Consider the following 126,915-nt stretch of genomic DNA (forward strand, 5'->3'; position numbering starts at 1 on the left):
TCGAGTTGTCGAAGGGTGGAACTCATTACTGGACTCCGTAGTATCTTCCCCAACCCCCAACATTTTACCTTTAGACTATCCACGGTTGACCTTGCCAGATTTCTAAGAGGTCAGTAAGGGGCATGCATAAGTGCACTAGCGTGCCTCCCGTCCCTTGTCCTATTTCGCCTATATCTCATATATAGTATCTACTATCCCTATATCTTTTCTTCTATTCTCTTATTGATATATTTTATTCCTATATTTTCACTTCTATTCTTTCTATAATATATTTTACTTGAGTATATCCTCTATAACCTTCATTGTGTATTATTGTGCATTGGACAAAATAAATAAATAAAATAAAATAAACAGTGGTACCTCTACCTAAGAATGCCTCTACTTAAGAACTTTTCTAGATAAGAACCGGGTGTTCAAACTTTTTTTGCCTCTTCTCAAGAACCATTTTCCACTTACAAACCCGAGCCTCTGAAACTGTAACCGGAAAAGGCAGGGAGAAGCCTCCATGGGGCCTCTCTAGGAATCTCTTGGGAGGAAACAAGGCCTCCACCCTCCCTGTGGTTTCCCCAATCGCACACATTATTTGCTTTTACATTGATTCCTATGGGAAAAATTGCTTCTTCTTACAAACGTTTCTACTTAAGATCCTGGTCACAGAATGAATTAAGTTTGTAAGTAGAGGTACCACTGTACAGCTTTCCAGATTTCAGCCCTTCTTCCACTTGGGCCAGACTATTAGCCTATCCCAGGGGTTCTCAAACTTTGCAACTTTAAGACTTGTGGACTTCAACTCACAGCATTCTCTGTGAGAATTCTGGGAGTTGAAGTCCACAAGTCTTAAAGTTGCCATGCTTGAAGACCTCTGGCCTATCCAGACCATATTTACCATAGCCACCAGTAGTGGTGGGTTGCTCTACTTCTTTACCCCTTCAGAGCTAGTTTTAAAACATCGCCGTTTCAGTACCATTTTCCACTGATGTGGATCGGGGGGGGGGGGCGACAGATCTTTTCTCAATTTTGTGCCATTTGGAAGAAGAGAAGATAGTGGCAGCACATCAATGGACTTCTATGCATAAACACAGGGACATCGTCATCTGTATTTACATACACCTGGTTTTCCATTGTTCCACCAGGGAACATGTAAACAAATAAAAGAACCATGAAGGGCAACACCCAGTGACCAGAGGGATGGGAGTGCTCCTGCTATAGCACACAACTGTAGAGGTTGCATTTGCATTCAACAAAATGAAAATCATCTGCTACAACATTCTTCCTGTCAATGACTACTACAGCTTCAACCACAACAATACACGAGCACATAGCAGATACAAACTCAAAGTAAACCGCTCCAAACTTGACTGTAGAAAATATGACTTCAGCAACCGAGTTGTTAATGCATGGAACTCACTATCGGATTCTGTAGTACCATCACCTAACCCCCAAAACTTTATCCTTAGACCATCCACTCTTGACCTCACCCAATTCCTAAGAGATCAGTAAGGGGTGTTAAGGTGATCAGACGTCCCGCTTTCTGCAGGACAGTCCCGCTTTTTACCAATTTGTCCCGCATCCCGCGGCGTTTTTAAAAAGTCCCGATTTTTTGAAAGACATACGTTGATTGCGTGAAAGACATACAATGATTTACTCCCTGGATTTGATTGCTTTGGAGCTGCAACACTCCTTTGATGCCGTGCGATCACGTGGTATCAACGTGGGTCTTTTTGTGCATGCCCAACAGCGAGAGAGAGAGAGAGAAAGAGAGAGAGAGAGAGAAAGAGAGAGAGAGACAGAGATAGAGAGAGAGAGACAGAGAGAGAGAGAGACAGAGACACAGAGAGAGAGAGACAGAGACAGAGAGAGTGAAAGAGACAGAGACAGAGAGAGATAGAGACACAGAGACAGAGAGAGAGACAGAGACAGAGAGAGACTGAGAGAGAGAGAGAGAGAGACTGAGAGAGAGAGAGAGAGACAGAGATAGAGAGAGAGAGAGAGAGAGACAGAGACAGAGGGAGAGGGAGAGGGAGATAGAGACAGAGAGAGACAGAGAGAGAGACAGAGAGAGAGACAGAGAGAGATAGAGACAGAGACAGAGACAGAGAGATAGAGAGAGACAGAGAGACAGAGAGAGAGACTGAGAGAGAGACAGAGAGAGACAGAGAGACAGAGACAGAGACAGAGAGAGATAGAGACAGAGACAGAGAGAGACAGAGAGAGACAGAGAGAGAGACTGAAAGACAGAGAGAGACAGACAGAGAGAGACAGAGAGAGAGACAGAGAGAGAGACAGAGAGAGAGACAGAGAGAGAGAGCGGGCACGCTCCTATCTGGCATTCCAGTATAAGAAGGAACCATGAAAGCAGAACAGGCAAGCTATTTTGCTCACTATATAATCTGGTCACTTTAGCATCATAAGTGTACCAGCATGCCTACTGTCCCTGTCCTAAGTTTCTCTCTTATTAGTACTAATATGATGTATATAAACAGTGTTATTTCTTTGTATACTACCAATATGTACTTGACAAATAAATAAATCTTAACACAGAGAGAGACAGCACATCTGTCACAACAACTACTTCTGATGCACAGCAGGAAAGTGTGGGCAAACGTTGCCTTTCTGGTAGACTCTATCTAGGTGCAGGTAGAGGGAGATGTATGTCCCTTCCCCCCACCTCCAAGAATAATATGTGGCCTGTACTTGTGAGGGAGCAAGAAGATCAACCCCATGTTCTTCAGGAAAACTCAATGGCTGCTGTTTACTTTGATGAGGCAAACATGATCCAACCCCTTGCCTGATCACAGGACCTTTATTTGAGAGATGTTTGAGAAGTATTATGGGTCAGTTCCCTGGATTCCTGTCAAATATAAGGTTTATTTCTAGTCACCTGTCATAATGATTGATGTTTGTTTGTAATGTCTGTGTTTTCTATTTATTCTAGCCTTAACCTTCAATTCAGCAGACCATGCCTGAGGCAGCTTAAACTGGGTTTATCTAGCCTAGTGAAAAGGACTAGGGGTGACATGATAGCAGTGTTCCAAATATTTGAAGGACTGCCAGCAAGAAGAAGGGGTCAAACTATTTTCCAAAACACCAGAAAGCAAGACAGGTGAAAACTAATCAAGGAGAGAAGCGGCCTAGAACTAAGGAGGGATTTACTAACAGTGAAAACAATTAACTGGGACTGTTTGCATTCAGAGGTTGTGGCTGCTCCTTCATTGCAGGTTTTTAAGAAGAGATTGGTATCCATTTGTCTGAGATTTGTCGATTAGAGAACTTACAACTCCATCGTCTCCGTTCTGACTTAACTATAGTACATAAAATCATATACCAAAAGGTTCCACCTGTTAACGACTACTTCACCTTCAACCGCAACAACACACGAGCACGAAACCGATTTAAACTAAATGTCAACCGCTCCAAACTAGACTGCAAAAAATACGACTTCAGCAACAGAGTAACCAGTGCCTGGAATACACTACCTGACTCTGTGGTTTCTACTTCTAACCCCAAAACCTTTAACCTTAGACTATCTACAATCGACCTCTCCCCCTTTCTAAGAGGTCTATAAGGGGCGTGCATAAGCACACCATTGTGCCTACCGTCCCTGTCCTATTGTCTTCTATTGCTTCTTTTTATCATTACTTATCTAATGTTTTATTTGTACAAATTGCCACCCTGTAATTGTTTGACAAAATAAATAAAATAATAAATAAATAAATAAATAAAATGTTATAAGGCACTTTGCATGAGTAAGGGGTTAGACTAGAAGACCTCCAAGGACCCTTCCAACTCTGTTATTTTGTTAGTCATAAAACCAGGAGGTGATGAGTTTTGCTTTGTTTCCTTTTATGGATTTCTTTTTTTTAAAAAAAAAATATTTTTATAATGTTGTTATTGACCCCTCCAGGCTGCTGCTGCATTAATTGGAGAGCTTTACAGGTCTTTCAAATAAATAAGCTTTTCCTTTAAACAAGCAAGAGGTTATAGAGATTTCCCACTGGTATACTTTGACATGTTTAATTGACCATTTGCAATCAAATGGTCACTGAATCAACCCAGTCCCTCTTTAGGTGGTTCTTTCAAACTGAGTTCTTCAGCAATTAACCCATGTCCATTTGGTCCCCAAACCAATCTCTGAAGACCAGCTGACCACTGGCAGAAACGGGCCCATTCCAAAGTGAAGGCAGAGGAGGAGGGCCAACCTTCTGTTATTTCATGGTGAAACTTTTCCCCACACTTGTCAACTATTGTTTAGGCACCAGAAGGTTTAGTGACTTCAGCTCTTTATTGGTCACAGGGAGCAAACATCAGCAAGGCCCCTGCTATAGGCAGTGGTTATGGGGAGCCCTTTAAATTAGGAACCAATCACATTTTACCTGCTTGAGTTCTTGGCTTTTCCCAGCTTCTCTGGACATAACAAGGACAGACCAACTGCTGGCATTGTGCCTGCAGCAAGCTAGGGATTATCCATGGGGGCAGCAAATTTTATACAAATTTTATGTTGGTTCAAGGACTGGTGAATAGCATTTTAACTCAGCCACAAGGAAGAAACTTCAGCTTCCATTAGCTAAGATATTTGTCAGAATCAGTTTGACTTCAGCTGATCTAGCTAAAGAGGAAAGACTCAACAATATGCCCCTCAGATTAATGACACCAAGAAAAACCAGCTATCTCTTGTGTAAGTCCAACAGAAATGAAAGGACAATTCACAACATTCTTGTATTCATTGGGGTTCAGCCCTTGTTTGTTAAAGTTTGTGGCTTTTACCTACTGAACTAGCTCAGGAAAAAATGGACTAATTCAATGATTATTCAGTGTTGCACCTTATGATTCTTGACAAATTTATCTTTTCTTTATGTACACTGAGAGCATGTGCACCAAAGACAAATTCCAATCAGGTTTGACCAATAAAATATTCTATTCTATTCTATTCTATTCTAAATTGAGTTCAACATATTCTGTAAATATGTTTCCTATGTATATAGCTTTGGTTATCATAGCTTTTTATACATTAGCCCTGAAATCGGCCACAGCTTCATTGATAGCAGATTGGCAGCATCTCAGATGGGCAGTCTTACCCAACTCTCGTGTCTGAGCTTTAAAAAAAAAACAAAAAAAAAAAACCTAAGATAAGGAACCCTCAAGGTTGTATTCAGTCTCTTAGCTATGAGCCCTTCCTCCTTCAAGAGGATTTGTGTAAGGGAACCGGGCTAATCTACAAAGCACCAGAGGGCAAGGCAAGAAACAAAGTTGGACATGGATCAAAGTGAGAAGCAACCTGGAATCAAGGGAAAACTTCTTAACAGTGAGAATTATTAACCAGTGGAAGGACTTGCCTTCAGAAATTGTGGATGCTTCATCGCTGGAAGTTTTTCAAAAGAGACTATCTATCTATCTATCTATCTATCTATCTATCTATCTATCTATCTATCTAACTATCTATCTATCTATCTATCATCTCTCTCTCTCATCTCTCTCTCTCTCTCTCATCTATCTATCTACCTACCTACCTATTTACCTCTCTACCTCTCTATCTATCTATCTATCTATCTATCTATCTATCTATCTATCTATCTATCTATCTATCTATCTAATCTATCTATTTTATCTATCTATCTATCTATCTTTCATTCATTCATTCATTCACTCATTCATTCAATTTTTATGCCGCTCTTCTCCTTAGACTCAGGGCGGCTTACAACATGTTAGCAATAACACTTTTTAACAGAGCCAGCCTATTGCCCCCACAATCCGGGTCCTCATCTTACCCACCTCAGAAGGATGGAAGGCTGAGTCAACCTTGAGCCGGTGATGAGATTTGAACCGCTGACCTACAGATCTAGCAGTCCGACTAGACAGGCACCTCTGAAATAGTATAGGTCAGTGATGGCGAACCTTTTCCCCCCCAGGTGCCGAAAGAGTGTGTGTGCGTGATGTCGCGCATGCGTGAATACCCACACCCATAACTCAATGCCTGGGGAGGGCGAAAACAGCTTCCCCTACCCCCTGAAGGTGCTCTGGAGGCAGGAAATGGCCTGTTCCCCAACTTCTGGTGGGCCCAGTAGGCTCGTGTTTCACCCTCCAGGCTCCAAAGGCTTAGGGAAAAAATGCCCTCCCCCACCCCCCCCACCCCCAGAGGTTCTCTGGAAGACAAAAACACCCACCCAGAGCCTCTGTGCAAGCCAAAAATCAGCTGGCTGGCACATACATGCGCATCGGAGAGGAGCTAGAGCAATGGCTTGCGTGCCAGCAGATAGGGCTCCACCTGCCACATGTGGCACCTGTGCCACAGGTTCACCATCACTGGTATAGGTGATCCTCCAAGGCAGTGTTTCCCAACCTTGGCAACTTGAAGATATTTGGACTTCAACTCCCAGAATTCCCCTCCCCCCCAAAAAGAATTGTCTGGTGTTCAATAGATCAGTGTTTCCCAACCTTGGCCACTTGAAGGTATCTGGACTTCAACTCCCAGAATTCCCCAGCCAGCATTTGCTGGCTGGGGAATTCTGGGGGTTGAAGTCCAAATATCTTCAAGTGGCCAAGGTTGGGATACACTGCTCCAAGGTCCCTTCCAGTTCTATTCTATTCTATATTCTATTAATTGTATCCCATAGGTCGGATATATAATGTATATCATACATACATGGTTTCTCCTCTCCATATGCCAAACTTTTATTGTCAAATAGATTAATCCAAGAAACTCACGAACAGCTCTGAAGGCTAAGGCCTCATTGGTATTGTTTCCTGTAAATTACCATAAATCTTCAAAGCATACTTACTTCCTTTGTTTAATTTAATTTAATTTGACTTCTAGGCTGCCCAATCCCGTGGGATTCTGCAGACCATATGGAGTTGTGAAGACTAGGACTTCATCTCCCCACCACTACCACCAAGATGGTGATTAAGTCTCCTTTGAGAAACATCTACACTTATGGTTCCTTCCCTACCTGCAACCTATTAAATACTATAGAAAGTATTGGCTTTAAAAAATGTTCATTTATTTATTAGTTCTTTGAAACATGTCTATCTTCAGAAGTATGGAGAAAAGGACTGACTCTTTCTTTCTTTCTTCCTTCCTCTCTCTCTCTCTCCAGTTTCCCACATCATGCTAGCAAGAACATGTCAGTGTGAAAAAAAGTGATTGTGGTCATCCAATGAGTCACTTCTGGGAGTGACGGAAATTGATTGTCTTTCCCCTTCATCCCTTACTCACTCTCTTAATGCAACATGTTCTGCAAGCCGCCTATGTTGTATCCCTTCCCCATCCCTAGGCCCCCAGAGAGCTGCATCAGGCCCAGCTTGCTGCTACAATCTTCTTCTGATCTGGATCATAACAAAGGCACTTCCTGTTTTGGGAAGGTCAGGGGGGCCAGCAGTAAATGTTGGCTTTGGCTGGGTTTTTGCTGTTCTCTCCAGTCCTTGAGCTGGATTGACCTAACCCTGAGCTATGTAAATTGGAACCAGCTTTGGAGGCTGCATCACGAAGCAGACGCTCCTCCTGCTCGCCAGCAGAAGAAAGCTGAAAGAGCCCAAAATGTGTCCTTTGCCTGCTTTCTGAGAATAGCAAAGCATTTATTTATTTGTTTTGTCCAATACACAATGAGGGTTATAGAGGATATAATCAGGTAGAATGTATTAAAGGGGGAATAGAAGAGAAAATAAAGGAGTGAAATATAACTATAAGAGAATAGCAGAAAAAGATATAGGTATAGAAGAGAAGATATAGGAGAGGGGACGCTAGGCACTCTGGTGCACTTATGTACGCCCCTTACTGACCTCTCAGGAATTTGGCAAGGTCAACCGTGGATAGTCTAAAGGTAAAGTGTTGGGGGTTAGGGGACGATACTACAGAGTCCGGTACTGAATTCGAAAGCAGACTATCAATCCTAGGTCTAGAAAGCTTAGAACGCCACCGCCTAAAACACGATCTAAGTATTGCCCACAAAATCATATGCTGCAACGTTCTCCCTGTCAATGACTACTTCAGCTTCAACTGCAACAACACAAGAGCACGCAACAAATTCAAACTTAATATTATCGCTCCAAGCTTGACTGTAAAAAATATGACTTTAGCAATCGAGTTGTCGAAGCGTGGAATTCATTACCGGACTCGGTAGTGTCAACCACTAACCCCCAACATTTCTCCCTTAGACTATCCATGATTGACCTCTCCAGGTTCCTAAGAGGTCAGTAAGGGGCGTACATAAGTGCACTAGCCTGCCTTTCATCCCCTGTCCAATTGTCTCTCCTTATCTCATATATCATATATCTTTTCTCCCTTTCATATATCTTCTCCTCTACTTTTATATCCTTTCTTTATATATAATATCTCATGTCTATCCTCTTCAATATGTATTGTGTATTGGACTAACTAACTAACTAACTAACTAACTAACTAACTAACTAAATAAATAAATAAATAAATAAATAAATAAATAAATAAAAATATGGCTATGCCTGCTACCTATGGCACCCATGCCATGAGTTTGCCATCACTGCTTTAGGGGGTCTGAAAGTAGAGAAGTCATATCACGGTGCAAGGTCAAGTTTTGGGAAGGAAATTGTGAGCTTCGGGGTTTGGTTGGGTTATGCTAGAGGCAGGAGTGGGTTCCACTTACCTTCACTACACACATTGCGATGTTTCACGATGCTTCGCGCATGTCCCCTCGTGCAGTTTCACTTCCGCACATGCTCAGAAGGTGAATTTAGCTCGAAAGACAGCTGAGGAACAGCTCAGCTATGATTCGGATGAACAAATAAAAGTATTAACCTGGCGGGCTTAGATTTCAACTTTCCAATAACTTTGAAAGGCATTAGTTGCAATGGCCAGTGTATCTGAACGGTAACAAGAGTTGTATATCTCAAAGGTGCTTTTTCAAGTGGCAGCTGGACTGGACTTCAGAGCTGAAGAAGTTTCTTGGAGGAGAAGTGAAACATCTTCAAAGAAAAAAACAGACAGTCCAGGTCCCTCTTGAAAAAGCATCTTTGGGACAGCCAAAACCTGGATCACTGAGAATCTCCATAGGCAACAGTTTGTACATATTATTTCAATGAAACATGTTCTATTACTAGGCTAGTAAAGTAGACATCAAGCATTTAATTATAAAAATCTTTTTGCATGGAGAAAATAAAAAGTGAATTCATATACCTGGCACATCAGGACTTACAGTATATCTATGCATATAGATTTAAGTGGGTAAGGCAATAAAATCTAGAGCATCTGACAAAAGGGTTTGAGGTGAAGTGAAAATGAATAAATCGCATATATTTAATCCTAAAATATGAATGACAAATGAAAACAAATTGTTGTGCAAACTGCTATTGGAATGCAGTCAGCAAAATAGACTCTGTGTGAGCGGCGGCCTATGGCCACCATTTCAAATCAAAGGGAACATTTGGGGTCATGCAGAAATCTTATATCAAATGTGACAGGCTGCCTTGAAATTCTGCAAAAAGTACGAAAGGAGGATTTGGGAACTGAACCTGATGAATCAGCTTGGAACTCTTTGGAACACGAAAGTCCCTTCTAAACTGTTTTGATGAGTCATCAAGAATTGGCCATAAAAACAATTCACAGATTATATTACTCCCAATTCAAATTACATTATACTAAGCTCTTGATGTAATGGACTAATGGGGTGGAGTGGGATGGGAGAGATGTCCATTGAAACCAAGTTTCCATTAATGTTAACTTGGGGTCCCCAAAAGGACATGTGGGGGGATTTGAGTTGCAGCTGGCGAGCAAGAGACAGCATGGGTGACCACACATGTGGCAGAGTAGCATGCCAAAACGGAGCCAGAGCCAAGAGGCCATATGGTGAGTGAGGATCAGTACCTAGAAGCACCAGAGTCGGCATAATTGCACAATTGAGCTGTTCCATGGATCGGAGGAGCTATGCATGCCAACAAAGTGATGGTAGAGTAAGCAGCATATTGGGCACCAGGCAGCGCCAACAGTGGCAGCTTTCTGGTTACAAAACATTTTGAGAAATTCATCCCAAGGTTGCTAAACCGAAGTCGGTTAAATTGCTGGTCTACTGGATGTTAAGCTAAATCTTTTTTAGACTGTGCTGGAGGGTAGAGTCTGATCAAACATCTATTAGGCATGGTAATAGCTTTAGCCAGCTATCTTGTTTTAAAAGAAAAGTGGGAAAACAATTAAACCATCTTGGACAATTAAACCTATTTTAAGTTTCTCTCCCATAAGCCTCAGGACACATCAACAACTGCAATAACAAGAAACAAATTCAATTTCTTATCTTTACCTGTCAGATTTATTCTTGTTAAACTGTGAATACATTTTTCTTTGGATCCAAGTCATTTCAAAAAGTGGCAAATTGCATACGCTAAGAAATTAGCATTAAAGAGTCTTGGTGCATCTATCAATTATAGATGGTTTTATTAACATCTTGGCTCCATATTTTAATGTGATTGTCATCAGATTATTTTCTAATAGGTAACTTTTTGCCTATCTATCTCTTTTTCGGATCTCAAATGTCCTTTTCTTGGTGTTCTTTATTATTGTTTATCATTTTATTACTGAAATGTGTCTGTTTCATTATAAACATAAAGAAAAAGATCAACAGTGCCAGGATGCTTGTCTGGTCTTTTATATATGTTTGCAAATAATGTATTTCTTAAAAAAAACCTATATTCTCAAAAGTCACAAGAAAAGGCTGCCCATAACTTGGATTTAAAAAAAATAGAGTACAGGAGGTGGGAGGCATGTAAAATTGCCTGTAGAGAAGGGGAGTTGTAGGTAGATGCAGCTTTTCTTAATATTTTAGTAACATAATAATCCTGAACAGCAGACACATTGTCTCTAGTCATCGCCCACCTTCAGCCTAGGGAGGTGGGGGCTTTCTTCCCATACTAAATTGGGGGCTACTTCAATGCTGTTGGTCCAACTCCCCACTAGCTTAGTAATCATCTTCATTCTGTTGTGGTTTTAGTATCACACTGTGATAGGCTTTGATGCAGGAGAAGGCTGTGGGAGGGACGCGGCGGCGATCAATCAAATTGTTCTCCAAGTGCACAGACACAATGTTGGAGTCTTCTGACACTCTCGTGTCACAGACAGAGTTCAGGGCCACGTGCCTACCAGAAAGAAAGAATAAGAACACATAAAATATATAAAAAGGACTCACTGAGAGTTACACAGAACTTTTTGTAACTTATCCCAGAGGTGGGTTCCAGCAGATTCTGACCAGTTCTGGAGAACTGGTAGCAGAAATTTTGAGTAGTTGGGAGAACCGGTAAATGCCACCTCTTAGTGGTTCCAGCCTCATCTATTCTCTGCCTCCCGAGTACTACCTGATCCGGAGGAAATGGAGATTATACAGTATGCTTCCCTTGCCACACCCACCAAGCCTTGCCCGGCACGCCCACCACGTCACGCCCGCCATGCCACACCCACAGAACTAGTAGTAAAAGCTTTCGAAATCCACCACTGATTTATCCTCGTACTGTAGTCCTTTAATGTGAAGCAAGGTTAAAGCCCTTTCAAAAATTGGAGGACTGGATTAGCTAAGGCCCCTTAATCACAAATTATTGGGATTGAACTGGCTGACACTTCCTGGCTCTTCTTAGAACAAAGTGCAGCTGCAGGGGATCTACTTTTCCATAAGATGCTACTTTTGAGAGCTTTTCTGTATAAGGCTCCCTTTAACTCTTCCTGGGTTAGGCCAAAGTAGGAATGTTCAAACTTTCCACTGTGACCACCCGGATTACCAACAGAGGGGACAAGCAAGATTACATCGTAGCAAAGAATTAGGAAGCCCAGCATAATAACTTCATCTCTTTTCCTTGGGACCTCATGCTAAGTAAGAAAGAACGAGCACATTTCCTGCCTCTAAATTGAATTTGTTGCAGCAATAAACTTTGGAAGAATTTAACAAGAACTGTTTTGTTTATGCCTCGTAGGTATAATACAAGCTTGGAACGGCTTGAGCACCCACTTAAGATTTTGAGCAGACTGATGCTGCTTGAAAAGTAACTTGTATACTATTTGCTTACTGGGTGCATTCATAAATAAACCAATATGAAGCAGAAATGACCAATCACCAGCATTCTTTCCTATAGTAAAGTGACCTTGGTTAAGAGTCAACCTGGGATTCCTCAGCATTTGGGAATATGGGGGGGGAAATATAAAATAGGGATGGCCAGCGGCGAGCTGCATAGCCCCCTTCACTTTTTCATTTTTATCCCCCCCCCCCATATATTTATTTTGGATTCAAGGAAAGAGTTGGCCAAACATACTTACAAATATGACCTTCCTTTTGCACGCAAAGAATGGATTCAATCTTTTGAGGGCATCTACAGTAATATTGAGATGAGCACTTGCTGTTTTTTTCCCTCTAAGGTACGAGGTGTAAAACTCGCTGTCTCACATTGCCATCACTTGATGTTTTGCAATGGTTTTCCCATTTGTGGAGGTGGGGGGGCATGGTCTGCGCATGATGCATCGGGCAATATTTCTTCCACTGTTTCAACTGCCTCCCACCCCCCCCGTCTCCAATAATATAATTTCTCCCACAAAAAAAAAGAATCCTTGTTTTACAGCAATGCTTCTCAATTCTTTTCTGTTATGGCCCCCACCAACTCTCCGATCTGGGCCCCAATGAAATTTTAGTGTTAATATTTATTATTTTACTTATTATAAACTGCAAGAAAACTTTTGGCTGGGGAAGGCTGCTCTATCCACTTACCTGGGAATAAGTCAACCTGAACTGTTTTTGATTAGGCAGGCATAGGCTACTGTAGTTAGGGCCCTCTTTTGATATGGCCAGCTTAAGCTCATGGCTACCACAGCGCCCACCAAGAACAACAAGAAGTCTACACAGATGGCCCACCTTGTCTGGCCACCTTCTCTTCCGGGCTCAGAGCAGTGTGCAACTGGGAAAACATTTCCCGTCCAGAGGAACTGATCAAGAGGGACCACCACACGTTTCCCGGGGTCACACATGCCCCCGGCATCACTCCGTGCCCCCCCCCCGGAGGTAGGCCCCACTATTTGAGAAGGACTGTTTTACAGAAACATTTTGACAGTTCCAGACCCGATCCAGATTCTTGACTTACATACAATAACACATCACCAGAATAACCCCAAATTACCCCCTTGTTTAAGAATCTTGTGATTAGCCCCAGTTTAATTAACCTCCAATTTAAGAACCTCAACCTCCCTCAGTCTGAAGAGAGTTTGAGACCTAAGCCCCTGGCTAATAATGAATATTGGGTCATAGGGTCCCGGAACATGGGATCATCATCAAACCCAATTGCCTCTGTCAAAGAGCTCCTTATACTAGAAGGGTAGACACGCAAAACACATGGTCTTCCTTCAGTACTCCGATTACCCTTCCTCAAAGGCAGAGGTGGGTTTCAGCAGGTTCTGACCAGTTCTAATGGAAATTTTGAGAAGTTTGGAGAACCAGTAAATGCCACCTCTGACTGGCTCTGGCTCCATCTATTCTCTGCTTCCCTCTGTGGCGCAGTGGTTAGAGTGCAGTACTGCAAGCTACGTCTGCTGATCACCGGCTGCCAGCAGTTTGGCAGATCGAATCTGAGCAGGCTCAAGGTTGACTCAGCCTTCCATCCTTTCGAGGTGGCTAAAATGAGGACCCAGATTGTTGGGGGCGATAGGCTGACTATCTGTAAATAGCTTAGAGAGGGCTGTAAAGCACCGTGAAGCGGTACATAAGTCTAAATGCTATTGCTATAATGCCCTCTGGAACCAACTCCCCCCAGTGATTAGAATTGCCCCCACCCTCCTTGCCTTTCGTAAGCTTAAAACTTAAACTTAAAACCCACCTCTGCCGCCAGGAATGGGGGAATTGAGATACCCTTTCCCCCTAGGCCTTTACAATTTTATGCATGGTATGTCTGTATGTATGTTTGGTTTTTATAATAATGGGGTTTTTTAATTGTTTTTAGTATTGGATTATTGTTATATGCTGTCTTGTTATTGCTGTTAGCCGCCCCGAGTCTCCGGAGAGGGGCGGCATACAAATCCAATAAATAAATGAATGAATGAATGAAATAAAATATTCCTGAGTCACAGCTCATTGGGAGAAAATGAGGATTTTGCAGTAATCTTCTCCTACCATGCTCACCAAGCCACCCCTTGCCCACCAAGCCATGTCCACGGAACCGGTAGTAAAAATCCCACCACCGCGTGAAGGCAACCAAGAGCAGAACAGAATCCCTTTACCGGATGCGGTTGTGGCTCAGCCGTAGAACCTGCAAGCCTTTTAAGTTGACGATGCCATGGGGGATGGCCTGGAACTGGTTGTTGTCCAAAAGTAGCTCGGCAAGCGAACGGTAGAGCCCCAAGAAGGACACCGCATGGACGCCGTCATCCCGCAGCACATTGTGGGAGAGGTGCAGGAATTCCAGGCCAGGCTTCATATGGGCGAAAACGTAGCCGGGGATACGTTCAATGCGGTTGTGATGCAAAGTCAGCTGTTTCAGACGTCGAGGCAGAAATGAGGGCACATGTACTAAGTGGTTGTGCGACAAATCTAGTGCCTCCAGTTTCCTGGAAGGGAAACAAACACAAGGGTTTATCGGGACTGTAGACTGCAGTTATCCCTTTTCTCTGGAGATGGAAACCATATCCAGAGATTTAGTCACGCTCTATGACCGAGAAGAAGGTGAACTCGAGATGGGTCTGTGCAACTAGAAGCACCGTCAAGATCTTTTTAAATCTTTGAACAATAATTGATTATGATTTGGAATGAAATATGACTCCGGGTCCCGTCAACTAAACAATGTCATTTGGCGGGACCCAGGGGAAGAGCCTTCTCTGTGGTGGCCCCGGCCCTTTGGAACCAACTCCCCCTAGAGATTAGAATTGCCCCCACCCTCCTCACCTTTCGTAAGCTTCTTAAAACCCACCTCTGCCGTCAGGCATGGGGGAACTGAGATATTCTTTCCCCCTAGGCCTTTACAATTTACGTATGGTACGTTTGTATGTATGTTTGGTTTTATAATAAGGTTTTTTTTAGTTATTTTAGTATTGGATTGGATTGTTACATGTTGTTTTTTATCACTGTTATTAGCCACCCCGAGTCTACGGAGAGGGGTGGCATTCAAATCCAATAAATAAATAAATAAATAAATTATTATTCTTATTATTAATTAAAGATTTACAATAATGGTTTGGTTAATTATTACATTGTTATAATAATAAAGTTTGGTTTTTTCTTTGATTATTTTGCTTTTCTTTCTCTTTTTTCCTTTCTTTTCTTTTTTTCTTTCTTTTCCTTTTCTGAATTACAATTTTCCTTTTTTATTGTTTGTAGTTGATAAAGTCTTTTTTTTTGTAAGGGTTTTGGAGAATACATAAGAAGGAGAAGTAGGCACTATGGCTTACCTGAATTACTTAAGGAGAATGATATTAATTTAATATGGTTTAAAGGAAATTAAGTTTTAATTCAATTAGATGAAAACTAGACAGCTAGATGACAAAATTAGATGTCAAGGTGGGGGGGGCGGCTGGGTTGATACCAGAAGTAATTAATTGGGAACTAATAATTTGGGGGGGGGGAGATTAATTATAAATAATTTACTAACTCGATTATGGTTTTATTATAATATGAAAATATTTTAAAATGTATTGAAGAAGCTTGTACGGAGAAAAATAAAAATAAATAATAAATTAAGATCTTTTAAAATCTGTTTTAGAGATGGAGTTGCTTTTTTTTTTTCCCTATCCTGTACTTACGACATTTTACTCATCCTCAAAGGGGCAAAATAAAAAGGAAAGTACAGAAACCGAACTCTGACCCTGCATCCTGGCCAGGACCTGAGGCTACAGAAAACACCCAACGCTTCTTTCCACTAATCAATGGAGGTGGGGTGGGTGTCAGTCGGCTTCCCAAGTGGATTTGGAGCCACATCTGGAACGGCCATTAAAGTTTATGCATTGCAAAAGTTATTTTCCACAGTCATTGCGCCATTACGCCCTTTCGAAAGGCAGACTGCTGCATCACAATAATGGACTTTTTGCTACTTTAAAATAAACTATCGGTAGAATCCCAGCCAAGGAACAGTTCTATGCTCAGGCGAGACAAAGCAGAGTTATGCTGATTTGATGTCTACAAACATTTCAGTGGTTAAAAAAAGGGGATGGGAGTGTTTATGTAAACCGCTAAGCTAAACCCTCTCACTTGCTTTGCTTCAATGCTGTTTATTGTCTCTTTGTAGCTGATGTGCAGCTGGGTTGCAATATTGCATTAGAGGCTTTCTGGGGAATCAATAAAATATTTATTTATTTATTTTACAAAAGTAAGCCTTCTTCCATTAGCAGTCCTGGCCTTCACTGGGCTGATGACGTGACATCATAATGCAGGCAATCAAATCTGGCAATGTGGTGATGCTTTACAAAATCAAGGCAGAGTGAAACCAGGCAGAGTGAAATAGCTTTAATTATGCTTTCTGACAGGAGGACCATGTGGCCAAGCGAGCTGAGGGAGGCTGCTGGCACAGAAACTGGATCAGAGAACACACGCACACCCCCGAGCATTGCCAAAACACACACTTCTCCGCGATCTGTGCTACGATTATGAGTTTTAATTTGTTTCTTTTGTAGAACAACATGTTTTAATCATCTCACTTTTGCATTGTTGTGATGTTTTACATGGGATTGCCCTGAAGACCTCTCAGAAACCACAGATGGTCCATAATAAGGGGCAGGGCTAGGTAGGCCTCAGTAGGCCTATGCAACACTTCTGTTTGAGAACTGCACTGGCCCCTGGTAGCCTTCAGGGTGAAATTGAGGGTGCTGGTCATCTCTCTCTCTCTCTCTCTCTCTCCCTCTCTCTCTCTTATCTATCTATCTCTCTGTCTGTCTGTCTGTCTGTCTGTCTGTCTATCTATCTCTATCTCTCTCTCTATCTATCAATCTCTCTGTCTCTGTCTATCTATTTATATATACAGTGTTCCCTCGATTTTCGCGGGTTCGAACTTCGCGAATAACCTATACCACGTTTTTTCTAAAAATATTAATTAAAAAATACTTTGTGGTTTTTTTCCCATGCCATGGTTTTCCCCGCCCGATGACGTCATACATCATCGCCAAACTAATATTTTTTGCAAACAAATAACAAAAAAAATAATTATTGTTAATAAATAATTATGTTTATAAATATCAGGATCACTAAGTGTCTTATTCAATGGTGAGTACCAGTAACAAGGGTGAGTAAATGGTTGTTAAGGGAATGGGAAATGGTAATTTAGGGGTTTAAAGTGTTAAGGGAAGGTTTGTGATACTGTTCATAGCCAAAAATGGTGTATTTACTTCCGCATCTCTACTTCGCGGAAATTCGACTTTCACGGGCGGTCTCGGAACGCATCCCCTGCGGAAATTGAGGGAACACCGTGTGTGTGTGTGTGTGTATATATATATATATATGTATGTATGTATGTATGTATGTATGTATGTATGTATGTATATATATGTCATGTTTGTTTGTTTTTTGCTGAATTTGAAAATTAAGGGAGACTAGGATAGATCTATTTCGGCCTTATTTTGGCCTCATCAGCTAGCCATACCCACTGGGACTTGAACCTGCAACCTTTGCCTTGTAAGGCAGAGAATTATCCTCTAGGCCAGTGGTCCCCAACCTTTTTTCCACCAGGGACCAGTTTCAGCAAGACAATTTTTCTATGGCCCGGTGGGGGCGGAAAGGGGTGTGGTTTTGGGCGGGATTAAGCATGAGGGTATAGCTTATCATTCCATTGTCTCTCTTCCCTCCCCCCCCCTTTTTAATTTTGCGGGGGAACCGAGGTGACAGAGGGAGGAAGTGTAGGAAGGGGCGGTTTCCTGTCTCTTTCCCCTCATGTTCACTCAGGACTGCCGTTTGCCTTTCAGCAGATTCAGAGGACACCCCCCCGCCACCGCCCGCTCCGGCTGGGATTCCAGCAAGGAATCCCAGAGGAGGGGGAGGTGCCTCCATGGACACAGTCACCTTCCTTTGTGATCGCTGCCTGCTTGGAGTGCCCACCACCAGATCCGGTAATTTTCTTGCAGCAAGGAATCCTTCCAAAAGAAAATTACCGGAGCTGGTGGTGGGGGTTTCATGGTCACACGCACACCACTGGCTTCGCTCCCACCCAGGACCCCGGGAATAGGGTGGGGGAGCCTAGCAAAAAAAAAAGAGCTGCACAATGCCAAAGCCTTTCCGTTTGAGCTGCAGGCAGAGTAAGGGCTTTGCGAGGGCTTCGCAAGGAGGAAATAGACCACTTTCGACAAGAGAAGAAAGACAGGAAAGGAAGAAAGCAAGCAAGTAAAGGTTTTCTCAGCCCGATGGAAACGGCGGTCCCGAGTGAACACGAGGGGAAAGAGACAGGAAACAGCTTGGCACTCGCCGGCTCCACAACAGCTGCTGACTCCGCGGACCGGTGCAACATGCCTTGCGGCCCGGTACTGGTCCGCGGACCGGTGGTTGGGGACCCCTGCTCTAGGCTACAGTATCCAATCCCTTCAGCTCTGCACCAGGGTTTGTGATTCGACACAAAAATATGTATATATATGTATATATATATCAATCTGTCTGTCTGTCTGTCTGTCTGTCTGTCTATCTATCTATCATCTATCTATCAATCTCTCTGTCTATCTGTCTGTCTGTCTGTCTGTCTGTCTATCTATCTATCTATCTATCTATCTATCTATCTATCTATCTATCTATCTATCTATCTATCTATCTATCTATCTATCTATCTATCTATCTGATTGATATGCCGCCTCTCTCCAGGGAGGCTTAAAGCATATAAAGAACAATACAATATATCCTAAATCCAATTTTTAAAACTAAACTAACCAACTAACATAAAACCACCAATTTATTTTAAAAAAACAGTCATTCTCATTCTAACAAACAAACAAACATACGTTCCTATTGGCACATGTGAGTCTTCAAACTCTTGCGGAAGGCAAGCAGGGTGGGGGCGATATGAATCTCTGGGGGGAGCTGAGTCCAGAGGGCCGGAGCCCCCACAGAGTAGGCTCTTTCCCTAGGCCCCGCCAGGTAACATTTTCTAATTGACAGGACCCGGAGAAGGCCAACTCTGTATAGCCCTTCATGGCAAAAGGTCTGGTTTCTTCAGAGGCAACCTGTCTTCCATAGCTATTGGTCATCCTATATGATTGTGATGGCAAACCTATGGAGCCATATTGGAAGACACATTAGACATTGCTCTATGTCAGCTCCAGCATGAATGTGTACGTTGGTTAGCTTATTTTTGGCCTTGGTAAAGGCGGTTTTGCCCTCCAAACACTTCAGGGAAGCTTCATTGAAGCCCCAGAGTGCAAAAAACAGCATAACGGGTAAAACGGAAGTCTGTTTTTTCAAACTTCCAGTTTGCCCATTTGGCTGTTTTTTCACTTCCCAGGCTTCGGTGAGGCTTGTGTGTATGCACGGGGATGGGGGGATTTGTATGCGCAAGGGCAGCACAGGGTGGGTGTGCATGCATGGGGGAAGAGAGAAGGGGTGTGAGCATGTTCATGCATGCTAGCACACCCATACACACCCTTTTGGCACACAAACCCAAAAAAGTTTGCCATCACTGCTATAGGATCTGGCAGATTCTGCCTGTTCTGGGGCCCATCAACTAAGCCAGTGTTTTCCAACCTTGGCAACTTGAAGATATTTAGACTTCAACTCCCAGAATTCCCCAGCCAGCATTCGCTGGCTGGGGAATTCTGGGAGTTGAAGTCCAAATATCTTCAAGTTGCCAAGGTTGGGAAACACTGAACTAAGCAATGCCTCCTGATGGGATCCATAAAGGAGGCCTTCTCCATCATAGCCACCCATCATCTGGAATGACATCCTTCCAGAGACTCATATGGCCCTCCCTGATCTGATTTAGATGAGTCCTTAAGACCCGGCTCTTTGCCCAGGCTTTGACTGCAGTGGGTGGTAGACCCCTCTGGGATGCCTAATATGTACGATGAGAGATGTGTTTGTTTGCCAGACATTCTTTCTGTATTCTATGGAATGTTTCATTTTAAAGTTTAAATACTAGATGCCACCCAGAGTTCATTTAAATTTTAAATTAAATTAAATTAAATTAAAACACATGAGCAACAAAAAAACATTGCTCTCTAAAGTCAGACTTAATTGAACAGAGCTAACAAGTCAAAGAGACCCACCCCATTTTACTCAGCACAACAAGTGAGGAGGGCAACAAGTTGTGAAGGGCTAGCAAAAATTTTTACTACCACACGGTGGGCATGGCTTATGCAGGACGTCCTGCATTTTCTTTCAACATCTTTCTGTGCAAATTGGGTGCTCTGGGGTGGAGCTCCATTTTCGCTACCCCTCTGCGTTCCCTCCAGTCCGGGCAGCAGCCCACCCCTGGCAACAACCTACCTACTTGGTAATAGGGCTCGCATCTTTGACCTCCGTTTAAACATAACGTTATGTAACATGGCATGATACGATGGAGTACTCTTGTTGTAGTATGTTACATTATGAAGTTATGTTATGCTGTATTTCCTGTTATATTATGTTATATAGTAATACCTCATCTTACGAACTTAATTGGTGCCGGGAGGAGGCTCGTAAGGTGAAAAGTTTGTAAGACGAAACATTGTTTCCCATAAGAATCAATGGAAAAGCGATCAATGCGTGCAAGCCCAAAAATCAGAAACCGGACGCCACCACCGAAGGAGGCTTGAGCCTCCCGATCCTCCCCGCCCCTTTGCCATGCATGTCATCCTGCATGCAGGATGCCACGCAGTCAGGAAGGTCACCCTGCTCCCCCCACCCCAGCCAAAAACACAAAGGCGGTCTGCCGCCGCCCGCGGAACAATGGGAAGCTGAAGCCGGCGGCAGTTTGAGCCTCCCTTTGCTGCATGCTGTTTCGCCCTGCCGGTTGTCCTGGGCGAAGTGCTGGGGGGAGGGAGTTAGGAAGGTTCTCCTGCTCCCCCCCCCAGCCAAACACACAAAAGCGGTCTGCCGCCGCCCGCGGGGCAATGGGGAGCTGAAGCTGCCGGCGTTTGAGCTTCCCATTCCTCCACGCCACTTCACCCTGCCTGTCATCCTGGCTCAAGCAGGCGGCGGCAGACCGCTTTTGTGTTTTTGGCTGGGGGGGAGCAGGAGGACCTTCCTAACTCCCTCCCCCCCCAGTCGAAAACCCAAAGGCGGTCTGCTGCCGCCCGCTTGAGCCAGGAGGCAGGCAGGACGAAGTGCGTGGAGGAATGGGAAGCTCAAACGCCGGCGGCTTCAGCTTCCCATTCCTCCATGCACTTCGCCCTGCCTGTCCTCCTGGCTCAAGCGGGCGGTGGCAGACCGCCTTTGGGTTTTCGGCTGGGGGGGGAGGGAGTTAGGAAGGTCCTCCTACTTGCCTGGTTACTTTGTGTGCACTGCAGAACGGGACGAGCCGGTGATGCGCGCCCCGCCTCCCCCACCCTGGCTGCGGCCGTCCGCGCCGCTGCTCCGCTCGGTCGGCGGCCCCGGAGAGGCAGGAGCCGGGCGCTGGCCTGCTTTTTGTCCCCCTCCACCAGCGCCACCGCCCGCTGGCTGCGAGTGCTCTGCCAGGTGGCTCCCCCCGCTCCGCGCCTCCTTTCTGTTTGTTTTGTCTCTGGGTCTGCGGAGGGAGGGAGGGAAGCAGAGCGGGGCGGCAGGCGAGGCGACCGCCTCTCCGCTCGCCAAGCGTCGCGGGGAAGGAGGGAGAGAGAAGCAGGCGGGCAGCAGCCGCGGCGGAGGCCAAGTCTCGCTCCGGGCTGTGTCCCCTCCGAGCGCTCACCGCCCCCCGCCCAGGAAACTGGAGCATCCTTCTCCTCCACGCACTTCGCCCTGCCTGCCTTCTGGCTCAAGCGGGAGGCGGCAGACCGCCTTTGGGTTTTCAGCTGAAAACCCAAAGGTGGTCTGCCGCCGCCCGCTTGAGCCACGGGGAAGGTTTTCAGCCGAAAACCCAAAGGCGGTCTGCCACCGCCCGCTTGAGCCAGGAGGCAGGCAGGGCGAAGTGCGTGGAGGAGAAGGATGCTCCGGTTTCCCGGGCGAGGGCGGTGAGCGCTTGGAGGGGCACAGCCCGGAGCGAGACTTGGCCTCGGCTCGTATCCCGAATTTGAGCTCGGGAGTAGAACAGAAATGTCTCTCTCCTCCTAGCTCGTATCTGGAAATACTCGCATGTAGAGCAGCTCGTATCTAGAGGTACTACTGTATTATGTTATTAAATCTGGTGTAATTTTTCATTCTAATCTATTCTCTCTTGAAGGAACGGTAGTGAATTTAAATTCGGGCATTTGCACACTGTTACCCTTTCCATCATTGCTTCATCCCCCAGAAACCATCCTGCCATCAATGTGCAAACATCCCTACTTCTGCTGATCTCAAAGTAGCAATAGCAATAGAATTTAGACTTATTAGACTTCACAGTGCTTTACAGCCCTCTCTTAGTGGTTTACAGAGAGTCAGCATATTTCCCCCAATAATCTGGGTCCTCATTTTACCGACCTTGGAAGGATGGAAGGCTGAGTCAACCTTGAGATTATTGAGATTGGATCTGCCAAACTGCTGGCAAACTGCCGGTGATCAGCAGAAGTAGCCTGCAGTACTGCACTCTATCCACTGCCTCACCAAGGCTCTTTTAAGTGGAGATGTTTGTGCATTTCATCAAGTATTAGTAGCTGAGCAGCATTTCCTCCAGTTGACCCAGAATAGGGTACCAAGGTATCACTCAGTCAAGGTTCTGTCCTGAACTGTTCCTACTCTTGGAGTAATGAGCTCCCCCCATTACCTTTACACACACACAAAAAGGGGGGATTGCTGGCAAGCACCATTTTTGCAAATGTTTGTTCTGTTTGTGCAGCATCCAAGTTTTTATCAAACGAGTTTTTGTCAAAATGATGAAATCTGCGTCACAGAAGCTTGACCACTTGTATACATGTGCCAAGTGTCGCAACACATACAGAAAAGGAATGACGTAACACTGCTTTTGTTATCCCCTTCCTTAATCCTCCTCCTCAAACTAATGATGCAACATCTCTTTTGTCATGTTATACTGGAAGAAACTGAGTCATTTTTATGTGGAAAAGTTTCCTGGTGGATCTTGACAACTGTAATTGCATTAGCTGTTCTTTTCCTGGCAGGACACCTAGGTCTTTAATAGAACAAGCAGAAATTCACAGTAGTTACTTTTGCCTACTAGAGCATCGAGTTTCAAAGAAAAAGAACCAGCAGACTTGAATTTCTGATTATCATCACATTTGCAAGTGGGGATGACTGGCAATCCTAGCCCAAAGGTAGGTTTAGCTCAGTGGTTCCCAGCCTTTTTCTGTCCATGCCCCTCCTAAGCATCTCTAAAACCCTGATGCCCCACACTACCCCATGACATATAATTGTTACTTAGAGCCTCGGTGGTGCAGTGGTTAGAGTGTAGGCTACTTCTGCTAATCGTCAGCTACCAGCAGTTTGGCAGATCAAATCTCAGTAGGCTCAAGGTTGACTCAGCCTTCCATCCTTCCAAGGTGGGTAAAATGAGGACCCAGATTGTTGGGGGAAACATGCTGACTCTCTGTAAACCACTTAGAGAGGACTGTGAAGCACTGTGAAGTGGTATATAAGCCTAAATGCTATAATGCTATTAATATTGGAAAAAATGAACTCCTACTCATGTGGACGAAGCCTAAAAGGCCATTAACATGGTTTAAAAAAGGTTCCAATTGCTCCCATTAAAAATCAAATTGCCCCCTGTGGGATCCACAGGTTTAGCTGTTTCCTAGGAATGGAAATACTGTGATACTCACAGGAGGTCAATCCAGGCACGTGGAGCAATACGATCCTCTTCCAGCTTATTGTTGCTCAAAACCAGTACCGTGAGATTTAGGGTTCTGTTGAGGACACCCTCAGTCACCTCCTCAATGCGACTGGAATCGAGGTGCAGCTCCTGGAAGTAGATGAGAGGATCCAGACACAACCAGAAGCATCTCAGCCCCCATCTTCCTTCCCCCTGCCTCTCCTATCCTGCTTCCCAATCGGTTCTGTCTCATTAGCTGACATAGATAGATCATTGAAGTAGAATCCATAGAGAGCTCTTCCCCACATTGCCAGCTATCAAGCAGAGAAGGAGACAGGTTAAACAAGGCTAGCCATTGATCTATTGCTGAAGGGAGCCGAAAGTGATTTATAGTTAGAATGCAGAGGGCAACACAACGTCCTCTATCTGCTTTATCCTCTTATCACTCCCTTTCTTTAAATGGGATTTGGGTAGTTTTTTCAAACAGAGGAGTATGAAGTTGTGTCCTGGCAGTTTCCCAGTGAGAAGGACAGTCTTAATAATTACCAAAAAAAAATTCCAAACAACTACAGTGGTACCTCTACTTACGAACTTAATTCGTTCTGTGACCAGGTTCTTAAGTAGAAAAGTAAGAAGAAGCAATTTTTCCCATAGGAATCAATGCAAAAGGAAATAATGTGTGTGATTGGGGAAACCACAGGGAGGGTGGAGGCCCTGTTTCCTCACAGGAGATTCCTAGAGAGGCCCCACAGAAGCTTCTCCCCACCTTTTCTAGCTCTGTTTCCTCCCAGGAGATTCCTAGAGATGCCCCAGAGAGGCTTCTCACTGCCTTTTCCAGTTATAGTTTCAGAGGCTTGGGTTTGTAAGTAGAAAATGGTTCTTGAGAAGAGGCCAAAAAATCTTGAACATCCGGTTCTTATCTAGAAAGGTTCGTAATAGAGGCGTTCTTAAGTAGAGGTACCACTGTACCTCATCCAGCTTTTCAGAGGTGACATGATGAAGGTACTGATCTTCCAGATTCTGTTTTTAGCCAGGGCTAGGTGGTCAATATTTTCCAAACCATATGTTGGCAATACATCAATTGCAACTGTTGGGCTGCAACTCCCATCACCTCCAATCTGTACAATGGGGGTTGCAGCTTCTACATCTCTGAAAACATGTGAGTTTGGGGGAAGTCTACATCAGCAGAGGTCACATTCTGATCTAAAGTTAGGTATTCTGCTCACCTGCAGAGATGCAGGCAAACCTGACGGGACTGTCCGAAAATGGTTGCGGCCTAGTCTCAGATAGATAAGCCTGCCCAGGGCCCTGAATGCAGTAGGGGGAACATTGCCGTCATGCAGTTTGTTTCCTTCTAGCTCCAAGGTGAGCAGCTTAAAGAGGCCTGTGGAAGAAAGGGACAGAGGCAATGAATGCCTCTCAGAACTAGGTAAAACCACTTTTTTTGAAAATGTAGTAGTAAACAAGCTGTAATATATATTTTACAAAATGCTGCGCAGTGCTAGAATAACAGCGATAAATAGAATATGGTATAAAACACATTGCTGATTCCCAACCTCCACATTAATCCAAATAAAATTCCTCGTTCCCACAGCCCCCTGAAATCAATAACTTAAAAGGCTAACGCAAAAGGTAAGGGCACTTTAATTCAAACATTGCATGGATATACGCAATTATAAAAAGTCGGTCCAGCTAAATAGTAATGTTTACATAACGTGACTAGGCAGCTTTGGCTGATTTTGAAAAGCTTAGCAGAGTCAGACCAGATTAGCGTAAGGAACTGCCAGAAAAGTTTTGAGCTGTAGGATAAATTGGAAAATGCAAAAAGCACTTTCCAATTTAACCTACAGCCTGTTGGAAGCTGTGGCTGTGGCCAATCACTTCAGTATTGCTGCCAAGAAAATGGATCAGATGTGCTCATGAAGTCTCAAATATATGCCCTCAACGTGAAGGTCTATGGAGATTCTCAGTCACCCAGGTCATGGCTGTCTCAAGGGTGCTTTTTCAAAAGGCAGCTGGAGTGGGTTTTTTTCGTTGAGGAAGAAGACATTTCGCTTCTCATGCAAAAAGCTTCAACGGTTCTGACGGATGAAGTTCTTTGGATGAGAAGTGAAAATTTTGTTCCTCAAGGAAAAAGAAAAACATAGTCCAGCATTGCCTTTTGAAAAAAATCACCTTTGAGACACTTAGCCTGACTTTAGATTTTATAAAGGAATTGGTATATTTTTCCTTTATTTTAGAAGAAAGGACTGAAAGAGGAGAAGATAGGTCTGTAAATGTCTTAGAAGACTTCAAATTGAAGAAAATCAAATCTTATTCTCCATCTTTCCAGACATGGGATAATAGATTTAAGTTAAAGGGAGGCAGATTTTGAAAGGGAAACAATAGCAATTCAGCACTGGGACAAAAAATTCAGACATAATAATTTCTCCCTCATTTGATGTGTTTAAGAGGAAGCTAGAAGCCATTTATTAGGGATGCTTTTCATTTTAAGTTATTGCACTGATCCAAGGGTTGGTTTTGATGGACTAAGGCTCTTCATGGGCCCTGCTTTTGTATACGTCATCTTCTATGTAATCTTCAAATATTTGGCAAAGAGAGGGGAAAAACTACTCAACTGTTCCTTAACCCACCACCGGAAAACCTTTTAGAAGAAGGTTAAAAAGGAAAAGTTAACATTCCTAGTTTTGGTCATTCCAATTTTGTAACAAAGGACCTGGCAATTTTCAGCAAGAAATGGGGGTGCGGGGAATCTAAGTCATACAAATTGCAAGCTTGCTATGTACATAAGCCCCATTTCCAGAAGGAAATATGAAATAGGAACTATTAGGCCATATTTTATCCTCAGAGAGAAGATAGAAACAAGGGGCCTCTGTTAAGTGCAAACATAACAGAATTTTCTTACAGTAAGTCCAGTGTGTGTGTCAGCTTCCTGTTTATATACTATTTATCAACTGGTAACAAGCTGCACAGAAAACAAGCTGCACATCCAACATGGGAGGTCACAGAAGAAGAAAAAAGTAGAACAACAAATGCTGTCTTAATTCTGGATTGACGGGAAACCTCTACTTAACACTGCTTGGGTGAAAAGGTACATTGTGATGTTTCTGCTGTATTAAAAAACAGACAATTCTTCTTCTTCTTCTTCTTCTTCTTCTTCTTCTTCTTCTTCTTCTTCTTCTAATTCTAATTCTTCTAATTCTTCTTCTTCTTCTTCTTCTTCTTCTTCTTCTTCTTCTTCTTCTTCTTCTTCTTCTAATTCTTCTTCTTCTTCTTCTTCTTCTTCTTCTTCTTCTTCTTCTTCTTCTTCTTCTTCTTCTTCTTCTTCTTCTTCCTTCATTGCTTATTTGACCCCTATGACAATCATTAAGTGTTGTACCACATGATTCTTGACAAATGTATATTTTTCTTTTATGTATGTTGAGAGCATATGCACCAAGATAAATTCCTTGTGTGTCCAATCACTCTTGGCCAATAAAATTCTATTCTATTCTATTCTATTTTGTGATTAAGACATTTGGACTAAGGCCACAAGGACCCATCTTCAAGTCACTGTCTGTAAGCCTATCACACTGTCTCTGAGACTATCATACCATACTATACTGTAGATGTGGAACATTAATAACAAAGAAATGTCATATATAAATATGTATACCAGACATGTCCTTATTCTGGCTTTCAATTTTCAATTGAGGAAATACCTTTGTGTGCCTGCCCAAGTCAATGGTATTCTATTCACTGCTTTTGTCTATTTGACTGTTCAGCGGTTTCAGATATTTAGACACATGGATGTTGTTAGTAAAATGGGTTCATGTATAATAATGGCAAGTCTTATTATATAATTGTTCTGTCTACATCTTGGTAGCACATGTGTTGCGTAATGTGTAAAACTGCAGAACAGTGATTTCCCCTAACATTGCATTGAACTATACAACCTATCATCAAATAGTAGCATCTACAAAAAAAATTATGAAGGTCACCATGATGTACTTGTTCCCAATGCCCGATGCAATTTGTAGCAACTGTATAGTAATACTGCCATATCCATGTTGTCATTTGTTCCCTGCCACATCTCTAATGTAACAAAGACTTCTGGTAGTTGTAGTTCAAATACATCTAGAAAATGGATAGATGGATGCAAGGATGGATCACTGCTTCTGTATTTCTTTATACAGTGATACCTCGTTTTATGAACTTAATTGGTTCCGGGACGAGGTTTGTAAGGTGAAAAGTTTGTAAGACGAAACAATGTTTCCCATAGGAATCAATGGAAAAGTGATTAATGCGTGCAAGCCCAAAACTCACCCCTTTTGCCAGCCGAAGCGCCGGTTTTGCGCTGTTAGGATTCCCCTGAGGCTCCCCTCCATGGGAAACCCCACCTCTGGACTTCCATGGTTTTTGATGCTGCAGGGAATCCCAGCAGGGAAGTCCCAGCAGCGCAAAAATGGGTGTTTCGCTGGCAACGGAAGTCCAGAGGTGGGGTTTCCCAGCGAGGGGAGCCTCAGCGAAATTGCAGCATTGCAAAAACATGGAAGTCCTCGAAACCCCACCTCTGGACTTCCGTGTTTTTGTGATGCTGCGATTTCGCTGAGGCTCCCCTCGCTGGGAAACCCCACCTCCGGACTTCCGTTGCCAGCAAAACGCCCGTTTTGGCACTGCTGGGATTCCCCTTCAGCATCTCAAAACCATGGAAGTTCGGAGGTGGTGTTTCCCATCGAGGAGAGCCTCAGGGGAGTCCCAGCAGAAGTCGGGAGGTTGGTCATCCCAGTGGCGGCGGCTTGGGTTTGTAAGGTGAAAATAGTTTGGAAGAAGAGGCAAAAAAAATCTTAAACCCCGGGTTTGTATCTCGAAAAGTTTGCATGACGAGGGGTTTGTAAGACGAGGTATCACTGCACTTCAAAAACTCAAAATCAACAACAACCAAAGTTTGAAGCTAGATGCTGGCTGGATCACCATCAATAGAGCTAATTCATAATTTAATTTCCTTAAGTTGGCTTACCTAATATGTAAACCTATCCGCTACTTATGGTTTGTAAATTATGATTTATGAATTCATATCTTCTATTAATTCAATCAATTATGAATTTCTCAACATGGTTAAAAAGCTTGGATTAATACATAAGCGGATACATGTTCCATGGGACGTTATGTGTCTCAGCACTCCTTTTTATAACCCGGGGGGTGAAAGAACTGAGCAATTTTAAAGGACATATTTTTAACAAAATCTATGGAACACCAGTGTAACCCCTAATTCTTCTGCAGAAAAGGAAGCATTATTATGTCTGGTTTTACACAAATCTCTCAGATAAGTGGATTAGTGCATTAACCTCTCTGGCTAACGAAAGTTCTAGCATTTTGAAATGAAGGCCCCTGCAGAGTTTATCCAAGACTTTTTGCTGTTTTTGCTACGCTAGGAAAAGGCAGTTTGTGAGAGGTTTCATACCTCTGAAGCTCTGTCTCTGAAGTCCTGCTAAATTATTGTCATTCAGTTTAAGTTCATGTAATGAACTTGGCAAGGCTGGGATTGAAGTGAGCTGGTTCCCATCCAGATTTAGACGCTTCAGTTTGGTGAGGTTCTGCGTAGGAAGAAAGAGGATCAGCAGCAATAACAGAAAAGGAATAACTAATAAACATTGAAACATTGCTGTATTGCAAATAGGCAAAATAAGGTTCAATAGCAGTGGACGTGCTCTGAAAGTAAACATGGAGCAGGGAATTGGGCCATGGAACCGGATTACTTATGTTATTACTTATTACCCCACTGACAACACATTTACTCTCCAAAAAGACCTTGACTTTGTCTCAGATAGGTCTAACACCTGGCAACTTCAAATATCAACCAACAAATGCTCTACCCTCCACATCAGCAAAAAGAATCCAAACCTCATATATAAACTGAATAAACAAATTCTCACAGCCAACCCCCACTCAGTAAAAGACCTCAGAATACTAATATCAAATGACCTAAGTGCTAAAGCCCACTGCAAACTATCGCCAAAAAGGCTTCTAGAGTTGTTAACCTGATCCTACGTAGCTTCTGCTCCGGCAATCTCACACTACTCATAAGAACCTACAAAACTTTTGCCAGACCCATCCTTGAATACAGCTCATCTGTCTGGAACCCATACCACATCTCGGACATCAACACCCTTGAAAACGTCCAAAGATATTTCACCAGAAGAGCCCTTCACTCCTCCACTCGAAACAGAAAACCCTACGAAAATAGACTAACAATCCTGGGTCTAGAAAGCTTAAAACTACGGCGCCTAAAACACAATTTAAGTATTGCCCACAAGATCATATGCTGCAATGTCCTACTGGTCAATAACTACTTCAGCTTCAACAGCTTCCTAACTCCCTCCCCCCCAGCCAAACCCCCAAAGCATGTTTGCTGCCACACGATTTAGCGGCGAAGTGACGTGGATGGATGGAAAGCTGAAACCGCCCGGTTTCAGCTCCCCATTCCTCCACGTCACTTCGCTCCTGTCCTGGCTAAATCGTGTGGCAGCAAACATGCTTTGGGGGTTTGGCTGGGGGGGAGGGAGTTAGGAAGGTCCTACTTCTTCTCCCCCCCAGCCAAATCCCCAAAGCATGTTTGCTGCCACACGATTTAGCGGCGAAGGGACGTGAAGGGATGGAAAGCTGAAACCGCCCGGTTTCAGCTCCCCATTCCTCCACGTCACTTCGCTCCTGTCCTGGCTAAATCGTGTGGCAGCAAACAGGCTTTGGGGTTTTGGCTGGGGGGGAGAAGTAGGACTTTCCAGCAGCCTCCGAACGCCGAACGCAGAAGTTCGGGTTTGTTCGGCTTCGGGAGGCTGCTGGAAACCCGCCCGGCTGTTTTAAAAGGTGACCGCCGGGCTGGGGAGCTTCCCAGCAACCTCCCAAACCCCGAACCCGGGTTCGGGGGGGTGCTGGGAAGCCCCCCAGGCCGGCTGCGACCTTTTAAAACAGCCGCGCCGCTTCCCATCTGTCTGCTGAAGCCGAACGCGGAAGTTCGGCTTTGCCGTTCGGCTTCAGGAGGCAGATGGGAAGCGGCGTGGCTGTTTTAAAAGGTCGCAGCCGGCCTGGGGGGCTTCCCAGCACCCCCCCGAACCCGGGTTCGGGGTTCGGGGGGGTGCTGGTTCGTAACTCGAAAAAAGTTCGTAAGAAGAGGCAAAAATTTTCTGAACCCCGGGTTCGTATCACGAGTTGTTCGTAAGACGAGGGGTTCGTATCTTGAGGTATCACTGTATCTTCTCTATTTTTACATATTATCTTTATATATATTACTTTATGTCTTCTATATGTATTGTGTATTGGACAAATGAATAAATAAATAAATAAATAAATAAAATACTTATGTGCCATCTTTTCCCACAAAAGAGTCAAGTTTTAGCTATCTGTCTTGTGAGATCCAGTAGGAAAGGCAGATCCTGTTGGTGTGTCCCCAAACAAGAGCCTTTTCTATTGTGATGCCTGCCCTCTGAAACATCACTGCCCCATACTTTAGACATGACCCTGGGGTCCTTTTCTAATGTAGAATGCTATAAAAACCCTAGTTTAGTTGCTGAATCCAGGGCCCAAGAGTTAATATCTTGGTTGTGTTGACTGAATTCTTGGTTTTATGTCAGCTCCTGTAATTGTTATTTATTGTTTTTCCATGTTTGTCTTGTTTTTATTTTCTGCTAGGCATGCAGAGTCATATGTTTCAGATGGGTAGATGTATAAATTAAATACTTAACTAAATTTCTGGTCTAAATGCTGCATTAGTTACACCTCCAGCCTCATTTCATGCAGAGCTAATTTCATACAGGTTGAAGAGATACCACAGCAAGTGAGACAGATATGAGACGGCAAGGAGTGAGAGAGTAATGGGACAGCAGAGAGAAAGACCATCTGGCAAAATTACCAAATTTTATTCATCTACAGCTGTTACCTACCAATCGACTATAGTTTCTGCTTCACTTTCCCCACAGCATTTCTTCATATGGGTTCTCTATGCTTGTATAGCAGTGTTTCCCAACCTTGACAACTTGAAGATATTTGGACTTCAACTCCCAGAATTCCCCAGCCAGCAAATGCTGGCTGGGGAATTCTGGGAGTTGAAGTCCAGATATCTTCAAGTTGCCAAGGTTGGGAAACACTGCTGTATGGGCCTTACCAGCCACCTCTGGACACATCGTAAACAGCCCACAACCTGCTAGATGTCAAGGTCCCCTTCCAACATGATGGACAAACATCATGGTTGATTCAAGAGTCCTTACATTCAGTCCTCCCTGGCATTTCCCCCTTCCGTTTCAAATAGCCCTTCCTTTCCAATTACCTTGAAGGCCTCTGGGTGTAGGCCTGTCGACTTCAGATTGTTCTTGCTGAGATCCAACCATTCCAGATTAGGTAATCCCAAGAAAACTCCAGCCGGGATATTGTTGATTTCATTCTCTGAGCGGGAAAGAGAGAAAGGTGAAAAACCATTGCCTTAATTAGATTTGAATTCTTGACCTACATGTTACATAGTCAGGCAGTATTTTTTTCAAAGGAGAGTGACTGCATAGGAGTTTCATAGGAGAAGGTTGCTGTTGTTTTTGTTAACCATCAAACTCACGTGCAGCAACTCACAAAAACCACCTTCAGCTTTTTTCTACTGCTGAGCAGAAGGTGCTATTCACTCATCCTTGATCTCTACTGGCACTAAATCAGTTGGTCCCATAGCTGGTGTCTTTTCTTCTTCTACACCAGAGGTCTTCAAACTTAGCAATTTTAAGACTTGTGGACTTCAACTCCCAGAATTCTCCAGCCAGCTATGCTAGCTGGAGAATTATGGGAGTTGAAGTCCACAAGTCTTAAAGTTGCCAAGTTTGGGGACCTCTGTTTTACACTGATTGGATTCATGCATTGTAAGACTGGCTAAGTGATTGGTTGGGTCTTCCTGCTTTGTGGCCCTCCCTGTCACCAGCCAGCAGGGGAAAAAACAATCTGCCAATCATAGCACTGCACTGGGAACAGGTTGTGCCTGATACCAACTGTCTGATGCTTGGATTTGCCCATTCCTTAAACTCCATTCTCTCCCCTCACAAGTTCAATCCATTGGGACATCCTCCCCCCCAAAATCATAGTAGTAAGAAAATTGAGTTCCAGCCAACATCTCCTTAGGGGGAAATTCTTTTATTCTGGTTTTATTTTCTTTTATTCTTTTATCCAGGATTGTTTTCTTTTTCTTTTTCTTTAGAATCATGTGTAGAATTTTATTGGTTGAGACTAACTTTTGGGGCATTCCAATGGAATTTCATTAGGCTGTTTCAGCCAATTACAATACTCCATGATAACCGCCCCTATTGTTGGTAGTTTTCCCAACATCTCATGTGATACAAAACCTGCTTTTTAGGCACTGAACAGCAGAATGACAATGGGAGAATCAGTGTACACATCAGAGTGAATTTTCCAATAAATGACTCTTTGATCCATTTTGCTCATTATTGGCCACTTGACTTTGTTATCAGAGATTATGAGAAGCCTAGCATTTATACTGAACATTGACTTCAACATTGGGCGCTATCTAACAAAATGAAATTCAATGGTGAAAAAAGTAAGGTTCTATATTTAGGCAAGAAACACAAAATGCACAGGAACATAAGAAGATCCATGCTGAATCAGGCCAAAGCCCATCGAGTCCAGCATTCTGTCACACAATGGCGCACCAATTGTCTATGGGGATCTTGAGCAGAAAGAGAAGGCAAGATCCTCCCTTTCCCCTGACCCCCAACAAATGGTGCTCAAGGGAATCCTGGCTGCCTCAACCAACATAGAGGCGGCACATGGACATCCATTTCAATAACCACTGATACACTTGGCATCCACGAATCTGTCTAATCCTGCCTTGAAGCTATCAAGGGTGACAGCTGTTACAACCTCTTCTGGAAGTGAAATCCATAAACCAATGACCCTCTGGGTGAAGAAATATTTCCCTTGATTTGTCCTCACTTTCTTGCCTATACACTTTAGAGAGTGCCCCCTTGTCCTAGTATTGTGTGATAGAGAAAATATTTTTTCTCTATCCACCTTTTCTATCCCATGCACAGGAGATACAGTATATGTGACACCTTGCTCATTAATAGTAACTGTGAGAGGAACCTTGGAGTCCTAGAGGACAATCATTTAAATATGAGCCAGCAGTGTGCAGCAGCGGCCAAAAAGCCAACACAGTTCTAGGCTGCATTAACAGAGGGATAGATCATGTGAAGTGTTAATACCACTATATAATGCCTTGGTAAGGCGACACTTGAAATACTGCATTCAGTTTTGGTCACCACAATGCAAAAAGGATGATGAGACTCTAGAAAGAGTTCAGAGAAGAGCAAGAAAGATGATTAGGGGAACAGAGGCTCAAACATGTGAAGAATGGTTGCAGGAACTCAGTATGTCTAGTTTAATGAAAAGAAGGATTAGGGGAGACATGATAGCACTGTTCCAATATCTCAGGGGTTGCCATAAAGAAGAAGAAGTCAAACTAGGCTCCAAAGCACCTGAGGGTAGAACAAGAAGCAATGGGTGGAAACTAAACAAGCAGGGAAGCAACCTCAAACTAAGGATAAATTTAATCAGTTGGAACAATTAATCAGTGGAACAGCTTGCCTCCAGAAGTTGTGAATGCTCCAACACTGGAAGCTTTTAAGATGTTAGATAACCATTTGTCTGTAGGGTTTCCTGCCAAAGCAGGGGGTTGGACTAAAAGACCTCCAAGGTCCCCTCCAACTCTGTTGTTGTTGTTATTGTTATTGTTTTTATTTACTTGAGGATACTTCTGGTGGTGTCAAAATTCAAGAGACAACACTATTTTAACCTTTAACCAGATGCTTAAGGAAACTCAATAGGGAAGCTGGCATGAACCTGAAAGTAACTCCCACTCTAACTGTGGGGTGGGGGGAACTGGTTTATTTTTCTTTTACCCTACTCATATTCATTCTGTTTCTCTGTTTAGGTAAGAAAATATCTGAAATGATGACCTGGTGGCTTTCTAAAACACAGTAGCTAGGCCCTCACAATAGGCTGGACCCACTTTGCATAAATATCTATGGAGCTTCTCAGTCACCCAGGTCATGGCTGGCCCAAAAGTGCTTTTTCAAGAGGCAACTTGGACTTTCCGTTTTTTCTTTGAAGACCTTTCGCTTCTCATCCAAGGAGCTTCTTCCGCTCTGACTGGATGTAGGCGAATGGAGAAAAAGCACCTTTGGGACACTTTGCACAAAACTTTATATAACTTAGCACAACCGGGTTTAAATATGTGACTCCATCCAGCGGTGCACTTAGAACAAAATTCAGCAGTTTAAACTGGGTGCATGGATGATTCCCTGATTCACCTGCCAGGTAGAGGGTTTTCAGAGCAGAATCGGTCAGTTTGGGCACGTATTTCAAGCGGGCATTCCCACAGACAATGGCATGTTCAGTCAGGAAGCAAGTGGGAGGCAGAGAAGGCATGGTGGATTTCTTCCTGTCTTGGGGTTTGGCGGGCTGCTTTTTTGGTGAGCCTATCCTTCCTTGGGAGATATTTCTATGAGGTAAACTTTGTCCCCTCCTAGTTTTTGATTGGGTGAAATTCCCCAGCTGAGCCTGGACAGTAGTCTTGTGTTGTAGGCCATGTTCAATTCTGATTAGGGCCCGGCTGACATTTCTATGGGGAGACCTTGGCTCCTGGCCGGGTGATGGTGTGCTTGCGTTCCTGTGGCAAAGGCTCTGGGCTGACTTGCCGCGGAGTCTTTTTCCTGGAGATGCTCCACTAGGCCCCTTAAGAGGCGAAGTGAGCTTTTTTCCCTGGAGAAGGGACTGACTAGCATTTCGTAAGGAAGTTGCGGGATCCTTTCTGTCTTCCGCCTGGCTACACAGAGTAACCGGTCCTTTGTCCAGCTCTACTCGAATGCCAGTTCTCTTTTGGCCAATCTTCTGGAAGGTTCCCTCCTTTTCTCCAGGAAGCCTCACGGTGACATTCTGCATCTTCACTTTTGGGGGTGGACTGGCATGCTTGTGGGGAAGCCTAACTTCTTTCTTTCTGTTTGCATGAGTGCTGTTCCTCGTGCGAAGGCCATGTTGATTCTGGGTCAGTGTGCGGTTGTCATTTTCCTTGAAAGTGCCGTGGGCATTTCCTGTTGGTGACCTGTTGGTCTTTCTTGGGTGGTTCTGCTTTTGCAACAATACCCAACTGGCGTTTCTGTGGAGAAATCCAGGGTCGCTTCTTTCTTTTGTCCGAATGACACATTTATAGGCAGAAAAAGAGGAGGTCCGGTTTTCACTTCTATGCCGAGGGTCTAGGGATCGCCCTATTTCCATCTGAGCCACAGTCTTATATCTGCAGGCATCTCCTTTTCTTGCCTTTTTCTTGTGGGTGGCAATGTTCCCCTGCACTGGTGCTGTTGTGGCATGATTCAAAATCAAACCTGCAGAAAAAGGAAACACAAGTTGAAAGGCAGAGCCAGATTGCAATACAGTGGTACCTCTATCTAAGAACGCCTCTATTTACGAACTTTTCTAGATAAGAACCGGGTGTTCAAGAGCACAGAAAGAAAACAGGACAAACAGAAGACAAATAAGGAAATAAAGGGGGATGGGAACAGAAATTAAGTTAATCTCAATCAATGTAAATGGTTTAAATTCATTTATTAAAAGAAATCGTGTATTTAATAAAATACAAAAACAAAATTTAGATATTGTTTGTCTACAGGAAGTACATATTCCACAAAAAAATGAAAAGCAACTAGAAAATGAGAAAATTGGGAAAGTATTTACGTCCTTATCACACAACAAAAAAAGAGGGATTGCAGTTTATGTCAAAAAAGAACTAGATCGAAGAAAAATATATGCAGATAAAAAGGGAAGAATTTTAATCATGACAGTAAAAATTGTTAACGTATATGCATCATTAGTTGTCATATACGCACCAAATAAAAATATTTTTAAAAAAATCTATAACTTGCACCAGAAACTGATAGAATTAGAAGTAGAAGACATTTGTATGATAGGTGATTTTAACGGTATAATTGACCCCATTAAGGATTATAAAAGTGCTAATAAAAATCGATATAAAAAAAGAAAAGCACTACCAAAAACATTTCATCAAATGTGTGAAGAATTAAACTTGAGAGATTGTTGGAGAACAAGAAATCAAAATAAAAAAGAATATACATTCTACTCCAATGCTCACCAAAGCTGGTCCAGGATTGATATGGCGTGGGTTAATAATAAAATAGGAAATTTAATAAAACAAATTCAAATTGAGAAAAATGACTGGGCTGACCATAACCCAATAAAAATTATATGGAATGAGGAGGAGAAGAAAAATAGGAGTTGGAGATTAGATCTACAACTATTAAAAGAACAAGAATACATAGATTTGATTGAAAGAGAAATGAAACTATTCTTAAAAGAAAATAACAATTTAGATACCTCCCTTCAGAATCTATGGGATACAGCAAAAGCCTATCAAAGAGGCTTAACAATAGCCTATAAATCAAGAAAAAACAAGGAAAAAAGACAAAACCGAAAAGATTGGATATTTAAATTAGGAAAACTAGAAAAAGAATCCCAAAAAGACCCAGGAAACCTAAATATAAGGCAACAAATCATGCTGATAAAACATAAACTAGAACTAATAGAGATAGAAGAAGTAACAAAGAAACTAAGAGAAGTAAAACAAAATCAATTTGAACACGCAAACAAACCTGGCAGATGGCTATCATATAAATTGAGGAAAGAAAGAGAGAAGAAATTAATCCAACAATTAATAGATAAAAAAGAAATAACACATTACCAATCAGAAAAAAAGAAAGAAATAGCATTAGAATACTATAAAGAACTGTACAGTGAAGAAAATATTAAGGAAGGAGATATATTAAAATACTTAGAGACATGTAAAATTAAATCAATAAGTAAAGAAGATAAAGAAATGTTAAACAAAGAAATAACAAAAGAAGAATTGGAAAGAATAATTATGAAACAGAATAACAACAAAACACCAGGCCCAGATGGCTTCCCAATTGAATTCTATAAGGCAACATTCCATATAACGGGAGAATTATTATTAGAAATTTATAATAAAATGTTAACAAATGGTGAATGCCCGGCATCATGGCAAGAAGCTAATATAACACTGATACACAAAGAAGAAACAGATCCAAAATATATTAAGAACTATAGACCAATATCTCTGTTAAACGTAGACTACAAAATTTATATGTCAATTATAGCAGATAGATTTAAAAAAATATTAAACAAAATAATACACTCTGATCAGAATGGTTTCCTGCCAAACAGACAAATTAGAAATAATATAAGAATTACATTAAATATGCTAGAATATTATGAAAGCCATAATGATAAGGAGTTTGCAATGCTGTTTCTAGATGCCAAGAAAGCCTTCGATAACCTCAATTGGAACTTCTTTAAAAAATTAATAAATATTATGGATTTAGGAGAGAATTTTGAAAATACAATTAAAAAAATATACTCCAAACAAAAGGCAAGGATAATTATAAACGGAGATTTAACAAATACATTCGATATTAAAAAAGGAGTGAGACAAGGCTGTCCACTATCTCCCTTAATATACATATTGTCCATAGAAATTTTATTAAACCGAATTAGAGGGGAATCATCAATACAAGGCACTCAAATTAAACAGCAAATATATAAAACACAGGCTTTCGCCGATGACCTGGTCTTCTTCTTAGAAAACCCAGTCAGCTCAATAATACATTTAGTAAAAGAACTAGAGAACTATGGGAAAGTGGCCGGCTTAAAAATAAATAGGGATAAAACTAAAATATTAACCAAGAATTGTAATCAAGATTTAAATAAATTACTAATAAAAGAAACAGGCTTCCAAATAGAAAAAAAAATTAAGTATCTAGGAATTTGGTTTACGACAAGGTATTCTTCGCTGAAAGAACTAAATTATATGAAATTATTAACTAAAACAAAAGAAGATTTAGAAAAATGGTCAAACTTAAATTTATCCTTAATGGGAAGGATCAATACAATAAAGTCTAATATACTTCCAAGGTGGCTCTATCTTTTCCAAACAGGACCAATACAATTAAACAAATCGTTCTTCACCAAAATAAATAACATTATTTCTACATTTATCTGGTGCAATAAAAAACCAAGGATAAACATGAAAGCCCTACAAGATCTAAGAATAAGAGGAGGATTCGGTTTACCCAACTTAGAAATATACCATCAAGCCACTAAATTACTATGGATTAAACATCTCCTGGAAGAAAACAGGGCTGGAAAAGGTGGGGAGAAGCCTCCATGGGGCCTCTCTAGGAATCTCCTGGGAGGAAACAGGGCCGGAAAAGGCAGGGAGAAGCCTCCATGGGGCCTATCTAGGAATCTCCTGGGAGGAAACAGGGCCGGAAAAGGCGGGGAGAAGCCTCCGTGAGGCCTCTCTAGGAATATCCTGGGAGGGAACAGGGATGGAAAAGGCGGGGAGAAGCCTCCATGGGGCCTCTCTAGGAATCTCCTGGGAGGAAACAGGGCCTGAAAAGGTGGGGAGAAGCCTCCGTGGGGCCTCTCTAGGAATCTCCTGGGAGGAAACAAGGGCCTCCATGCTCCCTATGGTTTCCCCAATCACACGCATTATTTGCTTTTATTGATTGATTCCTATGGGAAAAATTGCTTTTTCTTACTAATTTTTCTACTTAAGAACCTGGTCACAGAACGAATTAAGTTCGTAAGTAGAGGTACCACTGTATTTTGGAACCTGATGCCTGGAACCCTTCTTGGCCAATGCAGAGCCTAGCATTTAATGAATGACATCAGAGCTAATTAAGTACTGTCATCCTTATTCAACCTGAACATAGAGTGTAATTAAACAGGCATTCTCCTCTAGAAGCCCAGCATAGCTGTTGAAGAATTCCAGTGGAAACTGCTCAGTTGAACTTTTTCAGTTCACTCTAAATGGTCCCTGAAGTCTTAGAGCTGCTTCATTCGCTGTTGAATTTTTGTGATCTGCACAGATTATTTTCAGTCTGTTGTCCAAACGATTTGGATTTAATTGGACTGTTTTAACTGTTACCAAAATGGTACGGGCTAATTGGTATGAATTCTAACCAACTGTTATGCACGCAGCAATTTTTTCTGGAAGATGTGGTGTTATGTATTAAATATATATAATGGTGTTAAGCCGTGCTAAAGTGAAACTAACCTTTAGATGACCCTAACTGTTAACTCCAACGGTTTTGTGCTAAAGTGAAACTAACCTTTAGATGACCCTAACCTTTAGATGACCCTAACTGTTAACTCCAACGGTTTTGTGCTAAAGTGAAACTAACCTTTAGATGACCCTAACTGTTAACTCCAATGGTTTTGTGCTAAAGTGAAACTAACCTTTAGATGACCCTGTTAACTCCAACGGTTTTGTGCTAAAGTGAAACTAACCTTTAGATGACCCTAACTGTTAACTCCAACGGTTTTGTGCTAAAGTGAAACTAACCTTTAGATGACCCTAACTGTTAACTCCAATGGTTTTGTGCTAAAGTGAAACTAACTTTTAGATGACCCTAACTGTTAACTCCAACGGTTTTGTGCTAAAGTGAAACTAACCTTTAGATGACCCTGTTAACTCCAACGGTTTTGTGCTAAAGTGAAACTAACCTTTAGATGACCCTAACTGTTAACTCCAACGGTTTTGTGCTAACGTGAAAGTAACCGCTAGATCAATATTGGGCAGCCACTTACTGCGCTAACTGTATGGTCCTCAACAGCCGGCGCGGGCGGGCACACTCCCGACACATGCATGTGCGTGCCCTGCATGAGATTTGGCTCCTGTGTGTGCGCAACAAGCCAAATTTTGTAAGGTTTCAGTTATTTTCACCTATATGCCTATATGCCAGGCATGGGGTAACTGATGTATCCCCTTACTATAAGATTTATGTATGGTATGATTGGGTTGTGTGGTTATTTTAATGATAAGGGTTTTTAGATAGAATTTTTAATTATTGGATTTGTTATATATATTGTTTACTATTGTTGTGAGCTGCCCCGAGTCTTTGGAGAGGGGCAGCATACAAATCTAATAAATTAAATTAAATTAATTAAATTTTTGCTTCCATGCATGCACAGAAGCAAAAAACACCAAAAATAGCTGAAATCTCGTGAGCGCAAGCAAGACTAACGAATTTTGGCCTGGAAATCTGTCCATTGTGCCATTCTTGAGCCAAAATCTATTAGTGTGCCATTCCCGGGCCATTTCCCCTGGCTGGACAGTGTCCCCCCACATGGGGAGGAAGAGCCCATGACTGGTCTAGTTGAACCTAACTGTTAGCTTCAACTGTTTTGGAGGAAAATTTTGAACATTCATACAGTATTTGGGCAAGTTTTTCAAGTACAGTATTATGATTGGTTAAGACCCTGTGGGCCCAGAGTATAAATTACAGGCATTGCCTGCTGCTCCTCAGTTACAGTTTTCAGTCAATAAATGTTGTTATATCTATTATGGTCTGTTTCTTGCCTACTGAAGCCCAGTACACAATATGCAGGGTGAGCCATCTATTAAAATCAGGACACGTTTGAAGATGAATAATTGACCAATTGCACTTAGAGCAGCGTTTCTCAATCTCGTCACAATTAAGTCGTATGGATTTCAGTTCCCAGAATTTTCCAGCCACCATTTGTGGGAACATTCTGGGAGATGAAACCCACACCTCTCCAAATTGCTGACATTAATACTGACCTAGTGAACTCAAAGGGGCTGTGGGAGGAAAGTTAGGTTCCATGCCCCACTCAATTGAGCCAGTAAACCCTGCATGTTTGTTAGGGAAAAAGAATGGCAGGAGACAAGCGATGTATGCCTCCTTAAATTCCTTGGAGAAAAATAGATATATAAATGAATAAATGTGTTGGATCTTTGCCAATGTACTATCAGCCACAAGGAAATTGCTCTTCCAAGGAAAAGTATCTGCTGGCTGGGTGGTTTTTTTCATAGAAAACATACTTGCAAAATTCTCATTAGAAAGCAGACAGTAGGAACAAACACCCATCACATTGCTGTGATGGTTCTATGTTGAATTTATTTCTGATTCATGCACAAACAAGCCTCTCTCGCTATTTATTTGTTAGTTTGTTCCATTTACATAGCTGCCCACTTGCCAGGCAACTGGCAACTCTAGATATATGAAATCATTTCCCCTTTTCCAACTAATTGATCCCGAAGAACCAACAGTCTTTGATTTTGTATTCAAGCACAATAATTAAAGCAGATTAGAAATCCGGCAGCGTCTTAATTGTAAACATTAAGAACCATTCAGAGAGTGACGCAATCTTTTGATGTTCCAAATGTGTGAGAACATAAGGAGTCATATGTCAGGATGTGAGAGTGTGTATGTGTGTGTGTATGTGACTCCTGGCAACTGCCTGGACAAACTCTGCAGTTTCTTTGGCAAGATTTCAGAAGCGGTTTGCCTTTGCCTGTTTCTTAGAGCTTCTTAGAGTCTTCAGGGAGGGGCAGCATACAAATCTAATAAATAATAATAATAATAATAATAATTATTATTATTACTACTACTACTACTACTACTGGCCCAAAGTTACCTAGCTAGCTTTGTGTCTAAAGTAGCACTAGAACTCATGGTCTCCTAGTTTCTAGCCTGGTGCCTTAATCGCCACCCAAAACTAGCTCTCTAAATTCATTGCCTTGAATAATAAATGGACCCCTTTATAGATAATGGGGGAATCACGGGAGGGATCACCTTTAGCAATAACTGCTCGGAAGTGAATCTCACTAAATTTTGTTGGATTTATACCTCTAATAAACTTAAGCTTGTATCTTACATTTAGGGTGTTAAGCTGAAAATAGAAGTTCTGCAGGTTAACTGCAGGTTAGAGCCGGGGTGGTGCAGTGCTTAGAGTGCATGGTTGACTCAGCCTTCCATCCTTCCGAGGTGGGTAAAATGAGGACCTGGATTGTTGGGGGCAATAGACTGATTCTGTAAACCGCTTGGGTTTAGGGCTGTAAAAGCACTATGAAGCGGCATATAAGTCTAAATGCTATTGCTAACTGAGAGGCTGATTTTTACTCCTTTTCATAACAGCTTATGTTCCATTCATACCTTCTGGCTCATATCTGTTTCTTGCTTGGGTAAGGCTGCTGTTGGTCTCTAGGCCAGTAGCTTCTGGTACAGCATGCAACACGTCCCCGCTCTCTGTTTTCTTAACGCCCAACACTTTCTTCCCAAATCTGACAGATTCCTTCTTAGCTCTGTCTCCTTTTTTCCATGTCTGGTCATCTTGGCGGAGATGAATGGGGGCCTTTCTCTTTAAGGCACTCTTCTTCCTTCCTCTCCGAGGCAGCTCCTTTCCGACACAGGGAAGTTTCACTCTAGTGGTGGCAGATCTGGAGGGCTCTAGAAAAAGAAGCAAGAAAATGCAATTTAGTGAAATTGTTTTCTTTCTTTCTTTTAATATACCCTCATGTCCTCTATATTCTGCCTCACATGTCCCAGCGACCGATTAGATCCCACACGGTCGGCCTTCTCCGGGTCCCATCAGCCAAGCAATGCCGACTGGCAGGACCATGGTGTAGGGCAGTGATGGCGAACCTATGGCACAGGGGCCATATCTGCTGGCACACAAGCCATTGCCCTAGCTCAGCTACAACATGCATTTGTGTTGTTGTTGTTGTTGTTGTTGTTGTTATTATTATTATTATTATTATTATTATTATTATTATTATTATTATTACAGTGTTTCCTCGCTTTTCGCGGGGGATGCGTTCCGAGACCGCCCGCGAAAGTCGAATTTCCGCGAAGTAGAGATGCAGAAGTAAATACACTATTTTTGGCTATGAACAGTATCACAAACCTTCCCTTAACATTTTAAACCCCTAAATTGCAATTTTCCATTCCCCTAGCAGCCATTTAGATTATTACTCACCATGTTTATTTATTAAAGTTTATTAAAAAATGTTTAATTAAAAGCAGACAAATGTTTGGCTATGACATATGACGTCATCGGGTGGGAAAAAACGTGGTATAGGGGGAAAACCCACGAAGTATTTTTTAATTAATATTTTTGAAAAACCATGGTATAGACTTTTCGCGAAGTTCGAACCCGCGAAAATCGAGGGAACACTGTATTATTATTATTATTATTATTATTATTATTATTATTATTATTATTTATTAGATTTGTATGCCGCCTCTCTCCATAGACTCGGGGCGGCTCACAACAATAACAAAGACAATGTAAGAACAAATCTAATAATTTAAAAAACACTAAAATCCCCATTATTAAAAGCAAGCATACACACAAAAATACCACGTATAAACTGTATAGGCCCGGGGAGATGTCTCAGTTCCCCCATGCCTGACGACAAAGATGGGTCTTAAGAACTTTACGAAAGGCAAGGAAGGTGGGGGCAGTTCTGATCTCCGGGGGGGAGCTGGTTCCAGAGGATCGGGGCCGCCACAGAGAAGGCTCTTCTCTTGGGTTGTGTGCTGGACAGCTGATATTTGGCTTGCACAGAGGCTCTGGGAGGGTGTTTTGGATTCCCAGAGAACCTCCAGGAGGATAGGGAAGGGCATTTTTACCCTCCCCAGGCTCCAGGGAAGCCTTTGGAGACTGGGGAGGGTGAAACATGAGTCTACTGGGCTCACCAGAAGTTGGGAAACAGGCCATTTCTGGCCTCCGGGGGGCCTCTGGGGGAGGGGAAAACTGTTTTCGCCCTCCCCAGGCATTGAATTATGGTGTGTGCACTCATGCATACGCAATAGCGGGTGCACACGCTCTTTCGGCACCCGAGGAAAAAAAGGTTCGCCATCACTGATCTAGAAGGAAATATAACTTGAATTAAAAAGGTCTTGTAATTTATTCCTCCTAGACTTTTGTTGAAGCTGACAATAGACTCTATTATCCAGACAATTATCCTCTTTGCTGAATAGAGTCAAATAGAGACCAGAGAGCCTTATGTCTGGGAAGCTTTGAATTTGGTTCCTGAATTGAATAGAGGTTGGACTTAATGGCCAAAAATTATAACCTTTCCCACAATCTTGATCCCAAGGAGTTTCTAGACTTTATTTACTAAATTAGTCCTGCACGAGATGGGACTCATCCAGAAACAATCCAAGCCAGGCACTGAAAGGGGATGTAGAAGGAAGGCCAGACTTTTTTTTTTCTAAAATAAACAAAAAAAAATCAGATTAGCAAATCCAGAATTGTACTAATTCTTTGGCTCTGTGCTCAGCTATTGCTCAATGCTGATTGTTTACCTATAGTTTACTGAATGCAAAATTAAAATAGAAGCACTCATATATCACATAATATAGAGCTATGTACCAACAGCGTCCTGCACGCTGAACTGGCCAATATCTTTACATATTATTTAATAACAAGTAAAGTATATTCAGCAAAATTTGTTGCCAATAATGAAACTGTTTTCAAATATTTTCTACTTTCTTTGCTCAGGGCTGAGGATTAAACTGACGAATAGTGTGTTTCTAATAGCATAAATAGCTTTCCTTAATTGCTTCAACATCACTTTATTTTTCCTTGTGGTTACCAATTTTCTTGCATTTAATTTTATATTACAAAGCAATACCTTTTGTTTTTACTTAGAATAATATAATGAAAAAACCCTAATAATTATAGAAATAAAATCTATGTGATTAGTAAAAAGTAACAGTGTGCTCCGAGTCTGTGGAGAGGGGCGGCATACAAATCTTAAAAAATTATTATTATTGTTGTTGTTGTTGTTATTATTTATGTTTGCCACACTGTTTTATGTATTTTACTCCATCGTAAATGGAGTCACTGTGTGTGAGTTGGTCAACTATATAAATTTGTTTAATAAATAAATAAATGGGTTTAAAGTTTCAACCTAATAATTATGCTACTCACAAGGCAATTAGCAGGCATTTTCCACTAATTTTTACCTGCCATTGAAGTTAAACTAGAAAATATAAACATTTTAATTAAAGGCATGGGAATTCTGTGAAGCCTCCGGCTACAACATGTAGAACTAACTCTATGTTACAAGTGGAATCACTCTATTTGTTACCATATAGTTATTGTTAGAGTTAATTGATGAGTAGGCAAGGAACAGTGTGGATGGTCACATTAAGAGTAGGAAAGGGAGGAGCAGGAAGGATGGACAGAGTAGAAAACAGAGTAGCTTTCAAAGTTAGCTTTATCTACAAATGGTGGTTTGATGTAATACACTTTGGTAGCTTTTGTGGCCACCTATCTTGTTACGTACTGACATATGGAGTACAAATCTGCATAGCAGCTGCTGATTGGCTAATCCAGTGGCGGAAGAAAAAAACTGCTGTCAGTAGCTAGCAGGTTTCAGGGAAGCCTTTAAAAGTGGCTTCCCTGCGATGGATTTATAGCAGTGTTTCCCAACCTTGGCAACTTGAAGATATCTGGACTTCAACTCCCAGCAAATGCTGGCTGGGGAATTCTGGGAGTTGAAGTTCAGATATCTTCAAGTTGCCAAGGTTGGGAAACACTGATCTAGAGGACTTCTTTCCAGAAACTGACATCACGCGTGGAATTACGGCAAGTGCCTCAGGTTGTACTGCCACAACCAGTGCTGCTCCTAAAATGCAGTCCAAATATCTTCAAGTTGCCCAGGTTGGGAAACACTGATTTAGAGGGTGGATGGGAAGTAGGAAGGAAGGAGAGAAAGGGGAAAAAGTAGAGAAAGAGTAGAAAGAAGGAGGAAGGAGAAGGGAATGGTAGTAGAAGGACAGAGAAGGAGTAAGAAAGTAGGTAGTAGAGGCGGAATAGCCGCCTGAGATAGAAAGAGGGAAGTGGAAAGAAGAAAGATGGATACAGATGAAATATAGTAATATAAAGCAAACCTGGAAAGTAATTCAGTTTATTTGCTGCCACTGCCAAAAGCAGCAAATCCCAGCGACCAGTCAGGTCCCACGGAGTCGGCCTCCTCAGGGTCCCATCAACCAATGTCGTTTGGCAGGGCCTAGAGGAAGAGCCTTCTCTATGGGGGCCCCAGCCCTCTGGAATCAGCTCCCCCTGGAGATTCACACTGCTCCCACCTTCCTTGCCTTCCATAAAAGTTTATAGACCTATTTATGCCACCAGGCTTGGGGCCATTAGACCCTAGCCCCCTGACCAACAAATGCTTTAGTATGTTTTGTTGAATGAATGATGATGAATGCTTTAAACTATATTGGAGTTTTTAAAGTCTTTTTAATCATATTAATTGGATCTTTAGATGCATTTGCTATGTTCTTTTGATATGTTGTGAGCTGCCCCGAGTCCTCGGAGAGGGGCAGTATACAAATCCAATAAATAAATAAATGGAAAGTATCACAAGGCAACAACTGAAACCCCAAAACATTCACCTAAACGATTTCCAGGGAAATCCCATTCGAGTGCACAGCATGGACGATTAGCTTCAAGGACTTCAGAGGGAAGCTCCCCTTAACCCTTGTAAAAGGATACAGACCGACCCTGCTGGGAGTGGAATGGCTCAAATGACTTGGCATCACAGGGCTGAATCACATCGCGGGGGACAAATTGGACAAACTTCTAGCCAATTTCCAGAACATCTTTTTATGGGAGTCTAGGCAAATATAAGAGCAAGCCCATATCGTTTAACCTAGACCCCATTGTTACCCCTATTTAGACTTAAACCCTGAAGAGTCCCACTCACGCTCTAACCAAAGTTCTCAGAGAGGGGCGGCATACAAATCCAATAAATAAATAAATAAATGTGGACAAACAACTTGACAAACTAATCGCCCAAGGAGTCTTGGAACCAGTTGAGACCCCCATTGTAACCCCAATGAAGCCGGATGGGTTGATTTGAGTCTGCACGGACTATAAGGGGACCATAAACAAAGCCTTACAGCCCAAAGCATACCCTATATGCCCATTGTGCAACAACTATTGCACTTGCTGGGCAACGGGGAATTTTTTTGCCAAATTTGATTTGGCCCAAACATACCAGTAACTGCCTGTGGATGCAGCCACAGCAGAAGCCCGGATAATAGTGACACACCAGGGAGCACTTAAGTGCAACCATCTGCAATTTGGGGTCAGTGTGGCCCCAGGTCTACTCCAGAGCATTATGGAATACAGTGTTCCCTCGATTTTCGCAGGGGATGCGTTCCGAGACCGCCCACGAAAGTTGAATTTCCGCGAAGTAGAGATGCGGAAGTAAATACACTATTTTTGGCTATGAACAATATCACAAGCCTTCCCTTAATACTTTAAACCCCTAAATTGCAATTTTCCATCCCTTAGCAACCATTTAGATTATTACTCACCATGTTTCTTTATTAAAGTTTATTTTAAAAAATATTTATTAAAGGTGGACGAAGGTTTGGTGATGACATATGATGTCATCGGGCAGGAAAAACCACAGTATAGGGGAAAAAACCCTATATTTTAATTAATATTTTTGAAAAACCGTGGTATAGACTTTTCGCGAAGTTCGAATCCGCAAAAATCGAGGGAACACTGTACTTACTGTATAGCATCCTCAGTGTGGTCCCCCACTTCAATGTAGTACTTATCTCAGAGGAATCAGAAGAACAATCATGCAGCCCCGTTTACCTACACGACTACATGACCTGCATCGGTTCTGGATTGGACATGACAGAAACTAAGAGGGGAGAGGTGTTGCATACTGACATATGGAGTACGAATTTGCATAGCCGCCAGTGATTGGCTAATTCAGCAGCAGGAGAAATAAACTGCTGTCAGTGGCTAGTAGGTATCAGGGAAGCCCTTAAAAGCGGCTTCCCTGCAACCTGCCAACCGTCCATATTAGTTATAGCTAACAGACAATAAAGGTGATGAATTGTTCCTGTGACTCACCTCTTCTATTATGGGTGAATCTAACATATCTCACCCCATTATTTTTCTCACAACTTCTTCTTTTTGCCTGAAGCCCCTCCCTTTTAAGTTCCTACCATCCAGCCCAACTTTTTCCATGACTCACCTTGCTCCACATCCTTTCCCAGGTTTAGCTCATTCTCCGTCAGCTGCCTTTGGCTTTCCACTGGATGGGCTGACATCTTTAGATCGGGAGAGAATGAGGAACTCAGGTCCTCTACTGGATGTTTGGGCTTGTGTCTGACAGCCCAGTAAGTGGGAGCCCAGAGGACCAAAACAAAGAGACCAAGGAAAAAGAACCTCATCATGGCTCGACTCTTCTCAATGGAAGCCTGCTATTTTCCAGGTCGGGATCTCTCAACTCCCCGTATCACCCTGTACAGTGAGAGGTTTTATATTCTTCTTCCCCTCAACTTTGATGAGGGGGAGGAAAGAAGAAGCCAAACAAAGGGAGCAAACACTCTAGCAGTCCTGAGGGCGCTCGGCGATTTACCACCAGTTGGGAATCCAACCTGCCTAATACAGGGGACTTTTTCTATGAGTCTTTGGCCAGGCTCCGAGGTCCCACACATTCATGAATGGCTGCTTCTGTGAGTGCACACAGCCAGCTACTGTCCAGAAATCCATGAACTGTTTCTGTCAACAAGGAGACATGATATTCCCAGAGCTAAGTCAGCCTGGGCCAAGGTTGTGACTACTGACGTCAGTATCTGTCTCACTAAGCACCAGTGATGATTATTGGTCAAGGCTCCTGCAGGAGGTGGGGCATTCATGCTCTGCTTGGTGTTGGCCATTGAATATCTAGTGGAGGTTCTTTTGAAGGAATCTCCCATACTGACGTAACATATAAAAGTGGATCCATTTGTATCTCCTGAAGCAAGGAGACACCAAACCATGATTATGCTTGGCATCTGGTATCCAAATGAGAAAAAAAGGGTGTGGACCACATGGAGTTATTTTAGACTTGTTTTCCTAGAAATGTGTAAGCCACCATTGAGTTTGATTACCTAATTTAGACAGGGGAGATTAGGACACATGTCATCTTAACAGAACCAGTAGAAATACAGGCAATCTACCTCTGCTTCTGTAGCAAAGATTGTGGATGAGAAAAATTCTGAGAAACATTCCATTTCTTAACTTTCTTCTTTGGCTTAACCAATAGACTGCATGGCTTTTAATTATTTACCAGACCAAGAAACTTCCTATCGTAAAAAAGATGGATGACTTTCAATCTGTGTAATCGTTGATCTATCATTCAGTTTTAGTTGGTGAAATCTTCTCAAATAAACTCCTAATTTTCTGTCCAATATTTTCCCATTTACATGGCTGTCTGGAAGGATAAAAGGCAAAAAGAAGGCAAACTGACATGATTAGGAAAGCAATGACGTCTCCTGGGAGGAACCAAGGTTGGGGTCCCCTGTGTAGCACAACTGACAATTCCTTTGAAGCACACCAAGTTTCCACCATTCCTTATTCCTGTTGTTTTAGTATTTCAGAGAACATTAGGTCAATATTACTTACATTCCTTGGAGGAATAGTATAATAACATCTCTTGCATTAGGACGTCCAACTGAAGCAGCTCCAACCCACCAAGTGCTTAGGTTGTCCTTGTCTGTTTTGGCGTTAAAATATGATTTCCCCCTATTCCAACATAGTCCAAGAGCACCCTTGACATACACCCTTGATTGGCTCAGGAATTCTAGGAATTGAAGCCAGCATGGCTGCCTCAGGAATTCTAAGAATTAAAGTCCATAAATCATAAAGAGGCCATCGTTGCCTATAATAGCTAAATATTAAAATGGTTGTCTTTGCAAGAAATATTTGCTTTGTTTGCTCTCATCCTAACCATGACTTCCTCATACTTTCCTTAATAAAAAACGCAAAAGTTGAATTGGCACAATTGGATTTGCGTAACCTTGGGCTACCATGATTTTTCCATGAAACTGGGAACCAATCCATTTATACCTGCAACCCTTTTACTCCTTGAGGTGAGATGGATGGCAAATCAATCAAACAAACAAACAAACTAACAAGAAAACAAATAATATCTGCATCCCCAAGTGGTATTTTTTTTCCAGCTCAAACTAGAAACGATGGATTGTTATCTTTGTCGTACAGGGAAAGCCCTGTTTCCGACAGCTTAAGCATACTTGCAAGAGACAAAAAGTCACGTGTTGCTGCTTTTTGAATTTATTCATGGCATAAGTCAAATATAACTAGGGCACTTTCCCTCACAAGTCTCATGCTGCTCATCCCAGAGGAGGAAGTGTCTTTCAGTCCTTCTCATTCTGCAGAATCTACGGAAAGAGGGAAAGGGACTGCCTTTGAGGGATTAAATTAATAATAATGCCTTTTCTTCTTGCCATCTGTCATTCCAACCATTTTACTCCTACAGAACTTCCTCCTCATATATGAACTGGATGGGGAAAATGGAATAGGAAAGTCCTAAATAGAATAGGATAGAATTTTATTGGCTAAGTGTGATTGGACACACAAGGAATTTGTCTTGGTGCATATGTTCTCAGCGTACATAAAAGAAAAAGATACATTTGTCAAGAATCATGTGGTACCTTAATGATTGTCATAGGGGTCAAATAAGCAATGAAGAAACAATCAATATTAATAAAAATCTTAGGATACAAGCAACAAGTTAGTGTCATACAGTCCTAAGTGGGAGGAAAAGGGTGATAGGAATGATGAAAAAAACCTAGTAGAAATAGAACTGCAGATTTAATAGAAAGTCTGTCAGTGTTGAGAGAATTATTTGTTTAGTAGAGTGATGGCGTTCGGGGAAAAAACTGTTCTTGTGTCTAGTTGTCTTGGTGTGCAGTGCTCTGTAGCGACGTTTTGAGGGTAGGAATCGTCTTCAGCACAAGGGCTGCATATGGTCCTATAGTGTTACATCTTCCAAAGGTTGTCATCACAGCGGCCAGGATAGTATATGCGCAAAATTGGAAAGGGGAAAATATTCCCAAAGAGGAAGAGGTTATTAAGAAAATATTAGATTGCAATGGATATGATGACAAGACGGTTAAAAGACCAAGAGGAATCAGAATTTTATGCAATTTGGAATAAAGTGTATATATGGATAGATAAGAAGAAGAAGTAAAAGTAAAACTTATGTGAGAAACGTAGAAGTATGGTTATGACTTAAATTTTGCGTTCTACTTAGTTTATATATGAAGGGTTTTTTTATACAAGGTTAAACAAAATTTCTTCTTTTCATTTAAAGTAATAAGTTGATTTAAAGTATTAATAAGGTATTCTTTTTTCTGTATGGAAATTTGACTTCTAGAATAACTGGGGAAATTGCAACCCCAATTTTATGTTAAATGTATGTTTGTCAGTTTTGTCTTTTTTATGAAAAATTAATAAAGTTTATTATTATAAAAAAACAAAGATTGTCATCAGTTTGCAACAGAAGGGGAAAACTATTAATTTATGGAAGTAGTCATGTATTAGGTTTAATTTATATCCAAATGGATTATTGGTTGCTATTGATTGAACCTGTGGACTGCCATCCTCAGGAATTTATTCTAACCCAAACGAGGCCCTTAGCCCAAATAAATATTACATTTCTGACTTTGCGTGAAGGACTCAGCAATATGATATTCAACTGTTCCCATGTTATGGGTCCTAATAGGATTAGTTTGGTTTTGGTTTAATGTGTTATGCGGACTTAACCATTACCGTTTGTAAACTGTAGCTTTGTATGTTGTGGAAACCCAGCCAGCTATGATTGATTCAGACACCATAATTATATTCTCCAAGGCTCGGCACAATATGTCATTCCAAGCTAAATACAAAGTTTGACATTAGGCCTACTTCCTTTGCCTTGCAGAACAAATATCAACTGCTCCATGAATTTTTATGGGGAATATAAGGAAAAGATTTGTACACATACACATGCACCCTAGTTAGATCTTAACTGGATGGTAGCGATCATTATTTTTAAGGCAGTGTTTCTCAACTTTGGCCACCTAAAGATGCGTCGACTATAAAGTTCTGGGAATTGGAATCTTAAAGTTGCTGAGACTGGGAAACACTGCTTTAAGAAATCCTTTACATTTCTCTTCCCCCTAGGCTTATAGAATTTATACATGGTATGCTTGTATGTATGAGTGGTTTTTTAAATTGGAGTTTTTTAGATTGTTTTTAATATTAGATTTGTTTACATTGTCTTTTTATATTGTTGTTAGCCACCCTGAGTGTTCGGAGAGGGGCGGCATACAAATCTAATTAATAATAATAATAATAATAATAATAATAATAATAATAAGTGTTTCTTAAACTTTTTGCTCTCAGGATCCCTTCATAGTTTAAAAAATTGTGGAGAAAGAACTTTGCATGAGTTACATGTATTACATTTAAAAATTGTAAAATGTTTAATGAATTATGAAAAGATAACAATATAAACCCTTTTGATATTAACACAAACACATGTTTTCATTAAAAAAGCCTAAAATTTGTAAGAAATAAAAATAATAATGAGAAGCAGGACATTGCTTTAATTTTTTTGCAAACAGCTTCAATGTCTGGCAAATAATTCCGATTTTGTGGACCCATGAGAGGTTCTTGGGGGACCTCCACAAATCCCCAGACCGCACTTTAAGAAACTCTGCCTTTCATCTTATCCATTTACTGACTTTTAAACATTTCCAGTCTTGGCTTCCAATTCTTCTGGTGACTCCAAAACCCAAAGCTCAGAATCAGCTGGCTGAGGGTGACTGCTTTTTCCCCTCCCCCTATTTCCTAATTGCTGGCGTATATGTACTGTATGTGTGTAGAACAAAGTTTGAGCCTGGGAGGGAAGAGAACAAATCTTTGGAGGAGGTGATCACACGGCTGCCAAAGGTTTGCAACGCACTGCTTAAAAGACCTCTTACTCATCCTCAGCCACAGAAGTTGGACTCTATGCCAGAATTAAGATGGGCCTGGTGCTGGGAAGGTACAAATCACTGAAGATTAGTAGGCACAGCACATTAAAACCATGATGTTGCAAAAAGAAAGAACTATAATATACACATGACAAAACAATCTTCCAACCCTACCCCCACAATTATATGGAGAACAGGAGGGGGGGGGGCAGGCTTATGGTACATGTGTGTGCTCTTTAGTCCAGCATTCAAAAGGCACAGTAGTGAAAATTTAGGATTAGTTCAATGTGTATGCTATTGTTCCACAGAATGCAAGAAGACCGTGCAATGCATTATTGGACAGGGAATTTATGGGAACTGGGCTTTTTCATTTCAGAAAGAGAGAGTGTGTGCAAGCTTGCATTGGCTGCCGATCAGTTTCCGGTCACAATTCAAAGTGTTGGTCATGCCCTTTAAAGCCCTACATGGCATTGGACCAGATTACCTCCGAAACTGCCTGCTACCGCACGAATCCCAGCAACCGATAAGGTCCCAGAGTGGGCCTTCTCCGGGTCCCGTTGACTAAACAATGTCATTTGGCAGGCCCCAGGGGAAGAGCCTTCTCTGTGGCGGCCCCGGCCCTCTGGAACCAACTCCCCCCGGAGATTAGAATTGCCCCCACCCTCCCTGTCTTTCATAAACTACTCAAGACTCATTTATACCCCTAGGCCATTACATGTTATGCATGGTGTGGTTTTATAATAAGGGTTTTTAGTTGTTTTATTATTGGATTGTCATATGCTGTTTTTATCATTGTTGTTAGCCACCCCGAGTCTATGGAGAGGGGCGGCATACAAATCCAATAAATTATTAATTATTAAGTTCCCTGCAGTTGAGTTTCAAATATTGCACTGACTGAGCCATAATACAATCTGAGTTAGAAATTCAGGGGTACAGTTTAGCTTGGTGAGTGAGTTTAGCCAATGGTTGTTTATTTAAAAAAATATTTAAAATGTAGTGTGACATGAACTGAGGCTATACCTGCTGATCTTAGAAAGTTGCTAAAATCCTCTTCGGTCAGGGAAGATTTTTGGTACCTCCAGGGATCCTTGTTCACCTAGAAAAAAGTCAGTTTATGTTGAGATTAGTAAACGTATCTATTACATTCTGCAAAGTAGCATAAACTGTGGTATTAGCTTAATCTGTATAAATTATCTAGTCATAAAAACTACCTACTCTTGGAAATAATTTGTCTTGCCTAACAGCAAAAAAAATATATCTCTTTTTAAAGTTTATATTTGAACTACGTAGCTCAGTTTTATGTATCTTTATTTTGAAATGAGTTTTGGCAAGTTCCATTTGACAAGGCTGCAGGTCTATAAAAAGCAACATTTTTTTTAAAAAAAAACAAACTTTTATTCTGAGCCAAACTCATGATTTCAGTAATGTTCAACTTCTTTGACTGAGCTGACATATTTGCCAAACCATAATATCGCTTGCTTGCTTACTTATGATTTAGTATATTCTGTGAATCCACTTGTGTGGTTCAGCAAAAATAACTTGCCACGGCACAGTTATTGTGTTCTTAGTGATCTTAATAATCTAGGTTAAATTAATAGAAATAACAGAATTCTTTATCGGTCAAGTGTGATTAGACACACAAGGAATTTCTTTGGTGTATATACTCACAAACTACTAAACAGGATTACAAATTACCAGAGTTGGAAGGGATCTTGTAGATCACTTAGTCCAGTGTTTCCCAACCTTGGCAACTCGAAGATATCTGGACTTCAATTTCCAGAATTCCCCAGCCAGCAAATGCTGGCTGGGGAATTCTGGGAATTGAAGTCCGGATAGCTTCAAGTTGCCAAGGTTGGGAAACACTGACTTAGTCCAACCCCCCCAATCAAGCAGACCCTACATAATTTTTGACAGGGGACAGTCCAGTCTCTTCTTGAAAGCTTCCAGTGATGAACCTCCCACAACTTCTGAAGGCAAGTTAGTTGATTGCTCTCATGGTCAGAAAATTTCTCATTTCCAGGTTGAATCTCTCCTTGTTAAGTTTCCATCCATTATCCCTTGTCTGGCCTTCGGGTGCCTTGGAAAATAGCTTGACCCCTTCCTCTCTGTGGCAGCCCCTCAAATATTGGAAGCCTACTACCATATCTCCTGTGGTCCACAGGTGGGTTCCTAACGGTTCTAACTGGTTCTTTAGAACCGTTATTAGTTCAGCAATGATGTTGTGGGGCTGGTTCCATCTGTGTCTCCGTGGGTGCTGCCATCTTGGATTTTGTTTCTGCACATGCACATGTTGTGGTTAGCTCTGGCCCTGCTCCTGCCCCAAGGACTGTGGATGTGGGGGAGACATCCACATGCTGCAGGCCTGTTTTGCCACCCCCCCGGTGGAATCTGCTGATGAAGGCTCCTCTGACCAAGAAGACATGAGTGACAGGGAGGAGGAGAGTGTGGCAGACAGCTCAGAAGGAGATCAATTATCTAGCTCTTCCTTGGATTCAGAACAAGAGTTAATGATACAGCCACGCATGCGGAGAGTGATGCATAGGCAACAACAACTGAGAGATTATTATCAAAGAAAATGAGGCCACCTGTGGTTGGGTGGGGCTGTGGTAATTAGTGAGGCTGCTATAAATAGCAGCCTGTGGGTTTGGCCATTGTGGAGGATTATCTGATCATTGTGTTTCGTGACTGCTTTACTGACTTTGACCTTTTGTGTGCTGATTTTTCCCCACTTTGAAACTAAACCAGAGCAAAGTGTGTTTCACTTTGTGAAAGAAGGACTGTGAATTGCCTCAGAGCTGCAAGCTAAGTATCACAGGACTGATAAGGGACTTGTACAAATTACCAGTTTGTTTGGAGACCAGTGCTCTTTGCTATACCAAAAGAGGGCTTGGTTTAAGTGAATTTTCATTATAAAGAACATTGTTTTGCATTTTCAAACATGTGTGTGTCTGAAATTTGTACCTGTGAATTTTTGGGAGGATTCTACCAGAGAGCCCAACAGAACAGCACAGAAGCTATTTTTTAATTGCTGCAGGTGCATGTGATGTGGGCGCATACACGGCACAATCCTGAGTGAACTGGCAACAAAAGGATCCAGAACTCACGTCTGCCCTGACCCTTCTCTTCACTAGACTAGCCATGCCCAGGAGTATTATTAGGAACCTGCCCATTCATAACTGTTCTTAACTGTGAATTTATTTCGCTGCATACCTAACTGGAAGTAAAATGGCTAACTTGTTCACTTTATGACTTTATGATCAAATGCATGTAACAATAAAATGGATGTAACAATAAAATTTATTCATCTGTACTGCAATCTGATGCCTTCTAGAAAACCTGGATTACAGCTGCCAATGGCCATGTGGGCTGTGAAAAATGTGAATCTAGATGGTGCAAGTTTGGATAGAAACCAGATTTCAACCCAAGTTATTTTATGGATTTAGACCACTTTGTGGCTAAATTGGCCGTACTGTATTTTGTAAAACCATTGCTTATGAGTTAGCATGTAAACCATCTACCATGGACAATGCACCATTCCTAAGAGGTCTATAAGGGGGCATGTGTAAGCGCACTAGCGTGCCTACCGTGCCTGTCCTATTGTCCCTATTTATTTGTACTAATTTCATGTGCTTATGTCCATGTTTATACTTATACCTGTTATCTCGTACATGTTTGACAAACTCAACCAATAAATAAAAATAAATAAATGTTGTGCGCACCCAGTCTGTTTCTATTCTGCATCTATTCAAATGTTCATCTGTAAATGCCTTTCCTTCAGCTTATTTATTTATTTTATTTTATTTATTTATTTTGCCCAATACACAATGAGGGTTTTAGTGGATGATTCGACACAAAAATATGTAACCCTTCCCTGGTGCAGAGCTGAAGGGATTGGATACTGTAGCCTAGAGGATAATTCTCTGCCTTACAAGGCAAAGGTTGCAGGTTCAAGTCCCAGTGGGTATGGCTAGCTGATGAGGCCAAAATAAGGCCGAAATAGATCTATCCTTGACTCCCTTAATTTTCAAATTCAGCAAAAAAAAAAAACATGTGACATATATATATACACACACACACACACACACACACATACATACACATAGTAAAATACATGATGAACGTTATAGAGGAGATACTCATAGTAAAATATAACTAAGAAAGAATAGAAAAGAAGATATAGTAATAGAATATATCAATGAAAGAATAGAAGAAGATAGAATATAAGCTTCTTACATTGTACTGGAAACATAAAAATACACAAGGACATTTGCATTTATTCCTGCATGCAACTTTCCCTAACATATAATACTTTTCAATATATGGTTGGAATAGAGAATGAGTTCACAAAATACAGAGAAAGATTCCAATTTCAATTGACAGCCATGTTTTGTTTTGCATAATAAGCATAAATTAGACCAGCTCTCATATTAGGGCAGGCCAAATCAACAACCCTGAGCTCTGTAGCCTGGGGGAGAAGCCTTTGTAAGTTTCCCCCTAGGTTTTACTGAAGGACGGTCCTGCCTGCTGAACCCTTGGCTCTTGCCAACAGCAACCAGTCTTTGGAGGAATATTTGTTTCAAAGACAGTAACACAGTTCTGAAGTACGATGGGAAGGTGAATGAATAATGAGCTAAACTTTATTATCATTCTTTGTTCCAGAAGACCTTAGAGCCAATTCCCACCCCTTTCCTGTTTTTCATTCAACCTGACCCTGTGCCTCTGATAGAAACCATCTTTCCCATAGCTCTGGCAGCTGGTTCCCATTACAACGCCTCTTGAAAGAGCTGTTTTAAAATGCCTCACTGTAATTTTTGTCCAAATAAATTCATGGCATTAGGCATTGCCCCAGGGCTCAGATTAGGACATTCTGGACTCTCAGCTTTATTTGGGGAGGGGAGGGGGGTTTCCCAAAGGTTTTGTTGTGAGATAAGACATCAGGAGACAAATTCAATCTCTTTGCATCAAAGGCAAAACAGAAGCTAGTATTCTGGGTTTTGGGTGAGTCAGATAAATTGTAAACAAAGGCAGCAAATATGGGTGTCAGTCCTTTGGGACTGGATGAATCCCCCCCCCCCCCCAGTACAAATTCATTGAATTTAGCGAGGTTTATTGAAATGGAAGAACAGTCATTCAAGAGTTCCAACTCCACTTGAACTAACTTTCAACTTGGAACCAGCATATCTCCATGTAAAAGCCTGTCTATTAACTGATTAAAGATTGGGATGGTGAGAGCTGCACAACAGAACTCTTCTGCTTTAACCAAGTGCCCCCCATACTCTGAACCCCTTGAAGTCTACAGAGATGAATCGTCAATATCATGTAGAAAAGTAGCCAAAATGACAGTGTTGTATTGGCACTTTAACCCCAAAAGATAAATAGAATATTAAGGTGAAAGCTGTTTATCTTTTTCTCATAGCAGTGCACTGAAATTCACCAATAACACAGGAAGATTAGGTAGGTAAGAGCCCTACCTTGAGCAGGGGATTGGGCCAGAACAGGGGTCTCCAACCCTGGCAACTTTATTCCTGGAGGACTTTAGCTCCCAGAATTCCTCCAGGCTTAAAGTTGCTAAGGTTGGAGACCCCTGGACCAGAAGACCTCTGAAATCCCCACCAAACCTATAATTCTATCTTCTATGCAGCTTGTAATTAATCTGTTGGTTAATCTTATCAATCTGAGAACCAACCCTTACATTGGCCCAAGGATAAATAGAGAACTATACAAAGCTATATGGATGCCCTAGGAATCTGTATCCTAGATTCTCTTAAGACAGAGAGCATCTCAAGCAACATTCTTCCTCTTGTTATCTTCAGATGCACTAGACCAGCAGTAGTGCAATACTTGTCAACTGCATCAAGTTAGGCAAGATTAACTGAAATCTTATGGACATAAATAGAAAACATTTCATAAACCTATTGTGGGCCTATAGAAAGATTCAAACACTCTCTAAGCAGTTTATATAATCAGCATATTGCCCCCAACAATCTGGGTCCTCATTTTACCCACCTCAGAAGGATGGAAGGCTGAGTCTTTGAGCCAGTGATGAGATTTGAACTGCTGAACTACAGCTAGCAGTTAGCTGAAGTAGCCTGCAGTGCTGCACTCTAACCATTGCGTCATCCCAACTGTTTTTGAACACTGCTATGTTCTCTCCTCTGCTCTTTGCTGACTTTACATACCAACCATATAAATCCAACCAACCAACCAACAATTGTCCTGCTGGCTGCTCAATTCATGTTTCATCTGAGAATGTGCCAGTTCTGAGATTAATCCTCACCATTCTCTTTCCCACTTTGTAAAGACAGAGAATAAAAAAGATTGCAAGCTGTTTGCCTCCTCTCCTTCCTCTGAGATCACCTGTTTACGCTAAATATAGCACCCTTGAATAGACTCTAAAGATGGGGAAAGAATATTGCACTGTAGAATAAGAAGAGTATGGTTATGATTGTGTAGTATTGACAGTTTCTTAAGGATAGCTATAGCTATAGTTTTAATCATTAGATTTGTACTGCATTGTTTATTGTTGTTGTGAGCCGCCCCAAGTCCTCGGAGAGGAGCAGCAGACAAGTCTAATAAATTATTAAATTATTAATTATTAAATTATTATTAATAAATTATTAAATTATTATTATTATTGGACAGAACCATCCAGTAAAGAAGATGCTTTGGGAAATATTCAATGTATATCTGAATGATGCTGCAAATATGGTTGTTCTTAAGGATATCAGACATTTTAGAACAATGCAACATAGAAAGAAATGGCACTGGCTACCGGCTGCTACATAGCACTGGAACTATTTTTATGAATACATTTTTGTAAAAGGGACATTGTGGTGTCATGGTCAAATAAGGTCCAGAAAGTTTCTTATGTAATTGTTTTTGGAAAGCCAAAATATTTACTCCTTGACCTGCTTTTGAGCAGAGAGAACAACTGGCTTGTTTGCTTCAATGCACCCCCCCCCAAGCCCCCCCCAAACTCCCCCCCCCCCCAGCAATAGCTCATCCAGGCAAGTAATTGGAGAATTCAAGAATCTAGAAAGACAAACCCCTGACTCCTGAAGTATGGCTTCCAGCAGCTCCTGGCAGTGTAGCCAATGGGGTTAATCAACAACCAATGAAGCCACAAATTCCCGAACATTCCTATAAAAATTCTTCATTGTTAAATTTGACTGCTGCTGCTCCAATTTGATGGTTTCACAATTTTCTTGACAACTAAACAAATATTTGCCATTTCATTTACTTACGTACCCTACCACATTCTTATTTCTTGCTAGCTCCCAATTATAATTACCGTAATCCCTCGCCACTTCACGGTTCATCTTTCGCGGATTCACTACTTCACGGGTTTTCAAGGGGGCTTAAATCCATTAAATCCATTGAAAATTCATAAAATTCTTCTACAGTCCTACTGTACTCTATTAAAGAAACTGGTAGGATATCACAGGTAGTTCCAGCTGAGAAACATTATAGAATGACTGTTTAATGCAAAGGGTGGGTTTTAAAAGTCCAAATACTCGTTAAATACATAAAAAAATATCTTTCCTCTACTTCACGGAAATTAGTTTTTCACGGGTGGTCTTGGAACGCATCCCCCATGAAAAATGAGGGATCACTGTATCTAGATTTCTGGCTATCACTGATCTCCTATTTATTCTCATGACTGAGCAATTTGTTAGTGTGTGACTCTGGGTCTGTTTGATGAAACGTATTGTTCAGTGGTGGGTTTCACTTACATTTGCTACTAGTTCGGGATCGGGAACATCCGTGGTGTGATGTTTCTGAGCATGTGCAGAACCTTCCGCATATGTGCAGAACATCTGTGATGACATCCAGGTGGGCGGGCAGAGAGCCTCCCATCGCCGCTTCAGGTTTGCCCAATCTGGGGCAAGCAGGTAGCAACCCACCACTGGCATTGTTCTAGGTTGGTTCAAGATTCTGTTTCTAAATGAATCCACTTTGGTCTTTCTGGCCAATGATTCTAACAAATAGATCTATAGAAGAAGATTGTGATCCTTTTGACTCTCATGGATTATCCAGCATCTTATGGATAGTAGTCACCTTGGTATCCTTCTGGACCATCAGACTAGACTGAAAATGGGAAGCGTTGCTTTACAGTGGCTTTATTAGTATGCATTAGTGAGATTCATATGGCACCGCTGAGCATTGTTAAGGAATTCCAGAGGCTGCCTGTGACCCACTTGCAAAACACTTTGGGGATAGAATCTCATGCATCCTCTTTTTAGGATATATGTGCCTAGAATATATATGACTGTATTTCTTCAAAGGGTTTCAAGCATTGTTGTTTACAATTATAGCCAAGGTACATATTCTACCACTTGTGTGCTCAATTCTTAGTCTTCTGAGTCAGAGACCATCAGCTGATGGCAAATGTATGTTCCACTTTAGAGATGTAAATACTTATAAATTGACCAATTACAGTTTGGTTTTGACTGTACTTCTTGTAGGAAAATCTTTGTGAAATATGCACCATTCATTACATACATTTGTTACATTTTACTGGGCACCAAGATGACATTGCTATTCTTTAATTATAAGTCTACATTTTACTTCTAGCTCCTAATTTAATTGGAGTATTCTATTTGGGAAAAAGTCAGAATAGAATAGAGTAGAATAGAATTCTTTATTGGCCAAGTGTGATAGGACACACAAAGAATTTGTCTCCAGTGCATAAGCTCTTAGTGTACATACAAGCAACAAGTGATAAATTATTATCACAATCATAAAATACAATAATCATAAATTATAAGATACAACACTCAGTGATAGTAATAGGATACTAATTAAACAATCAACGTAATTCATAATAGGATACTAATAAAGGCAACAACATAAATAATAAGATACAGTGATACCTTGTCTTACAAACTTAATTGGTTCTGGGACGAGGTTCTTAAGGTGAAAGGTTTGTAAGACAAAACAATGTTTCCCATAGGAAACAATGGAAAAGCGATTAATGCGTGCAAATCCAAAATTCACCTCTTTTGTGAAGTGCACGTTTTTGCGCTGCTGGGTTTCCCCTGAGGCTCCCCTGCATGGGAAACCCCACCTCCGGACTTCTGTGTTTTTGCGATGCTGCGATTTCACTGAGGCTCCCCTCACTGGGAAACCCCACCTCTGGACTTCCGTTGCCAGCGAAGCGCCCGCTTTTGCAATGCTGGGATTCCCCTGCAGCATCGCAAAAACACAGAAGTCCGGAGGCGGGGCATCCCAGCGGCAGCGGTGGGTTTGTAAGGTGAAAATAGTTTGTAAGAAGAGGCAAAAAAATCTTAAACCCCGGGTTTGTGTCTCGAAAAGTTTGTATGACGAGGCGTTTGTAAGACGAGGTATCACTGTACAAACAGCAAAATTATGGTCATAAGAAGCTAAGGAAATAGGTAAGAGAAATGTTGAGCAGGATAATAATAATAATACAGCCCTACTAGGTGGTTTGACATCCCAGGTCATAAGACAGTGTTGTTGGATTTGTTCTTTAGCAGAATGATGGTGTAGTAGGAAAAACTGTCCTTGTGTCTAGTTGATGTGACATGCAATGCCCTCTATCCGTGATGGTGAATCTATGGCATGCAGGCACCCGAGCCATCAACCAGATCAGTTCCACTGAGCATGTGTGAGTGCCTCCCACCAGCCAGCTGATTTTTGGGTCAGATAGGCTCATGATTTAGTCTCACTTTATGCGGCCCATGCCTTCCCAGATCTCTTGAAATTCCAGCCCAGTTCTGTTTTGGGAAAGAGGCTTTCCCCCTCTCCTACCACTGTTTTGGGATGTGAGGCCAAAACAGGGAGGGGGTTGGCACGCGGGCATGCGCTGTGTGTTCAAGGGTGGACTCCTCTTCCCATGGTACAGGTGTGCTGCGCACACATCACCATATTTTCCCATGTTTTCTGCGCATGAAATCTCACACATGCTTCCATGCAGGGGCAGGAAGCAAAAAAAGGAAAACAATTCAGGAAAGAAGATGGTGTGCCTGACGGCTTGGCAAAGACGATACCGGAACCGTCACACACAAATTAAGCAATCCTCAGGCCGCTACCGGAATAGCAGAGTGGACCGTACCAGTAGGAACCCAACACTGGGTGGGTCACGCACGTATGTGCAAGTGGCAGGACATGCGGGAGGGGCATTGCATTATGTGTGGGGGCATTCGTGCACACTTTCAGCACTCCATAGAAAAAAGGTTCACCATCACTGCCCTATAACATCATCTTGAGAGAAGAAGTTGAAATAGTTTGTGTCCAGGCTGTGTGGGGTCTGTAGATATTTTCACAGCCTTCTTCTTGACTCGTGCAGTACACAGGTACAGGTAATGGAAGTCAGGCTGCTTGCAATTATTTTTTCTGCAGTCCTAACTATCCATTGAAATGTCTGTCTTGTTTTGTTGCTCTGCCAAACCAGACAGTTATAGAGGTGCAAACGACAGATTCAATCATTCTTTTGTAGAACTGTATCGGCAGCTTCTTGAACAGTCTGAGTTTTCTCAGTTGGCACATGAAGAACATTCTTTGTTGTGCTTTGTTTATGAGGTTTTTGATGTTAGGCATCCATTTTAAGTGCTGAGATATTATAGAATCTAGAAACTTGAAAGTCTCTACTCTTGATACTGTGTTGTCTAGTATTGTACGAAGTGGTAGAAGAACCGTTGTACCTACCTGAACGGTCTTCTCAGTGCACTGGAAGGAGAGTCCAATATGGGTTATTCTCAATCCTATTGGTCGAGACTGAGTTTAAAATTAACATAATATTAGGCACCGCCCCTTGCCTGCCCCCAGTGAGCTCAGTTTTAAAAACGAAAGGTAATATAATCCAACACAATTTTATTGAACCAAATATCTATATATATATATAACAATAAGCAAACAACCGAGCCCAGCCTCCCTGAAACAATCCAATGCTGGGTGGGTTTGGACTCTCCTTCCAGTGCACTGAGAAGACCGTTCAGGTAGGTACAACAGTTCTTCTCCATTGCATCTGGAAGGAGAGTCCAATATGGGATATACCCAAGTTCCAATTAAATGGGAGGGAGATTGTTAAGTCAGGGCAGCTGGAGAGGAACACACCCTCTGTAATACCCTTCTCCCAAAAGATGCCTCAGCTGAAGCATAGGCATCCAGTCTGTAATGTCTAGTGAATGTAGAAGGAGTCTTCCACGTCGCAGCCCGACATATGTCCTCGATCGAGGCTTGAGTTCTCCAAGCTGCTGACGTGGCCGCACTGCGAGTAGAATGCGTCGTGACCCCTTGAGGTGGATTCTGAGCTCTAGCCTTATACGCCTCCCCTATGCAGTCCCGGATCCATCGGCTGATTGAACTGGGAGAGATGCCCAGACCCTTTTTTAGTTCTGCAAATGAAACAAACAATGACTCGGACCTTCTAAAGGCCTCGGTCCTTCTAATGTAGATTTTAACCGCTCGCCTAACATCTAGTTTGTGCCACCTAAGTTCTGTAGGATGGCTCCCGTGCGAGCAAAAGTCCGGCAAAATTAGTTCTTGCGTCCTGTGGAATATCGAGTTGACCTTAGGAAGAAATGTCGGGTCTAAACGTAGAACTACCCTGTCCGGATGAAATATACAAAGGTCTGGTCTGATGGATAATGCAGACAAATCCGATACACGTCTGGCTGAAGTGATAGCCACTAAAAAGGCCGTCTTGATGGAAAGTAATTTGAGCTGAACGGATCTCAGAGGCTCAAAGGGAGGCCCAGTCAGGGCCTTCAACACCAGAGATAAGTCCCACGATGGAAACCTATGAAGAGGTGGGGGATGACTGTTAGAAGCTCCTTTAAGAAAATCCCGTATCCAAGGGTGAATTGCCAAAGAGCGGAATTCCGGTAGCCGAATAACGGTTGCCAATGCAGCCACCTGTCTCCTAAGGGGGGTTTGGAGACAGTCCCTTTTCAAGGCCTGACTGCAAGAATTCTAGGACCGTCAGTATTTGGGCTCTTTCTGGTTGCATGTCTTTCCCGGTGCAGAACTTACAGAAGGCCGACGACGTGGCCTGGTAAATCCGGGATGTGGATGGCCGGCGGGCGGCCTGCATTGTGGCAATGATACTGTCCGGTAAACAATGCTCCCTCAGTTTGTTCCTCTCAAATGCCAAACGGCTAATTGGAGCCATTGGGGGTCCGGGTGAAAGACTGACCCCTGACTGAGGGAGATTATTCTGTCCGGGATCCTCCAAGGTGGGGAGATCAACAGCGCTACTAAGTCCGAGAACCACGGGCGGCGTGGCCAATGTGGTGCCACAAGTAACACCTCCGCTTCCTCCAGTAGAATCTTGTCTATCACTCTCTGGATCAAATTTGTCGGAGGGAAAGCGTACAACAGACCATGAGGCCAGCTCGACCTTAGGGCGTCGACCTTCTCTGCCATGTGAGAATGGAAACGAGAATAGAACCTGGGGAGCTGCGTATTGCTGTGAGTGGCGAACAAGTCCAACAGCGGTGTCCCGAATCGTAGTGTGATCTTGTGGAATAACTGCGGATCCAGCCTCCACTCTGTGGGGTCCAAGGTGGTTCGACTGAGCCAATCGGCCTGGACGTTGTTGACGCCAGCTATGTGCTCTGCAGATAGAGAAGCCAGATTGTACTCGGCCCAGTTGAAAAGGGTCATGGTCTCCCTCATGAGGCGAGGTGATCTCGTGCCTCCCTGATGATTGAGGTAAGCTTTTGTTGCCACATTGTCCGTTAGGACTAACACATGTTTCCCTTGTACCAAGGCCACAAAATGTTGGAGCGCCAAAAACACAGCCCTGAGCTCTAGGAGGTTGATGTTGACAGGGTAGAGGTCCTCCTTGGTCCAGAGCCCCTGAGCCACATGGGAACCGATGTGTGCGCCCCAACCCGACAAACTTGCGTCCGTAGTCATGACTACCTGATCGGGAGTCTGGAAGGAACAGCCCTGGAATAGTGCTGGTGAAGTCCACCAGGCCAAGGAGGCTTTGACCTTCTGTGGTAGCCTGATTAGCCGGTTTGACTGGCTGAGTTTCGCCTTCTGGGCCGGCAGCAGAAATCCTTGTAATGGACGAATGTGATGCCTGGCCCATGGCACAATCCCTATACAGGAAACCATGGTTCCTAGCACCCTAGACAAAAGGGCTAGGGATACCTTTGGTTGCCTCTGGATGGAAGCTATCAAAGCCAAGATATTGTCCAGTCTGTCTGGTGAGAGCGACACGATGCTCGACTTGGTGTCTATCACCGATCCCAGATGTAAAAGTCTTGTAGAAGGGATCAATTGGCTCTTGGGAACGTTGATGGTAAAGCTGTGTTCTTCCAAAAACGTCATCGTAAGGTGGAGGTCTCGGTGCGCCCCTGCCTGGGACTTGGACAACACGATGATATCGTCCAAGTATGCCATCAGGCGGACGGATCGTGCCCGGAGATGTGCTGTGAGCACATCCAGCAATTTTGTGAAGGTACGAGGGGCCGATGATAGGCCGAATGGCATGGCCCCGGTATTGATAATGCGTCCCTTCCACACAAAATCGTAGATACTTGCGATGTGGTGGAAATATCGGCACGTGTAAATAAGCTTCCTTCAGGTCTAAGGAAGTGAGAAAGTCCTGAGGTCGCACTGCCGCTAGAATGGTGTGCAGGGTGTGCATCCTGAATCTCCGGTAAAGAATGAATTGATTTAATTGTTTCAGATTCAGAATTAAACGACAGCCCCCGGATGCTTTGGGGACTATGAACACCATAGAGTAAAATCCCATGCCCTCTGTGTGTTTTGGCACAGGCTCTATGGCTTGAATCTGTAGGAGGTGACCCACTTCTTGAAGTAGTTCCTTCCATTTGGAGGGGTTCTTTGGTGTTGGACAGTGTAGGAATCGGTTGGGCGGGGGCTGAATGAATTCCAACCGCAGTCCCTGTGTTACTGTCGATAGAGCCCATTTGTCTGAGGAGGTGGCAAGCCAGGAGGCGCTGAAAAGGTGTAATTTCCCTCCTATTGGCTGTGTCAAAGCAAAGTCATTTGGGTAGTTTAAACCCACGCTGGTTGGAACCTCGAAATGGGCGTCTGTTTGACTGATAGCCTCTGGTCCTGTCTTGAAAGGAGGTACGGTCATTCCTGTAGGCATTTTGGTTGAAATTGCCCTGGGGGAAGGACCTAAATTGCTGGTTTGACCGTGAGGTGTCCCAACGAAAGGACTGACGTCGGTTGTACGGAGTCTGACGACGATCTTGACCCCTCTTGGACCTTGGAAGTATCTTCCGTTTGTCCTTGTCCTCTATGAGGACTTTTTCTAATATGTCTCCAAAAAGTTGAGACCCTTGAAAGGGCGATGATGCCAGGCGCCATTTAGATTTGGTGTCAGCTTGCCAACTGCGCAGCCATAGCAGTCGGCGTGATGCGAGGGTAGCGGACATCCCTCTCCCCGCGAACTTGGCAGCATGTAAGGTGGCATCGGCGGAAAATTCTGCCGCAGCCAACAACTTACTAAGGTCCTGGCGCATCCGTCCTTCCTCTGGCCCCAAGCGAGACATCATGTCCTCGATCCAGACGATGGAGGCTCTATTAAAAAACGATGCAGCTGCTGCTGCGCGGAACCCCCATCCGGCCATCATGTGGGTCTTCCTGAGGAGCACCTCAGCCTTCTTGTCCTCTGGCTTCAAGTTGTCACCCATCTCAGCAGGAACCAGAGCATTGGAAACCAGTGTCACCACCGGCTGGTCTATTGGAGGAAATTGCAGAAGAGCCTCTACTTCGTCGTCAAACGTGTAGAACTTCCTCTCTACCACTGATGGCCCCTGGGCTGCCGCCGGATATTGCCACGGTCTCTTAATACTTTGTACAAAAATTTCCGATGCCGGGACATGGTCTGTTTCAGGCTTAGGCTCCTTTAACAGAGTAGAGGATCTAGATGGCACGGCCTGAGATGGTTGGGCCGGATCCTTCAACTCCATAGTCTGTTTTGCCTTATATAGGAGAGTCCTGAACGAGGACTGTTTGAACAGTCCCGCTACCAGCGGTTGTTCTGGAGGTGCCTCATCCTCTGACATATCATAGTCCTTGTCACTATCCTCCATTAACACTGGCTCTTCAAGCACAGATCCTAAACCTGAAAGGGGCGGTGCAGACCAGAGATCCCGGGTTGTGGCTTGTCTTGGCTGTTGAGGCCCTTGTTGTGCTCCCACTGCTATGCCCTTGGTATAGACATTGGTAAGTAATTCCTGAAAGGCCGGTGGCATATCCTGCCACGTATCAGGGTGATCCCTGAGCCCCGCAGCTGTAGGAGTGAAGGTAGCTGCTGGGACCGCTTTGGCCTGAGGTGAAAAACCCCATACTGGTCTCTCCTGGGTCGCTGATCCCGGCCTACTTCTGGGAATCTGAAGCTGAGTCAGAGCTGGGTGATCAGGAGACCAGTCTCTATCAACCCTCTCTCTTGGGGTTTGTGGGCCAGCAGCCACATCAAGGCCCAGCGGTGGTCCAGACTTGGGCAGTGGAACACTGTGGAGGGCTGCCTCCAACTTTTGTTCAAGGGCCTGAATTCGCCTCTCGGCCTCTTTGATGGCTGAGGAAGATGATTGGGATGATTTAACCTTTATCTTCCCTTTATCTTTGGGCTTGGCCACTGGGGTAGAAACTACAGACCCCAAAGCAGGGGCTGGATCTGCATTGCCACAGGTATCCATAGTACTCACAGTGAGGCAGAAAATAGAGTATCAGAAGCAATTAACGGCACAGAGCTGTTTTTATTACTGCTGTTTCCTCCGACTGATAAACTCCCTCAAAATGGCCCCCCGTATCTGCTGCAAAGTACGCATGCGCCTGCCAGCCGTTCCAACCGCTCTTCGCGCCTAAAACAGGTCGCTGAAGGCAACGAAGGAGGGGGGGGAGTTCCCCTTCAGCCGCTCAAAATGGCGGGCGCGGAGCGCAGTCTGAGGCAAAGGGGAAACCAGAAGGCTGATTGCCCTACCGTCCCCACCGCAAGCCTTATGTCACCGGCGGATCCTGCTTCCGCATTCCCTGGGAGTCGGGTGACCGCCAAACATATGGAAGGCTCTCTCCCTGTTATCCCGGCAATTTGAATTGCCTGTTTGACCGCCGAACATATGGGCGGCGATAGGCGCGCTTTGAAGAACGCCGCGGTGCTTCTGACGGCGGCGGCGGCGCTCTCGGCGACTCGGAACTGGCGCCAAACACCAGGTTATTCCCCTGGGATCAGGGTAGTGCCAAGGGAGATTCATTTGTCTTTGGGGGACGCCGCGTCCCCGAGCCTCCCAGTGGGGGGGGCGGACCCCCCCACCTTCGGCTCCCAGCCGAGTTTGGCCACGGAGGCCAGTGACACCAGGCTGCTCCCCTTATGGGACGGTACCCTCCATGAGGGAAGAGGTCTCCTGGGGAAAACTCGGTGGGGGAGTTTGCCCACGGAGGGCAAAACCCCCTTCCATCTTCTGCAGCATCTGTAGAAACAGAAATAACAAGAAGAGAAAGAGTTAAAGCAAGTAAAAAACAGATTTAAATAAACATTTCTTTATTACAACTAACTCATACGTCTCGCTACATAGACTGAGTTTTTAAAACTGAGCTCACTGGGGGCAGGCAAGGGGCGGTGCCTAATATTATGTTAATTTTAAACTCAGTCTCGACCAATAGGATTGAGAATAACCCATATTGGACTCTCCTTCCAGATGCAATGGAGAACAGGGGGGGATTTTTCTTATGTCTACTATCATCTCTACAGTTTTAAATATATTCAGTTCAAGATTATTCTGGCCGCACCATAGGACCAGTTGTAGTGATATAATTCCAGGGGCAAGTGATAATATTCCACAAAAGTAATATAAGCTTAGAATGGTAGCCAACACGAATCCCAGCGACCAGTTAGGTCCCACAGAGTTGGCCTTCTCAGGGTCCCATCGACTAAACAATGCCGGCTGGCAGGACCCAGGAGAAGAGCCTTCTCTATGGCGGCCCCGACCCTCTGGAACCAGCTCCTCCCGGAGATTAGGATTGCCCCCACCCTCCTTGCCTTTCGTAAACTTCTTAAAATCCACCTCTGCCGTCAGGCATGGGGGAACTGAGACATCTCTCCTTGCCTATGTAGTTTTATGTATGGTATGTTTGTTTGTATGCTTTTTAAATAATGGGGTTTTTAAGGTTTTTAATGTTAAATTGTTATTTTAGACTCTTAATATTAGATTTGTTATTGTATATTGTTTTGTCACTGCTGTGAGCCACCCCGAGTCTGCAGAGAGGGGCGGCATATAAATCTAATTAATAATAATAATAATAATAATAATAATAATAATAATAATAATAATAACAACAACAACAACAAAACAACATTACTAATAACATTCATTATGTCTCTTTCCCCATGCTACCTGAGTTTTGAGCATAGACATAGTGCTTCTTAAGGATATGGACACAAAAATATTAACTTGCTCTGAATACAGCTTGACAGTCAGTCCTGCTTTGGGATCATTGAGCCTTGGTGGCACAGTGATTAGATTGCAGTACTGCAAGCTGCTTCTGCTGACTGCTTCCTGTAGTTCAAATCTCACCAGGCTCAAGGTTGACTCAGCTTTCCCTCCTTCCAAGGTGGGTAAAATGTGGACCCAGATTATTGGGGGCAAAATGCTGACTCTGTAAACCGGTTAGAGAGGGCTGTTAAAGCGGTATATATGTGCTATTGCTATTGTGGAATATTAGTAGCATGCAGCATCCGTGTTTTTTTTAATCTACTTATTTATTTATTTATTTATTTATTTTATTTTATTTTTATTTATTTTTTTATTTTGTCCAATACATAATGCACATTGAAGAGAATAGATATGTAATAATATAAAGAAAGAAAAGAATAGAAGAAAAGCAATAAAAGTATAGGTGAACATATTTGAAAGGAAGAAAAGATAAATGAGATAAGGAGAGACAATTGGATAGGGGACGGGAGGCAAACTGGTGCACTTATGCACGCCCCTTACTGACCTCTAAGGAACCTGGAGAGGTCAATCGTGGATAGTCTAAGAGAAAAATGTTGGGGGTTAGGGGTTGACACTACTGAGTCAGGTAAGGAGTTCCACGCTTCGACAACTCAGTTGCTGAAGTCATATTTTTTACAGTCAAGTTTGGAGCGGTTAATATTAAGTTTGAATCTGTTGCGTGCTCTTGTGTTGTTGTGATTGAAGCTGAAGTAGTCATTGACAGGTAGAACGTTGCAGCATATGATCTTGTGGGCAATACTTAGATCCTGTTTTAGGCGACGTAGTTCTAAGCTTTCTAGACCTAGGATTGATAGTCTGCTTTCGTAGGGTATTCTGTTTCAAGTGGAGGAGTGACGGGCTCTTCTGGTGAAGTATCTTTGGACATTTTCAAGGGTGTTGATGTCCAAGATGTGGTATGGGTTCCAGACAGATGAACTGTATTCAAGGATGGGTCTGGCAAAAGTTTTGTAGGCTCTGGTGAGTAGTGTGAGATTGCCAGAGCAGAAGCTGCGTAGGATCAGGTTAACAACTCTAGAAGCCTTTTTGGTGATATTGTTGCAGTGGGCTTTCTCTGATTATGGACAGAAACATACTGACTACTATTCTTTATGCCAGCCTTTCGCCTACAGTAAATGTGCTGTTGAGACTGCAACTACCAGAGTTCCTATTCAACAATGCCGTATTGACTAGGAGTTCTGGGAACCACAGTCCCAATGCAACTGGGGAAACCATGTAGGGGGAAAGGCTAAGCTATGTTCTAGCACAGTATTTCTCAACTTTAGGCTTAGAAATTCTGGAAGTCCACCCACACATCTTAAAATTGCCAAGATTGAGAAACACTGCTTTAGTATAATCCAAAATACAATACTGTAATTACTATGTATGAGATTATCTTTGAAAACACCACAACCTATCTATAGATAGTCTTTGACTTACAACCACAATTGGGATCAGAATTTCAGTACTCAGCAAGGCAGTTAGTTGTTAAGTGAGTTGTGCCTTATTTTATAACCTTCTCTGCCTTGGGTTTTTAAGGGAATCCCTGCAGTTCTTAAGTAAATGACATGGTCACTGGGAAAATCCAGCTTCCCTCCATTAACTATGTTGTTAGAAGCCAGTTGGGAAGGTCACAGTTTGTATCACTTTGTCCTAGAATAATGTCTGAATCCAGCCAAAATGGCTTATTCTACAAACTAGAATTAAAACAAGCCACGATTCAGTATATGAACCCAGCCTGTGGTATTTAGCACGTCATGCAGATACAGTGTCACCATGGGTTTGCTGTTTCTGGAAACTGTGCGGCTCCATCTGCGCTGTGCTAGAATTAAAAGGCAATTGAAAGCACATTGTGGACAAGGCTGCTTTTGAAAAGCATTTTTCGTTTTCCTTCCTATTATGGCTGGATTCAGACATCATTCTAGGACAAAGTGATACAAACTATGTTTTCCACTCCTGCCCTGCAAAGAAAGTCTCTCCTATATCCTATATTGTCTCTCCTATACTGTATCTCCTATATCTTTTCTTCTATTCCTATATACTTTCTCTATTCTTTCATTGATATATTGTATTCCTATATCTTCTCTTCTCTTCTTTCTCTGATATATTTTACTACCAGTATATCCTCTATAACCTTCATTGTGTACTGTACTGGACAAAAACAAACAAACAAACAAACAAATAAACAAACAAATAATAAAATAAATAAATTAACAAACTAACAAACAAATAATAAAATAAAATAAAGTATATTGATCTAACCCTGTTTTTTTAACCATAATCTAGAAACATAGAAGATTGACGCCAGAAAAAAAACCTCATGGTTCATCTAGTCTGCCCTTATACTCTGTTGGTTAAATCGCGGTTGGATTCATCCTATACGCTAAAGCCACAACTTAGGAGCAGGGGCAGGTTCCTCTTACCTTTTCGTACCAGTACGCTGCGTGCACATTGCAATGTGCGATTTTACATTGCAATAGCACGATTTTACTTCCGTGCATGCTCGGGGGCTGAAAAATCACCAAAAATTAGGAAAAAAGATGGCAGCATACACGGACCGGCAAAGACAGCACTGGAGCAGTCGTGCCAAAATTGTGCAATGGGGGGGGGGGCACTACTGGAGTGGTGCACCGGATCACACCAGGAGAAACCCATCTCTGCTTAGGAAAATAAAAAAAATATGGTCATGCATATTCCAGAGGGCTGTCTAATGAAACCCCTAATTCCAATTCTAGAGTGCAGTCAAGTGTTACCGTGTCAAAGGTTTGTCAAACCGGCCACCACTACCATAAACCATGATTCACAGGCTTCAGTGGCTGGATTAATGCAACACAATAAGCCAAACCCAGGTAACCACATTATAACCAAGTGTAATATATGGTTTAATCCCTGAATTCCACAACTGCCCAGCATCACTGCACGAAAGGCTGTTCTGCCAGTAAACCTTATGCAATTCTCCAGTGAAACACGACAGGCCTCTCTAGTTACGTTTCTCAGGAAGTTAGTCAAGACTGCTTTATTCCAGCAACCCAAGGAATCTGGTTTTTATCCCTTCAGAAATGAGTTGTGGTAATAGTGGGAAATGCTATGACTGCTATAGCTTTACTATACTGTACTGATTCCATTTGTGCTTTTAGAAAAGACAATTATGGAGGGAGGAAGCACTCCCACCTTTGCCGTCAGGCATGGGGGAATTGAAACATCCCCCCCCTGGGCACGTTGAATTTATATATGGTATGCTTGTGTGTGAGTCTGTTAGTTTGTGGGGGGTTTTAAATCTTTAAAATTTTAAATTGTTGATTACTTATGATTTGTCTTTTTACATGTTGTGAGCCGCCCCGAGTCTTCGGAGAGGGGCGGCATACAAATCCAAGTAATAAATAATAAATAAATAAACTTCTTCCTTGACAGAACAGGGTGGATGGAGGGTGAAGATGAGTAACGTACTACCAGACTGTATCCTACTCTGTAATCTTTCCATGCTTTCCTGCCACTTCCTCCCTCTTTCTCCTTTCCCATCAAAAAAGCTACGCACAAACAATTGTTGCAAACAAAGGAAAGAACTACACAGCGTCTTTTGACCAGTCACGCTAGGAGGTACTATTTGGGAAGCATCCACAAGACTCTCGGTTACCCTAAACCAGTGTTTCCCAACCTTGGCAACTTGAAGATATCTGGACTTCAACTCCCAGAATTCCCCAGCCAGCAAATGCTGGCTGGGGAATTCTGGGAGTTGAAGTCCAGATATCTTCAAGTTGCCAAGGTTGGGAAACACTGCCCTAAACTACTTGTTAAAAAATTTTTTTTAAAGAAATAAATGCCAAGCAGTTCTAATCACATTTAAGTCAACTTTGTGGGGTTACTCTATAAACATGTATAAGGTGTAGCGTCTCTCAACCCAACCTTGCTTGCTTATATGGAAATAAATGCTATTGAAAGCAATGAATCAAGACCAGTTTACACTTTCCCCCCCCAGCTAACATGGCTTTTAACTTATCATGTCTTTGGAAGAGCAAAAAAAAAGTTGGGGGGGGGGAACCAAAATTATTAGGAACATTTTGACATTTAATTAGGAAATATTTATTCTCACAAATGGGAAAAATCAGGAGAAAAATCTCTCATGAAATACAAATCAGAGCCTGGTGTATATCAGTTGAGGGGGGGGGAAAGAAAAAAAAATTCAATTTTTTTCTACTGGTTCTGGGTACCTGACCATACCTGTAAGAGCCCATCACTGGCACTCCATTCCTGGAGGTTTTCAAAAATAGACTGGACAATCATTTTACCAGGATGGTATAAGATCGCTTGCCTTGAGCAGGGGATTGGACTAGAACACCTCTGAGGTTCCCTTCCCTTCCAGTCAAACTTATTTCCCTGGGACTAGAACATTTCTAAGCTGCAGATGTCTTTTGGCAAGGCTGCCTCTCTCCCTGGGGGCAAGAGCAGAGTCCCGAGTCTGACTCCTCCCTGAGTCCCACAGGATTGGGCGGCATAGAACTCAAATTAATAAATAAATGATAAGTAGACAGTGGTTCCATTCCTCTCCCCTTAACTATGATGCAAATGTGCTCTAGGCCAGTGTTTCCCAATCTTGGCAACTTGAAGATATTTGGACTTCAACTCCCAGAATTCCCCAGCCAGCGAATGCTGGCTGGGGAATTCTGGGAGTTGAAGTCCAGATATCTACAAGTTGCCAAGATTGGGAAACACTGCTCTAGGCGTATCATTATTCTTTCATTTATGTAGCTTGTCCCCAGACTGAGACTGAGACAGCCTTAAATTGTCTTTAGCAGAGCTAATATAACTACTGCACACTAATAACTATACTACAAACAACATCAGTTTAACACCAGTTGAGTCAGAACTTGGTGTCTCACTCAACATCCAAAGTGGTAAAAGAGGAAGTAAAGAAGAAGAGAAGGACCAGTGATGGGCTGCCAAAGGTTTGCTGCCACACTGTGGCCGTGGCTTTTTTGTGGGTGTGGCTTGGTGATCATGTGACCAGGTAGGAGTGGCTTGACAATCATGTGACTTAAAGGTCTGTGACTGGGTGGGTGTGGCTTACCGACCAAGATAAGTTTTCAAATAGGTGCTTAAGTCACATGATTTGAATAGCCAGAAAAAGGACAAATGATAGACAGCATAGTAACATTTTAAGGTTGTGTACTGAACCCACAAGGTCCAGTATGATAACAGATTAGGCAAGTAGCTCGATTTTCTTTAATTGCTATAAAAGGTCAGTTCTACATAATGATTAAAATGATTAAAGCATTTATGGGTAAAAACATACTATTTAATTATTTCCTATTTTAAAAGTAATTAAGGATCATACTAAGGTACTAGAGAAGGAAGGACAATAAAAAAAACTATTAACTATTCAATAAATAGTGCATAAACGTACTACCCCCACTGCATACTGAGAAGCACTGATATTAAGGTAGTTTTCTCCCCTATTCCAGCACTGTCCAAAGGCAGCCTTAAGGTGCCTAAATCAGGCAATAGGGAACAGAGATGTGATGGATATTGGCTGTGGGGACAGAAAACTCCATACTAATGTAGTTTTTTGCTAACTCACAAATACTGCAGGTCAATAACACCTCCACAATATGCTAGACCAGTGATGGCGAACCTTTTTTTCCTTGGGTACCAAAAGAGCGATCATGCATGAGCGAGTGCTCACACCCATAATTCAATGCCTCGGGAGGACGAAAACAGCCCCCCGGAGGCCCCCTGGAGGCCAGAAACAGCCTGTTTTCCAACTACTGGTGGGCCCAATAGGCTTGTTTTTCACCCTCCCCAGGCTCCAAATGCTTCCATGGAGCCAAGGGAGGGTAAAAACACCCTCCCCCATCCCCCCAGAGGCCCTCTGGAAGCCAAAAACATCCTCCCAGAGCCTCTGTGCGACCCAAAAATCAGCTGGCGGGCATACACATGGACGTTGGAGGCGAGCTAGGGCAACAGCTCGCATGCAGAATAACAGCTGGAAGGGACCTTGTGTGCCAAACTTTCAGGAGAGGGGGCATGGCCAACATCGTAGCAGTACCACGGGAAACCCTGAATCCCAGCTGTTTGGAAACCTGGAACCAGTTGGAACCATATCAGATCTGTCTTGGAGGTGTGGTGAGAGAAGAGAGGCACCAGTCAAGGGTCTGGGAGGCTTGCAACCTCCCCAGAGAGCTGGGACTAGCCTCTCGGCCAGCAGCTGAGGAAGATGACTCTGTCGCCATTAATTGGGATGGCCACGATCAAACTGATTGAATGGAGAGATTGTGGATTGCCTGGGTAACAAGATCGCAGCATTTGTGCTGGAGAGAGGTGAAAAGGGGGTGAAGCTGGGGAGTGTTTGGCTGATTTAAGGATTAAAAGAAGAAATTTCAAACTTAAAAGGAAACAAACAGGTTTTTAAATGGAGTGAGTGGCTATCTAGCAATTGGAATACCATAGAGAGCCTTAAAGGAGCAGAACTAAGAGCCTAAATTTGAGGAGTTTTTTATAACTGACTTGGTGGAAGCTAAAGTGACTGGAAAAAAACAAAGAGAGAAAGGAAGAGGGAGAGATAGAAAGAGAATGAGTGAGAGAAAGAAAGCAAGAGAAAGAGGGACAGAGAGAGAGAGAGAGAAAGAAAAAAATAGAGAGGGAGAGAGAAAGGAAGAGGGAGAGATACAAAGAAAGTGAGGGAGAGAGAGAGAAAGAGAGAGTGAGGGAGAGAGAAAGAGAGAGAGAAAAAGGAGAGGAAGGAAGAGAGAGAGAAAGAAACAGAAAACTCGGCAAGGAGTTGGGGACTTGCTCCACTTGACCTCCTCCTCCTCCCTCAAGGCGGCGGCATTAATAAAACCGCAGGTTTTTTTTAATAGTCCGGCCCTCCAACAGTCTGAGGGACAGTGAACTGGCCCCCTGTGTAAAAGGTTTGGGGACCCCTGCCCCAGAGGATAGACACAGAATTCAAAAAGATCTAAACAGACTTGTACAGTGGGCTGAAATGAACAAAATGAAGTTCAATGTAGAGAAGAGTAAAATCCTGCACCTAGGCAAAAAAAAACCCAAAACATGTATACAAATTAGGCAAAACCACACTCACCATGAGTGACTGTGAAAGGGATCTTGGAGTCTTAGTGGATAACTAGCTAAACATGGGCCAGCAATGTGCAGTAGCAGCTAAAAAAGCCAACACAATCCTAAGCTGCATGAACAGGGGGATACACTCCAAGACTAGAGGGGTAATAATACCACTCTATAAGGCCCTGGTCAGACCACACCTGGAGTATTGCATCCAGTTCTGGTCACCACACTTCAAAAAAGATATAGAGACTCTAGAGAGGGTGCAGAAAAGAGCAACTAAAATGATAAAGGGACCAGAGACCAGGTCATACGAGGAAAGGTTGCTGGAACTGGGCATGGATAGTCTAGTAAAAAGAAGGGCTAGGGGGACATGATAGCTGCATACAGGTACTTGAGGGGTTGCCACAGAGAGGAGGGGGACACACTGTTTTCCAGGGCACCAGAGGGCCGGACGAGGAACAATGGTTGGAAACTGACCAACGAAAGATTCAACCTGGGGATAAGAATTTCCTGACAGTGAGAGCCATCAACCAGCGGAACGGCCTGCCAGCAGAGGTTGTGGACTCCCCAACTTTGGACACTTTCAAGAGGAGATTGGACTGCCATTTGGCTGGAGTGATGTAGGATTTCCTGCTCAGGCAGGGGGTTGAACTCGATGACCTGTAAGGTCCCTTTCAACTCTAATTAATTAATAAAATAAAATAAAATAAAATAAAAACACCCTCCTCCATCTCCCCAGAGGTTCTCTGGAAGCCAAAAACGCCCTCTCAGAATCTCCGTGCAAGCCAAAAATCAGCTGGCCGGCACACAAATGCACATTAGAGCTGAGCTAGGGCAACGCCTTGCATACCACCTGATGTGGCTCCACGTGCCACCTGTGGCACCAGTGCCATAGGTTCGCCATCACTGCCCTATAGCTTTTCAGACAAATGATTATCCAATCTCTTCTTAAAAACTTCCAATGTTGGAGCATTCACAACTTTTGGGGGCAAGCTGTTCTGCTGATTAATTGTTCTGTCAGGAAATTCCTCCTTAGTTCTAGGTTGATTCTTTCCTTGATTAGTTTCCACCCATTGCTTCTTGTCCGGCCTTTGGGTGCTTTAGAGCAGTGTTTCCCAACCTTGGCCACTTGAAGGTATTTGGACTTCAACTCCCAGAATTCCCCAGCCACAGGCATGTCCTCTCCCTCATTATTGTTGATAATGCACATATTGCAAGTTTACTTTCAAAGTTATTGTTTTATCATTCTAATGTATTTACTGGGTTGTTTTCAATATTTAGTATCCTACAAGATATCCACTAGGAAATCCAGACATTTTTACAAATCCAAAAATCTTAAATGCCCTATAGTAGAACATGTCCAGAAAAAACTAGAGGGTTAACTAAAGCCCTCTTTTTCTTCTGAGGCAAGAATATAATCTTTATCTACAACCCATAAACTAAGGCGTTTCTATTTCTGTTTATCCAAACCATAAACTAAATCAATTTTTAGCAGGATTCCAGTTGTGGGTTCTTTAAAGCAATCGAAAGGAAAACTTTTGTTACAATAGTGCAAAAAACCGCCAAAATGCAAGACAAGGAAACAAATTTACTTTCACTTAAATTAAGGAGAAGGTTGTGAAAGGCATATGTCTTTGGTCAAACTGAGCTCTTGCTAGCTGATTTTTAAAAAAAACTTTTAGTGATACTTTGCCTGTCAATTCCTTAGGATCTTGCTCCTCATGGAATTCCTGACCGGAATATTCCCTTTCTCCCTACCCCCACCCCTTTCCATTAATATTCTCTGCCATCCCTTATTTCTCCAGACACTTTTGAGTCACAGGTGACCCTGCCAAGCACTCCGTCTAGACTGAAAGTCATCCCCAAGTTATTTGACTTTTCATTTCCTCTCTTCTGAAACTGGGGGGGGGGTGTTGCAGAATTCTCCCCTCCTTGCCAGCTTGGTTAGCCCATTATACTACTACCACCACTCCCTAGTCACAGGGCTAGGCCCCACATTTCACTGGCTGCCCAGCAACAACAGCTTAGCCTCCGATATGTGAGATGAAAGCAGTTAATTGTTTTTAAAAAGTTTAATTTAAGGGGGTAGGGATGGAAAGGCCCCAAGACAAATGGTATATAGGCGAAAGAATCGCAAAAATCAAGCAGGTCAAATGTTTACCAGCTTTTCATTAGCTGATGCGCTTTTAATAGGAGTCTGATTTCCATTCAGTCTATTACAAGCAGCGGTATCTCTTGCCAATATCACACTGAGAAGCGTTCCCTGGTGACTTTTGCAGGTACAGGTTTTCCACGCATGCGCAGGAGCAATAAATGAACAAAAATCTCACACGAGAGAGGATCCCCTCGCGTGATTTTGCTTCCGCGTATGTGCAGAAGCAAAACAAGCCAAAAATTATTTTTTTAAAAAATGGCACCGTGCATGAACCAACCAAGACAGACTGGAGCTGTCACGCACAAATTGCACAATCAGCAGGCCACTACCGAATTACACCAACAGGAACCCATCTCTGATGCACACACACGTGAGATATATGTATATAGGAGGTGTGTGTGTATGTGTGTGCTTAACTTCTTCCTTCCCTTCCTTTTTAAACAGAGTTGCAGCTGGACATCAAATATATATATTAATCTCCCTTCCTTTTCATTATCAGCAAAAATTACGTTACACACACAAAAACACTCCTCCTAGATATATATACTATATCTCATGTGTGTGTGTGCAACATATTTTTACTGATAATGAAAAGGAAGGGAGACTGATATATATATTTGATGACCAGCTGCAACCCTGTTTAAAAAGGAAGGGAAGGAAGAAGCTAAGCTATCCTATAAATTATAGGGGAAAGAGTTGTCTGATCTAACAGTACAGTATTGCTATGCCGTTTAAAAGTTTCCTTTTAATCAAGGAAGCTCCTAGTGCCGTGATCGCGAACCTATATGTGTCACAGGGGGTATGTGGAGCCATATCTGCTGGCACGCAAGGCGTTGCCCTAGCTCAGGTCCAGCGTGCATGTGGGTGCCCGCCAGTTGATTTCTGCCTCACACATAGGCTCTGGGAGAGAGTTTCCGGCTCCCGGAGGGCCTCCAGGGGGGTAGGGGAGGGAGTTTTTGCCCTCCAAAGAAAGCCTCTGGAGCCTGAGGAGGGCGAAAAATTGGTCTATTGGTCCCACCTGAAGTCAGGAAATGAGAGATTGGGGCACATGGGGGGCTTTGAATATGGGTGTGGGCACGAGCATGCGTGCAATAGTGCGTACGTGCATTATTTTGGCACCCGGGAGGAAAAGGATTTGCCATGACTGTCCTAGAGGCTTTGTGGATGTCTCCATGTAATTTCCTTGGCAAATTGTACAGTTTTCTTGTCATTGCCTTCTTCCATAAATCTCTTGAGCTTCCTAGGTTGAAAGCTTGGGATTTCCTGTTTGCCCCCAGTACAAATTAAGACTAACCCTGCATACACTTCTGAGATAGACCAAGATCACAGTAGGGGTTGTTATCTCACCAGATCCTTTGTTTAATATTTATATGTAATTGAAAATAGCATGCTTTGACATTCATGATTAATTCTAAAACATTACATTAGTCCTGCCTCTATTCCAGGAGTTTAAAAGTTCAATTGCATTTAGGTATGCTAATTATTTAGATTATTCTGGTTTTGCATTATTATATATATATATATATATATATGTATGTATGTATGTATGTATGTATGTATGTATGTATGTATAAATGTTATATTATGTAGCTATTTTAAACCTGTTTTTTTTAAAAAAATCAGATTTATAGTCCACTATAATCAATCTACTCTTGGAATTATATAAACATCCAACTAAAAAAATAACAGTAGTTTTTGAGAAAATATGCCCCAGCATCTACTTCCTTTAGGAACATTTGGAAAGTGGATCTTTGTTTTTGTTTCCCTTTTTCATTTCATTGCTGTTAAACTTTCACTTACAATACTTCCGTCTTCCTTCAGGATTTACGTGAGGCAGCACGTGTACAAACAATCATATTAAATGAATTTCCCTATACCCTTCACAGAATTTTTCAAGCAAGGTTGACAACCCCAGACATTTGATAGGAGAGGAGTATCTGAAAGAACAAAACTGTTCTCTTCATTTAGACAGATAAGCAATATTTTGGCTGGGTTAAACACTAAATTAAACTGCTATTTTCTAGTTTGTGGTTCAATTGGGTGACTTCAACAAGACATGGTTCAGCTGTACAAACACAGTTTATTCTCACCATCTGATAACACCTGTCTTTGTCTTCTATATATTTATTTAAAATATTTATATAGCAACCCCCTTTTGGCAATTCAGACCCAAAAGTTAAAAAAAAACCCAAACATAAAAATTTGAGTAAAACTACAGAACTGAACACATTAAAAACAAAAACCTTGTTCCAAGTCATATAGTATCCTAACGCTTGGGGGGAAAGCCAAGTCTTCCAAGCTTTTTGGAAAGTTGGGAGGGTAGAAGACTGCCAAACTTCAGTGGGCCAAGTGTTCTATAGAGCGGGACTGCCACAGAAAGGCTCGCTGCCTAGATCCCATCAGATGTCAATATTTTTTAAAAAAATAAATTTTATTATTTTAAAAAGCTACATGCGTAATGTATTTACAAAAATAACTTACAATATATATGATCATAATAATGGTAGTAATAACAAGCAAGTCAACAAAAAGAGACGAAAAGAGAAAACAAAAAACAAAATGAAAACAATAAACAGAAACACCATTTAAAAAGAGAGAAATATCTTATTTCTCTCTTGACTGTCCCAATCTTAATTGTTTCTTATCGATTTTTATGCAGTTATTCATATCATTTAACACATTTACATTTCATAATTGGTCTTGTATAGTTCTTTTATATTTCCTCTTCAATTTATAGTTACTAAATACTTTGTACTATCATTAATTCATTACACCCTTATCTGTTAAAATGTTCTTCTATACTAAGTTACTCTTTTCTCACTCATTGTTATCTATATATTCTCTACCATCACTGCGAATTCTCAAAATTTAGCATCTCTATACTGTACTACCTATTATATTAAGTTTTCTTCCTTTGTCAATATATTTATTTAGCTTGAAGGAAGTTAGCACCCACCCTTCTCCCAGAAAAATGAAATATCCTAGGAAATATTGAAAAGGAAGAATATGTTTCCCTGGTTGAGGAAAGGAGAAACACGTGGTGATGGGATTAAGACCTTCACTCTTAGGACATGATCGGATTAGCCCTCACCCATCTCACCCCATGGCACCTGGGAAGATTGCATCAGCCAGCACGATTCAAGCAAACTTGGACTCAGGACAGCCTACTTGGATGCCCTCCACCCTTTGGGAGTCTGGCAGCCAATGGGATACGTTTCTTATACAGGAACAGGAAACTCTCAAAATGGAGCCCAACAGAGAGTAGGTATAAATTAGGACAGGGGTCTCCAACCTTGGCAACTTCAAGACTTGTGGACTTCAACTCCCAGAATTCCTCGGAATTCTGGGATTGAAGTCCACAAGTCTTAAAGTTGTCAAGGCTGGAGACCTTTGAACTAAGGCACTCTCAGCATATCTGTCCTTTGCCTCTTCACCCAACATCTGGAAGCATGTGATCCACCTTTTCTGTTCAGGAGCTCAAGCCATGTGCTCCTGCCCACCATTAAACCTTCTTTCCAAGCAGCTTCCATAAATCCATTGTCTTTTTCCCCACTTGGAACTGAATCCAGAAGGATATTCCTTACAACAAGCGTTATGGCAGATGGCAATATTTAGAAGGGACTAGTAGTATCCTTATCCTAACTGATCTGACTTTTAAAGTGCTACTTTTCATTTTTAGAAGAAATTCCTATAGCAACTTCCTGATGGCCTTAATTGTTGCTGAATAAATGCCAAAGCTTGTTTAGACTTTACACACCACCATAGTGCTGCATTTTAAATCTGCCATTGAGGAAAGATGTTGAAATTGGATATTGTGCTGCACCAGTGTGCTTCATGCGCCCTCTGCAGGTGACTCTTGAATCTCACAACAAGTCAGCAACATTAGGCCTTCAAAAGGCAACTTTTATAATTAAACTACAATGACAAAGCTAAATATATATATGAATCTAGTCCTTGTCTGTGAGGGTATATGTCAGGCATCAGCAATCTGCAGATCCAGAGCTGCATGCGGCTCTTTGGGCCCTCTGCTGTGGCTGACTGTCTCCCCCCCCCCCCCTTCGCCCTGTCTCCCCCCATCACTCTTCGCCTGGCCTGAGAAGGTTAAGGGCAACTGCGGGGAATGGAGAAGCGGCCAAAGCAGAGACGCAAGGGGGGGGGGAGAGTCATAGAGATACAGATGGGGGGGGGGAATGATAAATTATAATTCAGTACAGTGGTACCTCGAGATACGAGTTTAATTCGTTCCGGACCTGGGCTCTTAAGTCGAGCAGCTCTTATCTCGAACGACTTTTCCCCATAGGAATTAATGTAAATAATTTTAATTGGTTCCAGCCCTCAAAAAACTCACAAAGTTAGTCTAAATTATGCAGAAAGACATGTTTTTAATGAAGAAATGTACATGTACATATAAATGAATAATGAAGTTTCTTTCACTTAACTTGTAAACTTTCTTAAACTTTTAAATTTACATATGTTCAACTTCTCTGCCACCCAATCCTGTAGGACAGAGGTCCCCAACCCTTTTTGCACCAGGGACCGGCTTTAAGCGATCAAGAGAGGAATGGGTGAATGAATGGACGGAGGGTGGGAAGGAAGGAAGGAAAGAGGGAAGGGACAGGAACAGAGGAAGGAAGCAAGGAAACTTATGAAAGGGGAGAGTAAGAGAGGAATGAGTGAAGGGAGGGAGGGAGGGAAGAAGGTGGGAAGGAGAAAGAAAAGAAGAAATAGAGGAAGGGAAGGTAAAAGAGAGAAAGAAAAAGAGCAAGAAAGAAAGAAAGAAAGAAAGAAAGAAAGAAAGAAAGAAAGGGGGAAGGGACAGGAACAGAGGAAGGAAGCAAGGAAACTTATGAAAGGGGAGAGTAAGAGAGGAATGAGTGAAGGGAGGGAGGGAAGAAGGTGGGAAGGAGAAAGAAAAGAAGAAATAGAGGAAGGGAAGGTAAAAGAGAGAAAGAAAAAGAGCAAGAAAGAAAGCTGCAAGCACCCCCCCCCGAGCCCCCCAGGCCGGCTGCAACCTTTTAAAACACGCGCGCCGCTTCGCAGCTGTCTCCTGAAGCCGAACGCGGAAGTTAGCGTTTGGCTTCAGGAGACAGCTCCTTGGCGCTTGTATCTCGAATTTGGGCTTGTAAGTAGAACAAAAATATCTCTCCCCTCCCAGCTCTTATCTCGAGTTGCTCTTAAGTAGAGCAGCTCTTATGTCGGGGTTCCACTGTACAGCTAGTCCTCGACTTACAACAGTTCCCTTAGTGACTGTTCAAAGTTACAATGGCACTGAAAAAAGTCACTTATGACCATTTTTCACATTTAGAATAGAATCGAATAGAATAGAATAGAATTCTTAATTGCCAAGTGTGATTGGACACACAAGGAATTTGTCTTTGGTGCGTATGCTCTCAGTGTACGTAAAAGAAAAGATACATTTGTCAAGAATCATGAGGTACAACACTTAATGATTGTCATAGGGGTGAAATAAGCAATCAGGAAACGATCAATATTAGTAAAAATCTTAAGGTTACAAGCAACAAGTTACAGTCATACAGTCATAAGTGGGAGCAGATGAATGATAGGAACGATGAGAAAAAACTACTCGTAATAGTAGTGCAGCCTTAGTGAATAGTTTCATAGTATTGAGGGAATTATTTGTTTAGCAGAGTAATTGTGTTTGGGGAAAAACTGTTATTGTGTCTAGTTGTCTTGGTGTGCAGTGCTCTGTAGCGATGTTTTGAGGGTAGGAGTTGAAACATAGAGGAAGAGCCTTCTCTGTGGGGGGCCCGGCCCTCTGGTATCAGCTCCCGCCAGAGATTCGAACTGCCCCCACCCTCCTTGCCTTACGTAACAGTTTAAAGACCTATCCATGCCACCAGGCTTGGGGCCATTGAACCCTAGACCCCTGGCCGACAAGGGTAGTATATCTTGCTGTGTGAATGGGAATGAATGATTTTAAATGTTATTAGTTTTTAAAGTTCTTTAGCTATATTGATAGGATTTTTTAGATATGTATATTGTATATTGTTTTGATATGTTGTGAGACACCCTAAGTCCTCGGAGTGGGGTGGCATACAAATCCAATCAATCAATACACTGACTTTAACAACTGCAGTGATTCACTTAACAAATGTGGCAATGAGACACGCCTCACTTAACAAATTCCTCACTTAGCAACGTAACTTTTGGGCTCAATCGTGGTCGTAAGTTCAGGACTACCTGTAATGGGGGGGGGGGGGTTTGTAGTGTGTCTACTTCTGTGGTAGTTATCAGGCCGTTCAAAATACATACAAATTGTGAGCTTATGGATATAATAACTGAACCAACTGTTCACTGCCGTGTGTCCCATTTTCTGGCCGCATGTTATGTGTTACTTACTTATCATCCTGGAACTGGGTTTTCTTGCACGTCTGAATGCATTCTGCCAGACACGAGACTGGAGAAAATTAACCCGCAGCCATGAAGGATTCGGTCTCACCTCCTACCTAAGCTCTGCTATCCCGCCTTTTTGCTATCCCGAAGAGCTTCCTACTCTTCTCCGCAACCTCAGATTCCATAATCAAAACAAGAACCTCTCAACAAAAGGAGAGATTTCCCTTCCAGCAGAACCGTGGATTTATTCTAGCTCCGCCTCCAATGTATCCTTTTGCAATAGCGGCGAATAGCTAATATGAAGTTCTTTCCTATCAGCTTCCGAGTCGACCAACCAATAAGAGCCGGGTGTGGGCGGGGCCTAGTCCCCGCGCGGGAAGATGGCGGGCGATGACATTATTGCGATCTATGGGCGGCTGAAGGTGGTTTGCTTTTTTTCCGGAGAGCGGAGGGGAATGGGCGACAGTTAATTGTTCACGTGGAAAGAATGTGGGGGTGGGAAGAAGTGGGGCGGAAAGGAATATTGCTCCGTGTCGCCTCGGCGTAGGGAAAGGCTTGCTTCTTTGGGGAGATGAGTACCGGGCAGGAGTAGCCATCTGGGCAGCGCGTAAAAAATGTGATTATTACAGGAAAAAGCAGAATGGTACAAATGCAATAAATGTATCTAGGACCTACTTGTGCATTTGTGATTATTTATCGCGATGTGCAATAACCGCGTCCTTTTGAACGCCGATCGTTTAGATGCCGGCAGAAAGGCAGCTGCTTCCATGTTTTGGATTTCAAATTCAAACGAGGAGGAGGACTAGACGAGCTTTCAAAATGCTCGCTAATGTTCTTATTTTATTTGTTTGTTTGTTTTGTCACGTACGTATTGGTGGCATACAACGATATATGTATATGCATGATACTAGCAAAAGAGAAACATTAGGACAGGGGACGGAAAGCACTCTGGTGCACTTATGCACGCCCCTTACTAACCTCTTGGGAATCAGGAGAGATTAACAGTGGATAGTCTAAGGGTAAAGTTTTGGGGGTTAGGTGATGGTACTATAGAGTCTGGTAGTAAGTTCCATGCATCAACTACTCGGTTACTAAAGTCTTATTTCCTGCAGTCGAGTTTAGAGCAGTTGACATTAAGTTTGTATCTGTTATGTGCTCGTGTGTTGTTGTGGTTGAAGCTGAAGTAGTCATTGACAGGAAGAAAGTTGTAGCAGATGATTTTATGGGCTATACTTAGGTCGTGTTTAAGACGATGTAGTTCTAAGCTTTCTAAACCTAGGATTGTAAGTAGTTTTGTAGGGTATGGAGGAGTGGAGGGTTCTTCTGGTAAAGTATCTCTGGACATTTTCTAGGGTGTTTAGGTCCAAAATGTGGTGTGGGTTCCAGACAGATGAGCTGTATTCAAGGATTGGACTGGCAAAAGTTTTGTATGCCCTGGTTAGTAGTGTGAGATTACCAGAGCAGAAGCTACGTAGGATTAGGTTAACAACTCTTGAAGCCTTTTTAGTTATGGTTGTTGCAGTGGGCTTTGGCACTTAGGTCATTTGATATGAGTATTCCAAGGTCTCTAACAGAGTGAGAGTTGTCTCCAAGGTTTTGTTTATTCAGCTTGTATTTGGTGCTCTGATTCTTTTTGCCAATGTGTAGGACAGAGCATTTTTTGGTTGAGATTTGGAGTTGCCAGATGTTTGATCATTCAGACACAAAGTCAGGGTCTTTTTTGAGAGTAGGTGTGTTATCGGTGGTGTTGAAAAGTTTGACATTGTCGGTGAAGAGAAGGCAGTTGCTTGTAATTTGATCGCAAAGGTCATTTATATAGAGTATGAAGAGTGTTGGATTAGATATGGCCTCCTTATTTTGACAACTTGTTGTCTGTTTGATAGGAAGGCAGTTATTCAACTATGGAGAGATCCTAAGATTTCGTAGGATTTGAGTTTTAGAAGTACAGTAGTTTGTCATGAACCACTGAGTCAAAGGCTTTATAGAAGTCAATATAAATTGCATCTATAGATTTGCCCTGATCAAGATGTGTAGTCGATATGTTTTTGCAGTGAAGGAGCTGCAGGTTGCAGGATAATTTTTTTCTGAAACCAAATTGTTAGAGAGTAGGTTTTTAGTTTATGATTGATTCCATGACTTTGCATGTGACACAGCATAATGAGATTGGTTTGTAGTTTTCTTGGCTTGTTAGAGCCTCTGGAAAATGTGCATCTCTAATTTGCTTCCTGGAGAGTGCTTTAAAGAAAGGTCAGATTTATTCACAATTTATTGTGAATTTATTCACAGTTTATTGATGGTGTTAAGAACATCCAGGTTTGAAGGAAGTATACCACAAAATACTGTTTATGGAGAACAGCGGTAGATGCAATTATATTTGGTTTTAGTTTACATATATTTTTTCTGAGTTATGGCATACGTTGTTAATCCATGTTGAATAAAAGAGCTAATTTCTTTACCTAAGGTACTTATTATTATTGTCTTTAGTATATTGCAGTATCTGATGAGATTTGCTCTATAAAAAACAGCCCTACAGCCTAATCCTCTGCATGTTTACTTAGAAGTAAAATGTTGAGTTTTATTGTGCATAGAATCCTAACAGTCTTTTTTTCTGAATAAACATGCATTGGGTTATGGCTGTGAAAACCCAATGTGGCTGCTTATACTTGAAAAACAGAATAGATGTTGTAGGAAGGGTATCATGACCTTTCCTAGAATTCTTGAACTTTTATTTAATATAGACGTCTTGCACTTCATTGATGTTTAAGATTCCTTTAAAAACCTCTGGAACTTTACATGCATTTGAAGTACCTTTCCAAATTCTATTTCTTTGTTTGCCCTAAATGCATCCCCTATTACAAGGTTGTGCTTCAGAAAAAATACCTTGCTTCTTTGTATGCATCTGTTAGAATACACAAATTACTTCGACTCAGTATGAATACAGGTAGAATAAAATAAGTTGACCTCACATTTCAGAACAGTATATATTTATTTTCTGAGTTATTGGACTACTAGTATTGCTGCCTTTACAGCCTGACTGTGTGTTTTGAAAGATTTCCAATCATGGTGATACAAATTGAACCCTAGAGAGCAATTCCTCTGTCCTTTCAAAATACCTAGGAAGCAAAAAAATCTATATGAGGTTAAGAAATCTGGTTAACAGATGTGGGGTTAATGCAATATTGTAGGAGTAAACTCAATCCAAAAAACGTTAATGGCACTGTAGTAGTGCTGGCAGACTTCTACATTTACCCATCATTAATTAACATCAATAAATTTGCTGGTGACATGGAAGTTTACCACTATACCCTACACTTTTAAAAAAGAATTACCACACAAATATATATGAGAAACTCTATCAGTGACTTTAAGCTCATAGGTTGGAAAGGTTGAAGTCTTAAACCTCCTGGAAGCCACCTAGGTCTTCATATCTTGGCCCTGCCTTCTGTTTTTTATCACACTGTTTTGGTGGCTCTTGTTGCTGTAACATATCTTCTGGAAGTGTTCTACCTGTTCTTCCCTTACCTCAAGGGAGGTATGAAGGACATATGACTCCTGTAGTCTTTATTCTTAAAAGTTTTTTTTAAATTAATTCTATAGTTCCAGCTTTCTGGCAGGATAGAATGAAGGCCAAAAGCCCACCCATTTCCATTCCTTTGGCAGATAGACTAATCTCACTGGAGATGAATAAAATTGATTTTTAAAGAGAAAAAGATATATAAAAATATTGTATATAGATTTAATAGTCACATGCCGAAACCTTCAATGGCAGAGTTAATCATAAAGTCGTAAAGGTCTTTTTCACAGTCAAATGTTAAAAGATGATGAGGCTTTAGGCTGATCTCAAGATGATGCTGGTCTGATCCCGCCCCGAGTCTTCGGAGAGGGGCGGCATACAAATCTAATAACTTATTATTATTATTATCATCCTTGTTTTGCTATGAAGAGATTCCTAGTTGTGTAAAGCATATAGTTACAAATATTGAATAGAAAAATTAACAGACAAAATATTAAGTAACAGACAAAATATTAGGCTTAAGTATGTAAGTCAAAATAAAAAATCCTTCACAATCTTTCTAAGCAAACATTTTATTTAAAATATTAACAATATTCATTTTATTTGGTTATACATTCAACATATCGCTCTGGAAAACGAATAGAAAAATTAAAATAATAAAAAACATGGACAAACAGATTTGCCTATCTCAGGTTTTTTCCTGAAATTCCCCTGCAGATCCCTGAATATTCCTGTCAGTTAATTCTGAGGCTGCTGAGGGGATGGAAAGAACTCTGTCTCTCTTCTCAGCTATTGTTCCCAATTTTTGTTTTCATTTTAAAAAATTGTCTCGCAAAAAGAGAGGGATTTGGGAACGACTGCCCTGCTGACATGATTAAAAATCATGCCTCAGTCAGCTTGAAGCTGAGACACGGCGAAACAGCCAATGAATGCAGAATCGGAGGCTTACTATGTACATAAGCATTTAACATTCTGCATATTTTTACACAGTAGCAAATTTCTTAAGATCAGTCTGTGGGAAAGGAGGGTGGGAAAACTAAGTATTTTTGATGGTTGGAGGTCCTAGCAGAATTCAAGAAGTACAGAGGGATGCATAGAATGAAATGAAATATTCCTGATTATTATTTTTTTCATTATCCTCAGGATCTGGGCTGCCCTGCACTAAAGGGTATATACCTGACAGATGCTGAAGACATACAGAAATTGCTATTCAGCCCTTCATCCCATCGCTTGGATATATTGGAATGGATCTGTGTCAGGTAATGGGTATTACAATTGGAGCCTTATTCCCTGATGTGGTCATTCTAACAGTACTGTCAGATTGTCTTGTACAAACTCGGTGAAATCTAATGATCTGACAGGGCTCAGAAGTGGGAGGGAGCGGGAAGAGAAACAGATTTTTTTCCTCCTTCACAGAGGAAAAAAAGGTTTATAGCCTGCTTTCTTTAATATCTCCACAAAACCGCTGTATAAGGTCATCCTTACATGAGCCGAGATGGTGCAGTGAGTAGAGTGCAGTACTGCAGGCCACTAAAGCTGACTGCTAGATCTGCAGGTCAGCGGTTCAAATCTCATCACCGGCTCAAGGTTGACTCAGCCTTCCATCCTTCCAAGGTGGGTAAAATGAGGACCCGGATTGTGGGGGCAATATGCTGGCTCTGTTTAAAAAGTGCTATTGCTGACATGTAATCCGCCCTGGGTCTAAGGAGAAGGGCGGCATTAAAAAATTGAATGAATAAAATAAAATAAATAAATAAATGTTGTGGTTGGCTCTGGGTCAGCTCCTGCCCCAAGGACTGTGGGGGTGGGGGTGGGTGAATCCTTCCAGTGTCAAAGGCCAGTTTTACTGCCGACTGCTTCTGACAGCGAAGTGTCTGTAGCAGATAGTGAAAGTGAAATGGGATCCTCAAAGGGGGTAATGGCAGGCAGCCCATTAGGTAGTCGCTCCGTGAGTGATTCATCATCGTTATCATCACTGGATTCAGAAGGAGAGACATTCATTGATGTGCACAGATGCAGGGCTGCAATACCGGAAGCTTCAGGGGGCTCCTTTCCTCAGCGGTTCATTACCTTCAGGCAGCTGCCTCAACCTTTTCTTTCCCGGCAGCAGCTCCGGCGGCTTCCCTTCGAGGAGCAGCAGCAGCGTCAGGAACGTCACGTGTTGAAGGGAAGCCGCCGGAGCCCCCGCTGGGAAAGAAAAGGTTGAGGCAGCTGCCTGGAGGTAATGAACCGCTGAGGAAAGGAGCCCGCTGAAGCTTCTGATATTGCAGCCAGCCCTACCCTTCCTGCAGCTTGGAGCAGTTACAAGGTAGAGACTGGGCGGCTCGAGGAGCAGCAGCAGCGCCGGGAACATCGCGCGGTTCAGTTGGTTGCCTCCAAGCAGCTGCACGAACTTTTTCTTTCCTGGCGGCGGCGGCTTCCCTTCATCACGTGACGTTCCCGGCCGCCAGGAAAGAAAAAATTCGTGCAGCTGCTTGGAGGCAACCAACTGAACCGCTGAGGAAAGTAGCCCCCCGAAGCTGCCGGTATTGCAACCAGCCCTTCCTGCAGCTTGGAGCAGTTACAAGGTAGAGACTGGGAGGCTGTTAAGGGGGCGGCCAGGAGGGGCGTGTCGGGATTCCGACTCCCCTTCCCTCTCACCCCGTCCCCTCAGATCTTTATCCCATAGGAAATAGAGGAAATACTGTAGATTTAATTGGTTCCCAGCAAGTCAGTGGGCTGGGAACCAATTAAATCTATTTCCATTATTTCCTATGGGATAAATTAATTCGGTTCTCGACCAAATTGGTTCTCAACCACACTTCTGGAACAGATTGTGGTCGAGAACCGAGGTACCACTGTATCTGCTCTAGGCCATCCAAGTGATGTTGTTAAGGCTCTGTCTCAATGTCCGTGCCTATTCAGGTCTGAATTGGGAGGAATGGACTCAAGCTCAAGATTCAGGTGGCTGTACTCGTACAGGCTCCCTGGATTGAGATTTTTCATATGTAATCTATTGCAGTGTTTCCCAGCCTTGGCCACTTGAAGATATTTGGACTTCAACTCCCAGAATTCCCCAGCCAGCAAATGCTGGCTGGGGAATTCTGGGAGTTGAAGTCCAAATACCTTCAAGTGGCCAAGGTTGGGAAACACTGATCTATTGAACCCCAGACAATTTGTGTGGGGGGGAGGGGATTGGGTATGCTGTTTTGTTTTCTTTACAGAGAATGCTTCTCTTTTTTTCCTCTTCATTATATTATTTCTTGCTTTTAAAATATAACATGTCCAGAATCTGGGAGTTCTGTCAGCCTCAAAAAATGCAATTGTTTCCCCTTTATTTTCCCCATTATTCCTTTTGGAGAAACATGACTATAGAGTTGAGGGGGCATTGCCTCCAATACATCTGTAGCCCTTTCTTTGCCATGCCTGTTTTTAGCCTTTCAAATGCTGGGAGGTAAAGGAGAAAGTTTTTGATTGCAGATTTCTTATTATCTCTGCAGTCTTGGGAGTAGGAGACTGAAAAATCATGTAACTCTTAGGATGCTTTGCTGGAGATTGTAAGATTGCAATTTTAGCATTTTATTTTCCTGACAAGCAAGATTCATTTGTTTTTAGTTTAAAAAGAAACTGCTCTTGAAACCATTACTGCTTCTTTCCTTGTGATCCTAAAATGATTTGAACTACCTTTCAGGATGGTGTTAGGTTCATTTCATACATGTGTCCTATTTCTAGTTCTGATCAAATGACAGGTGTACCCTTTGAACTTTACTTCCCTTTGATTATACATGTTAGCAAGGAAGTTAGGAAGTTTGTTTGTTTGTTTGTTGATTGGTTGTTTGATTGATTGATTGATTGATTGATTGATTGATTGATTGATTGATTGATTGATTGATTGGACTTCTATGCCACCCCACTCCAAAGACTCGGGCGGTTCACAACATATAAAAGCAATACAAAATCATCATCCAATTAATTTAAAAACAATTAATCTAAAACCCCAATATTATTAAAATCAGTCACTACCATTTGCACAGTGAACATGCATTCGTTTGGCCAGGGGCTAGGATTTAATGGCCCCCAAGCCTGGCAGCATAGATGACTCTTTAGACTCTTGTGGAAGGCAAGGAGGGGAACTGATTCCAGAGGGCCGGGGCCCCCACAGAGAAGGCTCTTCCCCTAGGCCCCGCCAAGCGACATTGTCTAGTTGACGAGACCTGGAGAAGGCCGACTCTGTTGTAACAAGTGTGGAGCTTAGCTATAACATAAAATCACAAGTTGCAGGAAACAGTTTGTAGAAATTAAGAGTAGCTAATAAAAATAATTTACACTGATTGTTACTTCGTTGGGTCCAGCTAGGTGAAAGTATTTAGCTAACCCTGAGTGATCCTGAAAAGATCACAACCTGCGAACTAATGTTCTGAAGCTGACCAAGCTAAAGACGCTGGTAATCAGAGGCAGAATTTTTTTTTTCCTTGTTTTCCTCCCCCAAAACTAAGGTGTGTCTTATACTGTGAAAAATATGTTGATTTGGCCATCTCTGCAAACTCCATCAGCTTTTGTGGGGATTAAAGCATTCTTCCATTTTTGTGCATACAGTAATCTTGCTGCTATCAACATATATAACATAAAAGTTCCATTTCCCCCCCAAATCTTTATCCATTAAAACCCAAAAGAAAAGTTTGTGGTTTTATATTCACTTTGAGAATCTTCTTTATATTGCTTTGCTTTGAAAGCTTATTTTTCATTCCCTTACAGTGTGTACCCACCTCTTCAAGAGCAGTTTTCATCTTTCAATAAGGAATCACAATCAGATTTAAAGATAAAAGGTACACTGTATATCTAATGGTCATAGTAAGTGGATTAATAAGTAATCTCTATCATTCTATCAGTTGGGAAAGTTGTTGATGTGTCTGTGTGTTCCTGGTTGTGGGTGGAGAGGTGAGCAGAATAGGATTATATAGAGATTCAAATTCAAACTATGCAGGATCAAAGCCTTTTGTCAAAAAGGCACTGTGACAATGCAATTCCTTTTGTATCTGCACACAGTGTCACAATTGTTAAGGTGTGTGCAGAGCAACCCTTGAGTTAGGCAGTTGGAAAAATGTTGATATGTTTCTGCTTTTGATTTCATTAAGTAACAAAAATCATATCTTGAATAATGGTCAGTTATACTTAGTATATAACAAGCTCCACCTAAACTAGGTTTCTTAGTGAAAAGTCAGGACTCCGGTAGTTTAAATCAAACTGGTTTATTCATGGCAAGAGAGATTACAAGCACTGGAACGGTAGATTTGCCGGAATGAGGGCAACGGCTAACCCGTTGCCCTTTTATACTCTTTTTAACGCGGGCTTTTCCCAACTGACACACATTTAACTTTCGCGGCTATTTTCTGAATAGCCGCGTCTTAACCAATCGCAGATTTTCTGCGAATATTTTAAAACAAACACAACACCCCTCCCTCTTTGGCTGAGACCATGATTACGTGTTAATCCACGTCACATAGTCCTGCAAGCGGATTGGTGGCTTTACAGATCTCTGGGACCTGCGCAGTTCATTTTGCTGGGAGCTGCTTGCCTGGACGGCCGGCTCCGTTGCTCCGCTAAGGCTAGTCTCTGACGGGCCTGGTTGCGATGATGCATTTTGAACTTCGCCGGCCGCCAGGGGCAACAAGCAGCCATCGCTGGAGTCTCGAGGTGGTTCTGGTAAGTCCTCTATTGGTTTGTCTACAGTAGGCAAAATGTCTGGGTTAGTCTTCATTCTCTTGCGTAGTTGGTCGACATGCCGATGCCAACTGCGCCCATCTGTTAATATTACGATGTATGTTTTTAAACCTGTTTTATCTAATACTGTTCCATCTTTCCATTTATCGTTCGAATCATAGTCTTTAGCATAAATTAAATCCCCGATGTTAAACTGTCTCTCACTTTGTACTTTTATTTCTTTTTGGTCATTCTGGTAATTTGGGTGAATTCTGTCTAATTTAGAACAGAGGTTTCTGCCCATTAAAAGTTCTGCCGGGCTTTTGTTTGTGGACGCTGACGGCGTAATATGCTGAATGGTTAAAAATTCATCAATTTGTTGTTGCCAATCTCCTAATGGTGCTTTGTTTAATGCTTCCTTTGTGGTTCTAACCATTCGTTCTGCTTGCCCATTAGCTTGGGGAAAATGAGGTGGAGTGAGCACATGCTTTATGCCCTGGTCTGCAAGAAATAGTTCCATTTGACGGGCTGTTAACTGAGGCCCGTTGTCAGATACTAAAATATCTGGAATACCATGTGTGGCAAACATTTTCCTTAATGCTTTTATGGTTGCACTAGTAGTGGTAGATGCCATGAGTTCAATTTCCAACCATTTGGAGTATGCATCCACAACCAGTAAAAAGGATTGGCCCCTGATTGGTCCTGCAAAGTCAATATGTATTCTAGACCAGGGCCCTCTTGGTGTTGGCCACTCTGATGGTGTGACTTTTGGTGGGTTGGGTCTTGTTCTCTGGCAGGGTACACAACCACCCACCCATGACTCTATGTCCTTGTCCAACCCTGGCCACCATAAATGACTTCTGGCAATAGTTTTCATTTTGACTATTCCTGGGTGACCTATATGCAATAACTGCAATGCTTGCTTCTGTAAGGATTTTGGAATAACAACCCTGTCTCCCCATAATATACAATCTTTTAACACATTTAATTCAAACTGTCTATTCTTAAAAGGTTGAAATTGGTTTGGTTGTTGTTCAATTGGCCATCCCTTTAATATCCATTGTTTAATGTATTTCAAAATTGGATCTACTTGTGTCTGATTGGCTATTTCTGTTGCTGTTAATAACGTTTGTTTACTAGTTTCAATTAATAAAACGCTTGAGGCAGGGGCTGGATCACTGACTAATTCTGTTTGGGGGCACCTGCTTAATGCATCAGCATTTCCTATCTCTTTCCCCCCCCTGTGGATTAATGTATAATTGTAAGCGGCTAAAAAAATAGTCCAACGAGTCATGCGAGGGGAAAGAAAGGCGGGAGTTTGTTTGTTTCCCGCCAAAATACCTAAAAGCGGTTTATGGTCGGTGATTAATGTAAAGGGCCGACCACAAAGATAATAATGAAATCGTTTAACTCCAGCGACAAGGGCTAACGCCTCCTTGTCGAGTTGGGAGTAATTCCTTTCAGCTGCCGAAAGAGTTTTAGAGTTTGGGGCTTCTGTGCCGTCCGGAAAGTTATGGCTGAGGACGGCTCCTATGCCGAACGGTGAAGCGTCGCAGGTTAGGGATAAGGGCATAGCTACATTATATTGTACTAAGACACTGTTGGAGGAAAGTAAATTTTTTACTGCTGTGAAAGCGGCTTGTTCTTTTGGTCCCCACGTCCAGGCAGAGTCTTTCTTTAGGAGGTTATGAAGCGGTTCTGCCACCGTCGCTTTCTGTTTAAGAAAGACGGAATAAAAGTTAAGGAGTCCTAGGAATGCTTGTAAGTCTGTCTTATCTGAAGGGGTGGGAGCATTTCTTATGGCATCAACTTTGTCATTTGTTGGGTGAATTCCAAAACGATCTATTGTAAAACCCAAGAATTCAACTTTGGGCACGGCCCAAGAACATTTGTCTGCTTTTAAATGGAGTCCTGTTTCTTTAAATTTAGTTAAAACGCGCCTGATTCTGTCCCATAACTCAGATTTGGATGTGGCTGATATTAATACGTCGTCGAAATATGGAACGACCCCAGGAATATTATTTAAAATGCGTTCCATCAGACCCTGAAAGATACCTGGGGCGGTAGAGACTCCAAACTGGAGCCGGGTGCATTTAAAGGCACCTCTATGAGTTACGATTGTCTGGGCCTCAGAGGTGTCTTGATCTACGGTAAGATGTTGATATGCCTGTGCTAGGTCCAACTTCGCGAAGATGGACCCATTTCCTAAGGTGTGCAAGAGTTGTTGCACTACTGGGATTGGATAGGCATTATGCTGTAGTGCTTTATTAATCGTGGCTTTATAATCTGCGCAAATTCTAATAGAGCCATCCGGCTTAACGGGCGTTACAATAGGAGTTTCCCATTTGGCATGATCAGTGGGAATTAAAATGCCCTGAGCTATCAATTTGTCCAATTGTTCATCCACTTTAGGCAAAAGTGGAATGGGAATTCTGCGGGGCTTTAATCGGATAGGCGAAATATTTGGGTCCAGATTAAACGATATGGGGCTGCCTGTATATTTACCCAGAGTGCTAGAAAAAACTTCGGGAAATTCTTTCAATAAATCATTCGGGTCAAAAGAGTCACATACATTGTTAACCCCTGAAATTTCAATGCCTAAAGGTTGTAACCATCTAAGTCCCAGTAATGTATGTTTAGGACCGTCAACCACTAACAGAGGTAAAAGCCCTTGAAATTTTTTAAACGCAATGGGAACATTTAAGCATCCTAATACTGGAATTGAATGGCCCTGAAAATCACTCAAACCCGGTTCCCAAGGTTGCAAGTCAGTTTGTTTTACACGAGGTAAATATAATTTAAGTTTTTCCCAAGGCATTATGGAATGTCTGGAACCGGTGTCTAATTCCATTTGGCAGGGGTGGCCGTTGAGGAAAAGAGAAACAAATAGCTTGTTTTCTGTAGCGGGGAAATTGCAGTTTACGGAAGAAGGGGAGTTACCTCGTTGGTTAGAAGAGGGCGAGTTGTCAGCCGGGCGGGAAACGTTGCGTGAAAACGGTGGTCGTCGATTCCTCGGTGAAAAATAGGGTCGTTGGTTTTGCTGAGTTGCTGGAGTTGGGTTGGCGGCACGGCAGACTTCAGCGATGTGGCCGCGGCGCTGGCAACGGCGGCAATAGGCGTCCTTGAAATGGCAGCGAAAACGAGGGTGATTTCCGTTGCAGCCGGCACATCTGTCTGCACGGGAGGCTTCTTTGGCGTCATGGTCGGAGGCTCTTCGGATTTGGAGACAGGTGTCGTCTGGAGTAGCGGATTCCGAGTGTTTTTCATCAGGAGAGCAGGCGTGCCAAGGTGATTCATCAGGAATGTGATGAACGGTTGAGGTTGCGCGTTTAATTTCGGCAACAGATGTTTCAGATACCTCGGAGGCTTTTGCTGCCTTAAGAATGTCTTGGAGAGAGGCATCCTCATCAACTAAGTATTTCTTCTGGAGCGTGATATTGGTTAGACCGAAAATAAGGCGGTCAATCAATTGTTCCTCTGGATCCTTGTATTTGCACTTCGGAAGGAGTGCGCGTAGCCGAGTTATAAAATCGTTGGTGGATTCTCCGTCCGCTTGCCTCATCTGAGCGAATTGATGGCGGTATACGCGGACAGGAGTCGTCGGCTGGTAATGAGCGGCAAGTTTTGCTTGTAGAGTTGACCATGCGACGGTTTCCAGGGTGTCTGGGTCAACGAGTGTAGAGGCTAGGCTGTAGACTTCTGTGCCGCAATAAGCGAGGAATATAGCTTTCTTCCTCTCGTCATCGGCGTCATGTAGATTGCTCGCTTTCAGGAAAAATGTGAATTTGGACATATACGAGGTCCAAGCTTCCGTCTCGGAGTTGAATACAGGCGGCGGTGGAGCCATGGCCGAGTTCATGGCTGCGTTAGCGGGAGTTCGACCTCCTCGTCGCCACTGAAAAGTCAGGACTCCGGTAGTTTAAATCAAACTGGTTTATTCATGGCAAGAGAGATTACAAGCACTGGAACGGTAGATTTGCCGGAATGAGGGCAACGGCTAACCCGTTGCCCTTTTATACTCTTTTTAACGCGGGCTTTTCCCAACTGACACACATTTAACTTTCGCGGCTATTTTCTGAATAGCCGCGTCTTAACCAATCGCAGATTTTCTGCGAATATTTTAAAACAAACACAACACTTAGGACCAATAATATCTGCAAATACTACTTCTAATTGTTCCTTCGTTTTAAATTCCTTATCTCTCTTTGCAGGAGATACCTTGCTCTTTTCCTGATTACAGGCATTGCAGTTTAAATATTTTTCACAAGGTTTTAATTTAATGCCATTAGATAATTCAACAGTTTTCTTTAGAATTCTGAAATTTATATGTCTATGGAGCAAATGAATACATTGATCATGAAGGTTTTAGCATTAATTACTGAATTGTCATGAATCAGAAACAAACTATTTTCTAACCTTGCAGTAACCCTTTTACACTGCTTTTCAATTATATATTTATCTCTCTCAAAGATTACAACAAACTCTTCATTTACCAATACTCTTAACAGATAGTAAATTAAATACTAGTTTAGGCATATATAACATTGGTAAATTCTCATTCAGCCACGAACAATATGCAGTGCCTTCTCCAGCTGCTTTCATTTTCCATCCATTGGCTAATGCTACATGCTGGTTACTTTTAGTCATTTTGACAAACTTTTTTTATTAGTTATGCATTGTGTTGCTCCAATATCAGTTACCCATATATCATGGTTTACATTTTTAGTTAAATTTGGCATAGTTAAACTAACATTTTAGATGGTCTCTGTACATTGCTAACCTTCTGTTTTCTACCCTTTTTACAGAATCTAGCTATATAACACTTAGCCCCACAAGAATAATATTTCCTAACAATATATACATCCGAAGATATTTTCTCTTCTTGTGGTTGTATTTCTCTCATCTGTTTTCTATCTTGCCTTCTCCTATATTCTTCTGTCAGTCTTCCAGTTATGCCAGTCAATGTCAGTTCATCTCTGGTCAAAGCTTTCAGTGAAGACACATAATCATCATAACTTTCATCATAAATACAAGTTTGCCACAAGCCCTTATAAATGATGAGAAGCCATTGCTTGTAAAGGTCGTGTTTCCCCGATAATAAGACCCTGTCTTATATGTTTCTGAACCTTGAAATAAGCACTTGGCCTTATTACTGTGCACTCAAGAGCCCAATTGGGCTTATTATCAGGAGATATCTTAGTTTGGGGAAAACAGGGTAAGTTATGGGATTGTTTAAAGTAATAAAAAATAATGTTTAAGAAATATGTTAACAAAATAAGAGATGCATATTAAAAACAAAAGGAGGCTGCTTTTTTCCCTTTAAAATCATCAAGTTAATTTAGGGGGCTACTGGCAACTTCACTGCTAAAAGAAAAAAGAAAAGACAAGTTTTCTAGCTAACATTTGTGGCATTTCTGTTGGCATATAGATGCACTTGCAAAGCAATTGCTCAGTTTCCAGGAAATGAGTCACATCTTAGTTGGCATTCCATCAGTCCATGTTTTAGTCCAACAAGCTTCCAATATTCCAACCAAAATCTTAACTTTTGGACCAAAAATCTGATTGTTCTGAAGTCCTGTCCTCAATGGGGTCAGAACTAAGCCAACGGACATAAATACATCTGTATGAATTATTTTTGAAATCTAAGAGTGTAGGGGTTTTGCCAAGGAACATGGTTTAGGTTTTCAGTGTGTACTGGCATGTGACTTGGATTAATCCATAATCTTCATAATTTGAGAAGCTGCATAAAAATGGATCAGCTCGTAATTTATGGTGTTGTCATATTTTCCTTTGTCTAATGCTTGCAAGCTAGAAATCATATTTTAATCCATGCCTGTCTTCGGCAATTAAAAACAGCCCTTTCTTTCCCTTCCCAGATGTTATATGCAGAGATTGGTTGATGGAATGCTTTTGTGTTTATGAAACACTTTTTTTAAAAGTTCCGAACAATTATATATTTTATAAAATATATAATTGTTCTAAAATGGACAAACTTTGACAATGGAATTAAGGGGCCAAAAAGATTCTGAGTATCATGGCATATGGGCACAGATGGATTGAGTTAAGAAATAGAAATAAAAAGATCACAAAAGATATATAAAGATTAGTAAAATAAAGAATATAAATAAGTAAATATGAATGATTTGAATAGGGATTTTGTGATTGTATGAAATAATATGAATATTACTGTAATTAATTAACACGCATATTATAGGATTTGATGATATATCTTATGTAGCAATGCAGAAATACTGAATGTTTGCTGATATCACAATATTTTTTTTTGGGGGGGGGTTTCTGTCTTTTGTTGGTACAGTATTTATTTGTCTGTTGTAAAATACAGTATACAGTGATACCTTGTCTTACAAACTTAATTGGTTCCGGGACAAGGTTCTTAAGGTGAAAAGTTTGTAAGATGAAACAATGTTTCCCATAGGAATCAATGGAAAAGCGATTAATGCGTGCAAGCCCAAAATTCACCCCTTTTGCCAGCCGAAGCACCCATTTTTGCACTGCTGGGATTCTCCTGAGGTTCCCCTCCATAGGAAACCCCACCTCTGGACTTCTGTGTTTTTGCGATGCTGCAGGGGAATCCCAGCATCGCAAAAATGAGCACTTTGCTGGCAACGGAAGTCCAGAGGTGGGGTTTCCCAGCGAAGGGAGCATCAGTGAAATCACAGCATCACAAAAACATCCTCGAAACCCCACCTCCAGACTTCTGTGTTTTTGTGATGCTGCGATTTCACTGAGGCTCCCCTCACTGGGAAACCCCACCTCTGGACTTCTGTTGCCAGCGAAGCACCCGTTTTTGCACTGCTGCGATTCCCCAGCAGGGATTCCCCTGCAGCATCACAAAAACATGGAAGTCCAGAGGTGGGGTTTCCCATGGAGGGGAGCCTCAGGGGAATCCCAGCAGCGCAAAAACGGGCGCTTCGCTGGCAACGGAAGTCGGGAGGCGGGGCATCCCAGCAGTGGTGGTGGATTTGTAAGGTGAAAATAGTTTGAAGAGGCCAAAAAATCTTAAACCCTGGGTTTGTATCTCGAAAAGTTTGTATGACGAGGCGTTTGTAAGATGGAGTATCACTGTATTTGAAAACCAATAATTTTTTTCAAATAAATAAGTAAGGTCCCCTCTCCTGGTTCCTCAAACTTTTTCTATGATTGAATAAGTTGAGTTCAGTGTATTTCCACAAGAGTCAGCTACCAAAACGCCTCATGCTCCCTCCTGACCTCTGCCCAGTTCTTTTGCATCTGTATTGAGCGAGCTACCTAATGGAACGAGTGCCATTCAAGAGAGATAATAAGGACATGAGCCAATATGCTGCTGTCTACATACAGTCGTGAGGGACACAAAGCTTGAAAACTGCATCTGAGACTGTTTTCTACACAAGTCAAGAAAGGGACTTCTAGCTCGCTATTCTTTAATATTATTGGCTCTCTTTTGGCCTATCAGATCATGCCCTTTTGAATCAGAGGAGCACATCCTGAGGATCATAGAATTCTCATCTTTAAAAGATTTTGACCAAATTGTAATGTTCCATATGAAAGAAAAGGGAGGTGAAGAGAATGGTCGTATTAATAGCAGTTAATGAAATACTAAGTGTTTTTTGCTCTGAAGCCATCGACTTTTGTGTATGTACGTATAATTCTTGGCCCAAAACTGGTAACATGCGTATTCTAAAACATAATTGTCTTTTTTTCCAGTGGGCTCCATACCACAGGCAGTGCTTTTATGCCCAGTCACTGGTTGCTGTCATGTCTCTTGAAAAGGAGACTTTGGAAAATGAACTGGGGATTTTTGGTGGGCAAAACAAATGCCCTATGAGTGACTGAATCAGACCTCTCTTAAATATCTCTACAAGGAGTAACAGACGGAGATTTTTTTGTAGAATCACCTCTGAGTGGGCACTGAAAGAATTGGGCATCTTGGCCTGTTTTCAAACTTATCTGTGTCTCTATAAAAATGGATAGTTAGACAAAATTGCTTGTAGAATAAATAATAATAATAATAATTTATTAGATTTGTATGCCGCCCCTCTCCGAGGACTCAGAGCGGCTCACAACAACAATACATAATGTACAAATCTAATGTTAAAAGAACAATTTAAAACCCTTATTATAAAAAACAAACAGAAAACCTAACAAACCATGGTAGCTAAGGGGCATATCAGTTTCCCAAGCCAAGTCTTGTACTAATCTGCTATTAAAAAATAATAATAAATGTTGCTTTAAAGGAAGAGTTTCCCTTTACTCAGCCAACATTTCATTTTTGGCTATGCAATGGTTTTTAGGAATTAGGGGAAAGGAAACAAAATAGAATATAGTACCTTTGTTTTGTAAGTTTGGTTCAGTTTCCATAGCCTTCCCCAGCCCTGGTCTCGTCCCTGACGCCTGCCACCTCCTGGCACTTGGTGGAGCCAGCAATGCTTATGTCATTCTACAGATGTTGATGTCTAAAAATCTATCAAAGTAAAGCTGTGTTAAGACTGGAATGCAAGTGTATGTTGTATTAAAATCTCAAGCTCTCCCCCCTTACTCTCTTTGTCACCAAAGCAGAATGGATAAATCTGGGCTGGAAAGTCGGACATCAAATGCATGGGAAATTAAAAAGAAAAAACACCCAGAGCCATAGAAAGTTGAAGTGCCAAAAGTTTCATGGGTATCCCTTTGGAGGTCTGCTTCCATTTGCAAGCAGGGAAAACCGGGAACATAGAAACATAGAAGTCTGACGGCAGAAAAAGACCTCATGGTCCATCTAGTCTGCCCTTATACTACTTTCTGTATTTTATCTTAGGGTGGATCTATGTTTATCCCAGGCATGTTTAAATTCAGTTACTGTGGATTTATCTACCACGTCTGCTGGAAGTTTGTTTCAAGCATCTACTACTCTTTCAGTAAAATAATATTTTCTCATGTTGCTTTTGATCTTTCCCCCAACTAACCTCAGATTGTGTCCCCTTGTTCTTGTGTTCACTTTCCTATTAAAAACACTTCCCTCCTGAACCTTATTTAACCCTTTAACATATTTAAATGTTTCGATCATGTCCCCCCTTTTCCTTCTGTCCTCCAGACTATACAGATTGAGTCCATTGAGATTGAGTACCAAAATGAGCTTCGTGAACTGCATTATTTTTGAGGACTGGGAGCTTCTTGCCCCACAGCAAATAATAATAACTCTGGGAAACCCTGGCACCTGTGTGGCTAAATTTTCTCCTATCCTGACAGGAATGGCGAAGCTGGGGAGTGACCTGATGCTTTGTCGAGCTGAGGATTTGGATCTCATCAAGGTAAGCGTCAGGAAAACACCTGCAAGAGCAGCCTCCTGTCTCTCCCATGGCTGTTAGGTGCCATTTCCTTGCCCTTTATTCATCATTCAACAAAGATGTCGTCTCTTTGTTGCCTACTGCGAGTGAATATTCTTCTGCTCTTCTCTTTCCTGCATCTTAACTGACAAGCAATGGATATGACAAGCTGTTTCCTCACCCCACCCCACCCGCCTCCACGACTAGTAGCATTTTGACTTATTTATTTATTTATTTATTTATTTATTTTATTTTATTGGATTTGTAGGCCGCCCCTCTCCGTAGACTCGGGGCGGCTCACAACACAATAAAACAGTTCATAACAAATCTAATAATTTAAAATTTAAAATATTTTTTAAAACCCCATTATTAAGCAGACATACGTACAAACATACCGTACATAAATTGTATAGGCCCGGGGAAGATATCTCAGTTCCCCCATGCCTGACGACAAAGGTGGGTTTTGAGGAGTTTACGAAAGGCAAGGAGGGTGGGGGCAGTTCTAATGTCTGGGGGGAGCTGGTTCCAGAGAGTCGGGGCTGCCACAAAGTCGACGGGACCCGGAGAAGGCCCACTCTGTGGGACCTAATCGGTCGCTGGGATTCGTGCGGCAGAAGGCGGTCTTGGAGATATTCTGGTCCGATGCCATGAAGGGCTAATTAAAAGTCTAGGTTATGTGATGAGAAAAGGAATGAAATGAAGGGTATGTCTTTTCTCTCTGTGGAATTTCCTTTCTAGGCCTCAGATATTTTTCTCCTATTCCCTTTTTAACATGGGGCCTGCTCAGACTCTGTATCCTGAATATCGAAAGCTGAGCATATCCGAGAGGGAGGCCAGACTGGAAGGGAAGATGCTAAGAGTTTGTATGCTTTTGTGTGTCCTCACAGGGAGAGGCCTGTGTTAAGAAGCAGCTCCGTTTCCTGCAGCAGCTGGTGGCTGTCATTCCAGCTCAAAGTAACCTTATTCTATCGGGCTCTATTTCGGACTCCGGTAGTTATTCCAGGTGAGGGAAAAGTATCCTCCCTACAATTAGCATTACCTAAGTTTTGCAGCTGTTGGGTGCTAAAATAGATAGATTTAGTTAATGTGGTGTTGAATATTGCTGCCGTTTCTTGGGAGGGCTGAATCGTTACTGTTGGCGGGAAGTGTGGAAAATCTTGCTGTGGGATAAGAAGCTCCTAGTCCTCAAAAACAATGGCATGCTGATTCAGATTTTGGGATGAAATCTGCATCCTAGATCAGTGTTTCCCAACCTTGGCCACTTGAAGATATTTGGACTTCAACTCCCAGAATTCCCCAGCCAGCGAATGCTGGCTGGGGAATTCTGGGAGTTGAAGTCCAGATATCTTCAAGTGGCCAAGGTTGGGAAACACTGTCCTAGATTATTTGTCCTGGAAAATGTCCAAAATTGGGGGTGCATTCTTTTCTTTTTTTAAGTGTGGATTTTGGAGTAAATATTTGGGATGGATTGCAAAAGGGGGCAGGTACACGGGAATTAGACGGTAATGATGGAATCTTTAAAAAAAAGTCACTTTATATTATTTCCACCCAGCCACAGCTAAAATATATGAAACTGCGTGTCTTTTTTTTTCTGCAAACAGAGCACTTGTACAGATGGCTGATCTTAAACAAGTGCTCTTGGGCCGTGTTTTATTACCATCAAATTTATTTGTCTTTTAATGGGGACAGGTCATTGATTTTCAGAACCCTTCTCTTTTCACAAATCCTATTTTTACTTCCTAGGTTAGACTGCCCTGCAGCCTGCATTTTATAATCCCCCGTCATTCTCTTCTTGCAGCACAGAGGAATCTTTCCAAGAAATTGTTAGGAAGAATGAAGAATTCATAAAGCAGGTTTTCTCTAGCCCTGATTTGCAGGCAGTGCTGCATCCAGAGTGTGATCCCTGGAGCTCAGATATAAAGCCTCTCCTTTTGCGGGAAGAAGGACAACAGAAAAGGTAAGGTTCCTGTTGTCACGCTAAATATTGCCAGCCCTCAGAGACATTCAGTAATTAAAGAGTTAACTGTGTGTTTTTACTAAGATCCTCCTATTATGATGTAATATCCTGCCAAAAACTAACATCACTTCCTCCTTCTTCATGCTAAAACTCCATTCTCCTTTTTACCTCTATCATGTGAAGACATATTTGTTTTGTCCGTCGTGACATGTTTTATAATTCTACTTTTATAATAAAAGAAATCTTGTTTTTGAACAAATGATTAAAGGCCTCGTCCATCGCCTCCGCGGGGTTAATGTTCAAACGGACATTAATCACTTACAAACCGTGACACCTGTATGTGCCGTTAAGTTATGGAAAGTAGGGAGTCAATAAGTCCTTCACCTCTGGTTATTGAATAATTGGGGTGGGAGGAGGCTAAATGTGTTAAATAGAGGCAAGAACTCATAAAAATGAAATCTGATTTTCCATTGATGTCCAGTGTCCACTCCTTTCTCCCATGTCTATCATGGTGAAACCATGAACTCCACTTTCTTGTCTGTGTTTATAAAAGGACCCTGCTGTCAATGACTTCTCGTAAGCAAGTTGTCTTGGAGGAGCTAGAGAAGACAGCAGAAGACTTAGAAAATCTAAGAGCACAGGTAAGCAATTTGCAAACCTGCTATATCAAACGGGGCAATTTTTTTTACAGTGAGACCGGATGAGTTAGAAGTTTCTTTCTGAATCACTTCCACTTTATTTGCCCCACTAACTGCAGTTACAAGCAGTCTGTGATATTTCATTTTATCAGTTGTATAGGCTCATAGTGGAATATTTACAGAAAGGGATGTCTGACGTTATGAGACTGTGTCAGTTCTATAACATAGTAATTACTTAATTTGTGTTAGGTAGATTTTATTAGTAAGTTTTCATATCAAAAAGTGACCAAAAAAAAAATTGAAGATTCGCTAGCCCTAGGTACCTTATTTTTCACACATTAAGACACACCCCACCCCACCCCCCCAAAAAGGGTGGAAATATCTGTGCATCTTATAGAGCGAATATTGGCGAGGAGAGGTTGGTGTGTCACCACTGCCACCATTCTCTGTCACCGGGAAAAGCTGAAGCCCTTGCTGCTGAGTAGCTAATCAGTGGCTGGATTGGCCTCCCGGAATATTGCCAATCAGCTGTTCTAGGCAGCGGGGTTTGACACCACCAATCACCGAAGTGAATAGCAATGGCGGCGATAGGTGGCAGCTGTGATCGCCACCACTTAGAACAGCTGATCAGCAGCATTCCGAGAGGCTGATCCAATCACCAATCAGCTGATCAGCAGCATTCCGAGAGGCTGATCCAATCACCAATCAGCTGATCAGCAGCATTCCGAGAGGCTGATCCAATCACCAATCAGCTGATCAGCAGCATTCCGAGAGGCTGATCCAATCACCAATCAGCTGATCAGCAGCATTCCGAGAGGCTGATCCAATCACCAATCAGCTGATCAGCAGCATTCCGAGAGGCTGATCCAATCACCAATCAGCTGATCAGCAGCATTCCGAGAGGCTGATCCAATCACCAATCAGCTGAGGCAGCAAAGGCTCCATCGTTCCCCAGTTACTGGAAGGGAGGGGCAACGGAGTGCGGCTCTGTCAAGCCACATGTTGGGGCTGCAATAACATGCTGAAGCTGACCAGGCAGCTTGCTCTTTGCTGCAAGGATGCTAGCCAGATGAATACCGGATGGATGCTGGGAGGCAGAGGCAGATTTTTTTTTAACTTATTTTCCTCGTCTAAAGCAAATGTGTGTCTTATGGTCCAGTGCATCTTATAGTGCAAAAAATACAGTAGCCATTCCCACAGAAAGACTAACCAGGGCTAGCAACTGCATTGCCCTTAATTCTTCCCTTCTCTCTTCTGCCTTGCCTACCACTTTTATTGACATCTAGTCCTATTATTAAAAACAATTCCTGTACTTTTCCCTTTTATTTTGCTACACAGCTATTGTAGCCATTTGGATCTTCTTGCTGTAATGGGTACCACATGTCTGCATTTTAATTGCAACAGAGGTATCCTGGCTAGATTGCAGTAAAGAGCTATTTCATTCAATTTCTCATAGGGATTCAGGGAGGTGATATTTGATAATTCTAGGCAAGCAGAACAGGAAGCCAGAAAAGTAGTTCAATGTAACAATAGCACTTACATACCGCTTCATGGTGCTTTTACAGCCCTCTCTGAGTGGTTTACTGAGTTAGTCTATTGCCCCCCAAAATCTGGGTCCTCGTTTTGCTGATCTCAGAAGAATGGAAGGCTAAGACAACCTTGAGCCTGATGAGATTTGAACTGTCAAATTGCAGGCAGCAGAACTAGCCTGCAGTACTGCATTCTAACCACTGCGCCACCACACCTACAGGAGAAACCAGGAGACTATGAGTTCTAGTCACATTTTAGGCCTAAAAGCCAACTGGGTGACTGGCAGACCGACTGTTATGTTAACAAATAACGCTTCTTTTATTTCTTCCACTTCAATCCTCGTAAATTACAGTTCTGTTATGGAGAAAAATACTTTCAATTCTTTTAGACTGGATACAAGGTTATTTATCTCTCTAATTAGCTGTCTGCTTAGAAACATTTTCCTATCTCTGAGCCAGTTTCTGTTGACTACAAAGCAGTAAATCATGCAAATATAAAACTCATTTATCGGGAAGCGAAGACCTAATCGTCATGTTGTCTGGATTTCACTTTGACGAAAGCGCTTCTCCTTCCGTTCAATTCCGGAAGTGATGTAATTAATTAATTAACTTACATGCTCTAAAATAGCATATCAAACCCCACCCCCACCCCAATTTCTTCCATTCTTTTCTGCACCCTTCTGAACTTTGGATTTATCCATCTGCTGTCTTCTACACTCGAGCTGTCCAAAGACACATTTGTCTGCATGCTTTCATCTGATGGCTGGTCTGCTTCCTCCTCCTCACTAACTCCCTCTGCCTCTCTTAAATCAGGTAAATTGACAGCTTCTATTTCATCCCCATCTTCTGAGTCTGAATATTCTAAAGGCTGACAGGGAACACACACAACAGCCAGTCACTTTTTTCTCAGCCCATCCCACTTCATAGGGTTGTTGTTGTGAGGAAAATAGGAGGAGAAAGGAGTATAAGGTATGCTTGCCACCTTGAGTTATTTATAGAAATAAGAAAGGCAGGATATAAATAAAATTAAAATATAATAAAAATGGCCCTTGGCATTAATTACCTGTTCATTACCACTGCTGCATGAATGGTTGGCTTTTACCGGATATATCCTCCCCTTAAACAGTTGATTCCCTCTTTTCTTCAATTCAATGTGTCTTTTTTGGGTGGGTGGGGGGAAAATAGTGTTCTTTCCTCCAGGAGAGTCCCGCTGGTGTCGACCCATCCAACAACATTGCCACGGCTCTTCAGTCCCTCAAGTTGATAGTTTCTGACTACAGCCAGCTGCTCACAGCCTTTCTACAAGTATATGAGAATGAGCTGCAGAAGCATTGTGAGCGCCCTGCTCCTGAAGTGACTCCTTGTGGCCCCCTCTTCCAAGCCGTGCACCACCATCTATTGCTGTATATGCAGGTGAGCTTGGGGCATGTGAATGGATGGAGAGAGAATTTGAGGGCCTATGTGGAAATGGTGGCAATGTAGGAAAAGGGTTCTTTTAAGTTTTCAATCATGGCTTCTGACTTTGTGTTTGGAGAAGTATGGTGATATAAAAGAAGGAAATACTAATTACCGTATTTTTCAGTGTATAAGACGCACCATTTTCCTCCCTAAAAGAGGCTGAAAATTTGGGTGCATGTTATACTCTGAATGTAGCTTTTTGTAAGCTTTTTTCCCCAGCTCTAACTAACTAATGATCTTCCCAGCTTCCTACTCCCTCCAAAGAAGTTTTTTCTCCTGCCCTAAGTCTTCGCAGGCTTGTTTTCATTCCTACACCCTCTGAAAAAGTTAACGATCTTCCTGGCTTGCAGCATTTATTTTTATTCCTACTCCCTCCGAAACAGTTTTTCCCCTGCCCTAAGTCTTTGCAGGCTTGGTTTCATTCCTACTCCCTCTGAAAGTCTTTTTCAGCCCTAACCAGGGGATAAAATAATGTGCTGAAACTGGCCAGACTAAGCATGCTAGCCAAATGAATAACCTGGTAGGTAGATTTCCCCCCCCCCTATTTTCCTCCCCCCCCAAAATAAGGTGCGTCGTATACTCCAAAAAATATGGTACTGATACTGTTTTCTCTCCAAGTCAGAAAATCTGTGTCTGGCTATACCATTTCAGTCTTTCAGTCTCCACCCTCCCCATCCCAGAAAATCTGCAGGTGAGGGGTGAAGGCTGGATAAATGCACAGGATAGCTCTTGTGCCAATTGAAGCCAATCACTTTGAAGCCAATTCATTTCAGCTCTTCTGGGACTATGGTGGGCCTCTCTATATGTAGGTTTGGTGACAGAGGAGGAAGAGAAACAGTGGTTCAGGCTTATTTCCTCGGGGAAATCAAAAACCTACCTTCACAGGTCATCAGATGGCAGCAAAAAGCCACCAGTTTAATCCTGAGGCATCCCAATGTCTCAAAAGTAAACGAAGCTGGTTCCCATTTCAAAGGTTTCTCCTTTGTTACATCTCGGTTACCCTAGTTACATTACTTATCACTAGAATACCATCTGCTGGAATACTTTACATGAATCTTCAGAAGAAGATACTGTACATTATAGAAGGGCAAGCATAATGTTGGCATCCTTCCTGATGTTAGATAAATGAACCTACAATTTAAGTCTAATATGTTTGAATGCGCAAGTGTCTATCTTTCTCTTAGTTCTACCCACTTAACCAATTCCATTGAGTACTTTCCTTTCTTAAATCTTCTTACTCATAGTTTTTTAATCTGTTAAACAACAATGCTTTTAAGATAGACATTCATATATAGCTAGGTTGTGATTAATGCCAAATTCAGGATAATACAATATTTAATTTAGAGCAAATTGTAAATTGATACCAGGTTGCATGTAATCTGTTTGAAAATTCAGCTAGTTGCACACAATTACAGTTGGGGTTATAGACATAACTCTTTATGTGTACAAAATAAAAAAAATAGAAGATTCCGTCAGAGGAAAACAATACAAATTCAAAAAAGCTTAGTTATTACATTGGAACAAATGCGATGCAGTTGAACCCTATGAAACTGGTCATAGCAGTGCTAAAATGAAATGAGATCTTGGAATGCCTAGAAATAAAAAAAGTAAAGTTGCATCAGCTGTTTGTGATTTGCAAACAACAAGGAAAAGAATTATTGCAATGATAGAAACAACATATTTTAACTACAGTACAGTATATGGACTGCCAATTGCAGTTAGTATGAATACTGGCATTTCAGATATGCATTAACATATACTTTTTATGTTCAAATTTTTTCATTGCCTATTTTTGCTGAGACCAATTATCATAGTTTCCATAGAAATATCACTTTGAATAGCGCTAATTTGAATAACGCAACCATTATTCATTTGAATTCATTATCCACACTAATCAAGATCTAGATCTAATCCATAGCTCTAGTGTCAAATCTACAGTGTTCCCTCGATTTCCGCGGGGGATGTGTTCCGAGACCGCCCGCGAAAGTCGAATTTCCGCGAAGTAGAGATGCGGAAGTAAAAACACAATTTTTGGCTATGGACAGTATCACAAGCCTTCCCTTAACACTTTAAACCCCTAAATTACCATTTCCATTCCCTTAACAATCATTTACTCACCATTATTACTGGTACTCACCATTGAATAAGGCACTTAGTGATCCTGATATTTATAAACATAATTATTTATTAACAATAATTATTTTTTTTGTTATTTATTTGCAAAAATTATTAGTTTGGCGATGACGGATGACGTCATCGGATGGGAAAAACCGTGGTATAGGAAAAAAACCGCGAAGTAGTTTTTAATTAATACTTTCTGAAAAACCGTGGTATAGGCTATTCGCGAAGTTTGAACCCGCGAAAATTGAGGGATCACTGTATTAGAAACCAATTGCATATTTGTGATTGAGGTGGAGAAAAAATGGAACTTTGATTTTGGGGTTTTATCAATTAGATAGGTTTATTGTTATAGAAATGGCTAGTTTATACTATAATTTAAAAGATGATGTTTGATGCTTTTATCTTATTCTACTGCACCAAAGGGAGTTGGAAGTCAGTGCCTTTTTCCCTCTTTTCCCTCCTCTATTTTTCCTACTATTTTCTTTTGTATTTTTATATTTTATTTTATAAAAAGAAATCAATTGCTTATTCACTGAGCATATTTCACAAAGACAGGACAATTCATCAATCTTCCTTTAGTCAAGATCAGTGATGGGGAAGCTTTTTCTGCTCAGGTGCCATAATGCTGAGCGTGCGCTCTATCATGCGTGCCCACATCCATAATTCAATGCCCTCCCCCCATGCATGTGTGCACAACTCCCCCATGCTGCCCCCCATCCAGGGATGGGCTGCTAGCCGGAATGCTAAATTGAGCTCGGCACCGCGGCTCATGAGTGCTTGCGGGGCCAGCGCAATATTGCTCCTGCACCTATGGAGATAGCAAAATCATACACAGAGCCTCAGGTGCGTCTATGTTTTGGCATGCACGGAAGCAAAAAACCCACCGAAACATGGGCGCACCTGCGGCTCCGTGCGTGACTTTGCTTCCTCCACAGGTACAGAAGCAAAATGGCGCTGGCCACACAAATACTCATGAGCCGCCATGGCGAGCCCAATTTAACATTCCAGCTGGAGCCTGCCCCTGTCGCGGTTTAACAAAATTGATTAAAGTCTGTTAGGACCTTAACACCGCGGAGCCGATGGACAGAAGCCTTATTCATTTGTTCAAAGCAAGATATTTTTATTATAAAAACAGAAATAAAACAAGTCTCGAGGGACAACTCAAAAATACGTCTTTACATGATGGAGGATAGAAAAAGAAGAGTATAGAGAACTGAAGAAGAAGGAGGAAGTGATGTGAGATTGGCAGGATATTACATCATAATAGGAGGATCTAATAAGGCACACACAGTTAACACTTTCATTACTGAATGTCTTTTATTTATTTATTCATTTATCAGATTTGTGTGCCGCCCCTCTCCGCAGACTCAGGGCGGCTCACAGCAATAATGATACAATGTAACAAATCTAATATTTAATTAATTTATAAAACCCCAATTTATAAAACCCTTTTTTCTATCCTCCATCATGTAAAGACGTATTTTTGAGTTGTCCCTCGAGACAGGTTTTATTTTCTGTTTTTATAATAAAAATATTTTGCTTTGAACAAATGAATAAGGCTTCTGTCCATTGGCTCCACGGTGTTAAGGTCCTAACAGACTTTAATGAATTTTGCTAAACACCATACATGTGCACAGGCCTCATTGAAGCCTATGGTCTTCTGTTAGGCCTGGAAGCTTTCCTGAAGCCTAGGGAAGACAGAAACAGCCTCCCCCACCCTCCGGAAGGCCAAAAAATCAGCTGGAGCCCTGGATCTGACATAGAGCAATGCTTCACGTGCCCTCAAATATGGCTCCCCGTGCCACAGGGTCACCATCACGAGTCTATATCATTGGTGTCAAATTTGCCTTGTGACGTATGACCTTTGTGGAGCACGGCCTGTATGTGATGCATCCGGCCTGCAGGGCGTCAGTTTGACATCTCTGGTCTAGATATTGGTTCCTAGTGTTCACTGATCAAAGAAATTTATCCTGCTAGTTTCAGTACCTAGCCTTGGTGTAGTTGCCATTATTAGATACGAAACCGATTTATTTAATTCAGTTTTTAACTTCTGTCATTTCCCTTTTCCTCAAAGACGACGTGACATTATAATTTATGGGAGGGCTGAAATGGGTACCAGACAATTAATGATTAATAACCTTATGAATAACATTCCATGTGTCTCAGCATATAGTCATGCTGACCATGTGACCTCACAGGCATCTTCAAACAACACTGGCTCGCTCTGCTAAGAAACTGAGATTCTTGGCCCTCTAGAGCAGTGTTTCCCAACCTTGGCAACTTGAAGATATTTGGACTTCAACTCCCAGAATTCCCCAGCCAGCAAATGCTGGCTGGGGAATTCTGGGAGTTGAAGTCCAAATATCTTCAAGTTGCCAAGGTTGGGAAACACTGCTCTAGAGTCAGACACGAAAGAGAGTGCCTGTTGCCATGGGTGCTTATGCACATGTTTTGGGAATGTCTAGTAGTGCAAAAATTCTGGAAAGAGTTGCAAGAGGAAATTAAGAGGATGTTAAATATAAGCTGGACAATTACAAAGGGAATCGCAGTATTAGTAAAAAGGAGTGAAATTGGAGAATTTAGAGAAATTAAAGAAGCAGCTATAGAAAGTGCCCAAGCGGTGATAGGTTTAGGTTGGAAGGATGCAACAAAATGGACAATACAAAATTGGTACCGGTACATAGTGGATCCCATTCAGTTTGAAATTATGGATATAAAGATGAATATGGTTAATGAAAATAAATGGTGAGATGATGGGATAGGGTTAGAGGTTATACGGTTAGTAGAATTGAAGACCAAGCTGTGAAGAATAAGTTAGAATTACTTTTTTTATTTGTTTGTTTGTTTGTTTATTGGATTTGTATGCCGCCCCTCTCCGTGTTTATAATATGTAAACAAACATATTGATCTTAGTTTAAAAGGTTGTATATAAAGCATACCCTCATTTTGGTGGTGGGGTTTGAATGTTGTCTGGTGGTGGGTGCACAGATCACTGAGCCCTGTGTTATATGTTGTGTGCATGGTTTTTGTTAATACAAAATTAATAAAATTTATTATTAATAAAAAACAAAGTCAGACACAAAAGGACAGAGGAAAACCTTTATGCTATGAACAAGTAAGGGCTCAGTTTCGTGCAAAATAGCAGTGTTCATATTTTTTAAATGTTCACATTCACATGGAATGGTAATAACGGTCACTGGCTGTGCCTTAGCATCTAGAACAGCTTTCTTTAAACATGACATTTATGCTGTCTTTGACTTTTGTGGCAAAAATGCTTGAGATGTAGAGCCCATCTTTAATAAAAGAAAACAGGACCAGTGTGTATTCACACAAAGATGAAATGATGTGTGCAGTGAACCAAAAAGTCTGTAAAACACAAGCAGTCAGGTTGCTAGGCTCGGGAATTTATTTCTTCCTACCTAAATCTGCCTTCTGTATGTAATGGTATACCAAGGGGCCACCAAATGGACATGTCTTCTAAGCCAGTGTTTCCCAACCTTTGCAACCTGAAGATATCTGGACTTCAACTCCCAGAATTCCCCAGCCAGCATTCGCTGGCTGGGGAATTCTGGGAGTTGAAGTCCAAATATCTTCAAGTTGCCACGGTTGGGAAACACTGTTCTAAGCCATGAAGCCTGTGCTAAAATATATTTTCGTTTTCCGGCGCTCCATGGTTTTATTTTTATTATAAAATTCCCCTTTCGCTGCTGCCATTTTTAAAACTTTTTTTAAAAAGTAGCCTCCAGAATGAGCTTTTCACTCTCTTTGCTACTCCACCTCTTCACAGCTATTGATATCTGGAGCACAAAGTCTTGAACAGTTGGAGATGGTGCCACTAAAGGAGCTGCCTGCTTTTGTTTTATGAATATTCTCGTTTGCAGGAGCTGCAAGGTCTGGCCCAGATTACAAAAACCTCAGAATACCTTATGGCGACAGTGCAACAGCGGCATGAAAAGAAGGCGTTCTGGAATGGAAGCACTATTGCCACATTGCGTAAGTCTTGTGGCCCCCTCTTTCCTATAAATGTCCACTCCCCTTCCTACACTGCTCTTTCTGAAACCCGCTTTCTGATGTTTAAATGTCCAATTATGGCTAACTTTCTTAATCTGAAGCTTCTCGTTGCTCATCCAAGCAACTTCATCAATCAGAGCAAATTTAGAAACATAGAAGTCTGACGGCAGAAAAAGTCCTCATGGTCCATCTAGTCTGCCCTTATACTATTTTCTGTATTTTATCTTAGGATGGATATATGTTTATCCCAGGCATGTTTAAATTCAGTTACTGTGGATTTATCTACCACGTCTGCTGGAAGTTTGTTCCAAGGATCTACTATAATATTTTCTCATGTTGCTTTTGATCTTTCCCCCAACTAACTTCAGATTGTGCCCCCTTGTTCTTGTGTTCACTTTCCTATTAAAAACACTTCTCTCCTGGACCTTATTTAACCCTTTAACATATTTAAATGTTTCGATCATGTCCCCCCTTTTCCTTCTGTCCTCCAGACTATACAGATCGGGTTCATGAAGTCTTTCCTGATAAGTTTTATGCTTAAGACCTTCCACCATTCTTGTAGCCCGTCTTTGGAGCCGTTCAATTTTGTCAATATCTTTTTGTAGGTGAGGTCTCCAGAACTGAACACAGTATTCCAAATGTGGTCTCACCAGCATTCTATATAGCGGGATCATAATCTCCCTCTTCCTTTAGTCAGTCAAAGAGTCGTTGGAAGGTGCCAACTCTTGCCACACCACTTTCAATTTATTTATTAGATTTGTATGCCGCCCTTCTCCAAAGACTCGGAGCGGCTCAATGTCTCAGTGAACACTCAATTATCCAGACCAAAGGTGTCTTAAAGGTTGAAGCTTAGTACTGGGGACAATACATACATTTATGGGAATAAGGTCGCTGACCATTTCAATAGCTACTTCTGTTCAGTTTTCTCAGAAGGCAGCTTACAATATAATGCTATGGATGGATATAGCATTGCTTCCAGCTGTATGGATTCAGCTCCAGTGATCTTAGAGGCCGATGTCTTAGAAGAACTTGAACGATTAAAGATAAATAAGGCAATAGGTCCAGATGGCATCCATCCGAGAGTTCTCAAAGAACTCAGGTGTGTGATTGTAACCCCCCTGACTGATTTGTTTAACCAATCCCTTTTAACAGGTGATGTTCCTGAGGATTGGAGAATGGCCAGTATTGTGCCTATCCACAAGAAGGGCAGTAAAGAAGATGCTGGTAACTACAGGCCAGTTAGCTTGACATCAGTTATAGTTAAAATGATGGAGACTCTACTCAAGAAGAGGATAAATCAGCACCTAAAAACCAATAACTTATTGGACCCAAATCAGTATGGCATTACTGAAGGCAAATCATGTCAGACTAATCTCATTGATTTCTTTGACTATGTCACAAAGGTGTTGGATGAAGGTGGTGCCATGGATATTGCCTATCTGGACTTCAGCAAAGCATTTAATACAGTTCCACATAAGGAGCTGATAAAAAAGTTAGTGAAAATTGGACTTAATCCCTGGATAGTTCAGTGGATTTGCAGCTCGCTGAAGCGTAGACATCAGAGGGTTGTTGTTAATAGCAAGTATTCTGAATTCTGAGCAGAGACTGGTTACAAGGGTCTGTTCTGGGTCCTATTCTTTTTAATATGTTTGTGAGTGACATTGGGGAAGGTTTGGTAGGGAAGGTTTGTCTATTTGCCAATGACTCTAAAGTGTGCAATAGGGTTGATATTCCTGGAGGTGGCAAATATGGCAAATATTTAGCTTTACTAGATAAATGGTCAAAGCAATGGAAACTGCAGTTTAATGTTTCCAAATGTAAAATAATGCACTTGGGGAAAAGGAATCCTCAGTCTGAGTATTGCATTGGCAGTTCTGTGTTAGCAAAAAACTTCAGAAGAGAAGGATTTAGGGATAGTGATTTCTGACAGTCTCAAAATGGGTGAACAGTGCAGTCAGGCAGTAAGGAAAGCAAGTTGAATGTTTGGCTGCATAGCTAGAGGTATAACAAGCAGGAAGAGGGAGATTGTGATCCCGCTTTATAGACCACTGGTGAGACCACATTTGGAATACTGTGTTCAGTTCTGGAGACCTCACCTACAAAAAGATATTAACAAAATTGAACGGGTCCAAAGACGGGCTACAAAAATGGCGGAAGGTCTTAAGCATAAAACTTATCAGGAAAGATTTAATGAACTCAATCTGTATAGTTTGGAGGACAAAAGGGAAAGGAGGGACATGATTGAAACATTTAAATATGTTAAAGGGTTAAATAAGATTCAGGAGGGAAGTGTTTTTAATAGGAAAGTGAACACAAGAACAAGGGGGCACAAGCTGAGGTTAGTTGGGGGAAAGATCAGAAGCAACATGAGAAAATATTGTTTTACTGAAAGAGTAGTAGATGCTTGGAACAAACTTTCAGCAGACCTGGTTGGTAAATCCACAGTCACTGAATTTAAACATGCCTGGGATAAACATATATCCATCCTAAGATAAAATACAGGAAATAGTATAAGGGCAGACTAGATGGACCATGAGGTCTTTTTCTGCCATCAATCTATGAATCATGGCAACTGGACCAAACTTTGTTAATCTGAGGCGCCTCGTTGCTTATACAAGCAATTTCATCACTCAGAGCAAAATTAGGCAGACATTCAGAAAGCATCTCATTTTTCTGACTTTTCATCCCTTTCTGATGCTTTTTAGCATGTGGTGAGGTGTGAATTATGAGTTGGGTGCTTTTTTTGACCTACCTTAATCCTGGGGGTGGGGGAGCTCTTTTCCTCAGGGAGGGAAATGTAGGGAAGGTATGATGGGCAACTAGGAGAAAAGGACATGTAATGTATAGAGAGAATTTGGTTTAGCCTGGATCAAGTTGATGAAGAGATAGAGCGAAGCATGAAAGGCTCCCAGGCACCTTCACCTTTTGCTCTGAGTAAGCTGACCTTTTCCTTTTTCAGCCTCAAAGCTTGAAGAATTGAAGCAGAAATACAAATACATCCTTGCCACCCTCAAAGACTCTCAGAGATCCTAAAACAGATGAAAGGGCTGCAAACTGTAGGTTATTTTTTGATTAAGGAAAAAATGTTTCTTCCTGGGATGTCAATGAGGACCTGATTTTTGTTAAATATATTTTCTAAAGTTTTTTGTGAAAAATTAAAAAATAAAGTTTGTCTCTTTCAGAATGAACATTCTCACTCACACTTCCTGGTGGTTGTTTTTTTTCTCTTAAATTTGTTGAACGTCCTTTAATTCCTAATTTCCAAATAGCACTAGTTTGATCAGAAAGCCCCTTCTCCCTTTTTGGTACATTTGCATCCCTACAGCTAGCATCTTGTGAGGAATAGGCTTCTACCTCTCTCCCTTTAAAACTACATGCTAGGTATTTCCTTATGGCTGAAGACCTTTTTTTAAAAAAGCCAAATCCCTTGAAGGACAATTTTTAGAATTCCCAATCTGCTCTAAGGAGATCATTATCTCCTAATGTTTTGACTTTGCAGGATTAAAACTGTGCAGTTAATGGATTGAAAAGCATTTCAAATGGTCTGGAGAATTTTCCAGCTTCTGAAGTTTAATTTTGTTGAAACTCCAGTTGAACTGTATAAGAGGGAGATTATTTGGACAATTGACATAATTGCTCCTAATTGCCTTCTCTTGGATGGATAAGAGTTCCCTTGGTTTTCTGGGATCTTAGAGCAATGAAGCATTTGGGTAAATGACTCGAAGGATGGTGACTATCATGGGATCAATGGGATCAAACACAGAGCCCACTTGAGTATTGGAGGATTGCTCTATTACAGAGGTCTTCAAACTTGGCAACTTTGAGACTTGTGGACTTCAACTCCTTCATAGCTGGTTGGAGAATTCTAGGAGTTGAAGTCCACAAGTCTCAAAGTTGCCAAATTTGGGGACCTCAGCTCTCTTCTTTTTCCTTCCTATCAATGTATCAGGCAACTGCCAAGTTCGCAGTGTCACGTCATCACACAATGTATGTGACTTTTTCCCCCTTCACTAAACCGAGGGTGGCCAAGATTATGAAGCATCCGGCCCGTGGGCCATGTTTGACATCCCTGACATGTTTGACATCCCTGCTCCAGATGATTAAATGGCTATAGGGTCATTCTTTGTCAAGTGGGCCAGGTGAAATTGAAGCCTTATATGATCGAAAAAAGTGCTCTTTCTGATGAAATAAAAAAGGAAGATGATTGAAGGTGAAAAAACAAAGAGCAATAGAAAAAAACCTGGCTCTTTCTAATGAAGATAAAGGCGATGAAACAGAGCTCTCTTCAATCTTCATTTTTATTTCATTAGAAAGAGCACGTTTTTTTCTATCATATATGCTGTTTTTGTGATTTGCATTGGAAAAAACTCCGAGTCTACGGAGAGGGGCGGCATACAAATAAAATAAATAAATAAATAAATAAAATAAATTATGATACCATTTTTAACTCAAGATCAAAACAAAAAATAGCACATTGGTAATAGTCCTCAAGTAGAGCCCCCAAATTATCTTCTTAAATGGCTGCGTTAATTACCAAGAAAACTAAAAGCTGGCTGGTATCCCAAAGCTTAAGACAGGTCCCCAACCCCCAGGCGCAGCAGGCTCAAGTCCAGGCCATGGACTATTCACAATGGGGCCGTGGGCCAAAGCACACACATGCCCATGCAGCTCAACTCAGGCGAGCGGAGGATCTGTGGCACAGGTGCACGCAGCTCAACTAACACAAGCAGTGGGCAGGGGCGCATGTACTTGTGTGCCCAGCTCAACTTGGAGTCAAGCTTTGTTTGTGTGCATGTGGCCTGGCTTCTCTCTACCCAGCCTGGCCACCAGATTGCAAAGATTGTGGACCATTGCTTTAAGACAGTGTTTCCCAACCTTGGCAACTTGAAGATATTTGGACTTCAACTCCCAGAATTCCCCAACCAGCGGATGCTGGCTGGGGAAGTCTGGGAGTTGAAGTCCAAATATCTTCAAGTTGCCAAGGTTGGGAAACACTGCTTTAAGACATAGAACAGTGATGGTGAACCTTTTTTTCCTCGGGTGCCAAAAGAGTGCCCACACCTATAATTCAATGCCTGGGGAGGGCAAAAAGAAGCTTTCCTCACCTGGAGGCCCTCTGGAGGTCAGAAACGGCCTGTTTCCCAAGTTCTGGTGGGCCCAATAGACTTGTGTCTCACCTTCCCCAGGCTCCAAAGGCTTTCCTGGAACTGAGGGAAAGTAAAAACACCTTCCCCCCCCCCCCCCCCGAAGGCTCTGAAAGCCAAAAATGCCCTCCCAGAGCCTCCTGGCAAGCCAAAAATCAGCTGGCTGGCACACACATGCATGTTGGATCTGAGCTAGGGCAATGGCTCGTGTGCTAGCATAAGTTCGCCATCACTGACATAGAACATTCGAAAAATGAAGTTTACAATCAAAACATGCTAGATGTAATATGTATTCTGTATTAGTGGCTAAAATTCTAGCATAGGAAAGAAATTATGGGAATGAAGATTTGGGTGTGGAGGAATTTGGAATACTCATGGGTGCAGAGAAAATATTTAGGGTCAGGGTTTATAAGAATCCTCTACTTACAAGCAATATGTGCTTTATATACTAATATTTGCAGAAGATAAATTTCACACATCTATACACCTTTATGTAGACATTACCCATAAATTGTTCAGACTTAATTTTTTTTTTAGTCGCAATTAGTCACTCCTTTTTTTAGTTACAATTACTAGATTATAATAATAATAATTAATAATAATAATTTATTAGATTTGTATGCCACCCCTCTCCGAAGACTAGGGGCGGATCACAACAATAATAAACAGTCTACAAATCCAATATTTAAAAAACAATATAAATTTAGTAAACAATTTAGTAAAATAATCACACAATCCAATCAAGTTGGATTGATTCCAGAGGGCTGGGGCTGCCACAGAGAAGGCTCTTCCCCTGGGTCCCACCAGACAACATTGTTTAGTTGACGGGACCCGGAGAAGGCCAACTCTGTGGGATCTAATTGGCCGCTGGGATTCGTGCAGCAGAAGTCAGTTGTCTCGTTTATTTATTTTTTAAAAAATAATTTTTATTGAATTATTTACATTAAAAAAACAAAAAATATATTGAAAAACACAGAATGTAACATACATAATAAGGGAAGAAAAAGAAAGAAAAAGAACACAGACAAACAAAACAAATCTATTGATTAATCATTTTGTACATATCCATCAAACACATCTTATAGTAAATTAATTTGATGGCTAATACGAACGGTAATGTAAGAAAATTGGTTTTGGTTATTCACTTAATTTACAATTTTGTTGTGCTTTCGACCGCTTACAATCCATCATAGGTATAGTACTACATTTTTATATATCAAATCATTTATCAGTTATCTCATTTAACACAGCGTTTTCCACCAACTCCAGAAAAGAAGGAATGGACCTAATTTAGAATTTTGAAATATGAGAGATGGTGACATTTTGCTTGTATGTATGCTGTTTTTCCTATTGAATGGTTTCATTGAGGAAGAATGGATTGGCAGTGGTCACACTATCTTAATTTGGTGTATTATGAATGAACAATATGATTCAAATGGTGGCTTATTTCACACTTTCTCCAGTGACCTTCCTTCCTTCCTTCCTTCCTTCCTTTCCTATGCAATAATTAATAAGATTATAATAATTAATAAGAACAATTAGTCTGCTTATAGAAATGAAGTACAAGGGCTGATATTATGGTGTAAAGAAAACAATCTTACACTTAACACCAAAAAAACTAAAGAACTGATAATTGACTTTAGGAGGAAAAAAGGTGTATAATCACCATTGCATATAAATGGCGAGGAGGTGGAGAGGGTTGGTAGTTTCAAATTTCTGGGCACTTATATCTCGGAGGACCTCTCATGGACTATGAATGTTAATATGCTTGTGAAGAAGGCACACAAGAGGCTGTACTTCCTGAGAATGCTCAGGAAGATAAATTTATCTCAGCATCTACTGTTGTCCTACTATCGCAGCACCATTGAGAGTGTCTTGACATACGGCATACTAACTTGGTATGGGAGCAGCTCTGTAGCGAACAAAAAAGCTCTACAGAGAATTATTAAAACTGCCCAGAACATCATTGGGCTCCAGCTACCCGCCCTGGATGACATCTTCACATCTCGCCGTTCTAGGAAGGTGTATACCATTCTCAAAGACTCTTCTCATCCTGCTTACAATCTTTTTGAACTGTTGCCTTCTGGCAGAAGATACAAAACAACTAGAACTCGGACCACACATTTCCTGAATAATTTTTATCCCAGAGCTATACTCGCACTTAACGAACTAAAGGGTCACCATCAGTGAACTGTTGGACAATATTACTCGGTTTGTCATGTAGATGGTTGAGTGGTTTAGGGTGGGGAATTTGTAGTGGGTGGGACATTTTATTCTATTTTTTTTAATTCTATTTTTAATTCTATTTTTAAATTTACCTATTCTAATTTTATGTATGGTGGGACTGGTCTCTGGGTGTCACACGACTTTCGTTGCCAATGACAATTCGTTGTTTTGACAATGACAATAAATTTATTATTATTATTATAAGCAAACATCTTGTGTTATTTTGGATAGAGTAAATGCAAAATAAAATTGATAGCCTCAAAGTTGGAATTATAAAAAAATATAGGTAAAATAGTACAAACATACAGCGTAATCATGAATATAAAATGCAGTACAATTGGACTTTAAAAATTTTTTGTGAAACAATAGACAGGACGCTGACTTTCAGAAAACCTGAAGCTGACACATCAGATAAGAATGTAGTATACCTTATCATTCAATAGAAACAGCAAAGAAAGCAACTTCTCAGATTGAGCCAGCAGAGGGCGCCGAGACACTGAGCATTTCTTTTGCATTACAACTTAGGTAGTATAAATATCATTTTCTACCCTAAACCCTTTCCTAGGTCATCACGTTATGACATTATTTCTCCTTGACTCTTTGTTTTTTTGTCTCTATCTCAAAAAAACCAACAACCAATGGTGGTTGACTGTTTTTGGAAGCCCACTCCTCTGATCCCCTTTAATGCTTTTCAACTCAGGACTTGCCCATCTCATCCACCCCATTTCAGAGTTCAGGAATGCAGGCCTGGAGCTGAGTCACCTAATCTTGAGTGTAAACACAGCCCTAAAGTGGAGTGGCTGCCTTATAGGGGAGAGATTCCAGTGCCCTCCCTCCCTCCCTCCCTCCCTCCCTCCCTCCCAGCCAGGAACAGGCCTGAATAGATCTGATGCTTCACCTACCCCACCCTCCTTTCTGGCTTCACACTCCTGTTCCTATCTCAAAGCTGAGGGGGTGGGGGGGATGCCTACCTCCCTTTTTCTGTAAAACCAGGAATTAGGCAATCATGCCCTTGTGAAGGAGGCGGGCCTACGTGTAACTGATAACTAAAGGGCTTTTAATTCCCTTAATTGTATGCAATTTATGGATATTTATTTCTTCCTGGTTCTGCTGCATTTTTGAATGCCAGCGAATAGCCTTGGATTTCTTAATCTCACCATGCAAGCAAGCAAGCAAGCAAGAGCATAATTTTTATTTTTAATTTTTCCTCTTCTCTTTCCTTCCCCCTTTTCTCTCTTTTTCTTTCTCTCTCTTTAGCCTTATTTTCTTCTATATGTGTAACTATATAACTATACTCTAAATTAATATACATTTGTACCAATATTCACATAGTCCTTTTGCTTTATGTACCCCCTCCCCTATTTACCTTCAATAAAGATTATAATATAATATAATATAATATAATATAATATAATATAATATAATATAATACACAATCTTGAACAGCACAAAAACCATGATCTTGACAAAACAAGGAATCAGATAAACTGCCATGAGGCTAAAACACCAGGCTGCACTTTTATCTGTAGCACTAATTACAACAGCCCCACCCAACCACAGGTGGCCTCATTTTCTCTTTTAATAATCCTTCAGTTGTTGTCTCCTATGCATCACTCTACACATGCATGGATGTGTCATTAATTCTAGTCCAGAATCCAAGGATGATACAAATGATTGATTTCCTCCTAGGCTGTCTGCCAAACTCCCCTCTTCCCTGTCACTCACGCTTCCTTGATCAGAGGAGGCTTTGTCGGCAGATTCCATCAGGAGCAAAACAAGCCTGCGGCATGTGGATGTTTCCCCCACATCCACCTGCACATTCCTTGGGGCAGGAGCTGGGCCAGAGCTAACCACAACACATTGCTTATTTGACTCCTATGACAAACATTAAGTGTTGTGCCTCATGATTCTTGACAAATGTATCTTTTTCTTTTATGTACACTGAGAGCATATGCACCAAGACAAATTCCTTGTCGAATCACACTTGGCCAGAGGTCGGCAAAGTTGGCTCTTCTATGACATGTGGACTTGAACTCCCAGAATTCCTAAGCTAGCAAGATTGACTCAGGAATTCTGGGAGTTGAAGTCCACAAGTCATAGAAGAACCAACTTTGCCTACCCCTGCACTTGGCCAATAAAGAATTATATTGTATTCTATTCTTTTTTTTTTTTAAGAGCATAAGCGCAGCTGACTGACGGCCCCACCCTTCCCTTCCAAGTGCCCATTGCTCAATCCCCGTTTCTTGACCCCAAGGCAACAACCCTTCCCATTAATGGGAAGTCCCTTCTCATTGATGCTGCAATCTTCCGAGCAAGAAAGAAAGCCATTCAGGGACAAGAGGAGTTGGCAGGCATTCGTACAATTCATCTGTCCCTGAAGTCATGCTTGCTTGCCTTTCTTTTCGGAGCCAGAAGTGTTGCTTCGGTTGGCTTTGATGTAACACTCTTTCTTGCAATAAGGGGAAAGAAATCCTGAGGTCTAGCCAGCCCCCCCCCCAACGAGACCACCCGCCATAATACTCCCTCACCCCAGCAGCCCTAGAGAACGGACCCAAAAGTTCTGTCGTTCTAGGGAAAGAGACACCCTCTCCCGCCCAGCTGGGAATTCTCAAGGACTCTTGGGTCGATCTCCATCCCTCGCTCTCTCTCCCACTCTCTCCTTCCCCCACCGCCTCCCGCCCCTAGCTTTCATCCTTGCAAGGCCAGATTCCTGAGGGGCTGAGGTAATGGCTCTGGGTGGGAGGCGGGTGGGGGGGAGTGGGAGGGCCTGACTGCCCTGCTCTCTCCCCCCCCCCCCATTGTTGCTATCATCATCCGGCAGTAAGCCAAGCCTGGTCTTCAGCATCCGGCTCTCAGTTCCTCTGGGCCCAAGCCAACGCCCAAGGCCTGCAG

General features: G+C 42.0%; 2 protein-coding genes across 3 annotated transcripts; one reads left to right on the plus strand and one right to left on the minus strand.

Moving 5' to 3' along the window:
- Positions 1–10,248: 10,248 nt before the first annotated feature.
- On the minus strand, positions 10,249–86,684 carry LOC139161785 (extracellular matrix protein 2-like). 2 transcript variants are annotated; one of them, XM_070741375.1, is made up of 10 exons: positions 86,451–86,684; positions 54,459–54,534; positions 42,810–43,103; positions 35,070–36,140; positions 32,039–32,154; positions 29,180–29,312; positions 24,963–25,120; positions 23,747–23,886; positions 14,204–14,530; positions 10,249–11,094 (listed from the first exon to the last, which is right to left on the minus strand). In XM_070741375.1, exons 4-10 carry the CDS (start codon positions 36,031–36,033, stop codon positions 10,917–10,919), a joined length of 2,016 nt encoding a protein of 671 aa, XP_070597476.1. In that variant the 5' UTR covers positions 36,034–36,140; positions 42,810–43,103; positions 54,459–54,534; positions 86,451–86,684; the 3' UTR covers positions 10,249–10,916. The 2 variants fall into 2 exon arrangements, with proteins under 2 accessions (XP_070597476.1, XP_070597477.1); XM_070741376.1 differs by lacking the exons at positions 42,810–43,103; positions 54,459–54,534; positions 86,451–86,684 and having other exon boundaries at positions 35,070–36,191.
- An 83-nt stretch (positions 86,685–86,767) lies between these two features.
- Positions 86,768–119,841, plus strand: HAUS7 (HAUS augmin like complex subunit 7). The gene is made up of 10 exons (XM_070741378.1): positions 86,768–86,866; positions 91,102–91,217; positions 94,693–94,763; positions 104,863–104,924; positions 105,827–105,942; positions 106,738–106,896; positions 107,450–107,537; positions 110,249–110,476; positions 116,524–116,635; positions 119,613–119,841. The coding sequence occupies exons 1-10, from the start codon at positions 86,825–86,827 to the stop codon at positions 119,684–119,686; spliced, it is 1,068 nt and encodes a 355-aa protein (XP_070597479.1). The 5' UTR covers positions 86,768–86,824; the 3' UTR covers positions 119,687–119,841.
- The last annotated feature ends 7,074 nt before the right edge of the window (positions 119,842–126,915 follow it).

This window comes from Erythrolamprus reginae, chromosome 2 (assembly GCF_031021105.1).
Source record: "Erythrolamprus reginae isolate rEryReg1 chromosome 2, rEryReg1.hap1, whole genome shotgun sequence".
In the NCBI taxonomy this organism is placed as follows: Eukaryota; Metazoa; Chordata; class Lepidosauria; order Squamata; family Dipsadidae; genus Erythrolamprus; species Erythrolamprus reginae.

Bases quoted from the DNA above. Each gene is read 5' to 3' on its own strand.
- LOC139161785 (XM_070741375.1), bottom strand. From the start codon at position 36,033: ATGGAAATAGGGCGATCCCTAGACCCTCGGCATAGAAGTGAAAACCGG. The intron at 29,313-32,038 runs GTAATTGGAAAG...CTTCCTACGCAG, and splicing joins TACACCCAGAGGCCTTCAAG to AACCTCACCAAACTGAAGCG. The intron at 25,121-29,179 runs GTATGAAACCTC...TTTCTTCCACAG, and splicing joins TCAGAGACAGAGCTTCAGAG to GCCTCTTTAAGCTGCTCACC.
- HAUS7 (XM_070741378.1), top strand. From the start codon at position 86,825: ATGGCGGGCGATGACATTATTGCGATCTATGGGCGGCTGAAG. The intron at 86,867-91,101 runs GTGGTTTGCTTT...CATTATCCTCAG, and splicing joins CGATCTATGGGCGGCTGAAG to GATCTGGGCTGCCCTGCACT. The intron at 94,764-104,862 runs GTACACTGTATA...CTATCCTGACAG, and splicing joins ATCAGATTTAAAGATAAAAG to GAATGGCGAAGCTGGGGAGT.